Source organism: Thermobia domestica, chromosome 15 (genome assembly GCF_964235325.1).
Source record: "Thermobia domestica chromosome 15, izTheDome1.hap1.1, whole genome shotgun sequence".
In the NCBI taxonomy this organism is placed as follows: Eukaryota; Metazoa; Arthropoda; class Insecta; order Zygentoma; family Lepismatidae; genus Thermobia; species Thermobia domestica.
In genome coordinates, this window is record NC_137468.1 from 34,535,358 (window position 1) to 34,679,536 (window position 144,179).

The 144,179-nt window shown below is 36.9% G+C and overlaps 1 protein-coding gene across 1 annotated transcript; it reads left to right on the plus strand.

Annotated features, from left to right (window-relative positions):
• The first annotated feature begins 9,030 nt into the window (after positions 1–9,030).
• On the plus strand, positions 9,031–76,470 carry l(3)80Fg (dnaJ homolog subfamily C member 16 l(3)80Fg). The gene is made up of 13 exons (XM_081739567.1): positions 9,031–9,292; positions 14,580–14,646; positions 17,669–17,874; positions 22,018–22,298; positions 24,184–24,364; positions 26,129–26,330; positions 28,827–29,037; positions 29,617–29,816; positions 31,470–31,642; positions 34,502–34,744; positions 38,342–38,552; positions 45,388–45,522; positions 57,612–76,470. The coding sequence occupies exons 1-13, from the start codon at positions 9,147–9,149 to the stop codon at positions 57,750–57,752; spliced, it is 2,397 nt and encodes a 798-aa protein (XP_081595693.1). The 5' UTR covers positions 9,031–9,146; the 3' UTR covers positions 57,753–76,470.
• The last annotated feature ends 67,709 nt before the right edge of the window (positions 76,471–144,179 follow it).

Consider the following 144,179-nt stretch of genomic DNA (forward strand, 5'->3'; position numbering starts at 1 on the left):
ACATAAACATATAAAGGTAATAAACCTCTGTACATACCCATATAACGTGCTAAATACTTATCAAAGGGGTCAATAACCTCCGAAATTTGATTTTTGGTAGTTCTTTACCCATGAAAGGGAACGATGTGGACCATCCAAATTTATAGTGGTACATATTGAAGTCCTGTACTATGATACCAAATGCTTATATTAAACAATTTCTAAAACCGAGTGGATGAGTCAAAATACCCCTCCCAAATTTTTAAACGGTGCGTCAATGTACCCATGTCTTATGATAGGAAATGAACCCATATACATGACCATATAACCATATAAGGTAATAGAACCTCATCAAAGGGGAGAAATTGGGCCAAAAACCAAACACATGGTACAACATATTGCTTATGTTTATATTCTAGCAATTTTTACCCATGAAAGGGAACAAGATGGACCATCCAAATTTATCATGATACATGTTGAGGCATGTACTATGATACCGAATCCCCTCCCGGGGTGCATCAATGTACCCATGTCTTATAATAGGAAATGGACCAATATATACATGACCATATAACCATATAAGGTAATAGGACCTCATCCAAGGGGATAACTTAGGTCAAAACCAAACACGTGGTACTACGTATTGCTTACGTTTATATTTTGGCAATTTGGTACCCCTAAAAGGGAAAGAGGTGGACCATCCAAATTTATCATAATACATATTAGGGTCCTATACTATAATACCAAATGTTTAAATTGGGCAATTTCCAAAATTTAAGGGGGTGGGCCAAGGTACCCCTCCCAAATTTTTCAAGGGGTGCATTAATATACCCATGTCCTATGAAAGGTAATGGACCCCTGTATACGCCCATATAACCATATAGGGTAATAACACCTCATCAAAGGGGATAAATTAGGTCAAAAACCCCCGAAATTTGACTTTTTGGCAATTTTTTACCCATGAAAGGGAACGACATAGACCCCCAATACTGATAGAGGTACATACTATGGTCCTAGGCTACCATAACAAATTTTTAAATTTGGCAATTTCCAAAATTTAAGGGGGTGGTCCTATGTACCCCTGCCAAAATTTAGAGGGTGGGCCATGGTATCCCTGCCAAAATTTAGAGGGGGTGGTCGTAAGTACCCCTAGGTCATTGACCCCGGGCCAAGGTCATTGACCTTTGACCTATGACGTCACAAAAATTTTTGCTGACTCGGCTCAATATACGGGGACCCCTACTACTCGTAACCGAACATAATTTTTATGAAATTATTCAAATAATTTTCAGAACTAAGACTGGAAATCAAATTTATCTTGTCATAAATTTGATTCTCCCAGCATTACAAATTCCGCCCCCGAACTAGGACTCGAACACCGTTACACATATCATCAGCAAACTATTGTCTAGTAATAAAGTAGGCCTGCTCATCAAAACAGTGTATTCATATTAACCCCTTACTGTATATCGTTAATTATGGCACCCTAGTTGTTGATAAATATTTTCCGCCGGGGCATTTCTGACAATTTACTTTTAAATTCTGTCCACCATCATTCTCAGCTCTTAAGAAAAAAGTATTCTTTCAAATGTTCGAACAGTAAAATATTTTCGTTCTCTATCTTTATAAAAAACAACACCAATTAAATTAAAATAGACTACTGGTATCATTTCACTCCTAGTTCACTCACTGAATGCATTGATTTGGAGCTGTCAAAATCTGACAAAATCTTCCAGGTGCTTGCAATCAGTACACGTGATTTCCCAAAGGATGTCCTTATCTTCAAAAAACAGCAAGTGGCACTACAAATTTATCTGTTTCTCTGTGTGTCTGTGACTGTCGGTCACTGACATACGTAGTTCATGCTTGATTGTTTCATTCTGAGAAATTCACTTACAGGAAAGAAACATTTGTTTCCGAAAAAAATATGTATACATATATTGTAGTTACTCATCCGAAATGTAACGTGAAAAAAGTAACGCGTTACTTGCGTTACGTTACTTCCCAACACTACTCTTATAATGTGTGGACACGTCAATATATTTATTATTTGCAATTTATTTACTTTGTAATACTTTATTATACAAGTATATTACAAGGGGATTCATGCTTATGCTTATGTTCTGCCAGTGGCGGCGGAAGATGGGCAACTTTGCCCGGGCTGGATTTTAGAAGAACAAGTTCATCGGATAGGAAGCAAAGTCATCGTACGTTGTACACACTCTATTAGATTTAACTTGTAGACTCTAGTGAATTAAAGGAAAGATAACCTTATTTCTAAAAAGTGACATATGACAAATATATGCCTGGAGATATATGGCAAATTAGAGTTGAGGAATATCACAATAATTTAAGATTAAAAATATTCATTCACCAGTCATTGTACCTACTTAGTTGTCTGCATGAGCTGCTTTATGGCTAAGTGGTTAGCGTACTAGCCTTTGGAGTGGGAGAGCCGGGTTTGATTTCCGGCGGGAGCTCATGTAGTTCGGATTCCATTTAATCAGTATGTCCCGTCTCCGCTGCTGAACGGGACGTTAAACTCAAAATCAACTCAACTTAGTTGTCTGCACTGAAAATCCCATAATACGCTTGATCTTTACTGATACAAGCTCCTCGGCGATGGTACTGGATTAGGCCCAATTTCATAACCTCCTCGAGAATATCTTTGTGGGAGTGAAAAATCATCAAGTGATTTAATCTATGTTGGATCACGGTACTCGTAAAGTGAGATTTCATTCTTCGTAGAACTAGGATTGCCAACTGGCCGGTTTTTCACCGACCTGGTCGGAAATATTGCTGTTATTTTGAGTAAAGCCGGTGACCAGTATAAACTTCTTACCAACCCCTTTATGACCGTTTTTTTTTTTTTAATTTGTATCTAGTTCGAAGTATAGATTTAAAAAGTAACTTTTATTCTGTAAATCCCAAACTATCACCTTTCACCATCTATCAACGATTAATATATTTTGTTCATCTGTTTAGATAATTTTAAATAAATTACAGAAACTGTATCAGGGAAGAGAGTGAAAAAGGACTTCTTAAAGCAATTTCCTGTAGTTGAAGTACAGTATAATTTTGTGAGATCAAGGGTGGATTCTGAGGGAAGAACGCATTGAAGTTTTTGAAACATTTTTGAAGAAATAAAGAATCCTTAGATTTTCACTTCATGAGACCTTTTAAGACAATATTTATTACCAATAAATTTTACGGCTAACCAATGATGTACGAATAAGTGAAGTATGTTTTTATGGATCGGAAAATATTAATCACTTTTAATAATTTCACTATTAACACTTTAAATTTTAAATAACAGAATGGAATATTTGTAATATGTATGTTCTCCGCACTTTACACACACACACACACACACACACACACACACACACACACACATATATATATATATATATATATATATATATATATATATGCAAAGAGAGAGAGAGTTGAATTGAGTTTAACGTCCCTTTCAGCAGCGAGGCTGTATGAGACGGGACCAACTGATTAACGTGGAATCCGAACTACATAAGCTCCCGCCGGGAATTGAAGCAGGTCTCCCATTCCAAAGGCGCATATGCTAACCGCTTAGCAACGAAGGAGCTCGCAGAGAGAGAGAGAGAAACATTATGTAAATTTTTACTTCCCAACTTAAAGTATTAGAAAATTTTCCGGTTCCCGAAAGCTAATTGGAAAATTATAATTTGTTGCTGATTAACTTTCCTCTAGAAATTAAATTTTATAGATCAATGTGCAGTTAAATACAGTGGAAAATTTTCCACCTAACATCACTATATATTTGGTCTAGGAATTAATTCGTGCGGTTGGTACGCACACATTGAAGCTGTAGTACAAACACAAAATACATAAATACCTTAAGAAAAATATTGTCCATCGCTAGCCACCACTTTCGCCCATCTGTCAGGCAATGTACGGATTCCGTGGCGAAAGAAGTCCTCATCCTTGAAAGCGATCCAGTCAGAGACCCATGTTTCGATATCTTCTGAAGAAGTAAACCGCTGTCCAATCAAATCGTTGTTCATGCAATCGAACAAGTAGTAGTCCGAAGGAGCAACGTCTGGTGAATACGGCAGGTGGGGTAAAACTTCCCATCCGACATTTTCTAAATAGGTTTTGACCGGTTTTGCGACATGTGGGCGAGCGTTATCATGTTGAACAATAAGTTTATCATGTTTGTTCTCCCATTCTGGTCGTGTTCTGGCCAGAGCTTGCTTCAAACGCATTAATTGTCGTCGATAACGTTCTCCATTCATAGTTTCACCCGGTTGCAGCAGCTCATAGTACACCACACCTTTCATACCCCACCATATGCACAGCATAACCTTTGCACAGTGAATATCTCGTTTTGGTTGTGATGGACCTGGTTCACCTGGTTTCACCCAGGCCTTTTTTCGTTTAGGGTTCTCGTAATGGATCCACTTCTCATCACCCGTAATAATTCGATGCAGAAACCCCTTTCTGCTCTGTCGTTGAAGCAGCAATTCGCAAATGGTTTTTCGTCTTTCAACGTCTCTGTCTTTCAATTCATGTGGAACCCAATGTGACATCTTTTGAATCATTCCCATGGCTTTCAAGCGTTTGGAGACTGTTGTTTGATCAACGCCTAATGCTGCTGCAAGTTGTTCCTGCGTTTGACACGAATCCTGCTCGAGCAATGCTGTCAATTCTTCGTCTTGAAATTTTTTTGGCTGTCCAGCTCGCTCTTGGTCTGCCAAGCCGAAATCACCACTTCTAAACCGTGCAAACCACTTCTGACACGTTCGCTCAGCTAGAGCATGGTCACCATACACTTCCACCAAAATACGATGACTTTTAGTCGCACTTTTCTGCATGTTAAAGTAATGCAGCAGGACACCCCGCAAAAACACTTTATCAGGCACAAATTGCGCCATGTTCACTTAACTACAAACTGGTGTTGTTGACGCTTTAATCCACTGCCCTATACTACGAACGATATGCGATGACAGGGGTTTGCAACACATGTGTGGATACACGGAACTGTGGGACGCTCCGTTCGTTGCGCCATCTCTTGTCCACCCGCAAGAATTAATTCCTAGACCAAATATATTATCCAAAATTGTCCACCCGCAAGAATTAATTCCTAGACCAAATATATTATCCAAAATTGTCCGGCTTATGAAAAAGTTTTTTCTAGTTGTTTCTACATCGTAATGAAAATTTTCCGGTCTATAAATATTCCTTTCACTTGTTTCTACAAAGCAATAAAACTTTCCGATTCACAAAAAGTTGTTTTACTTTTTGCTTCAAAATGATGAAAGTTTTCCGACTCATTAATAGTTCTTCAATTTTTCCATAGAAGACAGAAAATATTTTGATTCATGAAAAATTGTTTCCCTTTTTCCTACATAGTATGAAAATTGTCTGAGCCATGAAAATTTTCAGATTCTTTAAACAATATTTCACTTTTTAACAGTTTTATACATGAATTCAATCAATTTTATGATTACTGAGGAATTGTTACTTGATTACTGATATTTTTTTTAGAACGGAAAATTTTCCGGAAAATGTGGAGGAAAATTTTCCAGGAAATTTTCCACCTCATATCACTACCTATCACATAGTAAGGTTAATATAAATTAAATATCGTAAGTTTTGCATTACAAGAATTCCAAAATTTAACTGAGTAACTCATTGAAACAAATACTGAAAATTTTCATAAAATAAAAATTTATCCATGTATTCATTCAGGAAACAAAGCAAATTGTAACTAAGAAACAGGTTGACTTTCGCAGTTTTTCTTTCGTTTTATTTTTTTAAAAAGTATAAAAGTAAAAAAATAACAACAAAAATAGAAGCAACTTATTTTATATCTGTATGTAAATATTTGGTCTTGGATTTTTGATTAGAACGAAAACTTTTCCAGAAAAATATAGAGGAAAAATTTCCACGGAAAATGTTTAACCCCACATCAATACACATACCATTGACCACATAATTTAGGCGATTCTCCACCACATATCTTGCTTCCAAGAGTGGTGAATTGTAGATCAACACTGTCGACCAGGACAGGAGAGGAATGATGTAAAACACACTGGCATCTCTGGCATGTAAAGTTTGGAGGGTCATCAAATAAAGTGATTTAAATGGTAGTATCTGGCCCAATCTGTTTATTATCTTCGATTCATTTGCTACCTTTCTGCTTACCTTCACAGACCCCTTAGACAGTGGCGGCGATTGGACGTTAAAAGTGGGGGGGGGGGAAAGACGTGATCTGAATATTTGTATATCAATGTTAGCTTCCCTGGTTGTTTATAACACTTTGTTTGACGAAAGGTTGTATAATTAATAGGATACTATCTTTTTCAGTTAAAATAGCGTACATCGTATTTCATATTTTATTAGTAAATTGACAAGACCAATGCAAGTAGGTACTAGCCCTAGGAAAGTGTAAAAAGAGATTTGATTCCTTGCTCAAGAACATCTTAAAATTCTGCTTGGAAAATTGTATGATCAGATTATTTATACATAGGAAGGATAATATTAATCATAATAATGCATAATGAGATTTGTTTTGCAAAAGTTATATTGAAACTGGAGATTAATGAACAACTTACAATTTCAATTCCACACATGCCATTAAATGTACGTTATTACTCTTAGAAAGACAGTAAATACTAGGCCTACAAGCATATGCTACGACATTTAAAGAAATATTTACTTTTACAGCTTCCCGAAACATTTTCGTTGTCATTAGGTATAGTTTTCACTTTCTTGGAACACATCAAAACACAACAATACTTAGAATCACTCCACATTCCAGTTATACAAAACAATCCTAAAACCTAGAATTATGTTTAATTCACTAAATTTAATTGTATATACACTCGTACACCCATAAATACACCACTTACTCGTATATTATACTGCAAAACAATGGCAAAGGTAGAAATTGTCTCTTATTACCCTCTTTTTAATCAATATTCCTTATTATTAGAAAGCAGAAAAGGCATTTTAGGAACTGTCGACTTCTGTGCAATTAAAAAATAACTTGTGAAAGCTTTTTTTTTTCCTTTTTTTCGAAATGTTCTCTCATTGTAAGAAGAAGTGAAAGTACGCTGGAATTGTTGCACTTCAATCGGTTAATTTTGGGGCAATTTTGCGTGGCAATTAAGACCCAATTCTTGTAGCTTTCTTAACTCGACAGGAAGACAACCGATAGGTGCTCACGCAAGGCAAATATTATATAGACCCCTAGCACCAGTTTTTCTATGAACCAGTTATAAGATACAAAAACTTTACGTTTCCAAATGAAACTATATACATTAATTGGTCACTTCGAAAAAGTGGGGAGCAACTGCCCCCCTTTGAACCCCCCGAATCGCCGCCCATGTCCTTAGACATATCAACAACTCGTTATAATCATTTCAGACCCTGAATATTATATTCCAAATAAATATAATTATTTATGTGTTATTCTGTAGTTAATAAATGAATTAAACTAGAATAGAATACAGTAAACCCTCGTTAACACGAATTCCAAGGGACTGAAAAATCAGGAGTTCGTGTTAAAAGAATTCGTGTTAACCGGGGACTCAAATTTTATTATTCAAATACATTTTCTCCATACATACGCACTACAGTATACAGACTATACATACCACTACAGTATAATATGTATGTCATAGAAAACACTAGAAATGGTATCGAGACGAGACTGAGTAGTCTCGGTCTCGTCTCGGTTCCAAATTCGAGACGAGACCAAGACTATTCTGTCTTGATACCATCCACAGAATTGTATCGAGACGAGACTGAGAGTTTCAGTCTCGTCTCGATTTCGAAAAGCACTCCTTGGTCTCAAATTTGAGTTAAGATCGAGATCGAGACTAGTTTCGGTCTCGGTACCATCCTCTGAAAAGTGAAAACACTACAGTAAGTTTATTATCCTATCTTCCAAGATTAAAAAAAAAAGTTTCCACGCAGAAAATCCAGGTCAAGTTATAAAATTGAAAACTCCGCTAGCAGGGTGAGTACCGCTAGTAACGAAAAGGTATTTATGATTGCTGTCACCAGTTTGGAGTTACAGAGGAGAGAAAATGTTTTGTCTCGAGCTGTCGCCAGCTCGTCTGCCAAGCACCTGCATGTTCAACGCTTCACGGAGGACAGAATCAACACCTCATAAGAGAGGAAAGATACCTGTTTCTGTTTTTTCTCTTATTTACAAAGCAATTTTCGTCTGTATAAATACTGTATGACAAAAACTGATCTGGAGTGAAATCTGAAATAAGAAAAATGTTCTAAAAAAAACAAAAGATTGAAAGTTCGTGTTAAATCAAAACCTTTACTGACTCAAGGGACTAAAAATTAGTTCGTAATTCGTGCTAACCGAAATTCGTGTTAACCGATAAAACTTCCTATAAGATAACGTACAGCGATGCCGGGACCGAAATTTTGTTCGTCCTAACCGAGTGTTCGGCTTAAGCGAGTTCGTGTTAACGAGGTTATACTGTATTTAATATTTTGTGCTTTAAAATATTGGGGGAACGCGTCTCCCCGCCAGAGACGCCCGTGGTATAACATGTGTATTAGGTCTCAGATAGTCACTAAGAAACTGTAATGTAAGAAACTTAGAAAAAACAACAAAAAATAATTCTATTAAAAATGATTGCTACGGTACGGTATCCTATGTAATTCAAAGAAGCAACCTTTATGTATGTATTTTTGTAGGTACAAATTCTAAAATTGACAAAGTACTGTTTCTGGCAGCAAAATAAACTATTTTTTAATTATAATTCGCCGTATATTCTATTTTATTTAAAGATCCCTCCCCGTGAAACTTCTGCTCACTTCAAAAATACTTTGTCACTCTAGTCAGTGTTCATTCAATGCAATTTCTGCAAATTTCGAATAAGTATTTGTGTTTGTGCCATTAATTTACACTTATTACACATTATTGACAGTTATTTTCGCACACAAAAAGCTTTAGACAGGACAATGTAATGTGTACTTAACAAAATTTATAACCTCTTCACATTTTGACTTGCAGACTGATTTCACTGATTTTTGCTAGATGTCAGTAGCGGCGATTTCGAAAAAGATCAATATTATAGCCGCATCTCTGTGGGACGGAGAAGACGAATGTCGGAGTATAACTTAGTGAACGGGAGGAAATTAGGAAGAAGAAAGCAATGAAATGGAAGAAACATCTATTTTGCTTATTACTTGTGTTCCTCGGTGTTCGGGGATTAGGTGATCCTTATGAAATTTTGGGAGTTCGGAAGACAGCCAGTGTACAGGAGATCCGAAAGGCTTATAAACAATTAGCTAAGGAATGGTAAGGAAAAAATCATTAAAACGGAGTCTTGGCGAGAACAATCAAGGCTCACTCTAATTTAAATACAGAGACGAGTTGTAAGTAGTGATCATTCTGCGTCTTTTCTTTGTATTGTGTTACATCTATTTTAGAATTTCTTCAGAATATATTTGCCGTTTCATATAATCGTTTACCAAGGTTATTGGTAAACTGCTGAGCTAAAGTGAAAAATTATACAGCCTTGGATAATAATGAATTGTCAGCAGGAAGTGTAAATAGTTTTTAAAATATATTGAATAAATAGCACTATTAAACGTTTAATGGCCAATGTTTAGTTGAAGGGGCGAACTTTTTTTTTCTCTAGGAACTTTACAGTTTCCCTGATTTCTGTTAATATTAGGTTAGGTTCGGTTGTAGAAATGAGAAGTGCTAGAGACTACATGTACTTACAGGAAGCGCACGTACGGGGATATTAATGCAATAATACAATAGTTAGCCTTATAGCATTAACCTAACATAATACCAACAGAAGTTAGCGAAATTTTATTTTTTTCTTGAAAAAAAAAAAAAAAAAGTATTCTTCAACTAACTGTTAGCCATTCCTAAAAGCAGAGCATTTTTAAAATGTTGATCTAAACGTGCTAGTGTAGTTTTAGCGCATTATTTTGGATGATTTACAGGTAAAATGGAATATGCATGACAAGATATATTTGTAATCTGAACAATTTTCTGGAGGCGACAGAATTAAATACAGAGTAATACACCTCCATATTAGGTTTATACGTGTGTAAAATAATTACAAGTGCTTTACGAGGAATAAAATAAGTGAGTGCATTTGAAAAAGAACCCTGTTAGATGCTATTTTCCACAGGCAGTGTGTTTCTGCACAGTGTACAGAAGCTGTATTTTATGTTTACAAGTGGAGTATTACTGGTATGAATCCATGACAAGTGATATTGAAACTTGCATCATTGCCAAAATCCACTTTTCACTACCCTCGCTTATACCTATACCCACAATCGCTGATGCGCCAGCTCCGTTCGGAACTACCCATGAGCTATCGAGCAGATCGATCGGCTTCGTCCTGCTCTGACTCGGGGTTAAGTGCTGTATCGCCGACCAATTTTAGAAAATTTGCTGGATGAATTGGAGAATTTATTTGGCTTTTTAAGGAATTGTAAGTGAAAGTCAGTTGGGGGAAATAGTTGAAGTTAAAAAAATGATGTTGTTGGTTGTTTTTGATGATGTAAGTGGCACTGTATGTGGATGCGGATGGCAGCGTGAAAAGGGTGCGTAAATTACAAGATTGTGACATATCATGTTCGAGTTTTATCAAGTTACACGAAAATAACCAGCGTCAGTTGTTGAAATTGTGTGAAAGATATGGTTTACTAATCAGGCGAACAGTTTGTCGTAGTGCGGAAACGAAACTACAGAAAAGAAGAGCAACATCTAGTTTAATCTAACTTGATTTAATGTTTAATCGTACTTTTTTTTTTTTTTTTTTTTTCCATCGCGGTTAGTACCTTCTCAAAGCCGTGCAACACGTAAGCCTACATTTTATGCCGTATAAAGTGTTTTTCCACTACCCTCGTTTATGTATATACGCACCGCAGCTAACGCGCTTGCACCCTACACTCACTTCCGTTTAGGCAACCCTTCTCTGCTCCTGTTGTGACTCGCTTAAGTAGAATTCGTGCTTTTTAGTGGCCATCTGGCATAAGTTGATTAGTGTTTTATGCACATTATAGTTTTTATGACACATTCAAGAGTCGTATTTATACGCAAATCGTAAATGAATTGCAATTTTTCAACGAGTACTTCTGGTGGCCCCCTTGAATTTTATCTACGCTACGAGAAGTGAAGTATTTTCATGTTGCCCACCGCTTGGAGAGTAAGTAGGAAATTAGTGAAACGATTATAATTTTTCAACAACTACTTCAAGTGGTCCGCTAAAAGTAATCCTACACGAAAGTAAATCTGAGTTTGAGTTGTGTTGGTGAAGAAAAAGAGGTATTACGTTTTGTAGAGCGGCACGGGTTGTTGAAATTGAGCAGAAAGTGTGGCAATGTAGGAAAAGTATTGAAAATATAGACATGAAAGAACAGTTTCATATTCAAATGTGCGTACTGGTTTACTTTCCACTCGCCACTAGAAAGTATTGTTGATAAATGATAATTCTTTCACTAGTTTCCTTCTTATTGCTCCCGAAAAGATTTCCGGTGAGCGACATCAAAACATCTCACTTGGAATGGATACAATTCAAGGGGAGCACTAGAAATAATTGTTGAAAGTTCATAAATGTTTTACGGTTCCGCTTGTGTTGCATAAAAACTACAGTGCAGAAAACACAAACCGACCTGCGCTAGGAGGCCACTAAAAAGCACAAATGCTTTCTAACCTACTCTGTGTAGAGCCAAGCGCGCGTGCTCGCGCGAGTGTGTTCGAAGAAAGCAGGCGCGTCAGCGATGATAGGTATACGTATAAGCGAAATAGTAAAAAAGTAGGTATTGGCAATGATACGAGTTTCATTAGCACTTGTCATAGTTTCATGCTAGTAACGTTCCACTTGTAAACATAAAGTGCAGGTTCTGTACACTGTGCAGGAATATACCGGCGGAGAATAGCATCTAATAAAAATGAAATTAAATCTTTCTTTCAGTTTTACGTCGCGTAGATGATGATGAGAAATGGTGGAATGAAGAAAGTGGGAGGAAACAAGAACACACGGTGTTTGTCCACCACAAAGATCATTTGGCGAGAACTGGGATCGAACCACTCTACGACTGACCCACCGCGGTCGTCGTAGCATTTAATAGAGTCGTTTTTCATATGGACTCACTTATTTTGTCCATCGTAAAGCACTGATTTTATACTAGTAACCCTACACTTGTAAACCTAAAATACAGCTATATTACTTTGTATTTACTTCTGTCACCTGCAGAAAATTGTTCTTGTAAACATGCCTTTTCAAGCAAAGTATTAAATTTTACCCGTAAATCTTCCAAAATGTGGTGCGCCAAAACTACATCAGGACCTCAAATATGAACATCGTGATGATGATGATGTGGAAAAAGAAAGTGAGCACATGGAAGGTTATTTATCAGAGCACTTATTGAAGTGCTCTACCACAAAGTGAAGCTAAATAATCACAGTGAATGTGTTAGAGAAACTAACCAAACGTAACGTAGTATTTTTAGAACAACCTCGTTGACGCTCATACCCACCGTCGCTGACGCATCTGCTACCACTCGAGCCCCCCTGTTGCGCTCATATGCAGACTCGATTAGTTACTTATACATGATCTTGTGTGTGTGTGTGTTTTGTTTTTTCTATACTTCGGGAACTATTGTGCTGATGTACAAAGACTGATCAAATCCATGACGACTGACTCGAATCCGAGACCTTCGGCGTGACGTGTTGCGATAGCCACTACACTACTCAGTTCGTTCCCTAAGCAAACAATACACCCTCTCACGTTGGAGACGGTATTCTTTCACTCAAACTACATGGCTTGTATCTCAGCTTCTTCTTGTGCTTGGAGAATCCAGTGTATGATGGTTTTATTATCATTATAATAACGAATGGAGAAAATATCCGAATTTTCACTCACAGTTAGGCCTATGTACTTTTTCACTCTGTGTATTATTGAATTCGCACCTATAAAGGAATTAGGTGTTAAAAAGTTGGTTATTTTCCCTCCATTCGTTATTATAACTATTCTGCTACTTTTTTGTGAGGGATGAAAGATTCGATGAGAGCGAGAATTTCCTATGGATTACACCGATGTTGTGATTCGTGTTTTTCCAAACTACTGGTCCTCTGTTAAAATGTGCCTCCCCTCCCCCCGCAAAAAAAAAAAAAAAAAAGCAGTAAGTCAGGGTTCCTACTGGTCAGGGAAATCAGGGGTAATTTTATAAAATATATTTTTATTAACATTATAATTGTACACCAATTTCAGCTTAGCCAACCATTAATGATCACAGTTTGGAGCGTTGCTTAAATATTTACGGGTGGAAAGTGAAATGTACGTATGAGCAGTTGATTATTATGTGTCTCTACGGAATAAATGTTCTCATATACAAATATTCACTGTTATTTAAAGTCAACGTCATCCGACACTTGTCATGAAAGTCAGGGAATTTCCTGCCAAAGTCAGGGAAATAGATTTTTCCAGATCAGTAGGAACCCTGTAAGTCTTTTCGTATAAATGTTTCTTGTGTTAATCACTATACAAAAAATAAATATTAGACTCTTTAGCATAAGCACATTATTCACGTTTTCCTGTAGTTCCGCCTCTTGTTGGGGCCGCGGTGGCTCAGTGATGGATCGTTCACCTGTGGTGCATGGGGTTCTTGGTCCGATTTCAGCTCGCGCCAAGTGAGCTTTGTGGTTGACAAACACTGTGTGTGGGTTTTCTCGGGATTCTCCTGTTTCCTTCCACTTTCTTCATTCCACCATTTCAATCATTTTTCATTTTCACCGTCCCCTTCAGCCTAGCCGGCACAACCATGGGACGCAAAACTTAAAAATTTCATTTCATTTTCCGCCTACATTTGCAGTGCTGGAAATATAGAAATCACAACAGCGATGTAATCCGTAGGAAAATCTCGTCTTCATCCAATATTTTTAATCCATGCAAAAGGTAGCAACAACAGTTACCGAAATATAGGGTGAAATAAAAACCCAAAGGAGACGTACAGGTAAATACTTCACTTTCTTTTATTATAGACATAAATACTTTATTACTTATAGAAGACAACAGAAACTGTAACAGTTTCCTGTTTAGTTTTACTTCTGGAAATTGGCCAGGTGAACATCGAGGCTTAATCAACAGCAATATCGTTAGGGAAAGTAACAATTATGCAATATTAAAGCTAACACGATATTCTTTATTATAGAATTTGCCCCAAAATCTGATCTTTAACATTTCGTTTTTAATTATTGTTTAATAATAATAACTGACAATTCGATTTCTTGTCTTCTAAAAAATCGTTCAAAACTGCAGAAATATTTTAAGATCTAACAGGAACAAATTACGTTTGCGTTTGACATAAATACAATGTAGGCTATGAAAAAAAAAAAGTTACTTTTTAAGTCTGATTGTGTCGTATTTAAGTGGTAAATATATCATGATTTCCGTTGTTCAGAAAAGTTAGAGATGTGTAATACTTCAGTAGTGGAGAAGGGATGATAATTTAAATATTGATATAGTTACTCAGAAAACACTAATGGTAAGATTTTCTATTATATTTAGTAATATTTTATCTGTTGTCTATATTCCTCAGTGAATGTTCTTTTCTTGTAGGCACCCGGATAAAAATAATGATCCAGAAGCAGAAACCAAATTTGTGGAAATCACTCAAGCGTATGAGGTAAACGAAGCCAAATGCATTTTTATGAGAAATATCAATAATTGATATTTTTAAAACACACATTTTACTATAGGTAAAATTATAGTGGTGAAAATAAGTAAGCAGCTTGGCTGGAGATCGAAATTGGGTCTCCACTTTACCGTGCCGGTACTTTAACACTGATCTGCTTATTCTTGGCTTGAATCATTTACACATGTATACTCGTACATATATATTTGGAGAACTAACTGAATTTAACTGGTTCAGGGAACAAACTACCTGGCCGATTAACCCATCATTTAAGTATAATATGAAACTGTTACTTAAAAGAAAGTTAAGGTTTTAATTTTGTATAATACACGCTTGTATACAGTTGAAGAACAAAGTGTACGTACCTTGCATATTCTTGTTATTATGTGTTCATTAGGCTAATTATTTCGACATTTTTAAGAGACCTTTGGTATCTTTGTCAAAGCAACACGTCTTCTATAAGTATACTAAGTTGCCCACCTACATTCTAGTGCTTGAATTATTCTTGTACATTTGCGGTTGAAGCACCTTTAAAAAAACCTAAGAAATATCAAAATGTCACTCTCGGTTTTAAGATGTTTTAGTCCAGCGTGTGGAAAAGAGTATTTAAGTAAAATAAGTTACTTGAATAAGTAGGTAACTTGGTCTGCTTCCGGGAAATATGTTACCTTGATAAAGACACCAGAGGTTTCTTAAATGTGTCGAAATAATTAGGTTGATAAACATAAATAACAAGAATATCCAAGGTCCATTGGTTACCTCTGTAATATGGTTTCGAAAACTATTTCTGTCTTCTTCTTCAGTCAAACCTCTCGGGGATTAACGCAGGTATCGAAGAAATTGCATTTATTACATTCGGGTCTGTACTTTTCTAACAATTTGAAGAATAAAGCAGAAACAGGTTTTGAAATTATATCAACTAAAATATAACGTGGATATCAAACATTTTGTTTAATTTTAACAAAATGTGCCAGACCCTTTCCTTACTAGGTCTTTTAAGATTAAGTTACACTTGTATTCATACTCTGATGCACTTATCATGTATGCAGTAATTTAATGTGGAAAAGAAGAAAACATTGATAACTGGCTTGTCAAAATGGATGAAATAACTGAAGATCAAGGCAGTATATAGTAGGACGATTTAGAAAATAAATAGTCGAAATTTCTCTTACAAGTTTGATTGCGCTTGAGTAAATTTTTGCATGTAAACATTGAAAAATAGAGTACAATAGTAGAACTTGTGAAACAGAAAAACTAATGGAAATTTAGAGGGCAATTTATTTTATATTCATAGCATACCTTTGGTGATGAGACCAATGTTTAATTCCACATTTATTCGGAACTCGCGTTAAGCTAGAACCGTGTCTTATATGACTTTGGCGCGGAAATAGAACACTTCGATTCCAAATAAATTCGACGACAGATATATTTATATATATATATATATATAAAACCAACTGGACCGAGAATCGAACTCGGGTCTTCAGTTACTGTGTTGTGAGATTAGTTAATCACTACATTCCACAATCCGCTTCCAGAACAGTTATGCACACTATAACTTTAAGTCGATGTTCACTCATCATAGATAATCGATTTTTTCGTCCAATTATCTTATATATGAGGATGATTCAGAAAGTAATGCCTCCAAGGTGATACTTTGGTTTGTGTTTGACACATAGCATCGATACAGGTATCAGTAGAAAGCTTGCCAAGTCAGCTACAAGTAGTGGCGTAATTTTTTAACATAGTCCCTATTACGGGCAACACACTTGCGCCAATGCGAAACAAGATTTTCCATGCATTCGGCGAAGAATTGTGCCTGCTGGCGTCACCATTGCCAAACTACTGCTTTCACCTCCGCGTCACAACAGTAACGTTAGCCCTTAAGGTGATTCTTAAGTTTGAGGAAGGACCGAAAGTCGCAGGGCGCAAGATCCGTACTATAGGCAGGATGAAGCAGAATGTTAACAACACTATGTCAGCAGATGGGACAACTTTAAATTTTTTGTGCGGAGGAGAGGACGTGTAGCGGTACTCCATTGACTGACGCTTCGTTTCCGGGTCGTAATAGTGTATTCACGACTCGTCGCCGGCGATGAATGCTCCTGGGCGCACAACCTTCCGCCGTCAGACATTCAGTGACAGCCCGGTGTTTCAACCGAACATCACCCCTGGATGCTATGAATTGTTCCATTACTCTAAAACGAGAAAAGAGAGAAAGGCAAAACAAGTGACGTTTTATAGCTTAAACACCAGTGCATTAATGATAAACATTTCAGAATGTTTACAGTACTATTGGCCAAGTAATGGGCTTGGAGGCATTACTTTCTGTATTACCCTCGTAATATTCGGAGAAGCCAGGGAAAGTATTTTTCACGCAAAACATTACCCGTTAAGTTTATTATATGTATTCAATTTCTTATCCTAAAAGTTCCGTGGGCTTAACATTGGCATAGTAGTAGAAGGCTTACCTTTGGCGCTTGCAGTCTCTGGTTCGATCCTAGAGCATTTAAGTTGGTTGTGACCATTTGGATGTTTTCGAAGTTCTCGCGTTTCCTTTCATATTCCATCAATTCATTTCATAATTATTAGTTTTGATGTAACAGCCATCTTCTTTAGCTTACAAGACATACACGTGGAATGTTAAAGTAAAGATTTCATTTCATTTTCCTTCTCCACAATAAGAAACCCTTCTCCTTAAGCTTCACAACCGACGGAAGAAAAACTCACGAGTGTGTTGAAATCTTTCGACGAATTGAAACTAACAGGAGCGGTGAGGAAAAGGCTAAGAAGATAAAATATGTTCTCTTGCAAGCCTTTTACCGTACATTTTTGAACAGAACCCGGAAACAATCAAAGATAATCTCGCTTGACATAGAAGGATATAACCTAGGTTATAGTCCTACGGATAGTAAAGTTTAACTAGTTTTAACTAAATTTAATTAACTAACTAAAGTTTAACTAAATTTTAACTGTTTCTTCTGTATTTTTGATTCGTAATTGTATTTTTCAGTTGTTATCAGACCCTGAACGAAGAAAACAGTTTGATAGCTTCGGAATTACTGAGGATGCCCCTGCCTTTAGACAGAAACCAGACTACAGCCAGTATAGAAGATTCGATCCATTCGATGACCTCTTTGGCTTCACTGGAAATGGGTTTAAGTTCCACTTCCAGGACAGAGATATCACAATTTTTCATAAACTGAGTGTTACAACAAGGTGAGTTTCTTCTTGATTTTCTGGGAAATATATTACTTATTACAAACTAATGGGTTTGCAATGCGGGGACCCATTTTTGTGTCGAAGATTAATTTTATGATGTTAGGATGGTAAAATCCACTTTTTAGATTTCATATTACACATTTTTCCCTCAGTATTGTTCTGTAGTCTTCTAATATTATTAGGTTAGCGCTTAGAAAGCCATGTAATTTGCCGCGAACACTCTGTGTAGACTGGGATAATGAACAGAAGTATTTGACAGTGTTCAACAATTTTCACCTGAGAGTAGAGATGCAAAATATTGTTACCTTGTAAAAAAAAGTATGCAATTAAGAATATGCGTTTACAACATCCAGTACTTGTAAGTCCTATGTTCAGGTCGGAACTGACTATCTTGATTGGTTTTCAAACTGGCATTGCAGTTGTTACCAGCAAGTGTACATCATTCTACCATCATATCCCAAATGCGCCTAGTCATTTTATCAAGTTCCTGCAAGTTATACATCTCAATAAATATATATGTGTTTCTCCGGTTGTCTAAATTCAATCTGGCAGGCAAGAAAAAAGTACCACAAACAAACAGAAAACTTGTTTCTTTTTGTATAAAATCAATAAAAAATATAATAATGATTATTTACGCACATACGAGGCGAATTACTTAAATCGCTTTAGTTAAATTAGACGTAGGCACTGTTCTATTAGTACAATTTATGTAAAAGCAAAATTTTATTGTTACGGTAACCGTTGACTAGTAATGAGCTCTCCCCCCCCCCCAAATCGTCCTTCATTGATTATAGTAAAATGTACTGTATTTCCTTAACAGTTGTTCGATTCCCGGCGGGAGCTCATGTGGTTCGGATTCCACGCTAATCAGTAGGTCCACGTCTCATATAGCCTCGTTGCTGAAAGGGACGCTAAACTAAAATCAGCTCAACTCAATTCCTTAACAGTTAATAGAATAATACTTAACCTCAGATTAATGTGTTACAAGTTTAGTTCTTTGTATTTTCTCTCATTCTTTCTGTTCTAAATTTAGTTAGTGAAATTTGTTGCGAAAATTTGACTAAGTCTAAAATCTCAGCTTTGATGGCCAGTAACTCAGGAGGCAAAGGTCTTGGCAGAAAAATGTTTGACATGCCTCCTAAACAAATCAAGATTACGTGCTCCCGATGAAATTTTGTTTTATTGTAGGGGCAACGTCGGGCATCTTGTAGTGTTTAAACTAAGGAGCTGTTCAATAATCTGGGATTAAGCACTTCGGAAAGTTAGAGAAGGTGTTTTTAATTTCCTGAGATATAACTATTTTTATTTCAAAATACACCGTATGTTCGACTTTCTGTTTTAAAGCATCGTAAAGGATATAGTGTAACTGGTAGTAGTTCCCAGCATGTGGCTTTAGTGTACATGATTTCATGTTCGATGTTCGAAGGAATCACAAAATGTTTTTATTGACCTAGCATTCTGAAACAATTGAAGGGCCATTTGAGTTACGCAAATGAGATGGATACTAATGGTGCAATAATGACAATGAAAGAAAACGGGAGAACCCTCGCACATGATGTTTGTCCACGAAGAAACACACTTGGAGTAGTGTGTAGGTAAGAGAGTAGTGTGTCCGCCTTTGCAGGGAATCGGGTTCGTTTGCTTATGTGATCCATGTTCCATGTTAAGCCGTAGATCTACTCCGGCTCCGTCTAATCTGGTTGTTGCAAATGGATATTAATCTCCACACAAAATCTAGGTAATAATTTGATTCAATATTTTATACGTCGATATATTTAATTATCAGATTTTAGATGAAAGCTTTCGTCTTGTTCAGTGGCGTTCTTTAATTAAAGAATGTCCAAGTACCCTACTAGAAAGACATAGCATCCTACGAATAGTACGCACAAAAACTGAAAATGAACAGTTTCTTGTGCCGTCAGCCGGATGTAATTGAGTTTTTATATAGTAGGCATACATAGACTTTAGCGAAAACCCGATTGGTACAATTGAATGCCATTGTTCCTTCGTTATCAGCTTTGACGCAAGATATCCATTGTAGAACACGTGAGTGAGTGTCCTTTATTATATTATGTTTACTTCATAAATATATGTAGAATATATATATATATAGTATAAATAAATATTTGTGTGGGCCGCGGTGGCTCAGTGGTAGAGCGTTCGATCCCAGCCCCCGCCAAGTAAACTTTGTGCTGGACTAACACCGTGTGCGTGGGTTTTCTCGGGGTTCTCCCGTTTCCTCCCACTTTCTTCATTCCACCATTTCATTCATTTCTCATCTTCACCGTCTCCTTTAGCCTAACCGGCATAACTGTGGGACGTAAAACTCAAAGATTTCATTTCATTTCATTTAAATATTTGTGGAACATGTAAGTATAGTGTGGTTTATTTTTACTCAATGTTTCTTATTAACTTTACTGTTTGTATTATTACATTGTTGTAACTAATAAATACATTCTTAAAACTAAGAGTAATGTAACAAAATATAGTAATAACGAACCATTATGATCACACCATATAACACTACTTCTGTCCTACTGGCAGGACGTTTCAGTCCACTAGCAGGACTACACCATTGTCCTACCAAAAGGACAAATACCTGGACGTTTAATCATTAAGACATCAAAACAGGTATATAAAGATGAGTCAAGTTAATATTTGTAATCATGCGTTAATTTAGGTCTGAAAATAATTACAGAATTGAAGTAATTTACGTTATGTTTTCTTTTTTTCTTCTGGAAACAGTTTCAGTTTCTTACATCAGGTCGTACGTACCGTGTATGAAAAATATCGCCCTTAGAGCGTACAACATTCACTTATGGTGCAAGGGTTCCTTGGTTCGATTTCAGGCTATATAAATTTGTTGTAGGCATCATCATATCCTTGGAATGTCTTGAGATTGTTTCATTGCGACCTGCATCCATAAATTTTTACACAATCATTCATCTTCACTTTATGTTCGTCTTCATTTTGCCTTCAAGGCTTACTAGGGATGTTGAGTTGAATATTTTATTTGGTTTCTTTAATTGTTTAGTGAAGAAAAAGATAGTAAAGTGGAATTATCAAAAAACTTGCACTTGAAATAACATTTCGCTGATTTTCGTAGGTAAGTTTTTTTTTGTTTGTTTGTTTGTTTGTTTGTTTGTTTCAGGCGAAAGATTACATCATGCACGTCACATGTATTAAATTTTAAAAAGAAAAGCTTTGAAGCATCCTGCTGTAGGAGCGCTATGTATATGTGATGCTCTCCTTGTGCATATACCTCAATAGGGGAAGATAATTAAGGCCGTGTAAGAGTGGAGAAGATTAAAAATCAGAATTAAAAGAAAACAGAATATATGAACTCCGGAGAGAAAACCGTACAGGTGGAAGGATATGATTTTAAGAAAGTAAATGCATTTAAATACCTTGGTTTCACTGGAAATAAGAATGAGAGTTTGAATGCGAAAATAGAACACAGAATTAAGGTGGGATAGATGAACTGGAAGATGATCTCAGGTATTTTGTGATAAATGGATAAGTATCAATGTGAAAGGGAGAGGCTACAAAACCGTAGTAAGACCCGTAATGCTATACGGAGCGGAAATTTGGTAAATGAAGGCGTAGGTGAAGCAGCTAGCAGTGACCGAAATGAAAATGCTTTGTTGCATATGTGGTGTTACCAGGTTAGATAAGATAAAGTGTGAAAGAATACGAGGCAACATTAAAGTGACTGAGATGTCGAAGAAAGTACAAAAGAAAAGAAATGATGATTATGTCGGCAAGAGATTGTGCAGATGGAAGTAGAAGGCAAAAGAGGAAGAGGAATACTAAACGGGAGATGGATAAATTGTGTGACTACGGAGTTAGAAGAAAATAAGTTCATAGAGAATGATGTTTGGTACCGAGCAAGATGGAAGCTAATTGTCAATGATGTCAACCCCGCGTACAAGACGGTAAAAGATTTTTTTGAGTTCGATACTGTCCTAATGGAGAAAGGTTCTGACGGAATCGCTGGTTTTGAACGAAAATATCATGGGATATCCGAGAGTGTTTTACACATATTTGCTTGGTGTCTTTTTTTTCTTTAATATAGTGATAAATATATGTGTGTGTTTATGTAACATCTTGTTACATTTATTTTGCTTTCTATTTTTCTAGGGCTTATGAAAACACTTTAGTGCCCAAAAGCTTCAAAACTCCGTACTTAATTTTATTCTACTCGGATTGGTGTTTCACGTGTTTGCAAGTGGAACCTATTTGGAAGCGAGTAATTGAAGAACTGGAGCCTATTGGAATGGGTATAGCGACTGTCCACTCTGAGCATGAACAACTGCTGGCTCGAAAAGTAGGGGTGCAAGGGTTGCCGTTCCTTGTCATGTTGATGGAAGGGAAAGCCATGCACTACAAGGAGAGCTTGTTCAGTATCTCAAAAGTCTGTGGTAAGTCACTGTTTATGAACCATGTATTATGATATTGCAGTCACTCTGATGTTTCTTTGGATTGATTACCCATAACACTGAAAATCACTGTGACACTGAAAATCAAAGGGGTAGGGATACTCATTGCTTTGGAAAACTCATTTATGCAAGAGGGCTTTAAAGGTTGTATTGAAGCATGGCCATTTTTATCGTTTTCGAAGGCACTAAAGATAGTTAACTAGCTACAACTTTTGAAAAAATATTTAAAGATGGATTTGATGAAAGACGCGATTACAAGAAATTCCTTTCTTCGAGCAAGACACTTCGTAGTACTTTGAGCTTTCTTTAAAATTACATTGAGAAAAGAGAACTGTATGGCAACTAGCTAGTTTTATTATTATTAAGGGAAAATATTCATTCCACAGAAACAAATTGTTTCGGCCTTGCAATGTGTCGAGCCAGTTCAGTCTGAGTTTATTATTTTGCTGCTTCTCTTTGCAAAAATATGTACCTCTGAAATTGGTAAATAATTTGATAGAATGCGTCAAGATTCTGGCTCTTTGACGTTGTATGAAGTCAGAAAAGTGTATATCATAGGAATAGTATTTGACATATACAAGCGACTACCATGATTATACATAGTCGTTAACGCTTTTGTCTTTGATGCGAGCAGTCCCGGGTTCGATTCCCGGTGGGAGCACTCGATCGAAAAAATGTAACAGCTTTTTCAGGCCAGCCATCCTCAATGAGGTTTTCTTGGGTTTCCCTCATTTACACCAGGCAAATGGCGGGATGGTACCTGACATAGAGATCCCAGACCGCTTCCTTTTTGATCGCCGAGGGACGTTTTCCATCATACGTGACAGGCTAACATGGCCATAGATGCCGAAAACCCAGAAATTAATTAGGGCCGCGGTGGCTCAGTGGTAGAGCGTTCACCTCTGGTGCTAGGGGTCTCGGGTTCAAACCCTGCTCCCGCCAAGTGAACTTTGTGGTGGACAAACACCGTGTGCGTGGGTTTTCTCGGGGTTCTCCCGTTTCCTCCCACTTCCTTCATTCCACCATTTCATTCATTACTCATCATCACCGTCTCCTTTAGCCTAACCGGCATAACCGTGGGACATAAAACTCAAAAATTTCATTTCATTTTCAGGAATTAATTTCTAATCCTAATCCATAATTACACACTTCTTGTATACGTGGTATCCCAAATCCTAATTTTCGACCTGCTCCTCTACTCCAACTCGTAATTACCAGTTTGATATATATATATATATATCTTTTAGAGCCACAAGGTAAAAGAATTGTCCACTCTACCTCCTATCTAACTGGCTTAGTAACTCCACCTAGCTACGTTAAGGTACGTGTCCTGGAACTTGCCTTCAAGCAAAACATTTAGACAGACAGACAACTCCTAAGATCCTGTATCATAATATTCTATTTTCTTCTTGGTCGATTCAAAAGTCTCTTTCGTCCAAGTTTCTGGAATAAGACACAATTCACCCCGTGTATGATTTCCCACACGACTGACGTGTTTCACCTGTGACTTTATTATGCATACAATGTTCGGTGACCAAAAACTACCTGTTCATAAAAGGAGAAACTGAGAACTAAGTCCATAAATGTGAAAGTACAATAATTTGAAAATTAAAATTACTTTACTATAGTTATGGCTATAAAGTCATTTAACGCTTTGTATAAATGACTAATCTTAGATTATTTGTATTTGTTTATGGTTCTCATTTGTATTTATTGATTGAACATCTCCCAACTATTTTGTATGTTAAATCGTACTATTGTTAGAATAGTCCAAGAATACAGTACTGTAATGTGCAATCTATTTGTGTAAATTTGTATTTAGACATAGTCTCTCATACAATAATCGTTTTTCTTCTCTTTCTTTCAGAGTTCGTGAGAAGTAAGTTTCCGTACAAGCTTGTTCAGCCTGTAAAAGAAGACAATATTGAAGCATTCCTCAATGGGTGGACTGATAATCGAGTTCGTGTATTGATATTCGAAAAACACGAGCAAATACGACTGAGATATTTATTAATGGCTTATTATTACAGAGATAGAGTTGCTTTCGGGTTAGTATATTTAATAATATCCTCTTATTTTTGAAATATTTTTCGTGTGTAATTAGGGACATATTGACATGTCTTAGATAGTAGTGATTTGCCTTCTTCTGTTGTACTAAAAGGTGTATGAAAAACTGGAAATTAACCCTTTATAGACGGGTGTGGTATATAAACACAACCGATTTTGTTGAGAATGGCTGGTATATAAACACATCTGCACAAAGAGGACGGTTGTGGTGTATAAGCCTCAGTTGCAGTTTTAAATTGACGAACAAGTCATTCAGTATTCAATCATAGGCTTGGATGGCTCTTTGCGGTTTTTTTTCTTCCTTTTCTTAAGAAAGGCTAATCGCTGCCCTGGAGACAGAACTGAGTTCGAGAATTAGGATTAGGAATACCAGAGATATAAGAACTAAGCATTATAATGAAAATGAAAAAATGAAATGAAATCTTTGAGTTTTACGTCCCACGATTATGCCGGCTAGGCTAAAGGAGACGGTGATTATGAGAAATGAATGAAATGGTGGAATGAAGAAAGTGGGAGGAAACGGGAGAACTCCGAGAAAACCCACGCACACGGAGTTTGTCCACCGCAAAGTTCACTTGGTGGGGGCTGGGATCGAACCCGGGACCCCAAGCACCAGAGGTGAACGCTCTACCACCGAGCCACCGCGGCCCCAGAAGCATTATAATGTCAACCGCTTGAAGAGCAGTACTAATAATTAAGATACAAATTTATGGTCGGAAATACCTTTTGAGTTAATTGATAAGTAACCATGGTTCTATTAGACGTATATTCACTTCTATACGTTAATTAATAATACCCCGATATAAAGGCACTCGGATTACCTGTAGTATCAAGACTGCAGGCCATTGTCAGAAATAGTTAGAAGAATAATATACATAGTATCATGGCATTTATTGAAACTAATTGACATTATTATGTTAAAAACTTAAGGAAACTACCATATGATAAATCCATTTTGAAGTCTTCACAGTGATAAATTCACTACTTGCTATTTTCGAAGAATTCAATTCGTTAACTTCTTCCAATAGTACAGATTTGCAGATTTTTTTTTTTAAGTCAGTTACTTTCTGAGATGTATTCATTTACCTTTCATAAAATTACAAAGTGTATTGGTGATTCATTTTATCGTAAACTTTGATTCTATTTATTTAAATCATGTTGAACCTTTTCAAGATGCTTTTTGTTAAATATCTGTTGGTTAGTGACTAAGGAAAGTAAACACTCTCAGATGTAACAGTTATTGTAAAATAAATTAAGGCTTGAAATAGCAAAAGTCTGATCTCTGAATTAGCGGTTAATCGAACTTCTGTTTCACTTGCCTAGCAGATGCTTTACTACAATAATACAGTTATTTTTCTGTTCTTTGTAGCTAATTCCTCGTGTCCCATTCACCAGATACTTTTGGCAATTAATTTGTGGAGGTAATTTACAGATGTAAGTAGTTTGGTCGATTGCCTTTACAAATTAATTACCAGATGAAGTCTGGTTTGATGGAGCTTGAGGAATGAGCTATATATATATATATATATATATATATATATATATATATAAGCAGCGGTTGGTCGATGTTAAAAGTCCCCATCAGTTAAACGATCAATTGTGTCTATTTTCCAGTATTGTTCCATATACATAATCGTATTGTCTGAAAATGGTGTTATTTAAAATGGAGACTATTTAGTTTTAATCAGTCATCTTTAATATATTTACTTGTTATTTTATGTTATTTTTTTTTTTCGTTCTTTCAGATTTGTTCAGCTTGACTCGCAGGGCACTGAAAGTATACGCAAGAAGTATGGAGTGCCTTTGAATACAAATACATTGCTGCTATTTAATGAAAACACAAATCGACCTGTGGCAAGTCTCAGCATGTCAGATATTCCAGTGAAAACCATGCAGGACATTATTGACAATAACAAATACCTTGTCCTTCCTAGACTTTCGTCTCAAGTAAGTTTTTTACATATGTTTACACAATGGTTTTTAGATTCTAATAACCATCATATGTTTTGTGAACAAACTTGTTATATATTTTAGTTGCTCGTATAGGAACAGTCTGGCCTAAAAGGGATATTCTCACCTGGATTTTGTTGAAAAATAGATTTTCCAAGTGGATTAAGAGACTATATTGAAACATGTTTGTGCATAATGTATTTTACAGTTTATTTTACCACGTGTTTTCAAAATTTTACGTGACATGCATTTCAGTACTTTGTGTGCCGATTTTTAGTGTTTTTGCAGTTGCTAGATTCTTTTCTACATTGATACAACAACCTTCAGACATGTGTGTTTCTCTGTTTTATGAAACAACACATGACATTTTTCATTAGTTCTATTTTATTTGTGCAACTTTTTTTTTTTTTTTTTTAGTTTAGACTACAAAATGACTCACAAATATTCGATTGGGTTTAGATCCGGTGAATTGACAGGCCGCCACAATCTTTGAATACCTAGAAGTTACACATACGTGTAACAGTCTTAAAGCGGTGACACTCAGCATTATCGTTTTGGAAAAATTTATGCTCCCAAGTTGACACCACTGAAATGGTCTCTAGCTGTGTGTAAGAGTGCCTTTGAAAGTATCTCGCAGTACTTTAAACAGTTAATTGAACGAATACAAATTTTCAATCTTCAACCCCTTTGAGCACATTGCTTTCTACAACAAACACTATTGATGATTTTTGTTTGTTTGTTTGTTTGTTTCTTTGATGTATTCTTTAACTTTTCTTCAGATTTCGTCTGTCGAGAAACAAAAATAATTTTAAGAATTGCTTAATAGATCACCACCAGTTTTGCCCTGTATGTACGAATCATTGATGAAGGTGATATCCAAACCGAACTAACTAACTCTATGGCTTATGGAACCCGGAGGTTCAATGCCGCGTTCACAAAAGCTCTCCACTGACTTCTATCAATTTTTTTTCTTTTTTTTTTTTTTTAATCTACTAAAACGTGATCAATTTGGTTGTGTGTTTTTCCGTCTGGTGATGTCCAAGTGTATTTATGAACGTCGCGATGTGGGAATTTCGTACTCTTCACGATTAGGTCTTTGGATGTTGCAAAGTTCACGAGTCTAACACCGTTGTCATTACTTTCTTTATGCAGACTTTCGTTCCCTATAATTGGTTTGAAAATATCCTCTCGTCCTACCTTCGCATTGAAATCCCCTAATAGAATTTTTATATGGTATCGCGGGAGTTGGTCAAATATCCGTTCCACTTCTTCGTAAAAACTGTCTTTTATATCGTCATCCTTATCTTCAGTTGGGGCATGTACATTTAAAACAATACCAAACCGAAAGTGATGGAAATTAATAATTTTCTGTGTTAACGTTGTTCACTATAGAGCAAACACTGTAAAAGGATAGCTAGATTTTTTTTTTAAAGTAAAAATAGGTAAACCATCTTCTCTCTTAACCATCTATTTAAGTTGGAAGTGGCATAAGCCAACCACTTCCGGTTTTAACGTTGTTCGTTATAGAGGAAAACTGGAAATAAAGGGTGAGCATAAAGTCTTGCCCTGATTACAAAAAAAATATTACAGAAGAACCGTTTGACATAGTAATGTAAATACTGGTCAGTTACATAGGTTAGTATTACAAGTTTTTTTTTTTTTTTTTTTTTAAAGACCACTTATGTTACTTATGTTACTGATGGGTGATTTGCTTTCGTGATAGGGGGTCCGGTGGCTCAGTGGTAGAGCGTTCACCTTCGGCGCTTCGGTCCCTGGTTCGATCCCAGCTCGCGCCGTGTGGACTTTGTGGTGGACAAACATCGTGCTCGTGGGTGTTCTGGGGGTTCTCCCTTTTCCTCCCACTTTCTTCATTCCACCATTTCACTCATCTCTCATCATCACCGTCTCCTTTAGCCTAACCGGCACAATCGTGGGACGTAAAACTAAAGATTTCATTTTTTCATTTTTTGCTTTCGTGATACCACAGCACGCACTGCGCTTTCTCCTGCTTCGATGCCATTTCGTCAATTAACCCGCGCGCACCAAGTAACGTACTACGTCACTCTTGGGTAGCACTAGTGCCATCTGTTGGTCTTTAAAAAAACTTGTAATACTAACCTATGTAACGGACCAGAATTTACATTATTCTGTCCAGCGGTTATTCCGTAGTAAATTTTTATAATCAGGGCAGGACTTTATGCTCACGGTGTAGATTGAGAAGCTGTTTTCTGCTACCAATTAAGCGTCGCAAGTATATATTGCCTCTCCAATTTAATTTTTCTTTAGTTTCAGTATTAATTGAGAAAATATCACGCATACAATCCAAATTCTTTCACATTGTACACATGAATACTGCTACTTGTTGATTTTACAGAGAACATTTAGTATATCATGTTTAATACTCTTTGCCGTAAAATTATGACTTTCCATAAAAGAGTAAAGATTTACAATTATGTAAGATCTTTATTGTGTTTTTCTTCTTTCTTTTTGAAGGGAATGTTTGATGCGTTGTGCCCACCAGAGTCAGCGCGCCCAAGAAAACGCCTATGTGTGGTTCTTATCTCCCAAAACACTCCTTTCCATGACGAACCTAGGCAGGCTCTACGTCAATTCGCTCAAGATGCGCCGTACAGCGTCGATAGAGTTCGCTTTACTTACGTGTTTGAGGAGCGTCAGACGGAATTCGTCAGCACGCTTACCAATGGTATGTTTCCAGAGTTAGATTGAGAGTGTAATGAATGCAAAGTTACAAATCCTGCAGTTCAAATATATATACTCAGTTGTAACTTAATTATAGTACGAAACCTTTTAATAATTACTGAAATTTTAGCAGGAACTCTTAACTTGTATCAACTGCAAACTTCTATCACATCATATGTCATCAGGGGGGCTCGGTGGCTCAGTGGTAGAGCGTTCACCTCTGGTGCTTGGGGTCCCGGGTTCGATCCCAGCCCCCTCCAAGTGAACTTTGTAGTGGACAAACACCGTGCTCGTGGGTTTTCTCGGGGTTCTCCCGTTTCCTCTCACCTTCTTCATTCCACCATTTCAATCATTTCTCATCAATCCTTTAGCCTAAGCGGCATAAACGTGGGACGTAAAACTGAAAGATTTCATTTCATGTCATCAATCGTTGTGGCTAGAAATGTAAAAAGTGGGCTTATTTTTAATCTAGAAAGAATTGAATTCATTGAGACTTCTAATTGTGATTATACTAGAGCGGAATTCGATGTACAGTTGTGAATACAGTGGCTCATACCTTTAATTTAATTCGTATTTTCTGTAGGTAAAGGAAGTCCTGCGGAACCAGTATTGCATGTGGTGATCATCTGGCGTCGTGATAGTAGTCATATCAAATATGAGTGGCTGCCAGACGGATGGGATGTAACAAGTCAGAACTGGAATGAGACAAAGAATCACTTGGAAACAACTATTCAGAGGCTTTTACATGCATCGGAGGCTCTCAGTTATGAAGCTGTTGTGAAAGTAAGTAGTGTGTTCATTTTAATAGAGTTTGTATTATACAGGGTGTATCAAACGGCTGGGGCTATAGACAAACCCCGTTATGAGTATATAGATACGAAGAAATGGAAATGAGAGGGAAATTGTTCAAAACAGGTGGTTTTCAATCTAAAATTGTGAAAATTTTCTTATCATACCAGCCGTTTGAACCCCACACTAGTAAGACGCTTTATGTTAAATGAAAAAAAAAAAATGTTTCCAGTTCAGCAGTAATTCTAATAATAGCTGTGGGAGTAATTGATGTAAAAAAAGAATAAACTGTGCTCAGTGTCATATGTGTGCTTAGCATAGTATTTTTAGTAGTAGGTATTTACACCTGCAAAATGGATATTTTTTTCATTTGGCATATGATCACTCAACCAAAGCTCCTCAATTTTCAGTTGTACACTATCTACAGTGTTAGTGTTTTTCTTGTTAGATTAATAATTCCTTAATTACTAAAAAAATTATGTAAGTGAAATTTAATAATAATAATAATAATAATAATAATAGTAGCCTAAGAACCTAAATAAGCGGTAATTTTCATGCCTATGCATCTTTTAGTCTAAAATCGTCGCTACTGTCCGTTTCTATACAAGTGTAAATGTTACGTCATCTGAGATATCTTGATTCATTTCACAGGATGAAGGGCAGCGGTGGCTCGGTGGTTTTAGAGCGTTCACCTTTGATGCATGGGATCCCTGGTTCGATTCCAGCCCGCGCCAAATGAACTTTGTGGAGGACAAACACCGTGTGCGTGGATTTTCTCGGGGTTCTCCTGTTTCCTCCCACTTCATTCCACCATTTCATTCATTTTCTCATCATCACCGTCTCCTTTAGCCTAACTGGCATATTCGTGGGACGTAAAACTTAGATTTATTTTCATTTCATTTTCATTTTACAGAATGTCTCATAAATCAGTTGCTATAGCTGCATTTTAAATGTAGAAGCGAAATACAAACCAAGAGTGATTGAAATAACATGTTTTAATAAAAAATAAATAAATAAAATAAAAAAAATAATAGTACTTAACTACACAATTTATGCGTATTAAAGATACTTACAATGGCTTTCATTTTTCTTAGATGCTAAGTTTATATCTAACGAATTTCATTATTTATGCCTACTCACATGAGGAAATTCCCGCATCGACCATCTCTGTTCAAATCTTACATTTAGTTTCTGACGTGTGCGAGGTGACGGTGCGGTGTTTGGAAAAAACGATCAACAAACAATTCAACAACGTCACATTAATTTTGACCATATTTCCACCATATTTGCAGTACAAAAACACACTTTTCTGTAAATAGATTTCTGTTTATTGATTCTCAGGTAACATTAACTTACTACCACTAACAACAGCAGGGCTGGCAAAAAAACAACTTCTCTTCTCTTCTCATTACTGATAGTGTCAATTGAATTATGAACCCTACTGCTTTAGTCAAATAGCTACGAAACAAGCAAAAGAGTAGCCACTAATGTTAACTGGCTTTGGGCCACATGGTATTTCAAATAATCTAGATTTTACTGTATTATTTTCCAAACTGCTCTAAATATTCTTTCCATTCTAACTTTACCTTCGTAGTATTTCAGAACAAAATTACCGTAGTATTTTACTGATTTTATTTTCTGTTCTAGGAACTGATTGATGAGCATGCCCAGGGAATTGTGTCTCGGATAGTGAGCAAATTGCTTCTTACGGCTGAATTCCTAAAAGATAATGTAACGAAAGATCAGCTTTTGCCAGCATTGTCTGTTATTGTTACAGTCCTTTCTATTATTGCTGGAGGATACATCATGTCGTACTTGGTGTAAGTACTATCATGTAAACATGTAGATTAATTGACTGGAATCTCTGATCACTGATACTTGTTTTCTATTAGCCTAATCAGTTTCGCAGTAATATATTTGGATCAGTATGATGAAACCCGGCCATGTAAGGAAACAAAAAGGCAAATAGATTGATTTAAAAGTGACCAAAACAATGGAAATACCTGCCTCGCTCTGGTGCGAAAGGTTTTTGGTTCAGGCTAAATGTATGGCTTACCGTGTCATCATCCATAGTAAAATTGAGTAACAGAATTACATACTCGTGTATCAGTCTCTCAGCTAAGTATAGCAGGGTGAGGGTGTTATAATGTACAGAATGACGCAAAAAACTTTGTTTTGGGAAACGATACATCGTGGCTGTTTCCAATGTGTTAGCGTTTCCCACATAGTAGAACAGTGTCGGAACAATGGCTTTGTGGTAGGACTGGTTACTCTTAGGGATTTAATTAAACGTTATGCACAGCAGTCTCTTCCAACCCATATCATTGACAAAATCGCACCCAAAGAGGGCGTCAGTGAACATAAGGCTTGTATTGAAGAGGGTCCGTGAGAGTTCATTATGACGAGATGAGTTCATACTTCCCAATCAAGCTACAGAGGGAAGCTCAAGATTTGTAAGGTCGAAGAAGGAGGAAAAACTGTCAAGATCAATGAGCCTATTAATAACGACATGTCTTATTCCGAGTTTACACAGACTAAATACTAGGATTCTATGGCGACGATACTGATCGTGTGGAATTGCACCAGGACAAAGGCTCAATTCACTCGGTTAAAACATCTATGGACTTCTGCCAACGCATGGCAGCTGCAACTAGTATCCTTGCTGTTCCGTTCGAGCCTAGATGTTAGTCCCAAACATTACTGTGTATTTAAACTTCTCAAATGGCGCCTTTCATGAGTTCGGGTTCGGACAGTAAATGGCCTTTTGGAAAGAGTGTAAGCAGAAGTGATACACTATTCCCCCTGTGCATTTGCAGCTAAGTCTGCTGCAGTGGAAACTGCGATGCCGTGCAATGATCCATATCGGTAGACATCGCAATCAACCATGATAGGGGTGGTGGGATTAAATATGTTAGGAAAACAAAGATTTCAATTTGTTCGGAATGGAAAGGATTAGTGTTGATATTTGGATTTTCTAATGGCTTCTCTTTCACTGCCTTCGTTTTGCCAGCTTTCAATATATAATTCATTCATATTTATCATACGTCTCTTTCAGGTCCACAGAAAACATTCTACTTCCGAACTAGAATAGTGATGGGCAAACTTTTGAGGAGGAAGGCAAAGGAGAAAGAAAATGCTTTAGATCGGTCAATGCAACTTATTAGAAATAGCAGTATCAACCAATACATTCATTCGTCATATTAGAAATTACGTTGCGGTCGGATAGAACTTCCAGGGGCTCCACGGCTGATCCGGAGACCATAGTTTGCTCATCACTTGCAGGGAAGACGGCTGTAAATGGGCAAATGACTAAAACACTCAGGATCTTTTGGGAGGGCTACATTTATGCCCTTTTCGACTTTGGTTATAGTTATAGCCAAATAAGAAAACAGTGTATGACAAAAGATTCCGTGTGACGAAGGGATCAACGCTATGTTGTATCGCAACAAAACAGGCACCCCCTGCTGCTGCTACATCCTCCATTTTTGGTATTGTAGATATCGGATACCGGCCGTACCTGGTACCCCCAATATGGTGCAAAGAGTGCATTCCTTGCGACATTTCAAAGAATAATAGCAAAGACAATATAACAATCCTTTTTGACCATAAATCGCATAATTGCGGAAAGTATGTCTGGTAAAGAAGCATAAAATCCAGATTCATATGCTCCATCTCTCACATATCATGGAGAGGAAGACGAACTGACGAATGCCATCTTGTAGGGGATAGGTGGAAGTTTGTAGTGATTCTGAACAAGACGTTTGGTGTATGGGAAATATGATAGGACATCTGTCTTCTCCATGATTCCAAAGATTATTCTAGGACATCTGTCTTCTCCATGATTCCAAAGATTATTCTGACTAGGTACGAGAATGTGCGGAGGTTTTACATGCGACTTTATGGTTGTTTGTGGTTATTTCTACAATGGAAAACTTAAAGTACGCACAGTGGATAGAAAGGGTAAGATCAATGCAGCTTATTATCAGACGAAAATTTTGGAGCCACTGTGCCGCCATGATATTCTGTCTTTATATGATAGTGACAGTCTCGCGTTATCATTCATTAGGACAAGGCGTGCAGTCGTACAGTAAAGTGACGTACATGGAGCAGGTGGCACGTGAAACGGGAAATCATGCAATGCCTTCTACAGACATTCATGTAAAATCGGGTGCATCCTCCGTGGATTTTTGTTGTTGAAACGAGCGTTGGGCCGTCTACAGCCGCACACACTTGATGGTTTTTGAAAAATTTGTCAAGATGAATGGAGTAGATTTGAAAAACCAGTGCTTCGATACAGTCGCATTCAGTGGAATAGCTGATTAGAACTTCAGTTTTACTATTTGTGCACATGTTTGGCAATATTAAATACCAAACAGCTTTCTCCCTATATGCAGATACTTTGAGCGCAAGGCTTTTAACAATTGTGTGTTTTAGAATAAACTGAAAATCAGTCCCACTTATCCCCTGTCTTTAAACCTTGTTCTTACTTCGCAAATAAGACTTTCGAATACTGAACGAAATATTGAAAAAATAAATGTCTGCTAGCAGATAGGTAAGATTGAATTTAATAACGTGTTCTGTATTTATTACTCCTTTATTAAAATACTTTTAATGTAAACGTAATGATATAGTTGTTTCTTATGACCATTTAATAAGTAAACTTTTTTTTTTTTTCACAGAAAACTGGAGGAGGAGAGTATTCGTGACAAATGTCGAAATGGCACGGAAGTTAATAGCACTGCGAACAAACCTACCACTCCTCCAACACAACAGCTTCGTCTTCATGAGCTTCGAGGTGAAACGTACAATGGTATGGTTCGACTTCTGAAGCCAGGATGCAGAACGGTTGTTTTATTAGTTGACAGTGAGTGCAAGAAGAAACTATTAACAAAATTTTACAAAATTGTTTGGCCCTACAGGAAGTAAGTCTTGCTACTTGTTTGCAATTATTTTTAGTGTTAGGTTTGTTGAGTATGTTTGTTGTTGTTTCAACTCCCTTTTCCGCACCGTGGCTATATGTGGTATGAACATACAGTTTAAGGTGGAACCCGAATTACCGTAATGTGTTCAAGTGGTAATGCTTTCTTATCGAGAACCGAAGCCGGGACCACGTGCACCAAAGGCTCACGTAGTAGTCACTTAGCCCTCTAGGCCTATATCTTATAAGAAGAATACATTTCGCATGAAAGTAATTATTAGGACAACCGTAAAGCATAAAAAGCACTAAAAGCATAATGGAATTTTTCACCTATGGTTGGTACCATATGTGTGATTTTGACCACTTTATATATTCAAATTTGGTTATCTTATAAGCATAATAAAGCATAATTTACAGAAATAAAACATAAAGCATAATGCTTAATGCTTTTTAATCCAGAACCTTGTGTCTGTGTACAACAAAGAAAAATATATTAATATATTTTGTACCAAAGAAAAAATTATCAACAAAGGCTGTTATCAATGCCGCAAACAATGGAAATCAACTGCCAATTGCCTTTACGCGTAACAATGGAAAGTTCGAATTCCACCTCTCCCCGTGTCTTGGTGCAATTTCGAATCACCGTACCTTGATGCACCGTATTGATGTAATTTTAGTGGGGAAAATTAATTATTTCATATACATTTTTAATGCTTGTGTAAGGAAAACGAGTAAAATAAGACAAATATGTAATAGAAATGGTTGAAAATGAAGTATAATTTAAGGAATATCATATTAAGGCATAATTTAGGAAAAAAAAAACATAATAACGCGTAATACAGTGTGTCTAAAAGAACTCCGGGGTTTTGAGGCAAAATATTTTAATTAAGTAAAAAACGTACATACATGTATTATACATGATTGGAAAGCTTACATTTTCAAGTTTTGTTTTTAACAATTTAATAAAGTTCAATATGAGCCCCGCCGGGGTTTTGAGGCAAAATAAGTAAAAAAAACGTACATACATGTGTTATACATGATTGGAAAGCTTACATTTTCACGTTTGTTTTAACAATTTAATAAAGTTCAATATGAGCCCCGTGAGTGGCACGGCACACATCGTAACGGTACTTTATCTCTTGCCATGTCCTGGCCAGCATGTCTGGGGGAACGGCCTACCCGGCGACTTTTGCTTTAAAACACTTCCTGTTTCCCTGAATGCAGTTAAACATTGACGAATGGTTTTGTCCGTAGGCGGGTCAACGCCATAGCTACGTCGAAAGTTTCTTTGTACGGTAACAACAGACTTAGTTTCTATGAGCCAAATAACACATTGAGCCTTTTGTTGTGGCGTCACCATAGCGCGAAGCGCAACAATCCACACGGCACGGCACTGATTCACTGACTACCGCAGCCGCTACGTCGTCTCAAGGTCAACGCTCCGCAGCGCTGCCACCTGTTGATAAAAACATTTCCAATTAGTATGACTAAAACTTTTTGAGCCAGTCGTTTCAGAGAAATTAACTAAATTTTGCTCTCTTTTATCGTTAATAAGATATGAATTTTTAAAACCCCGGAGTTCTTTTATAAACACCTTGTATAAGGAAAAATAAAGCATAATATACAGCTGTATAAAGCATCAGGTTGGTTGCTCTGGTAATTATGCTTGAGCCATGTTAATCCACGACATAGCTCAACGAGATGGAGTATCCGTTATTTTAGATACAAAGAAAGTGTAAGCACACTGAGACACATATGGAGGCTAATCTCGAAATTTTATAAAATGGAGTACTCTTGTAAATATTCTAAAGAATAGCGAAGGAGATGATTTAAATCTGCAAAAATGTAATTTGAAACCACTTTATTACATAAATGAGAAGATAACAATGTAAATTTCAGTTTGTTATTTCTTAAATAATTTGTTTGAAGCCTGGTGAAAAGAAGTTTGGTTTGTGTCTGACAGTTAGATATTTTTAAAATTATTTATGTGTTATTAAAATCTGTTGTTCCTTGTATTTTTTCCCCTCATGCTCTTAGTCCTCATATATTCTTGTTCTTTTTTACTTATTTACTAGTTTTTTGCACATATTACATTTCGTTATTATTGTTATGCATGTGTATACTGTATTCTTGTGAAAATTACAGTAAATATATTAAATATTTTCTTAAATAATTAATACTTTTCTGACGTGAGTATGTACTTGTTTATTAAAATTAAAATAAGTCGTAACAACTTCAATAACTGTAACGTTATCTTCATCAGACATTAACTAGATTTCTGCTAGCTAAGTCTGATGAAGGTAACGTTAAGTTATTGAAACTGTCACGACTTATTTTAATTTTAATAAACAAGTACATACTCTCGTCGGAGGAGTATTAATTATTTAAGTAGTAATTCCAAAGTAAAGATGGATTATTGAATTAATATTTGTCATTTATTTTTTTGAATTAATATTTTTTCTTCTTCTCCATGTACAATACTCTTCATGAGTTTGTTTGTGAGGAAAAACATGTATTATATATATATATATATATATATATATATATATATATACCGTATTTACTCGCGTAATTTTCGCACTTTTTTAGACGAAAAAAGTTGGTTTGAAACAAGGGTGCGTAAATTATGCGGGGAAAAAAATTAGCTACATCAGTGAAGATCATCTAATTTTTTTCCCCAGTCAAAATAACACGAAAATACCGGTACACATTTTCTTTGTAGCAAGAATTAACAACAAACAACTAATTCTAAATTTGTAGAAAAATAACGTTAAAAAATTGATTAAGAAGTTTCTTACCTTAGAAATCACTGTCAAATCTTCACGTGCGCAAATTACGCGAGGAAAATAAAATATACAGAAAATGCCCTTCAAAATTGGGATGCGAAAATTATGCGAGGGCGAAAATTACGTGCGTATTTACGGTATATATATATATACAGCAGATTTTAAGTTCTTGTGTTGCTGCTTCTGGCTAATGTAGATTTTCAATTTTTTTTTTATTTGGAATATCTGAAATGAATAAAAAATGTCTTTAAATGAAAAACACTTGTCATTTACTGGAAACGTTAATGCAATGATAAACTTAAGATAGGTTAAAATAATCTAAATAGAGACGCATATTGTATTATTAATCGAGAATACAGAAGAAAGTTTCGTAGTTAGAATGTCACTGCAACAAATTCGTGGAGTTGTAATAAAATGTCAGATGCGATGAGTTAAAAGTAAAGTTTATTACAGTCTACTGTTGCATGTAGAAATCAGTCCAGAAGTGTATATTTGTGCATTCTATTGTGAAGGTTTTTTTTCCCCTTCCCTTTCTTGCCACTTTAACTAACCTGATGTACAATTATCAGTGATTTATTTTTTGTCATCAACCATACTGAGTAATATTCAACAATTTTAATTAATTTATTTATTCGTCTAATTATTCATTTTTTGTGTTTTACAAAAATTGGCGACTTACGCTTCAAGAATTATTTATACTATATTTAGTTCTTTTGAGTTACCAGGTCATTTACGTTCCTTTTATTATGACAACAAAATCTTAGTTTTAAAAGGATTATTTAAAAGCAATCTCAATATTTTTATTAATCTTTTAGAAACAAGACTCTGATGTTTGGCTACTTATCCTTGGAGAAGGGGTTAGAATGGTATAAAAAACTTCTTCAGCTAAGCCTCCCTGAACCAAGGGAGCTTAACATCAACCCGAAGAACTGCATTGGTACTGTGCTATCCTTAAATGGACATCGGAAATATTTTTGTATGTACCATGCGAAGCATCCGGAGTGCATGAAGGGAAGAGGCTCAAAGGTAATTTGAATATTAAATTTATAAAACACAGTGGAATCCTATTTTAAATTGGTTATCTTAAAATATCTCAAATTACAATGGAGGAATAATAACGTATGAATTTCTTATGGTTCCTTGGATGTGTGGCTAGAGTAAGTGGATGGCCAATTGGACAGATTTTACTGTAACAGCTAAACGATAAAGGTAGCATAATTATATACAGGGTGGGCCATAAGTCCCTTACCACCCCTTGTAAAATCCGTGTTTGTGGAAAATAGTGAACAACAACCATGTAGTAACATAGTAGGTCTTTAAATTCTAGCCTAAAATGATGTGCCGCAAGACCATGTTCCCATTTAAAAATCTTAACGTGAATTCAAGATGGCCGCCATCTTGGTCACCATCACAGTCCGACTTCGCCCTCGGCCTACTATGTTACTGCATGGTTGTTGTTCACTATTTTCCATGAACACGGATTTTACAAGGGGTGGTAAGGGACTTATGGCTCACCCTGTATATGATCTTGAACTCACTGCAGCATCCATGTTCTTAACTTGTTCGTATATGTTGCTTGTAGACACATTACCAATAACATGGCGATGCCTAAATTAAACCAATATGATTTGTAATAACAGACAGGTTATGAAAATAATTTTATCCTTTTAAATTAATCATCGGTTTCTAAAATCTGCCTTTATGAAAAATATGGCTGTATACTATATAATAAAACTGAATGTTTGGACTTAAGTAGTTTTACACACACACACACACACAAAAAAAAAAAAAAAAAAAAGTAAAGCTAAATATGAAAATCATTTGATTTTATATGGAATAACTCCTACATACTGAAGCACGCAATATTTTCATGACGTCATCATATTTTTAATGACGTAAACGCCAACCCTCTAATGCACAAACTGTAATAAAATGCTTGAAATTACTACAGCACTATAAAACTTACACTAGAACGTGAACGTTAATAAATAGATGGAATGCGAACCATAGTAATTCGTTCAAATGTGTAATGCTCTCCCACTGGAAATCAAATCCATACCATGTGCACCAAAGTCTCCCGCTAGCCACTAGACCAGTGAGGTAGGTACTCATTCTAGGGTATAGCATTTTTTAAGTACAACTTTTTTCCCTTGGTTTGTAGCAACATTTTTTTTTTACCGATGTGACTTCCCTCAGGAGCCGCCACTGTTATATATATGATTTTCTACAATTTCAGAAGAAAAGATACAGGCAAGATACAATTTTTCCCATGTTTTGTGCGAAGTGAAATTTCTGTACTAATGTAATTTTTTGATCGTTACAGTCACTCGCTGGCCATGAAATGGTATAACTGAATCTGGACTAACGACATTCATTATTCATTTCGTCTTGTCTTGTGTTGCCTTTTGAGGAAATTGACCATTTTGTTCGTTGATGTTTTTTAATTTCTCCTGCAAAATGACGTCCTTATATTGTAGACCTTGTTATATGAATGTATCTGATTCTCTTGTAATTGGAACGGTTAAAATTAGATAAATTGATTAATAGGGTAATTGCCTTTACGATTTATTTTGCAGAATAGTATGCTTTTAATGTGTAGTAATTAGGCAATGTTTTTATATTTGTTTATTTATTGCATACGCTGCTGAATATACTTTGCGCTGATTACGCTCACACGCATACATGACTCAATAGTGCCAGAAATTCATTAAAAACAGTGAAAACAAAATATGAGGCAAGAAAGGAAAGAAGTGGGAAAGAGCAGTAACCACGAAATATCACATTCGATGCATATTGACGTTTTCAAACACCTGATACTGTTGCTTGTTAAAAGTAAAGAAAGTTTAGTTGAGAAAGGTAATTCGTGGAATGGTTTGATCGGTGAATAATATAGAAGAGTAATGGTCAATTATTACGCATACCGAGCTAGAATAAAATACATAATCTTTTGGTCATTTTCCTTTGTCCTCCCCCCTTTCCCCCTAAAACAACAGTACACTGACCGTGCTCGTGGGTTTTCTCGGGGTTCTCCCGTTTCCTCCCACTTTCTTCATTCTACCATTTCACTCATCTCTCATCATCACCGTCTCCTTTAGCCTAAACGGCATAAGCGTGGGACGTAAAACTAAAGATTTCATTTCATTTCAACAGTACACTGAATGTGCGATAAGTCACATATTTTCTGAATCTTTCTTTTCCTCTACATATGCTGGTTGTTTCATGTGTTTGCACCAATCAGCATATGCAGAGCGAAGCAAACATAAATATATATATATACGAATGGCAGTCAAGAAACTCCCGGGAAACTGTTGTAGTTTGGGCATTTGTGATATACAATCATAATGAACGTTGTATAGTAGTCCTTAAGTTGCCTAATTGTGGAATTGACAAGTGTGAACAGGTCATAACAGGCAGTGTACGAGTAGTGTAGCTAAGCGGAGGAGTGTGTGGTGATTCGGTGGTGCAGTTTCACACATCGAACAACATGCAAACATCAAGTTAATGCGCAAATTGGGGAAAATCTGATTCAGAGAGTTTGATAGCCTCAAAAAGAATTTAGTATCATCGGATGTTTGACTCTTTCCAAAGCTAAAAATGGGCCTTTCCCGTTTCTACAACGTAGAAGAAATTAAAACTAACGCGAGGGCTGAACTTCGGAAGATACCAAAAGAAGCCTTTCGTCGGTGTTTCCACCAATCGCAGTAGCGGTGGAATACGTGTGTGTGTGTTCTGAAAGTGACAACTGTGAAGGTGATTAAGTAAATGTTTACTTACATTGTGGTAACAAAGAACCACAACAGAATTCCGGGAACCTTTTGACTTATCTTCTTGTATATAAAAATCGGCCGGGTATCCACGGTCTTAACCTTATAGAATGGACTTAGTAACCAAAACGTGAATCGAGACTTCGAAAATATTTTCTATAAGGTGCACTGTAATGCCCAGGTACATTCTTCCTTTTACGCATAAACTTAAAGGAACAAATACATTTGTACTTACTGTCATCACTGAAATAAACAGTAGATTGCTTAACAGAATAGCATACTAATCCGTTCCTCCTTTAAGTTTTTTTTCTCCTTTACAAAACTTCATTTTGTACTCATAGTACCCACCGTCAGTTTCATTGTTATGGCCTTTTTTTTTACAACAGTGCTTGTGCTAGATTTTTTTCTCGTGCGAGTGGTTCCGGGTTCGATTCCCGATGCGTACACTCGAACGTAAAAGTGACTTTTCAGGTCATTCATACTGAGTAAGAGTTTTCCTCATTCACTAGGCAAATGCCGGAATTATTCTTGGCATAAAGCTCCCAGGGAGTGTCCTTTCTTCCCTCTTCCTTTCGTCTTTCCCTGAGTAGTGTGATTGCCGAGCAAAGACATCCCTAATATGTAACGGGCTGAAATGGCCATAGATACCGAAAGCCTAATTATTATCTCGTAATACGAGATTTCTTGCTACTTGATCGATGAAGATTTACCACTGATAAACTGTAAAAATGAAATGAAATCTTTGAGTTTTACGTCCCACGGTTATGTCGGTTAGGCTAAAGGAGACGGTGATAACGAGTAATGAATGAAATGGTGGAATGAAGAAAGTGGGAGGAAACGGGAGAACCCTGAGAAAACCCACGCACATGGTGTTTGTCCACCACAAAGTTCACTTGGCGGGGGCTGGGATCGAACCCGGGACCCCAAGCACCAGAGGTGAACGCTCTACCACTGAGCCACCGCGGCCCCCTGATAAACTGTGTTCAAACATTTTGTTTCTTTTTAGACTATGACTAGAATATCGGTTGGCAATAGTGATGGTGACAATATTTTTTTTTTTTTTTCGTTTTTGAAATCGTGTTTCTAATGCAACAGTCTTCACTTTTAATAATTCGATATGACATTGTACATTTCATCTACTTAAATTGATCGATTTATATTTTACATCTTTTGGCAACAGTGAGGTTATATAGAACGAGACCTACAGTTTAAAATGTGTTCCTCTCAGGCCTGTAGCTAGCCCAAAACTGTAGGGGGTCGGCAGAAGTTAGGGGGGAGCGATCCAACCATATTATAGTTCACTTGCAACCCTACTGTGAAAACTTTAGGGGAGGGAGTAAAAATTTAGGGTGCCCGCCCCCATGTCCCCCGTGGATACGGGCCTGGTTCCTCTATATCACTGCAGTGCATCTGGATGTTCTCATAAGGAAAATTGAATCCAAGACCTCATATGCCATAGTCATGCGCGGTAGCCACTAGCCCAGCGAGGAGGGAGCGCTATGTAATTAAATTATATCGAAGTATTAATCAAAATCTTTAAGTGTTACGTCCCACGATTATGCCTGTTAGGCTAAAGGAGACGTGATGATGAGAAATGAAATGGTGGAATGAAGGAAGTGGAAGGAAACGGGAGAACCCCAAGGAAACCCATGCTCACGATGTTTGTTCACCTCAAAGCTCACTGGGCGCGGGCTGGGATCGAACCAGGGAAACCCATGCACCAGAGGACCAGAGGTGAGTGCTCTACCACTGAGCCACCGCTGCCGCTTGTCTCCAAATAAGTTAACGAAAAAGCTTTTGATAGAAAACCAAGTTTGTTCTTATATCAAACTGAACCAGTTAAAAACCGAAACCGGTTTTGTTAGGGAATAACCGGTTTTTGATAGGAAACTGTCTCTGGTTTTTGAAAGTTTTATTTTAAAAAAACTATTTCGGTTTTCCTAAACACCGATAAATCGATTTTTGCTTTGACCACTAGTTGAAAGTTTTCGGTGAATTATAACCAGCTGAAGAGAGAGTGCGCGTGAGGAAAAAAGAAAGGATTGTGAGATAATTTGGTTCCATAATTATGTCAAGAATTCTATTTACAGTACTTAATAATAAAAAATTAATTCTTGTAATCAGTAATACTTTTTATCAACATTAAGACAATTTATGAAGTTTAAAAGGAATTTTACTTCATTCAGACGAAACGGACTAGGTAGTGCAAAATATATAGAACTGTTAATTAGTTACAGAACAGAACATTTTGTTGAGGAGGACGTCCAGTGTTGGAAAAACAATTCACAGATGAGTGATGTGCGTAATTGTTTTTTTCGCACTTTCGGAAAAGAAAATTTTGATTTTCAGTTCAAAACTTCATTTTCATGTAACACAAAGTAGTTGGATAAATGGCGATACACCGTAGTCTAGTGGTTTGAAACCTTGGACTCGCGTCCGCGTGGTCTCGGTTTCGGTTCCCGGTCGGTGCTTCCCAATTTTTCGGCGTCCACGTAGCGTCGTGAGGCTAACTGGGGAGCCACGTGAAAACAAGACGTGACGGCCACTAGGTCTAGGTGTCGTAGGCGTTGACCACGTGTTCACCGCCATGCTTGACGTAGTTCAGCCATTTGCTAGCAGATGGCGCTGGAGCATACTTAGGCCCACAAAAAGGGGCTGTTATGCCAAGTGGTTTGTTTGGTTGGATAAATGATACCAATACGTAAAATAGCTTTAGGAAGAGTTTCAAATACTTTTTAACAGCCTACAACTTATTAAAATCAACGTAAGTTCGCATTTGTAATGTCCTTGTTTAGTGACTAGTACATTAAGTAACAATGAGTTACTAATTCTGCGCAGTTGAGTGATCACTGAAATACGCTGCATATAAGTAGTAGGGATGACCACAAAGTTCCGGTTCCGGCGAACCGGTTCCGCGAGGAACCGGTTCTCGTAGATCCGGTTTCAGAACCGGTTCCGGACCTGGATCCAAAACCCTGTTTCAGAACCGGATCTTAGGAACCGGTTTCAGACAAGGATCCGAAAATCCGGTTCCAGAACCGGATCTTAAGAACCGGTTCCAAATCTGGATCTGAAAACCCGGTTCCAGAACCGGATCTTAGAAACCGGTTCCAGATCTGGATCTGAAAACCCGGTTCCAAAACCGGGTCTTAGGAACCGGTTCGAGACCTGGATCCGAAAGCCCCCAAAGACCCGTAAAGGAGGCACAAAGTTCACCTTCAAAAATAATGCAAAGAGGACCATGCGCTTGTACCTTCCCCGCCCAGACCCGCTTGTGCCCCTAGAAAAAATTTTGGTCCACCAGTGGGTGTTTAACCAAATGAGTTGGTCAGTTTGCCTGTTTAGCCAATGAGTTTGACAGTTACCCAGTTTATTTATCCAAATGAGACAAGCTGCCGCCGCTTGGGCGCCTGCCTGTCGCTTTCACCATTTCATCTAGCATACTGTTAACAGCTTGCCAGCAGCTCGGGTTTAGCGTAGGGATGGCCACAAAGTTTCGGTTCCAGCGGAACCGGTTCCAGACCTGGATCCGAAGAACCGGTTCTAGATCTGGATCTGAAGAACCGGTTCCAGACCTAAATCTGAAGAACCGGTTCCAGACCTGGATCTGAAGAACCGGTTCCAGACCTGGATCCGAAAACCGGTTCCGGAACCGGATCCGTTCAGACCCGAAAACCGGTTCCACCAGGAACCGGTTCTGGCCATCCTTAATAAGTAGTAACACCTTATTGTCGTTGGCTGAAATTCAGATTACGGTGCATTAATTAGGTCATTATGCCCTTTAAAATATGTAAGAACTCTCCCAATTTAAATTTTAGTTGTTCGTTGTTAGAAATCCTGAGCTGGATGCAAGGAGAAAACATATATATATATATATATATATATATATATATATATATATATATATATATATATGCTTACGATGCTTTATACATTTAAAAAAAATGTTTTGCTAAGCTTTAAATATCCGCTTTTATCCTAATTTGTACCCTTTCATATACAGCTACAAGGTACCATCTATAGATGTGATATTGCAGCTCTGCTTTTTTGTGCTTTCTAGTTGCCCTATTAATTAATTAAGCAATGCTTTTTTTCAGCGAATGGTGAAAATGACCAAACATATTAGCAACAACGTTCCAGCGACAAGTGGAGCTTTTATGGGTTTTGATAGCAGTGACTCGGAAGAAACAGAAACTTCTGATGTGGAACAGGGGGATAAGCAGTTAGAAGAGGTTTGTCTTTATTTACTTCAGGTAGAAAAAAAAATAAGACGGTTGTTGAAATAAGGTGGCTGCAATTTTGTAAATGCTTCGCAGTTTTTCATTCTTATATTTTTAAAAGACTAAGCAGTAAGCAAAACAATTTTCATGCATTATCCTCTAACATCTTCGTCTTGATAAAATGTCCTAAATACATATATAATATAATTGTTTTTTAATTATATTTCATCAGTCATAATCTTCTAGTTCTTCTTTTTGTCTTCTATTGTTCTATCACGTCTTTCGTATTGCAGTTTCTTCTTAGATAATGTCTGAATTTTCTTGTTTTGTCTTTTTTTTTTAGTAATTTCTAGTATTACTTTTCTCTTATCAACTTTCTTCCATTAGTCATTTTTGATATTACTTTTCTCTAACCGACTCTCTTCCATTAGTCATTTTTAACATTACTTTTCTCTAATCGACTTTCTTCCATTAGTCATTTTAATATTACTTTTCTCTTATCAACTTTCTTCCATTAGTCATTTTTAATATTTTCTCTAACCGTCTTTCTTCCATTAGTCATTTTTAATATTACTTTTCTCTAACCGTCTTTCTTCCATTAGTCATTTTAATATTACTTTTCTCTAACCGACTTTCTTCCATTAGTCATTTTAAATATTGCTTTTCTTTAACCGTCTTCCTTCCTTTAGTCATTTTTAATATTACTTTTCTCTGTCTTTCTTCCATTAGTCATTTTTAATATTACTTTTCTCTAACCGTCTTTCTTCCAACAATTACTCCTCCAATAACTTCGTTTCACCCAGCTTTCTTACAGAGCGCTTTTAAGGGAGACACATTGGCTTAGTGGTTCCGCTCACCTCTGGTGTATATGGAGTCCCAAGTTCAACCCCAGGTCTTGTAAGTTTGAGGTGCACAACCTCGTGTTCGTGAGATCCTCCCGTTTCCTTTTACACTCTCATTCCATTAATTCTTTTCATAATCATTCGCTTTCACTAATCAGCTGTTTCCTTGAGCATAAATATTTTAACCGTGGAACGTTAACCCGTTTCTGATACTCTCATCTCATGCATCCTTATTTAGTGATTGGCGTTACTCGTCCGTGTTGTGAAGACCGTATCGTCCTACTAAATATTCGGCACATGTGTAGAGTGTCTACAGAAAACTTAGGTATCAGAGAAGATTTAGGACTGCTTAAAAAGTCTGAGTTAGATTTTAAGGGGTCACACGACCTTCAGTGACGATGTTCTCACTTTTATTCATGAGGTTAAAATACTTAACGTTCTCTGAGGTTTCTAATGCGAGATAGAAAAAGGTAGCCCAAGAGCTTGCAGCCTTGAGGCAGGATCTCTACAGAGCTAAGTAAAGTGGCGTGGGAAACACCAATGCTCAGTGTTCGAAGTGGAAAAAGACCAGAGGCGGTATGTTTTATTACGATTTTGACTTGACATACCGGCTGGCTGACTAAATGTTGAAATACAGTGAGGGTATGTTGCCTAAAAGATTGCATTTCTATTTACATAATGACTGAAAACCATTGAAAAACTTCTCTTTAGTTACGGGGGGGGGGGGGACATGGAGAGATTTCGATCCCTTGCCAACAACTTTCTGAAAAAAAAAAGTAACCCCTTTTATTGTATTATAGAGAATTATACACAAAAATGCTCAAAAACCGACTTTTTATGTAAACAGTTTCATATAGGAAGGTCCCATACCACTGAGGGTATTCCAAACCCGGAAGAATAACCGCCACAGCAGACAATCCCTAAATCCGCTCATGCTCAAAACACGATATTTATATTAATTAAGGCAAGAAGATACACACACACATACGAAAGAAACAATTCAATATGGCACATCAAAATATAAACTTGATGAACTTCTTTGAAGACACCTCATTTTAGGAAAGGTAGGTAAAAGATAACAAAAATGTCGGTGTTGTCAACCTAGAAATTATTTCTACGTAAGAAGTAAACTCTTTTTACGTTCAAAGCTATTCCTCAATTACTCTGTATAAAAAATGGATTTATTAAAGATATTTAGCATCTATTCTCTTGTGATGGTATGTCTTGATCACTTAATAAAACGGAGGCGGTATGCCTTCATCACTGGAAAACCAGAGGCGGCATGGCATACCACCGCATACCGTCTCACTTCGACCACTACCAATGCTCCAGGCAAGCAGTGAGGGGGTTAAAAAGACACAGAACCCCGAAGTATAATAAGCAACTGAGGTCGGGATCCCGACAGAGCTCCGAGGTGGAAGAGAAGCCTAGAGTCTCGCAGCAGACTAGAGGCCTTGAGGTTAGATTCTCGTAGAGCTCCAGGCAAGCTAGAGGAGGGGGGACACATCGAAGACTGGTGACACACCGTCGAATCCTCTCCATTATATAGGCGCTCCGGGCGGCAGTGGCGCTGCTGCTCCCATGTCGTCATATGACCTGTAGGTGGTGCTGGTGGTCTATTGCTTGCTTCTTGTAATCCAACGTGAGGTGTAGTACTCCAGCGTAAATACATGTGGTAGATATTTACAGACAGGAGCACGTGTGATTGTTTATAAACGCTAGCACGTGGTACATTACAATATATTAATCTTGTATTTCCTTGAACTTATATTTGACGTACTCTTTATATATTGACAACCCAGTCACTCTGTGCCTAATTTGGGGATGCTATTCGAGTGATACTGAGCGCCTTCCACTCACCATCTAGAATGAGTGGGAATAATTTCATATACATGTGCGAGAGGTTAACTCAATTTCCAGATACCAATTTGGGGATTAATTCTTATAATAAAACATTTACTTCAATCATTTACTAACAATTATATTTCTTTTATATAAAATTTGTGAATGTAAGTGTTGTGATGTATCTAATTACGGATAATCGGAATATTTGCCAGTCGAGTACCGCTGATCCAGTATTGAGCCTTTGAGCCCTGAATAGGAGTAACACATACCTGATATCTTCTGATGACGCTCCGCTGATGATCTTGGTGATGGATGTAGTATCGCCAAGTTGATACTTCCAATTAGTGATTGATGTAGACGAGCATTGAGTTCGGTATACTCCCAAATGCTAACGATGACTCGTTGTTCTCCGTAGATAGAATATGATATTCTAAGTTGACTGTCGGTTGACTGTCATTTGACTGTCCGCTGTCTTTGACTAAACACTCAAAGACCGATCTCGTAGACTACTAAAGACTGATTCTCGCTGATCCTAAAGACTGATTCAAGACTGTCCACCACTGTCCATGAATCTCTATGACTCTCTCTCTGACTTCCTGAAAACCTCTCGTCTCCCAGTTTTGTTCAACTTGGTCCTCCTCCTGTCGTCTGCTGGATGGCACGTGCGACCCCCTTTCACTTGGAAAAACAAATTCTTTCCTCGTGTCAAGACTCAAAAACTGCAACTCTCGACACACTCCGATTTCTCGATTCTAAGCAATTTCCTCATATCCGTGAATGTGTGAAATGTTCACAAAAGCTTACAATCTCTCTTTTCATAATGTACAGTATTTGGCGTATGCAAGAATTGACACATTGTCTGCAGTGTCTTCCTGCATTGGCAGACTCTCAATGAAACATTTTATAGGTATTTACGTTTTCTTTACATCATTTCGCTGACCATTGAATAATAATATTCCTCAGCTTGCATTATACTTAACTCGTAACAATTATTCACCTTAAACTTATTATTTTATAAAACGCGATCTTTGCAACACAAATAAACATTGATTAAAATAAAATTATTAAACATAATTTTCGATTTAAAAACGAATACTGCCACATGTCCCCCCTTAAAATCTTGGTTGCTCCGCAATCCAAGCTAGACCTCATAAGAGGGCGTTATAATATTGAACTCCCTGTAGATATACAATATATATATGAAAATTAATACTGAAACATAAATATAAACTTGAAAAATGAGTAAGACATGTGTAAATACGTAGATTAATATTATAGACAATAATTGATTTTCCTGCACCCAAAACATTAATATATTTATATTTAACCTTTAATCATTTTTCTTAATTAATAAAAATTACATGAATCAAAACTTCGGAATCTGTATGCTCAAAAGTATACACTCACGACATCTTGTGAGTTGTAACAGAATTATTTGATGAGCATCACATCAACACAAATACTCTGTGCGAAAAATATATGTATGTACATTCGTAGGTACTCTGAATTGCAAGATCTCCTCGCAATTAAGTTTAGGTGTCGTATTACTGGAATCTTCCATTACTTTTGTTGTCCATGCATGCCAACTCACGCATTTATTGGCAGTATTAGTAACGGATGATAATTGTTTATTTCCATTGTCATGCACTTCAGAATCTAGAAGACAAAACTTTTTAATAAATAATTAAAACATATACACTGATATTATAATCGTAGCACTAAAAAAAATTGAAAATATAATCGTTTTATTTTCTTCATCAAAACTGAACACTAAAATTTTAATGTTGGGGAAATAAAATTCTGCTGTAGGGCATTTGCTACACTGCGACAGTTCCTGGCTAGCAACTGCAAGTTCAGCAAAGTTCAATCAAGGTTATGATTATTTCCGCTCCAACGAATCTGTTTGCGCGTCGGTTTGGTTTCGTGAACACTGGCTGTTAATACGCACTACAAAATTTTACTAAATTCGCCAAAAATCTTGTGTTTTTACAACACAATGACATCACATGTTGTTTTGGAGTTTTCTTCCCATGTCGAATGTCTAACGGGTATTCAAAAATTATTCCGTTCCGTAACATGTATATGCGTTGTTTTATACACTCCACTAGTGTTACTCTTATTTCAGAATTCGAGCTACTACTTGATTATGCTATACTCAAACTGGCTTTTCTTTACTATTCAAATATTAAAATGTGGTGTGAGATATTATTAAAGTGATAAATATAACTTAGTGAATATAAATAATTACCTAAAGGACATAAACAATGGATTATAGAACGGACTACAGAATGGAATAATACTTATGTTGGTGAGTACAAAAATTTTTACATATTTAAAACACAGATATGTGATTTAACACTGTGTCTATCTAACTATATTTTACCTATAAATACTATTGTTATACCTAACGCTTGATAACTGAATACAAAAATTGATTGAGATTCGGGGAAATCGATGGAATCTCACATTTCCTTGAGATCCGATGAGGCCTTGGTTGTTAAATACGGCTGCCTCTAGCCGTATATCCCAATCAAAATTTGGCTACAGCTACCACATTTACAAATTAACTATTTACATATTTATAAAATCTGACTGTTTTAAAATTAATTTTCCAAAATTTCGATTCTTCTCTATACTCAAAATAATTTCAATAAAACTTTCGTGACGCTTCTTTTTTTTTTCACTAAAACTTGTAGACGTAACTGTTGATCTATTTTGATAGATTTATAATCATAGACTTCATATTTATTTATTATTTATTCAGTTATTGCCTAATTACCTTGTCCTGGGTGGCCATTCCCACAACATTATCATTAGGTCAAAAATATTTATTTATATTTGATTATTAATTATTATTATTACATTATTACTCATATATTCATTTATTTGTTTACTATTCTCTATACTTATTATTATTCTTATATTACTATATTAAATTATTAAAGTATTAAATTATTAAAGAATGCCGACAGGGCCTATCTTGTGAGAAGGAATACCTCGGAGTGAGTCTTATAACTGCTCCACTTGTCCAACTCGAAACGTACTAAACTTGTTCAGGGCTACTCTCTGCAGGAAAACTACATCTGCTTGTCCCCGAAAACATTATTTCTTATTTCTATTCTCTTGCGCTTTTTCTTCTATTTCATTTTCATATACTTATTATCTCAGTATTCTAGCGCTTAACATACATGTATTTCTATAACTATATTTCTTCCGACGATGCATGCATTTTATCTTTTATAAATATTCAATATCTATTAATACTCTACTATTCTTATTTATTAATAATTCTTTATTTATCTATTTACTATAACACTTCTCTTCTCCATATTCACATTTTATATTTTTATGTCTATGTTATCTATCTATTTTTCCTTGTTTTCTTACGTCTAACGTATATTTAATAGTCTACTTCCATAGGATCTATTTTTACTACTGAAATTTCCTTCTTCTCTCTATTCACATTCCTGCAAACAAACTGTTTTCCTCTTTCCTTCAAACCAATACAAATGAAATAATTAAAACTAGACTAACTTCTTATAATATAAACACCAGAATAACTAAATATTCTACTCTTTACTATTCTAGATGCTTTTCTAACATCTATAACTACTCTGACTATCCTATTCCTACTCGCTAGGATACAGAATTATCTATACACTAATTTACCACTAACTTAATTTTAATTAACACTAAGGGTTTTTAGCTAAAAATGAAGGATATCACCACAAAAAAAAAATTTGCACTGCTTTGCGCGTAATGTACGAGTCAACACCTGTGTCTCTTATCAACAATCACGGAAGACTTATGTGACTTGATAAATAAAATATTCTCATCGAAGTTTGGTAATCGCCCAATTCAACTCGAAGAGAATGGGATTTCCTTCCTAATTAGAGTTTCCCCTAATGAAAGGTTCGCCTAATTTTCAGGTTTCTAATTTTAACTTACACGTCTAGCTTAAATCTATTTCAATTGCATCATTCATTTTTCTTGTGTTGTTTTCATTCTTGCCTTTCTTAAATCTACTTTTCCTAAAACAAGACTAATTACAAAATCATTCATCTTTTTTTTTTTTCTCCATAGTCTTCCCTAATTTTAATCTACTCAATACGTCACTAAATTTAACGCTATATGTCTAAAGACATAGTTCGCTAAAATAAATAGTCAGATTTCCATTAACACTAAACTTACATCCGCTATATTCTTATAACCTACTTATTTCTATAGATATTCTAATAATATTACCAATCACCAACTAATAGTCATAATCCAAAATATATGCTCTAATATTATATCTTCTATATATATATATATATATATATATATATATATATATATATATATATATATATATATATATATATATATAATCCTCTAAATACAAATAATAATCCTATTTACAACATTCCACATTCTAATTATATTTATTTTAACAATCATGGTGTCCTTTCTTTAAATAATCCAGCAAATGCTGCTAAATCCAGCAAGGATTTATCGCTTGCAACCACAATCTTCGACTGTTTCTCTAATTGAGCCAATGTTGACACAAAATCTGATATCTTAATAGCCTGAGTGCAGTTATACTTAACTCTAAATCTATCCAGCCAACCGTTTACCACGTCCTGGCTTGCACCATTAGAAAATAATGCACATATTTTATATCTGATTTTGTCTTCTTTTACTGCGAAAAACACAGCATTCCTTATTAGTGTGTTTGTCTCGGCTATACCGGACAAAATTGACAAATAATGTCGTAGAAAACCTAACTCTACCAATTCTTCAATGTCAAAATTTTTCTGAGAAAACTCAATCAGATAATAATGTTTGTATGTATAGCCTAGTACGTTACCTCGAAATGCTTGTTCTTTCGTTTCATTGTAAGTTGGACAATACTCGGAAAAATGTTTTAACACACCTAAATCTAAACAGTAGTATCTAGATTTAGAAAATATTGAGACTGGTTTCCCATTGTCTTTCATTACCGGGTAGTGTACCCTATGGTTATTTTTTAAAGAAAGCATATTGCTCTACCTTAATAATAATCCAAATTCTACTATATTACACTTTATTATTATTACTAGAATAGCGCATGCTCATTCCACTGTAATACGTTTCTGTGTTCGTCGCTGTACTCGTGTCCTTGATCCTGTCTATCCCATGCAACGAGTCCGCTTAACGTCGTGGCTGCTCGGAACCATTCGGCTTTCCACGCTCTCAAGTGGTCCGTGCGCTTCTCGCACACATCGGCTGAAGCGATGCTTGTCTTGTTCTGACTATTTTTACGCCCTAGTTTTCCTTTAACTGATTTTACTATAATAATAATTTCACTATAACAAATACTCCCTATAACCATAAATATGATATTTTCTTACTGAAACTAAACTAAAATATATACGCAATAAAAACAAACGATATTAAAATCTAAATATTATCCCTTTAAATACATACTTATTTTCATCAAGGATCGAACCTGAGTACCACAGGATCACGTACTCACTCTTGTTAACGCTTTTACTCATACTATATGTCAGAATGGTTTATAAGTATTATTCGTTATCACTATTTTGTAACTCTGCGGTAATTGATTAGTCCATTTTATCTTTGTTAGCATGCCTAATACAAAAGGGTGGGAAGGGTGGGATTTTAATATAGCATACTGTAACTTAATATAGCATACTACTGTAACTTAATATAGTGTAATTCACCATGAATGGGTGGGTTGGGTGGGAATTAATTTCACTTATATTATCACTCCACATGCTTTTATGCTGACGAGTGGGATGGAAGGGATTTTAATTTTACTGAAACTTAAACGGGTGGGAAGGGAGTTAATCAATTTACTTATTACAAATCACCTTCGCCGGGCATCGAACCCTAAGCATCTGCACCATAATATGCTACTATTGTACTGTGATCGAAACAGCATCTCCTACCATGCCAACCCTGTCACTCTGTGCCTAATTTGGGGATGCTATTCGAGTGATACTGAGCGCCTTCCACTCACCATCTAGAATGAGTGGGAATAATCTCATATACATGTGCGAGAGGTTAACTCAATTTCCAGATACCAATTTGGGGATTAATTCTTATAATAAAACATTTACTTCAATCATTTACTAACAATTATATTTCTTTTATATAAAATTTGTGAATGTAAGTGTTGTGATGTATCTAATTACGGATAATCGGAATATTTGCCAGTCGAGTACCGCTGATCCAGTATTGAGCCTTTGAGCCCTGAATAGGAGTAACACATACCTGATATCTTCTGATGACGCTCCGCTGATGATCTTGGTGATGGATGTAGTATCGCCAAGTTGATACTTCCAATTAGTGATTGATGTAGACGAGCATTGAGTTCGGTATACTCCCAAATGCTAACGATGACTCGTTGTTCTCCGTAGATAGAATATGATATTCTAAGTTGACTGTCGGTTGACTGTCATTTGACTGTCCGCTGTCTTTGACTAAACACTCAAAGACCGATCTCGTAGACTACTAAGGACTGATTCTCGCTGATCCTAAAGACTGATTCAAGACTGTCCACCACTGTCCATGAATCTCTATGACTCTCTCTCTCTGACTTCCTGAAAACCTCTCGTCTCCCAGTTTTGTTCAACTTGGTCCTCCTCCTGTCGTCTGCTGGATGGCACGTGCGACCCCCTTTCACTTGGAAAAACAAATTCTTTCCTCGTGTCAAGACTCAAAAACTGCAACTCTCGACACACTCCGATTTCTCGATTCTAAGCAATTTCCTCATATCCGTGAATGTGTGAAATGTTCACAAAAGCTTACAATCTCTCTTTTCATAATGTACAGTATTTGGCGTATGCAAGAATTGACACATTGTCTGCATTGTCTTCCTGCATTGGCAGACTCTCAATGAAACATTTTATAGGTATTTACGTTTTCTTTACATCATTTCGCTGACCATTGAATAATAATATTCCTCAGCTTGCATTATACTTAACTCGTAACAATTATTCACCTTAACCTTATTATTTTATAAAACGCAATCTTTGCAACACAAATAAACATTGATTAAAATAAAATTATTAAACATAATTTTCGATTTAAAAACGAATACTGCCACAATATATATATTAAAAATTTTATTTTTATATCTTAATGATCATTGGTTTTATCGTAACTGGAACAAGTAACCTCGCCGCTGATGTATCAATTAAACAGTAATGAATTAATTATTTCATGATCCTTCACTTTCATTAGCCTTCCATCATCTTTTAGTCTGAAGGGTATACATGTGGGAGTTAAATTAAAGACCAACTTTCTCCCTTCTTTTTCTTTATAGTTGGCACAACAATAATGCTTCATGTTCACGCACTTCGTTCGAACACGCACAAGATCTCATTAGACTTTATTTTTACTATCTATTCAGACACTAGTGTTTCCAGCATGTAGCATGTCATAAAAAAAAAAAATCTCGAGAACCAACCAGCTGCTTCGCTCCTTGTTGGACATACTTTTTGTCTGAAAGGATAGTATAAATGAAGGTTTATAATTTTCACTGAGCATTGAGACATGTTACAATTCAAGATTAGAATTGGAAGATTTTAAGAAAGAAAAAAAACGACGTTTTCTGAAGGAAAAAGAAAATATTTTTATACTTATTAGTAGTTTTACAATTTAAAATTATACTTAAAACCGCTCCTTTGGAAGTTCAATACATACACGAGGGTAATTTCATAAATCATGACGACTGTGTTACTTTAGCAATTGAAATGCACTGTATGCGTTTGAAAGCTACAAGAATACCACTGTAATATCACTAGTAGATGACGTTTACGTTCAGAACCTAATGAAAGTGGGCAATCGGAAGGTACGTAGATACGAATTCATTGTTCGTTTAGAAATTTATATGCACAATTCAAATCAATGGTTAAAAAGAACTAGTACTTATATAGCAAACAGTTCTTGCAGTGCCAGTACATCTTCGACAACTATAGGGACGGTGTTGAATAACATGGATGTGAGTGATCCATGTGTACAACCACATATACTGTCCTCCTTGATTCCAAGGCATTTCCCACGCAATGACTGCTTCACTTTCGGAGTGGTGAGAATTTCCTCGTGGCTATAGGTTAGCGTTCTCGTCTTTGGCGCGGGAAGCCGTGGTCGATTACCGGTGGGAGCTCACGTTATTCGCATCTCAAATTTAGATCCACGTTTCATATAGCCTTGCTGCTGAAAGGGACACTAATTCTAATCTAATGTATTATAATCTAGCTTCCCAAACGAGACTATAATCTCAGAAACTAGATCGGGCGAATAAGAAGGATGTTCTAGGACTGTTTCACTTTACTTTCAGTGTGAAGCACATTCTGAAGCACACTACCGTTTGCGTGCACTAATACCTTTGTATCCGTGCACATAGGCACCATCTGTTGGCATTAGGAAGCACCTTCCGTAATGCGCCTTCAAGTGCATATAATGGATTTCCATTGCTGTAACCTTGTTGGCGGCTGTAGCACAATTGTTATGAGTTAGAAAATGACTCGTGTATACTTGTATCACTTTCCCTGAATTATTGTTTCATTAGTTCATTATGTAAAAACATGAAGTTCTGAATACTAACATACCCTAAGTATTTTTGTTAGCAGACTAATGAAAAAAATAATTAACTATATACAAGGTGGAACATTTTCGATTCGATTCCCCATTTTGAAAATAATATATTCGACCCTGGAGACAATGGAACTCCAAATATTTTTATCTTTTTTGTTACATTTGTCCATTTACATACATGCCACTACCATCTCATTTAGCGCTGCATTGCACAAGACGATCAGGCACACTTTGCAAGACACAATCAAGGACATCCGGGATACTGTTTGCAATTTCCATCCTGATTCGTTCCTTCAGCTTTTCTACCCTCTCCATTCTGGTTGCAAACACATCCTTCAAGCATCCGCAAAGAAAAAAGTCTGGGAAGTTAGATCGGAGAATAAATTGGGCCAATGAATCTAATCGAATTGCGCAGCATGGAAAACACACGCTGCTGGTGATTATACGAGCCAGCGCACCATGACAGCTGATACTTAGGCTCACAAAGCTGACTGACCAGGTTTTTATCATCCTCGACCTCGTCAGTCCACGTAGTGTAGCCAACTCTTTCCATGAGTACCCGAAAATTATCCATTAGCCAGATATAGTGTTTCAGAGATAATTGTACCAAGTGCACACACAACGCAGTAGTAAAGTGTACGTATGGACAAGTGTAACAGAAAAGTTCAAATAAAAAATTTGGCGTTGAATTGTCTCAAGGATCGAGTACAATTGGTTTCAAAATGAGTAATCAAAAATGGTCTACGCTGTATAAAGTGTAAATTCCCACAAGAGCTATTTTAAGTATGAGAAAAGTATTAATTATTTAATTCGTATTCTCATTTTCAGGAACCATTGTTAGATAAGTATAGCAATGTTGTATTCCAAGAAAACTTACTGGATGGTCTACCCAATTGGCTGGACCGTTTGTTCGAAGGAACCACTCATCGCTATAATATAAACTATTGGCCTGACTTCCCTTTGAAATAAGTGCAGCATAATAAGATAGACAACGGTATAGTTTCCTGAAAGAAAAAAAAATGACTGGGATTTGAAGCCGAGCATATTATTTACATCAAAAATGCTACAGGATTACATTATAATATTTCCCTATGTGAAAAAGAACAGAAAAAATATGTTTCAAAGCTAAGAATCATGATTTCTCCTCTTGAAGCAGGGATGAGTATATGTACTTTGTCACTTTTTTTCCATCTAAAAAATGGTCTACATAGATCAACGTGCCTGTATTGGAACGGTTCTATTCAGTGATACTGAACTGGTGCCATACATTTTACCAACAAGACTGCATTCTTTTTAAACAAAAAAAACCAAAGATGTTGTTATTTGATGACTAACTCTGTCTGTAAATACAATATTTGTAAATAATTATATATATATATTATCTTGTTTTTAAATCTTTCGTTGTTGCAGTATGTGCATGTTACATATACTTAATTCTGAATGTTTATTAAAAAAAAAAGTAAACTGGCGTTGACACTGTAAATACATAAGTGCAGCCAATACTGTTTAATTTATTTGTTTTCCAATGTTAGATATCAATTTGTGTGCGGATCAAATGAGAAGTTTACTTTAAATCCATATGTAAGTTTTTTCTTTAAAAAAATTAATTTATGATTAAAATTTCTGCGCTATTGTTCAGTATTATTTTAATTTGAAATGTTATTTTATAATTCTAGCTATGTACAAATAGTAGCTATTTGTTAATACTGGGTAACATTGAGCGTGGTTAAAAAATAATAATAATAATAATAATAATAATAAAAAAGTTTCGTTAAAAGTTGAAAAGGATATGGAATGGCTTTTGATAAATAATTTATCTTGAGTTTTCAAAAATTGTAGAGCTTTTTCCGTATTTCAAATGTGTGTGTGTGTATGGTGAGTTTTTATACACTTTTTCTTTCTGAATCTTTAAGTGTTCTGATTTTATGGAGTGAATACTATATTTGTTGGACTATTTGAAAAAGTTTAATGTTGATAGTGCGTTTTTTATGTGAACTTTTTTTATACCCTAAATTATTCATAATAAGTTTCTGTTACTTATTAGGATATCTATAGTAACAAAGATCTTAGTTTTGTGTCAACAAACTGTTTGCATCAGATTTGTTTGTTGGAAAAGACAAGTTCCACAGAGCTTATCGAACAAATATTCATCTCTTAATTTCTATTTTTGTGTGTAATTTGTTTATTATTTTAAGTTACGTGGAGGTCAACAAATAAGTAACGTTCAGGAACTTGAGTACAACTTCAACTCGTAATACCAAGTTAGCACGTAATTACAATGTGTTCGGTTTATGTATATTATTACATAATATGTTTTGTTTTAGTTTGTAGTGGATGTTTCTTAATAATTTTATATCGGTGACGCCACACTGAGAGAATGCAAGGGATGGTTGACCAATTGCGTGTTCTTCTTATACGCTCAATAGACTTTTTTCGAGGGAAATGTGAAGGGATGGCATGTAGCGAGAGAAGTTCGAAATTTAGCATTACAGCCATCGAAACAACTGATGCAGGGTGCAGTAGCGAATGTGTATGATAAAGTAATTAGGTTTCGGTATGTGCTTGAGAGTGTGTAATTAGAAAAAAGAAATTTATCTCATACACAAGAACGCGCATTGTGATACATCATCTGAATCACGTGCTCTTATGAATAAAAATATATAGATATAATCGGACATCTTATTTTTTTCCGATGAGACATCCAGTATTAAAGTTCCTCAATAGTTTGGACAAGTTTTGCTTGTGCATTGACGCTAATATATATTGAGTGTGTATGAAGTGTGTTGTAATAACTTGATAATAACCGAAAATCCAGAAAATAAGTGTACAACATTAGTTTGTTTAGGATTTATTGAGAAACAAATTATTTACTTCAAATTTATTTTTAAATTTAATCCTATTTTAATTTAAATCTTAAATGTGAGGGAGTTAGTTTAAAATTAGTAACATTATGAAAAGAAATGAAACATTTTTTTTTTAAATATAAAATAAGTATAATTCGTGTTGTACATTCCCATTTTTGTAATGAATCTTGAGGATTTTTCTAAATAATAGAAAGCTTGTATAGTGTTATTCTAATTATACACAAGTTGCGAAGCAGTGACTATGGTATGATTTCTTTATAAATTGATTGTTTGAAATGGAAAAAATGTTGAATGAACTAGTATGACTTCTTAAAACAGATTTTGCTAATACAAGATTTTGAAGTGTCTTTATCGAGTTTAAAGCTTCAGTAACCTTTACTCAAGTATATTGAAATTAGACCGTTTATCTTGCTAATTTGTGGCGATAATATAGCAACAAGCAATGATTAATGAGTAACATTTTTCTTTACATAATAATTAAAATATAAATTCACAAAGTCACGAAGGTTAAGACTTGCAGGCGACTTTTTACTTGGGTTGTCTGTTGTTATCACACTGGATTCTATTCCTGTTATCTTCGTGGCTAAGCTGTTCGCGTACGCGCCTTTGGCGTGGAAGAACCGGGTTCGATTTTCGGCGGAAGCTCATATAGTTTGGATTCCACGTTAATCAGTAGGTCCACGTCTCATGTAGCCTCGCTGTTGAAAGGGACGTTAAACTCAAAATCAACTCTATTCCTGTTAATTATTTTTAAGGATCTGATAGTTCCTATTCTAAGCAGCTCGTAATTACATTGCAATATCGGATTTATGAACCGGTAATAGTACGCGTTAAAGCAAAAAAATGTTAACCAAGCAGATACTTAAAGAAAACTTCTTTTGATAATAAATTCTGTTCTCGTTTGTACAGTTAGGTATCACATTTGATTATCTGTTTTAGAGAAACTGAGGCATATTTTTGTAACTTAATAACAAGATTCACAAGCAGCATATTTATATATGTAAACTTTGGTTTTTGTTACATTGATATGTGTAACAATAAATTGATAAAAGATACTTAAAAATGTGGTTTATATGCAGATTTTGAAAGAATAGATATTTTCTCCGTATATAACTCAATCATGCAAGTACAACGGCAGTTTACTGTGAAGTTTAGGTTGAACTTTTCAGGATACACATTAAAGATTTTAAAATCATTCCTTTCGGTTAAAAGAGAAAAAAAGTTAGGTCAAGCAGTTTCGGTATTAGGTCAGTCAATTTCTGTAATCTATTCTCAGAGACAGGAGTCAGTAACTTTGCTATCTGTTATGTGTAACTGTCAGTACGTTCAAACTTACAGTAAAATATCAGAGTTGTTCGATTTCCGGCTGAAGCTCATGTAGTTGGGATCCACGTTAACACTGTAGGTCCATACCTCATAGCTTTGCTGCTGAAAGGGATGCTAAACCCCCAACCCAACCCACCAAAATATTAGTGAGCATTTCCAATGTTTTATTCTTAAACGTTAGCAAGTTTTTCACTTGATCACTCTGTTTATTTTCTTTCTTTCTTGATCATGAAACAATAGGAATAATGATAAATGTTAGTTAAGCGTCAATTGGATATCAAAGTTCTTTTAAGAAATATATTATTCTGTATTATTATTAGTTAACATGATATAAGGTCATTCCATAATCTTTTCATCATTTTTTTTTCCTCAGTGGAACTATGTAACAAGGTTAATTGCTTTAGTATACATGCTTTTCTTAACAGCAGAAAGGTGTATCAGCTGTAAAAGAGTTTTATCTGTAACTTCCTGCAAACTAATTCTTATAACTGGTGTATAAATTTATTAAATCAAGGAAGTGATTTAAGGCAGTGCTATTCAACCTTTTTTTTTCTCGCGTACTCCTAGACATAGATCGCCGTCTAATTGCGTACCCCTGAAGCTGTTTAAAAGAAATTAAATCGAAATGAACCTACCAAACTTAATACACATGTTCTGTTGATTAAAAAGAGGGCAAATAGAGACCCAACAAAAGAACAGCCAGTGTGCTAATCAAAAGACTATTTACAGGTAGATAAAGTGCACATCCGAAAAAAATAATATGGGAAACTACATATGGGAGACATTCAGCTCTACTGAGGGGATATTCCCCTTATCCTCCCTGATAATTCACACACTAAGGACAATGTTAAAAATTAAAAAAAAAAAAAGTAACTTTAGAACTAACCTGTTAATGAGATGACTGAGCTTGTTTGTGGAACGCCAATTCCTCGATTTTAGGTCGAAGTTTCGAGAGTGCGAGATTCAGAGCTGATTCTGGATTAAAGCCATTTCCTTGTTTCATGTTAATTGGTGTTAATGCAGAGAAACCTTGTTCACACAAATATGTTGATGGAAATGAAAAAAGTTGTGAAATAGCACTAATCATTCAATAAATTCTCCAACTGTGATCATTCAATAAATATTGGAAATGTACTTATTTTAGAATTGATACCCCAGAAAACATTTCACGTACCCCCGGTTGAATAGCGCTGATTTAAGGTATAGTCTAAATTTTTCTTGAAAATGTGTAGTTGCTCATAAGTCCAAAGGTCAATACAGCAGCAATTCTGGTTCCCCAGCATTTGGTTTCATATACATCTTAAAAAACGAGTGTGTGAAAATGTGATTTCTTATTTATATGTATTGAGTAAAATCATAAGTTCACAGTGCTAATAGAAATATAAATGAAATTAAAGTTTACTGTACATGCCGGTGAGTAGAGAAAAAAAAAAACGATTCGAAGTTCTTAATTTTCCTCTTTCAGCTCGTTAGGACTCACATTTTAACGTGAAATTCATATTAAGCAAAGGATGAGAGGTGATACAAGCCTACTTTTAGTGTAAGATAAAGTAAAATAAAAAGCTGGCTTTTATATGTGAAGTAAAATTAGTGGTGATTACTTTATGGTTGTATATATTACATCCTTTTTTTTTTTTGCCACCTACAATGGTTCAAATCTTGCAAACTTAATTTAACTCATTTCGTGACAACTTACATTGATGAAATATTGTATAGAGTGTTAAGTCCGGTGACAATATTTCGTTGTAGATCGATATCATCAGTCTTTTGATATGCAACCAGCTTTATTTTTTCTCTCTCTCTCTCTCTCTCTCTTAAGTAAAACGGGATTATCCAATACACAGGAGTTAACATTTACAAGTTTGAACAAAATTTCAGATTTTCACGATTTTTCATATTTGAAAAATAAATAATTAAAAAAAATTCTAAGAACATGGTTTCTTTAAAAAAGACATTTTAACAAGCAAAATAAAATAAATCATAGTAGAAAATAAGAAAATAATTCTGTGTGCAAGAAACATATTTTTTTAAAAATAAATTCTATTTATGCATGATTAAAAAGAAAAACATTTGAGCGTGCTCATATACAATCACTTGATTTCCATGAGAATTGAAGAATGTATAAATTGAATGTATATGAGAGCATTCCTCATACTTTTACTTTTAGTCATGCATAAACAGAATTTATTTTCAAAACGTGATTTGCTTAAACAGATTTTTTGTTTTTACATTTTAGTACAATTTGTTTAATTTTGATTGTATTTTTGTTTAAAAAAAAAAAGCTTATTTTATTTTGCACTGCTCATAAAGTCAGATATGTCCTGTTTTCGAATATTTGGGCGGTGTTCTTAGATGTTTGTCTATTTTTAGAAATCTTGAATTAATTTTACTACTGAGTTTTTTTTTTTTTTTTTTTTTTTTTTTTTTTTTTTTAAATATATGTTATTCTCCTATCTATAGAGAAGTTATATTTAAAGGTTCATTTTGGTACAGTTACTTCGAACATCAGATACTGTGTGCGGCGTGACTGCACGGTGATTAGACCTCAAATCAGTGGGACATGTTTAAGATATTGCATTAAAAACAAAAGTATTTACTAAAATAAATGAGTGAGTATGATCGATGTTAATCGGTCGTGGTCAGTATTATAATCTACTTTTTCGAAAAGGATTTTCACGACAAATTTTAACAGCAGAGAGAAAAAAAAAGAACTTCGACGATTAATACAAACATTCTATTTATACAACCATAGTACAGTATCTTGCACTTATTGTAAAGATATTAAACGTATTCAGAATATGAATAATATTGTTGTATGATAAGCAAAAGTGGGTCCTATCAACTCTCATTCTTTGGAAAATTATATAGCATTAAGGATCATGTGCACACAAATTCCCGCCATTTTATGTCTCAAAATAACTAAAGTAAAAGTCAGTATTAACTCGCGGAACGCCAAGATCGAGTCAGTTTCGACCCATACATATTTCTCAGAACAAACGAAGCAACAGAAAATGGCTTTGATAATTTTAAATACCAAACATATAGATACCCGAAAACAAACTCCGAAGGAAACCAATATTTTAACCACATATAAGTAAGAAATATGCCTTTTGCTACGAGTAATAAAATACAATGATCTTTGTACCAGAGTAACCCATCTGTAAAAATTACAAAGAATACATGCTTGATTATGTTTTCAAATTATCACATGATAAAAATATTATCGAGCATATGTTAATTTGATCCGATCTCGGCGTTTTGTGTGACTCGCACCTTATTTTTCTCCCAAAGAAGAGATTTTGGACACCTACGTAAAGAGTACACTGAATTTCGCTCTTACGTGTAATAATTAAAGGAAAGAATGAAAAATATTTTGACTCGATATTAAAGTTCCACGTGTTAACATTTGGAGAATAGCGATCTGGAATATAGGAAGTAATGTAAAATAAAGTGCTTCTGGCAATACGTAATATCTGCACATTTCATGATATACATTTTGCAAACGCTGTTGCATTAACAATATCACTAAGAAAATGATGATATATTGGAGGACATGTTGATAACTCTGGAAGTTGCTATAATAAAATGGATGGAATTTCAGTGCGAAGAAAACGTATCTAAAAATCACAAGATAATTAAACTTAGTTTACTAATTGGATTGTAAATCGTGTGTTGATCTCGATTAACTTATAATTTCTATCATTAACTAATAAGTAAACATTTTGAAAAGTAATTGATTCAATTAAAGAAATAAATAGAAACTGGGAAAGAAAAAGCTGAATTGAGGACTAAAGAAATTGAAATTCGTGTTACTCATGAATAGAAAAAAATAAATGTGAGGGGTTTATCTTTTCTGACTTCTCATGAGCAAGAGATAATGTAATAGGGGATGCCGTATTCATTTTTATTTATTTATTTTTTTTTTTCGTTAAAACAGTATTCTCCAAATTCTTTTTGCCTTCCGCATGTTGTTGTTTATCTATTGTTCAAGTATAAGCTGTTTTAATTGTATGTATATTTTATGTACATTATTAGTGAAATTGTTTTAATATAATTTGTAGTTACCTCCTAATGTTATATACTGATACATAAAAAGAAAACATGTATAAATATTACCTACTGGGATCATTTCAAACGTTTTGTGTATATTGCGTTTTTTTTAATTGCTTTGTAGAATACGGTTGCAAGCTTTCACATACACACACATTATACAGAGTGGCCCAAAAGGTATGTATACAGACCTACATATATAAAACATACAAAACTGTATACCTACTTTTGGGCCACTATATATATATATAATTTAAATGAGTTTTGTATTTCCATCAAGCCATCTTTATTGTTAATGCGTCTGATCACTTGAGTTACCCGGAGTATACTGAATCGTCTTCCACGAAATGGTTTCTTTACAAAAACATTTATTTAATTTTCTGTATATCACTTAGTATTTGCAGAATCAATTTTTTTTTCAGCGACTTGTTTTGTCTTCTGAACTAAACTCACTGACATCGAACGAAAATTATTAAAATCAAATCTATTTTCCAAAATAATAAAACGCGTGTCATCTTTTGCATTTGATAGCTTTTTGGATCGTTTTCGATGCATGTTGACTTTCGCAAAAGTTATTAGCTCACTGTAACACGGAGCCGCGGTGGCTCAGTGGTAGAACTTTCACCTCTGGGCATGGGGTCCTTGGTTCGACCCCAACTTGCGCCAAGCGAACTTTGTGGTGGACAAACACCGTGTACGTGAGTTTTCTCGGGGTTCTTCCATTTCCTTCCACTTTCTTCATTCCACCATTTCATTTATCGTCATCACTGTCTCCTTTAGCCTAGCCGGTATAATCGTGGAACGTAAAACTTATAGATTTCATTTTCATTTCATTTTGCAAGATCTAATCTGTTCTGATTGGTGTTCTTTTCCATTTTTAAGGCAGTGTTTCAGAACAGAAGCAAAGTAGTCGATAAATTCACGACATTCTAGACAACTTCTGGAGAGCCATCATTATAGGTGGACCACGCACGTGCAATATGCAAAACATTTGAAATAATCCTGGTAATTGTATTGTATAGGCTATTTATTTAAAACAAAACAAAAAATGAATAGAGGTGCTAGTCACCATTTTAGTAAAGCATTGAACATGAACAAACAGTTAATGCATATTTGTGGTTATGATCGCATTACATTTCCATGTAATGAACCGAGTGTTAGAAGTTTAACAAGAAACAAAATATCTGTGTTAATAGTTTAGTTCCATGTGACTTCCAATGCGGTTACTGTCCTTAAATGGTGTCTTTTTCTACAACTAAAATAAATCTTTAAAAAAAAGTATTGTCCAATATAAACAGTGCGAAATATATATATATATATATAATCATAGTATGTACAACTATACGCGAAGTATAATGTGTTTCTTAAAATGCATATGCATATATATATACAGGATCTGCATTTCTTTGCAGAATATTTATTACGTAGCTCTTATGAAATAAGGAATTACCATGTAATTATGTGCTATTTTAACAAACCAGGTGAGACTTGGTTACGGATATTGCGTAGTGATGAAATAGTGATGATGGTTATAATGCATCATCCTAGGATCTATCGATGCAGGGTAAGAGAAAATCATAATTAATCTGTACATATTTGTTATTTCTTGATAAATAAACTGTGTGTGTGGATTCGCAAGATATATTTATCATATATATATGTGAGGCAGAAATCGAGTTAATGCAAAGAAAAGTTCCGTAGAAGTGTTATGGCAAACGGTTAAACAGTAGAATCTCGATTGTAATGCTCACATACATGCGTATTTTAAAATCACCCTGATACGTAATTTAATTCACATTTTACATATCATGCTACATTATTATTTAAGAAACATATCGTAGATATGGTTCTGTGTATAGATATTTCATTGTTTCAAGGTTTCTGTTGTAAGTGATTTGGCAAGATCAGTTTCATACGCTGGAGAAAGGGCACATTAAAGCGTTCGAAAAGGGATAATGGTGAACCTGCTAATTCCGACTTTTTTTTTGCCATGCTTTCGCGTGAGGTCCTGATTGAAATATATATATAATATTTCTTTTTAAAAAATGAATAATTAGCCGTGTCAATGAATGATAGTTACGGATTTTTATTTGTTGCAAATGGATGCTTATACAGTAAAATCCTGATTAATCGAGATTTCGCATTATTGCAGTGAATTTGAATGCAAATTTCATTATGATTTTTGGGCTGGCGAATTGTCTAGGAATTTATCTACTAATATATGGATTGAGTCACTTAAATGAAATAAATTTGTTTCCCTGTTGATGTAGTGGAAAGCGGGCTCGCTTTTGGTGCACAGAGTTCCAGGTCCGATTCCCGGTGGATGCGCCGTGAAATTTCAACGCATTACAGTGATTTGGATTTCACCACTTTAGGTCCACGTCCCATATAGCCACGGTGCAGAAGAAGAGACGCTAAACTTCAATCAACCAACCTTAAAAAAAAATGAAATAAATATATTAGTGTATTTGGAGTTGTCCATTTTACATGGAGCGTGAATTGCTGTTTAACGTTGGACCCTAAGCATATGTACTTCTGCTATGAATCAAACCCGGCTCTTCCGCACAAATACTACAAGGCTGTATAATCTGTAATTAAAATATTTAAAGTATATGAAGGACTCTTCAGTAAAGTAAATGTACCACATAAACTACGGTATTGTTATGTGTTATACGCGACATTAAATTTATCAAGATACAAAACAGAACGTAAAATTAATGTATATAAATTGGCCAAATGTTTTAGTCCGTTTTTTTAAAACTCGAAATGTCTACCGAAGGAGGACTGTCCGATTTATCTTGGATAATCAGAGCTCTATTGAATTGTATGTAGCACAATCGAGATTTTAGTGTAACATAAGCAAAATACTGTATTTGTTCTTGAGTTCACCAAGTAATTTTAAAATATTTTTCTACAAAATATAAAATAAGCAGTTGACAGGTAATAATAAATGGGTGTTGGTATTATTAGTCAATCAGCTCTCTTTTTGTGTGTGTTTCCTAAGGATTGAAAGCTGATTGTATTAGCTTTTCCCTAGAAGAAAAAAAAAAAATCCAGACCAGTTGGTTTTATTTGAATTGTTTTTCAATTATTGTGCCTACCAAGTGTTCATAATAATGTGTTCTCGTGTTTGTTTGTTAAGGTAATTGTAAGTATTATATTTACTTACTTTGGAATGTTGATAAGAAGTCAGAATAACGAAATACAGTTGGTAGAAAGCGTATGTGAAGGTAATACAGGAAAATCATTGTCGGAAACACGATCTTTAACCACGGGCTAAAGAAAGATTTTTCTCTTGTTTCACTGTACTAGTGGCGGCGTTTCTGAAATAATGGGAATTATTTTCAGTTCAAGTTTCGTTTTCGTATTTAGAGTACAGATGCAAGTTCATATATTGGGAAATATTGAAATAAACTATTACTGTCTGAGACATTTGTAACACTAATCGCGAATGCGTTCTTCGCTATGTGCACAAGAGTTGTAAGGAGATTCAATCCGACTGCCTTGGTATTATTGGTTGTGTGATTAGATAGTACAGAACTCGGATCTTTTATTGGAAGTTAGTTTTTGTATAGTTATTAGTTAAAAGAAACTAATACCTCATGCATATTCTTCCGCTAAGTAACTTCTGGCATGAATGAGTACTTCTAAACACAGTTTTCTTTATTTACTGTAAGTATCACAAACTGTACTAAAATTAATAGATTCATGTTAAATTTATTAACAGGACTTTAAGGAAATATGGATGGTGATTCACTTTCGCTGGCGAGTATAGTTCAAAAATAACCTGATATTTCTTTCTTTAAAAAACAGTGAAGTCTAGCTTTACTTCCCCCCCCCCTTTCTGTACGAATCGCCGCCAATGTTTATTAACTGGTAAATTGTTAATACTTAACAATATCTATCTTCATGATACACAATGAAGCCAGTATTTTAAGATCTACTGCCATGTAATGCGGGTTTTAATTTTAAATATAACTAGTATATGTTGAAGTATGTTCAGAAATAATTGTCAGATACTAATTACGGGAAAAAAAAAAAAAATCGAATTGTGCTTCGATTGGGAACTCACAATTTAAGGTGTGTAATACTTTAAACACAAAAGTAATGTTTAAGATCATACACTTCTTAACGTAAATGCATTGAAACAATTATGTGTAAAGATCTGGTGTTATTTTGAATGAGAAAAGACTTCAATGAATGCTTCATAGTTCTCAGTACGTAAGATTTTTTTTTTTTCGTATGAATATGCTGTGACATATTCAGTGTGTGTTTGTGATATGGCAATTATATGCTTCTAAACTGTTCTTGAAACGTGTTTTAAAATACTGACGAGCCGAAAAAATAAAAGGGCTTTAATATATTTAGTGTAATTATTAAATAATATACTATTTTCTTTTCTTCTTCAGGATCAGCGTGACATTTGTAGTTTGTAAGTCTCCCACGGCGGAGCGGAGAAACTTTCCCCTTTGCATGTTTTCAGTCACACGTTATTTCTTGTCTTTCAAACAATAATGTGTTCGTCAGGTTTCTCTGTCTTCTGATAAGAAACGAGCCTTGCTTTGGCCACTGTCCGACTCGCTGGATCCCATGAACTAAGCTGGGAGCAAAGTATGTATGTTATTCTTTCTACATACAAACCTTAAAAAGAGTTGTGTTTCGTTTAAAGTATATGAAGAGCCGAAGTGAACTTTTTATCTGATTTTCTTTTCTTTTTTTTTTTTTTTTTTTAAAAAAAAAGAGAAAGTTAGTATATTAGGAGTAACTATACTGTATATATCCTTACTTGTATGAGAAGCAAATCGGCTAAGTCTTGGAGTAAAAACATATGGCTGCTTTTAGCGGCAGTAGCTGAAACATGTGCGATTCATTTGCTGTTCTAATGAATGCAGAAATAGTTCGGAAATCAAATGATATAAGGAACTAAGATGTATCAGATACAGCATGTTCTTGCATTTATTTCTTCTTTAGAATTGTATTTTCTACGAGTATCCACCTAGAATACTTACAGTTAAAAAGATCTCATGTGAACCTGGTCTGCACACACATTTTCCTTCCTCACCGATTGCAACTAGTGTTGCCAGGTCATACGTTAAAAAATACAACTGCAGTTGAGTAATAGGCCTATTCCAATATCTACATTTATTGCCACGATTTCAGCAGCAACTACCATTCACATAAATCATTATACATTCGCAACATCTCTCTTGCAACGTGAAATTAGCGGTGTTAAGCTTTAGAATTTCATTTTACTAATGAACTTTGGTGACACATACATGAATAAAAGTTGACTGAATAGAGCGCAAGGATCACTGACTCATGTGGAAATGATTTCTGGTTCTCAGGTGTCTGTCTGAAGGAAGAAAAATGCTCAACAACAATACCACGTATGATTCTTAGTTGTAAGGGAGGGAGTCCTAATTTTAGGAAGATTCACTGGGTTTTATCTTCTGTTGACGGTGTTGAAGCTGTCTCATTTCAAATGAGAAAATCTCTTTTCCAATAGTCGTCCAGGCTTTCTTCGCTTCTAAAGCGGGGCGGCAGCAAATGTCAGATTAGTTTTAAGTAAGATCTATCAGATCGCCACTTGGGTATGTTATTCATCTCACATTGAATTTTCCGTTCAGTTGTCTCGTTTTACATCGAAACAATAGTGTATGTTGAAATATGCAATAGATTCTTCTGTCATTCCATACAACACACCTGCAAATTTTTGTTTAAACGAGCAAGTTCTATTTTTATAGCAGAATCTTTAACACGTACTCCCTATACATGTCATCTCAGGTTCAATCCCCACTGGAGCACAAAAACTCGGAAAAAAGCAATACTTCAGGTCATAGATTTCCTATATAGGAATAGTTTCGGGGTTGCGTGAATTAGTGGTGATGTCAAAAATGGCCCTGCAAGGAAATTCTGTTCAGCCCTTTCCAAAAACTACGAAATATTCCTCAGTTCATATCTCTGACGATGCTCAACGTGTGTTGTTAGTATTTTTTCAGTACTATTTTCACCACATTCCCCATATAAGATGGTGTTGTAATCTTTTGAGTTCGTACTACTGCTGACAAGTGTGTGTGTGAAGTCGCGCAAGTGTAGTGCTTTCGTCAACTAGTTCGGTGAGTTGCATAACAGTTTCACAAGAACTCTTCACTAGTAACCATGAAATGTTAATTCTTAAAATTTTCTATAGTTTTTGTTCAGAGATATGATCTTATAAGCTGTAAATTTATAACAACTTACTTAAGGCTCGTATTCCTTGAACTTTTTCATATTATTTTGCCCTGAGAAAACGGACTATTTACTTCACTTTAGATGCAGTGTTCGTGCAAAGGAACTCCTAATGTACTAACCTCATAATTTTTAATATCAGAAATTATTCCTACATGGATAAAAATGAATATATAAACAGAAAGTAATAAGTTACCTGTAAAATGTTCACTGTAACTGTATTATATAACTGTTGGATAACAATTGCTAGCCTTGCTTTTGGTAATAGAGAGGATATAGCAATTGTTTTTCTAAGAATTTTTGGAATTATAAATACTTCAAAACTATGGGATATGAGCTAAAGGTAATAAGGTTTTATTATTAAGAATAAATGCAAGATGTTTTAGGCCGATAGTTGTATATTGGGATTACCAAATACCGGGTAATAGACTTAAATAAAATGGCATTATTTTGTCCCTTTTTAAAAGTAGAGATTTTTCTACACTACACAAATGCTATATATACAGTATGTACGTATATTCTGAAAATTACATTAAAGAAATTCATGTAGTCTTGTTAGAATACAAAGAATGTTAATAACTAACACTGATGTACTACACAGATGTGTATTAGATATAAAATAATGGATGTTTATAACATGAAATATCACTGTTCACACATCATTACAAAAATTAATCTGAAATGATGAAAGTCTTTTAAGGTAACAAGGAAATTCTCTCTTCACCAAACACCAAAACTAAGTATATTTATTTCTGGAACGTAATCTTCTGTTTCGGGCTTCTGCATTATGGGCTGGAGAAAAAAAAAAGTTGAGATGTGCAGATGATGGTTGATGAAAGCATTGATAATGTGAACGTAAGAAAACTTGAAGACAATCCCATTGAGTGGTACCAGAGACCTTTCGTACTGGAAATAAACCCTCTATCATCTTACTCCAATTTTCCAGGAATCAAGTGAAACGCATTTTATTCATTTATTTTATTTCTAAATTAATGTAAAAATCGTGTTTTCCTACCGGAAGTTAATTCTAATGAACTTTGTTCTACTGCAGATAGTGGCGGATCCACGGGGAAGACTGGGGAAAGCCTCCGCACTACTTTATTCTGATTTAATGTAACACTCCATATTTCAAGCTTATGCTAATCATCCAGAAGGCGATCAGCCTCCTCCAAACGACTCCTGGAGCCGGTAGTGGTTCTAGAATGACTTTTCCAGGATAACCATATGGACAGCGATATTTGTAGAGATAATTGTGTTTTTATGTGATATTTTTAGAGATAATTGTGTGTATACTTTGTATAAAAGTATACAGTATCGTCCAGATTATTGAAGTATTTGATAATGCATTCAAATCAAATATCATGTCGAACATATGGATATTCTTACGCATGTATGCACAAATGGCATAGACACCTATGGCATATTAGTAAGGATGGGATTTTGGCAGTAATTTCACAAATTAAATTCAGCTTGTAAGCTTAGAAGAAGACAAAGTACATTGATATTCAGTTAAAACAAGTATGTTGACTAAAATTAATACACATTTAGAATAATTTAAGAGTAGCAGAGAGTTACTCGGTGGCAGAGCGTTCTCCTTTGGTGCGAAGAGGGTTCTTGGTATGATCCCAGTCTATGTGAATTTGTAGTGGTCAATACCGTGTCCGTATGTTTTTTCCCGTTTCTTTCCACATTCTCATTCCAAAAATATTTGCAAAATTATTCAATTCCATTATAATTTCCTAACACAAAAGTATGGATTTTCCTTGACATCGTCTAAAAATTACCGAAAGGAAATAGGAAATTGTTCGGTATTGATGACTCTCTACTAGTTCTAACTATAACCATGTCTGAACAGCGATATGTTAATTATAAACGTTTATGTGAGTTCTTAGTAATTCTATAATACATGAATATTTTGGATAACAATTTTTTATCATTACTGTAAATCATCTTTAAGAAAGTGAGTACATGTACCTTGTTAACAAAAATTTCGTAATAAGTACATTTCAATGAAACACTGGCAGTGTAAGTCTGCATTAAGCCTAGGTAATTGCTTCATAGGCGCGTGCTAGCTGTGTATATTCAGTAGACATTGTAATAATAATGCTTGCATTAATTCACTCTTTTTAAAATATCAATAAAGAGTGGATATTCTAGGCGGCAAATGTAGGTGCAGTTTAACCGGAGAACTATGTACCACGTTAAGCTGTTTGTGCCAAATTCTGTATTTTCCGTGTTTGCAGATGTCGTACGTATTTTTGTGCGTTTTTTGCAGGTTTAAAAACTTTAAAAAATCTTGTGACAAAGACTTATACTGCAGTAACGAAATTTTTACGTAATCTGTTCAATGTACTGATACATTTATCACCGCTAAACAATTGAAAGCAAAAAAACTACCTCTATATTGGTACAAATGCTACTACTACAAACAGAAGTATCCGAATTCTACGGTTTTTTTTTCTTTTTTCATTCATTTCAAAGAATATTATGTCAAGTTACCCTCATTTGGTAATCCTAATTCTATACTGTTCTCTGTATTGCAAGGTCCTTTGCTACTAATATCTCCTTAAATACTGAACACCCCGCTATAACTTTGCATATCCTTCTAATGTGGAATAAGCGTTAATCTCAACACTTTCCGTGCCGACACCTGCAACAGATTCATTTCCTCATAGCCAGGGCGTTTTTTTTTTTTTTTTTAATCACTTTTGGGAACATTATTATCACAAGTATGTTGCTGTCATGGCAGGACATTTGCCTCAAATTAAGAAGTTGTTCTGCTTTTTTTTTTTCTCAGCAAACTAAAGAAACTAATGTGATAGTTTCCCGTTGTGTTCCGTATTACAGTGTCAAATCAAACCATGATTAAAATTGGTGTCTAATAACTTTTTCGTAGCAATGAAAAGGATTCATCAACGTGCCGCCGCCTCTTATACCTCATAACGTACGCCATTCTGCTTGAACTAGTCAATGTATGATGTAGAAGCGCGCTTTTACACTCTGAGGAAAGCATAGAGAGAGAGACAATGAGAAAGGGAGGGAAGGAGATGACGTAGGAAGGTAAATGTTGGCAGTGTTCTCGTAGTTCTACATCTATGAATAGTGTGCTTACAAAACCATCGACTACGCTATCAGTGTTCGTTTGCCTATCACCACTGCGGTTTATTAAGCGTCAGACTTCATGCCCACTCCTTCTTGTCTCCACATGGTTTACTGAAAAGAGAGCAGGAAACTGTGATGTCAAAGAGCATTCAGTTGACAGAATTGACTGTCTCAATATATACTTAAATAACAGGTCAATTGAACTCAAAGAATTATATACAAGGATGTATCTGGAGGAATTTCACCTTCGTCATACGAAAACCAAAATAAAATTGTTAGTATTTAGTAATGATGATGTAGATAATATATTAGAGATACATAAGAGGACAAACTAAAATAATATGATTGCATAAGAGATACAAAAAAAAAAAAAAAAAAAGTTTCGAAAAAAAAATGTGTTCAACTCGATGTAACAGAGGTTTAACCATGGCGCATTTCCAGAAGATCTGCCAAAATAGCAGCAATATTAATAAATTGACTCAATGGTAGTGCATTCACCTCCGGTGCATGGGTTCCGGTTCGATCTCAGCCCGTACCAAGTGATATATTGTGTATTCTTTCTGTTTTGCTTTTTCTTTCAGTTTACACTGAAATGGATATGTTTTCCTTAGTACGCATTTTTTTTTTCAAGAAAGAGAAAAAAAAATAGCTCTCCAAAAGTATCCGAGGTGTCAGATATTACTTCAAGTTGGGAATAGATTTAATTTTTCAGTTTTTTTTTTTTTAAACACTTTATTCCCTTAATCTGTCTCCAGTTCCCGGTTCTGCCATTTCCTCTTCTTTTACTGCTACTTTTGAAAAATTTATCCCAAATTTCCCGATTATTGAGAATTGAATGTGGTGTTTCTTATGCGAGAATTTTGACAATGACAAGCAGTTACTCCTTTTTTGTAGGTTCAAACAATAGGCTTAGTGCACACAACTTCTTCAGCGAAAGAAGGTCTATTAGTTTGGAGATAGAATTACGTTGTGCCTACGGTCACAAATATATGACGGCTGGTATTTAAAAATTGAGACAACAATGCTTAGAAGAACAGTGGGTTATCTAAGTACTTTTGTGAGGCAACAGACGAAGTTTGCCCCATGTGTCTCCGTGGATGGAAGAACAAGCTTGAGCATCTACAAAGACGGTTTACTTTCAAATAGAAACGTGTTCACGTTTAAGAGGATAGTTAGTTCATGTTAATGACAACAGCTTTATGTTTTCCTCCCCAATATAATATAAATGTGTAGTATGCTATTCTAATAAGGTATATGTAGGCAGTTGTTAAAATAGTAGAATAAAATAATCCATCCATTTTTTTTTCGCGTTGTTTTAGCACCTTTTTTCTATAAAATTGCCCCTAAAAATTGCAACCCTGGCTATAACAGTTAAACAATATGCTATAACAATATAGTTGAGAATATTATTATTATTATTTATTTATTTGCTTGTAATCTTTAAAGTCTTCACAAGAACTAGGTAGAGACAGGAGGTACCACGGAAAGTGTTAACGCTTTATTCTCTGTGTCATTGATTGAACTGTATTCAAATGAAAAACTACTGTATTCTTTCGTCATTAAATTTTCAAAAATACGTATTACAGGTGTTCGCAAAAATGGAACGTACTATTTTGTTCTATTGTAGAGTTATAAATATTGCTTCATTAATATATGAACAGATCTTTTCTACGAATATTTACAATTTGAAAGGATTGCTCACGAATCATTGCACTTACAAATGTACGTACACGAACAAAAGAATCTTATAAAATTTCTTTTTCCATGATATACATGTTGCCAGATATCGATATGAAAAATGCTCTCTCTATATATACATATATGTAATCTTTTAATAGAAATTTGGTTTACATTTTATAATGAAAGTATCTGTTACATAAGCGTCATTTTTTCAATCTTCTAGACTTGGAATTGAATAGATCTTTGAATTGCTTGTGTTCAAATGATTTCTGGAACCGTACAAATCATTTGTTGCGAAGTAATGATATATATACACTGTGTTTCAAGACAACTTTGTATGGTGCAAAAAAAGAAAAAAAAAACGTATCTAGAAAAATATATGAATATTATGATTTTAATGTGTTTATTTTATATTAAAAGGCTGCTTATGTTGTTTATAGATGTCCTTTTCATCCTTATGCGATGGTCATATAGTGTGTCGCAAAAGTCAGTTTACCTCCCAAAAACGACATTGATATTATGATATACTTAATGGTAAGTGATACGCTTGACCGATAGGGTTGGTCACATTGTCGTGTAATGGTAACAGTGCACTCGTTATTCTCTTGTCGCCAATTGAGGCTTAGAGCTACTGTGTTCAAGCAAGTGGCCCGTTTTGTGCCATGTCGAAAACTACAATGTCACCTAAGTACACAGAAGAACAGCGTGTAATAATGCTTGAATTTTGATGGAAACCTGATACAGATACAACCGAAGTAAAGAAAGATTTGCGTGCTAAGTTTCCTGATGCGCCTTCACGAATATTACAGCTGTAGAAACCGAACTAGAAAATTGAAATAGGCTAAGAAAGTGTTTCAGATGCACCGGGGTCTTGACGAACAAGAAGTGTTCGTACGGAAGAAAACAGTTGGTCGACCAAGCATTTGTCAAAAATAATGAAGAATAGAGGACAATTTAAATATTACCATAAAACTGGTAATTTGTGTATGGGCAAACTGACTTTTGCGTCATCCTGTATTTCGATTGATTTGATATTGAGTTTACCGCCCATTTCAGCAACGAGGCTATGTGAGATGTTGGCCTTCAGCTTAACGTGGGATTCGAATCACATGACCTCTCGCTGGGAATCGAACCTGGGTCTCCCATGGCAAAGGGCGCACGCTAGTTGCTTAGTTATGAGAGAGCTCTCTCCTGTACTTTGAGATGAGATTTACAGTATGTCGAAAAAATACATGCGTTTTTCTCCCATTTTCGGAAAACATGTGAGGTTTTTACTGTACAGCAGTTTTTTCCAGCTTGATGCTGTGACGTCGTAAGTCTTTCTCCATTCTCAGTAAACACAATAAACAGCATACGAAGCGGACAGGGTAACTTGTAAGTGGTCGAAGCAGTGTTGCCAAGCAAAACACAAAGTTCGAAAGCGAGATCTATTGTGTTTTATGTATACTCTTTGTGGATTCATGAATACTTGTACCTGCCAACATTTCATAACTCCTACCAGCTCCTAGTGCAGCACTTTCTTTGTCCGTGGTTCTTACAATCATTCCCAAGGTGCCTGTTCCGAGCAGTTTTGACACCAATAAATGAGTTGAATAATTTCGTTATTTCTGCTTAAGTGCAAGGTTTCAAAACTCACATTTTCGGTTCCAAACAATTGATCTGCTAGGTAAACAAAGCAAAGACTAGTAGTGTATGTTTCATCCAACTTTTTATAAATACGTTTCCTTTGTTTCCCTTTCTTGATTCTTTTGCTCTTTAGTTTCTTCTTTCAGAAATTTAAACGAAAATCGTACGAGATGCTGTCTAAAATATTCGAGAATGTCACTGTAAACATCAAAAAACTGGGATCATATTTTATGTTCTAATGCCCTCCGTCACCTTCAAAGTAGTCCCTTCCGGCATGTATGCAACGATCCCAGTGTTGTTTCCACTTTTGGAAGCACTCCTGAAAGTTCACAGGGTGAAGGGGATTCAGGACCCGTTGCGATTCCATTTGGATGTCTTCAATGGAGTCAAAACGTCGCCCTTACAACGCGAGTTTCATCTGCGGGAACAAGTAGAAGTCGCACGGCCCTAGGTCCGGGGAATAAGGAGGGTGGGGACTGTTGCCATGTTACTTTTGACTAGGAATTTCCTCACAACGAGCGAGGTGTGCGCGGGCGCGTTGTCATAATGCAGCAACCAGTCTTTCGTTTGCCACAGCTCTGGCCGTTTGCGTCTAACATCTTCCCTCAGTCTCTTCAAAACCTCGCTGTAAAACTTCCCGTTGACATTCTGACCAGGTACAACAAACTCCTTATGCACAATTCCTTGAATGTCGGAAAAAATATCTACATCAACTTGATGTTGCTGCGAACTTGTCGAGCTTTTTTCGGCCTTGGAGAGGATGTCATCTTCCATTATGATGATTACTGATTCGTTTCCGGGTCATAACCATAGACCCAAGATTCATCACCTCTGATGACTCTGGATAAGAAGTTTGGACACTCTCGAACTCTTTATTGCAGATGAGTGCACGTCTGACTCCTGAGGGTTTTCTTTCTTCTTCTTCTTTTTTTTTCGATGCTGAGAAGGCGAGGGAGAAACTTCGCTGCAATTCGTCTCATGTTCAGTTCATCGGATAGAATTCGCTGACATGTACCGTACGACAGTCGAAGTCTTTCACAAACATCGTGAATTTTTTGCCTTCTGTCTTCGCGAATCACATCACGCATTTTCATGATCGTTTCCGGTGTTGCGCATGTTGACGGTCGACCAGAATGTTCGGCATTTTCCACAGATTTGCAGCCTTCTTTGAAACGCTTGATCCACTCAAATGTTCTTGCTTGACTTAGTGCATTCTCACTCAAATGCCTCTTTCAGCATGCGGTGGGTTTCGGCTGCGGTTCACCTTTCTTATTTACATACTCACGCACACATTTCATGTGCCGACGAAATTCTCCACATTCGCTCGGTGGTATTTGTTATAACAATAATAGTTGTGGATTTTCCTTTTTCAATTTTCAAAATTACGCGGGCGAATCCTTCTTTATGATTGATTTTATAATGGTCTTTCAAGTTGCAGTTTTACTTTATGTTGTTATATCCACGCCAGTGATCCGTGTATACAGTCGAACCTTCAACATTTTCTCGAATTATTTGCTCCAGAGTTTTAGCATCTCGGGATGTGGTTAATTTGATAAAGCATTTACCAGAGTGTCTTTCAAGTTCTCCGACTGCTCATAACGCTTGTCCTTTCAAAATTTGGCCCTTATTATTCTTCCGCGTAAACAGCTGACATTCATCTATTTCGATAGATCCTCTCACCTTTTCCTTTTCATTTGCAAATCTATACACTTCCCGGAGATCAGATGTCCATTCCGTAATAGATTTAGGACTGATGCGAGTTTCTTGACTAATTTTTATTCTTGTGAACATCGGAGTTTGAACCCAAAGGAAAATGAAGTGCAAGATTTGTACGAATGTAAGTTTTATACTTAAAAAAAAAAAAAAGTGTTGTGTAGTGAATTGTATCTTTTCTTGCAAACGAATTTGCACCTATTCCCTTTGATACATCGGGAACATTTACAGTTCTTTTTACTGCATTTCTGACTGCATCTAAAGCCAATTTGCAAGGTTGATCCATAAATTCTACCGTTCTCAATTTCATTCATGCATTTCATGTGCTTCACATCTTTTGCTTTTGCGATAAGACTACAAGTTTGCAAAAATGAAATTGCATTTGATTCTGAAGAAGATTTGGCTATGAAATTAGCATTTCTAATGCCATCAAGATCAATTGACGCTGTCATCATTGATGAAAACTTTAAATGGTTACAACTCTACGAAAGGTATATCTGATCGAGACGAGTGCAAATCGACAATGACACATTTCATATGCTTTAGAAATTATAACAGTGGGGGTGAGGTCTACTTATTATTTTAAAATTGTTATCTCAGTTTGTTGAAATTTATGGCCTTTAGACACCTAAGGCTCAAGCAGGGGAAAAAAAGGACTCGGGCCTTGCCTGAAGGGGCCATCTCTGCATTTGCCTGGTGTGCCTAAGGAAAACTCTGGAAAAACCTGTCACGATGATCGAACGCTGGAATCGAATCCACGATCTGTTGAATGCTACACCAACATTACACCACTCAGCTACGGCGGCTCGGTAAGTGATGTGCTATTGAAAAGACTTGTTACATTATTAAGAACTATTATGATGATGATGATGATGGTGGTGGTATTCTACCTGAAGGTCCAAGAGCTAAGAGAATCTATGGTGATTTGCCATTGCCTTTCAACACATGACGATGTCATTATAATGATGGGACCTAGAGTTTAACGTGAGTTCCTAACCACTTGCGTCCCGCCAGGAATCCCGATTCCCGTTGTCGACAATAGGAGATTCGTGAATTCTATATACCTAAAGTCGGACACTACAATATACTTACCAAGCCGCCGTAGCTCTGTTGTAGAGCGTTGGCGTAGCATTGGAAACTCGTGTGTTCGATATCAGCGACGGACCATCCTAACTGAGGTTTTTCCAGGGCTCTCCTCAGACACACCAGGCAAATGCTGGGATAACACTTTCAACGTAGACCCTGGGAGACACCTTCCTTAATCCCTTCCCCTCCCCATCTCGGCCTGAGCCTTACATGCATATAGGCCACATAATTAAATATTCAAATTCAAATAATATATTTTAAAAATGACTATTCGTACTCTTTACAATATAAAGTTAAAACAGCACATTTCAAAAGCTAGAAAAGCAATGTTGCTTTTAAAAATCTTAAAACTGACTTTAAAAAGACGGGACCCAGTCAGTTCCCCTAGACTTTACATACATAACTAAAAATTACCCATATTCAGCTGGTGCAATTTCGATAATTTTGGTACCATCGTGTTTGTCTCGTCAAATACTACAAGAATCAAGCGAAAAAAGCTAGGGCCAAGTGTGCTCCCTCCCCTTCATTGCACATATAAAACTACAAATTTACCCAAATTACCCATGTTCCCCTGGTTCAATTTCGATAATTTTGGTACCATTGTGTTTGTCTCGTCACATACTACAAGAATCATGAAAAAAAAAAAAAAATATATGGGGCTCAAGCACTTGATAAATATATACTCTAGGGGTGTAGCCAGCAGGTTTGTGTAGGGGGCCCGTCGTTTTTCAGGGGGGGGGAAGCTACAATGTACAAAGCCAAAATATGTGTTGCTTCTAGTGTTTTTGAGGCCTGAAAGAAAGGAAAATTTTGGTTTCCTTCTGGAAAACTAAAAACACTATTTTAGCTTCTTCTTCTTCTTCTTCTTCTTCTTCTTCTTCTTATTATTATTATTATTATTATTATTATTATTATTATTATTATTATTATTATTATTATTATTATTATTATTTTCTCCATAAATTATATTCAAGATAGTTTTTATTATGCTTAATCAAGAACTACTGTCCGGGACCAGACGCTATTCTTTTGTGCATAACTATAAAGGTAACCAAGAAAGTTCTGTCCCTTTCCGTGGAGGTCTGTGTTCAATTAAACCTCACACCGTGAGTTGAATGCGAGTGGAGATAAGGCGAAGGTCAGTTGTTGGTGTGGGTATATCCAACATACTACCTGGTTGTGGCAATTCAGATACACCGTGAACTTGCGTAAAGACAGAGGGAATATGGGACATCCACAGAGAGTCATAAGAGCATGTATGCTGAACGAGTTCAAATGGAGGTCAAACTAGGGCTGTTCCGATAATCGAGTAATCGATAACAATTCGATAAAATTTCAAAACCGTTTCATCGATAAAGAATTTTAATTTTATCGAATTATCGAACTTTCGAGACTCCCGAAATGTTCGAGACTCCCGAAATGATCGAGACTCTCAAAATGATCGAGACTCCCGAAATGTTCGGGACTCTCGAAGTGTTCGAGGCGCTGGAAATATAAGAAACATTAGACAACTTCGAGACACTCGAACTGTTCGAGAATCTCGAATTGTTTGAAAGCATCGCATTTGTCGAGTCGCTTGAATATTTAGAAAAGTTCGGGATTATCTGAGTGTTCGAAAGGAACGATGTATTCGAGGTTATCATAGTTGTATATAATATGTATTACATATATGCAGAGTGTTCATTTTAAAACTTCTCTCAGCAATGTATGAAGGAAAAGTTTTTTCCCCACAGATCTATACAAGGTTTAAGCAGTCTGTCAGAAGAGAGAAAGTGGAAGAGAAAACATGCATCACCCGATTGGAATTGGAATCCAAGACAACATTAGTCTACTAATAGTCACTTTGCTGATTGCGCCAATAACGGGGCAGGCAGAAAAATAATTTTACATATGATTTCGACAAATACAACTTTGCAATAACTTATCAGATGAAAAAAATTGTTTGACTAGTTTGGCTGCAAGAAGAAATCATTGGAGAGGTGAAGGAACCGAACTGTTCATCAATACTTTTGATAATACCCGAAATTTCGATAATACTCGAAATGTCGATAATACCCGAAACTTCGATAATACTCGAAATGTTGATAATACCCGAAACTTCGATAATACTCGAAATTTCGATAATTTCAAATACTCGAACGGTTTCGAGTAACCGATGACAACTCGATAAATTTTCACTCCCGAAGTTCGATAGGTCTTCAGCCTTATCGAACACCCCTAGGTCAAACGCCGCTGTAGCGGGACAGAAGGTATGCCAGGCCTTTGGTGAGGGTGTCGTGACGACGCGAACAGTGCAGCGATGGTTTAACAAGTTTAAGAACGATGACGAAATACCCGAAAACACCACGTGCCGGAAGACCAACACATGTACAAAGAGGATCTGGGACTACAATTCAGTGTGTGGAGAAACCATTCGGCAGCACATTCATCAACTTGGGAAGCGCTACAAGTTGGGTCGATGGGTCTCCGAGCCAGAAGGCAACGCGGCAGTCGACTGTGTTTATTTACTATTTCGGAGCCATTTCTGGACAGGGCTAAAATGTGATAAAAAGTGGGTCCTATACGAAGCTCCATGGCGCCCTCATCATTGGTTAGCATCCCATGAAGCGATTCCAAAACAGCAGAAACCAGCACTGTGCCAGAAGAATTCCCTTCTCAGTGTTTGGTGCATCATGCATCGGGAACTGCTACCAGCTGGTCAGCGTATCAATGCAACTGTGTAGTGTCAGCAGTTGAGCTGTGCTCAACAAAAACTCAAAATTCTGGAGCCATCACTTCTGAATTGCAAATGGGTCCTCGTTTACGGAACAACGCTAAGTCCCACGTGGCTAGGATGACTCAGGACACAATTCTCCGCCTTGGATGGGAAACAATATTGCAACCACTATATTCCCCGGGTATTGCACCGTCCGATTATCACCTGCTCCATTCTTTGGACAATCACCTTAGAGGACGCCAGTTCAAATACCCAGTAAAAGACCAAAATGCACCTGATACCTTCTTCGTTTCACGGCCCATCAAGTTCTACCGCGATGGATTCCATGGCCTCCTAGAACGTTTTCAGAAGGTCGTCGATGCTGATGGGGACTATTTTTGATCTTTAAGGTTAGGTGACATATGATCTTCCAGGTTCGAAGGTGGTGGGTGAAAAAGCAACAAAACTTTTCTTGGTTACCTTTATATTTAAATTTAAGACCTTGTATACAGAACCTATCTACACAAGATTGATTTTCTTTGAAATTTCACTTAATTTCTTTAGGGTTTCCTGAGAAAAATATTTATTTATTATCCGTGACTTAAAAAAAATCATAATTATTTTATTACACTGAGTAGAAATAGAAGAAAGAGCGAATGAAATCCAAATTAAGTAAAAACATTGTTTCTCACCAAATTTTCCATCCTCTATGTCTTTTAAAACACTTGTTAAAGCATATAAAAATATACTGTACTTAAAAATTAGTTTAGTACCTTTGTTTTATGCCTGTATTTATAGTACCTTGTTGAAATGTTTGTCTTCAAACTGTCAAATATAAATCGCAGTAAATTGTGTAATCTGCTGTCACAAAAAAGTATCCTATTTTTCGATCGGTATAAGAAAGAGATACCATATTATTTTTCGATCGGTATGGAAAAACAATATTTCTTCATACTATTTTACCGTAAATTATTAATTGTCAATATACTTTGTTACTTTTAAATGGATGAATCGAGGTAATTTTACTATGATGTTTTAAAAGCGGGTCATTTGGGGGGGCCTGGCCCCGATCCCCCCCTTGGCTACACCCCTGATATACTCGTAGATTAACTACTGGCATTATCTTAAGCCTGATAAATAGTGGTTTACAGTGTTCTTTATTATGTTCCAATAATAATCCTGATGGCTTTGTTTTGCAAACCTAGGGCATCATGTGCTTAAAGGCTACTGTTATCCCAAAGCAAAATCCCATATCCAATTATGCTGTGAAAAAAATGCAAAATACGATTTCTTCATATACTCATAGGGAACTGTATCTTTCAGTTTTCTTAACACAAAGATCACTCGGGAGAGCTTTGTATATACATACATATTTTACATATTGTTTCTAGATTAGTTGGCTGTCTATACATATACCAAGAAATTTAACCTCAGTTTGGTCATAGTTTTCTTTATCATTGCAGTGATTGAGACTAAAGGTTACTTTTTTGTTGTTGCTTTATCTCGATTTAGTACAAAACCATTTCTTTTAAACCATTTCTGTTAATACACCTTGAGCTTCTATATACACTTCTTCAAAACTTGTATTTATGTTAAGTAGGGTAGTGTCATCCGCGTATAGAATTGATGTGGTATTAGTATTTAGAGCCTAATCATTTTATCATTAATAAAAAGAGTACCGGACCCAGAAAAGAACCCTGCGGTACCTCACATTTTACTAAGATTTACAAAATGTACGAAAGGGCCTGAAACTACATCTGGAACCATATATAAACATTGTCCGGAAGTGTTCACGAGCACGGGCGTCTCTGGCAGGAGGAACAGGACTAGCTCAGGAGAGTAATGCTCCCGGAAGTAGGAACGAAAACCACAGTTCTGATTGGTTGCAGTTTTCCATTTCTTGCAACATTGCATTTAAATAGCAGAAATCAAACAATTGCTGTTGTCGGTCTTCGTGGCCGAGTGGGTTAGCGCTATATGCTAGTAATGAAAATCTCTTTTGGCGTGAGTTCAAACCCGGCCCGAGGAATTTTTTAAACATTTTTTCACATTTTTATAACACTTTTTAAATTAAAATAATATAAAAATTATACTCAAAAAAGTGATTTACTTACTTTTGTGCAGACAAGTAGTAGTAGTAGTAGGAACGGGTTAAAAGTCCTGCAGGGCTCGTTTTGTTCCCTCCCGGCGGGAGCTCATGTGGTTCGGATTCCACGTTAATCAGTAGGTCCACGTCTCATATAGCCTCGCTGCTGAACGGGACGTTAAACTCAAAATCAACTCCACTCAACTCGTTTTGTTCCCCTTGTACTCCATGATAAATTTTGTGACAACTGGCTAGGATAGCGCATAAAACAGCTGGCTAGAGTAGCGCGCAAAAAACGTACTTCCGGGAGCATTACTCTCCCGAGCGGGTCGTGGAGGAACACGTCTCCTCCAATATTTTGAAGTACAAAATATTCAATATTCTATTCTAGTTTAATTGATTTACTAACGACAGAATAACATATAAATAATCATAATTATATTTATTTAGAATATAATCTTGAGGCTGTGTAATGATTATAACAGAGTTTTTGATATGTCTCAGGAGGGCCGTGAAGGTAAGCAGAAAGGTAACAAATAGAATCAAAGGTAATAAACAGGTTGGGCTAGGTACTGCCATTTAAATCACTATCTTTGTAGGCTTGAACAAAGATAATTTAAACATAGAAAGGTCTATTCTTCCACATTTTATAATAGCGCAACAATACCGCCACTATTAGTAGTAGTTTGCAGAAACTTTCCAGCAACCCTCGCATCTATATATCGTCGACAGCGTCACAAAGTGTCGTACCTAAAAAAAATAATCGAAAATTGAGATATTTTACTATGTAGTTGCATACACTGACTTCTACAATTCCCCTAAACGACACATCTGTAATGTGCGTTGTTTTGACGGTGGTGATGACGTCACTGTGTCGTATCATAAGATGACGCATATAAACCATTTTCACAAACAGTAGTATCTTGAGTTACGACAGTTTGTGAGCAACAGATCTTTCGCAACTGGACAGATACGCCTATATTCAAAGCAATTTGTTTATACATACAAAGTGGCCCAAAAGTAGGTATACAGTCCCGTACTGATAAACTCATTGCTTTTTATATCATTTCTTATTGTTATCCATCAGGTAGACTTAGTTTCTTTATTATTTGTTCCTGATGTATTTTTACTTATAGCTATCTTAAGCTCGGAACAGCCGAAGCAAATAAAGTTATAAGCTAGAATGTTATACTTGATCAATGCGGGGCTGTATACATATAGTATATTTACACGGCATGGGGCGTCCTCAGGTTGCGGATCGACATGACATGACTTTTTGAGTTTTACGTTCCACGGTTATGCCGGTTAGGCTAAAGGAGACGATGATTATGAGAAATGAATGAAATGATAGAATGAAGAAAGTGGGAGGAAACGGGAGAACCCCGAGGAAACCCACGCACACGCTTTTTGTCCACCACAAAGTTCACTTGGCGGGAACAGGGTTGGAACCCGCGACCCCATGAACTAGAGGTGAACGCTCTACCACTGAGCCACCGCGGCCCCAGGTTGCGGATCGAGGAGAAGGCCTTTAGATATAGAGGTTAGCTGCGAAGATACTGAATAAGCAGTCGCGGTCAGACAAGGAGTGGCCCTCCAGCTTGGGGGTTTGGGTGAGCCTAACAAACTCATCCTGTAATAGAAAAAACAGACACTTTTTCAGAAACAATCACAGAAGCCTCGGACCAAGACTGATAACTTAGCACGACATCAGCAAAAGAAAATGGACATGAGATTTAGAACATGGAATATTAGAATTCTTTATAGGGAGGCGCGTTAAAATCCGTAACGAATGAGTTAGAGAAATACAGGATGGACCTAGTAGGTGTTTAGGTTGGTTGCTATGATGGGGTATGCGGTGCAAACTCGTAAGAACACCAGAGAAATTTCTCTCCGATTCTTTGAATTTAGGCATGGACAAAATGAGGGAGATTCAGTCCACAGTACTATAAGCACATCTATTAAGCACTGTGGCAGTAATTTTGTACCCTCGCAGCTTGAACCGATTGTTAAACTGGCAAGGAAAAAGAACCCATATACCGTTCATTGTGTTGACAGAAGCGATTTATGAGACTAGATCTCTGTCTCAATGTCTTTCGTATTTTGTTTGTTAGACGTGACGAAAATGGAGATCCAATCAATTGGACGGAAATGCGCGAAGTGAAAGTAAACAAAGACTATCTAAACTGCATTCAGTTTAAGACGTCATTTTGAGGACACTTAAATAACTATTTCCCTGAAAAGAACGCAGATTAATCCATCAGATAGAAGTTCCTACTTTGCAGACTTGTCAAAAATTATCGCTCCAGAGAAGTACGAGGACTCGTTTTAACGTCCCTTTCAGCAGCGAGGCTATATGAGACGTGGACCTACTGATTAACGTGGAATCCGAACCACATGAGCTCCCGCCGGGAATCGAACCCGGGTCTCCCACGCCTACGAGGACTCGTTTTATCATTGTGTCCGGGCCCAACTACAATCAATCGAAACCCTGAACATGTTCAATTTTACAGAAACTTACCACATTAGCCATCCTTCTCAAGTGCAATATCAAAGCATGCAATTTGCAAATTACTTTGCAAGATTTTATATTCTGGCAATGATAACTTGATAGCATTATTTTATGTTATGGTTAGTATGCTCTTAATATTGTGTTTCTTGTGTGTTCTCAGGAATTTCGTTTTACCCTCAAGAATCTCAGAAAGCATTTGTTAAATTATTTTGTGTAATATACACGACGTTTTTCAATAAAAGTGCAATATATTCCGATTGTTCATCTATTAATGATAAAAAATATGCGTCGTATCTTTCATACAAGAGAGGATTACCATCGTCACAAACTGTCGTATCTTTTTCCCGCCAAATTTTCCACAAGCTTTTACAGGCAAATTCCATAAAACTTTCTACACTGATTTCTTATGATTTAAGTTATAACTTGGTAAATTTTCTCTCCTTTCGGTAAAATAGATTTTGAGTTATGGCTGTTCAAAGTTGTGTGAAAACCTAAAAATCGCTTTCCTGAAAAGTTTAGAAAACTGAGATACGACAGTTTGTGACGCTGTCGACGATATAATGTATGTATGTGTGTATTTTCATTTAATAATAGTAGTATGTGGCTATAATTCTTTAGAACTCTGTTATGGCCAATAGGTGGCAGCACGTGCGCAAAGTTATTATTAAACAAAATAATTAGCATGTGTTTCTGTATCTTCAAAGATATTACTATGGAGTTATTTAACATATTATAACAGCTTAACAGGTATGATTGAAATATCAATCTTACCTAGTATTTTCTAAACGAAACATGAAATCTCAGACACACGAAGACATTTCTATTTTATCCAAGGTATGAATGCACGAGGTATGAATGCAGTAGGTCACCTAGCGACTATAGACATCTGTTGGTCTATATTCGTACTAATTATCTAGGCGAATTATTGTTCTGTTAGTTAGATCTTGGTACTTGCGGAGGATTCTCTTCAAGAATCGACATCGGCCTCACGGTCCGAGCCGCACATTTATAGACAGGGCTTGTTCTTACTAACTTGGTTGTACAGTCCACTTATTACCTGCACGGGGCGCTACACTTTTGTGTGTGCGAAACGTCAGGCTCTCTACTAACCTCCATCTCTTGGGATCATCATGCCGGGGCCTCCAACCCCGACAGATACTACGTCTGGGCGACATAGCTTACCAGCCACGGTCATGGGACCACCTAAAGATCGCCGCACGCGTCCACGGGAACGCGAACGCGAACGTACTTCCTCTGGAGCTTCTTCCGTCTCCACTACTTCGCCTGTCAGGGACCGAGATCGCTCTCGCTCCCCAACTACCATCAAAAAACTCAAATATACTGACGCTCTTAAAAGTCCTCCCAAACGACAAACCGACACTCTTCCAGTACCATCCGCTTCAACCTCATCCATTGAGGAGCCCATCATTGTTGACCAACCTACTATGAACATCTATACCATCCTCTTCACTGACCTAAAACCGGAGTATTTCACAATCAAAGCTATGTATCTGCAGCTCATGCGTTATTGTAAACGTCTTGATCTACACCAACTGGTGAAAACTCAAAACGGTATAATTCTGAAAACGACTAATCCCCAACTATATGAACAGCTAATTTATAAAGTAGGGCCAGCAATGTTCGGGACGAATGCTAAGATACAACTTTTGAAAACGCCAAATCAAAAGACACCACCGCCACCACGCCGCACACCACTCTTATCAGTGGTAATTCGTGGCGTCGACCCCACTCTGACTGAAAAAGAAATCTTAGACGAGCTAAAGGAAGACGGCTATCACCCAAAACGAGCACTACGCATTAAAAATGCTACCGGCCCAACATATATGGTGCGCCTGCTCACCGAAGATCAAAATCTTGTCGATGACCTTCTTCAAAATGGGGTATATATCTACCGCTGCCATCATCGGGTGGAAGCGTCACGAACTCCACCGCCTCTCTCCTTACGGTGCGAGAATTGTCTCCAATATAACGCCCATCCAACCAATAAATGCACGCTGCCATCTGTGTGTCCCCATTGCAAAGGGGCTCATAAACTGAAAAGTTGTCCCAACCTTCAGCAACCTGCGAACTGTAACACCTGTGGTGGACCACACCCCACCTACTCCTACCAGTGCCCCAAAAAACCAAAGCCTCTGCCAGACAAGCCTGAAACAGTAGTGCCATTACGCATCCACCCAGCCACTCAAGTTTCTACCGGCACGCAAACCTCTCTTTTACCGCCGCCGACTGTTGAAAATATACTCCAATTCATAACTTTAGTGCTCCAGAACACCTTCCCCTATCAACGGGAAGCCATATTGACCCACGCTACGAAAGCAGCCTATGACATCTTTCACCTTCATATGGCTGCCACGTATTCTGGACTTTCCACCTATTTCCATTTCCACTCTGACACTCCAACATGAATCCTTGCATACGGGGGAAACGGCCAATCAAATTTCTCTTCTCCAACATCCGCTCATTGCGCACAAATCGAATTCTCTTGGAAACCATGGCAGCTGCACATAGCGTTGATTGCATCCTGCTTAATGAAACTTACTTAAAACCAAATGAGCTGTACTATTTTCCGAAATACAATCTTATCCGCGCGGACCTACCACAACACCCAGCTCACGGAGGAGCCGCTATAGCCATAAAACCGTCGCTACCCCGACGTCACATTATACCACCACACCCTCAACGCTACTCGGAGCACGTTATTCAAACTGTCTACTTCCCGTCAATTACTTTAACAGTTGCGACTATCTACGTCCGCTCTACCCAGCCATTGCCGTATCACTTCTTGACATATCTTGACTTAAACTTCCGCACTTATATCCTGCTGGCCGACATTAACTACTCTTCCCGCACTGCCACTCAGCAACAGCGCTTCACGGATTTTTTAGCAACTACTCATAGTACCTGTATACCATTGCCTCATCATACTCGCCCAGATAGCCATTCCACACCAGACGTAGCCATAGTGTCCAATAATCTCTTAGCTCGAGCATCAGTGGAAGTTCTTGGTTCCGTTGGTAGCGATCACCTACCGTTTCTTCTGACGATCCAACATCCAGCTCCCACGCAGCCTCCTGCGTCTTTACCTCCGAAATATAACTTCAATAAGGCCGACTGGACCAAATACCAAACCAATATCAATACACGACTAGAAAATACGAACTCCAATCTTACCACTTTCGAATCAATAGACTTATTAGCAGATACTCTAACGGAAGCAATCCGTGATGCCACAGAACATGCAGTACCCAAACATACTTCACATCCACTCCGGCCCAACCTACCTCCGTATGCACTTACGCTCTTAGATCGCTCCCATGCTTCTCTTAGGGAATACCGACGCACTCATAATCCATACTTTCTCCATATTCATAAGCAGTTCCAGCGCATGGTTAAGCACTACGTCATCGCCAAGAAACGCCTTATTTGGCGACACTCTTGTAACCAGCTACAACATGAGCGAAACCCGACTAAATTCTGGAACTTATTCAAACACCTCACCTACCAGAAACATAGTTCACATTATCCGCTCGTCATCAATGGCACGGCTCCTCCAACTGATACTGCTAAAGCAGCGGCCTTCGCCACCTACTTTGAACAGGCTTTTACACCCCACTCTGATCCGATTTTTGTCCATCCATCACACCAACATATCATAATCGAGGGTGATCCTACTCAACCCTCCTTCCAATCTCAGTTTGGCGACCCCCTCACTGCTGACGCTGCTCTCCTCGCTCCAATAACTACTGAGGATATCCAACATGTACTCCGGAACAGAATTAATACAGCACCAGGGGCGGACACAATTACCTACCGCCAACTTTCACAGGCTCCTCCTATCTTTCATGCTCTGCTCGCCATCTTATATACTATCATCCTTACCACGGGCTATATCCCTACCCAGTGGAAGCTTGCAAAGGTCCTAGTCTTTTTAAAACCACACAAAGACCCGGCATTAGTCACATCCTACCGACCTATTAGCTTAACGTCGGTATTCAGTAAAACCCTGGAACGGATCCTTGTTAAACGGCTCCATCCTTACCTCGCCGAGCACAATATCCTTCCTACTACACAGGCAGGATTTCGACCCTTTCATGCCACTGGCGACCAACTCCTCAAACTCTCTTCGCTCGTAATGAATCATTTAAATAAATACTTACCAGCTGTGCTAATCTCTTTCGATATCGAACGTGCTTTCGATACAGTCTGGCACGAGGGACTGCTATTCAAACTAAAGCGCCTCCTCCCACCTCATTACGTCCGAGTCATTGCCAATTTCCTCCATCAACGACGTGCATTTATCCAACTCCATCACGGACGTTCGCACGAATTTCTTTTACGAGCAGGAGTCCCTCAAGGATCCGTACTCTCTCCCCTTCTCTACATCCTCTACGTAGCTGACATGCCTTCTCCGTCACCACCAATTCATGCTCTACAGTTCGCAGACGATACAGCCTATCTTGCTCTTGGATCCTCTGTTGAGCGCATCAATGTACAATTACAAGCAGCAATAGATACCCTCATCTCCTGGTGCCTACGGTGGAAACTGAAATTAAACCCCAACAAAACACAAATGACGCTTTTTGCCCGCAAGACACACAAGTACTGTCCCACACGCAACCCAGAGCGTCTCCGTATTATGGTACTGGACTCAGAAATCTCCTTAAGCAATAGCGTTAAATATCTTGGGGTCCATTTCGATAAACACCTCACATGGCGCACCCACTTAGGCGCTCTTGAGAAAGACATCCGTCGTCGCCTCAATCTCTTAAGGAACTTAAAGGGCACAACCTGGGGCTTAAGTGCTGACGTCTTACTTTATACATACAAAGTATTCGTCCGGCCAGCTATGACATACGGGCATCTAGCTTGGCTTTCAGCGCCTCCCTATTTCTATAGCCGCCTACAACTCCTTGAGCGCCAGGCAATCCGCATTGCATACTCTCTAACTTATCGAACCTCCAACGCCGAGCTCTATCAACGCACAGCAATGCCTCCAATCTTGGACCACCTCTATCGCCTTCGCACGCGATACATTACGCATCACATAACAACTTCCCATGACACGCTTCCAGCCCTCCTAGATGAACAACCTACTCTCCCCCGTACTGGATATCCTCCAATAGACCATCTCCTGGCAATATATGAACGGGACACCAATTCAGCTGACTACAACCCAGAGCGTCGCATATACCACACCCATCCTCATCTCTATAGATAATACTTTCAACGCAATACATGCTTTCCCATAACATCTCCCATGACACGTGGCACTTCCGATAATTGGACACATCATCAATATTCCCGAGAAGCTTTCTGCTTACACCTATACTATAAGCGCAACCTGTATCCATCCACAATAATATTCTTCACATAGTAAAAACTTCACTCTGGCCATAGAGACGGCATAACCGTCTGCGGCCCGCCCATCGTCTGATGGGAATGAAAGACTTGTGAAAAAAAAAAAAAATGCAGTAGGTGTGCAAAGAAGTCCAGCCAGAAACGTTGTCGAATTTTAGTTGTAGTTTTTAGAGAAGCAGTAATGGGTAATTTATGCCCTTGCTTTATCGTTTTGAAAATATAGTGTTTATCAGGTTTTACTTGGATTGCAAGAATCCTCTCAAGGTTTCCTGCTGTTCTTAAACACCTAGAAACTTTCATACGCACACTTCAAAACCGGTCACTCGTTTCAAATTTGTAGTTCACTTAAATCTGAAAAAAATATATAGTCACCAACCCCATGAAGGAAGAAAGGTATCAGGCAGTGATTAAAGTGAGGGGAACGCCGGGGGAGGCCGTTACCACACTTGCACAAGATATCTATGGCGTCCCTCCAATTCTTAAAAAAAAAAAAAAAAAAAAAAAAAACAATGGGCAAAGATAGGCACGGGGGACGACCTGACGTCGTGCGTTACCCTATGTTTTCAGATCCACTTTTACCCCTGCTATCAGGTAATATTTAGAAAAAAGCAAGTAGGGATTGGCATTATAAAGTATGCCATTGAACAAAATGCATCCCAACAGTGACGACACCAGCTTTGTCTTGGGAGGACAATTATTTTTTGTATTTCGAAAACAATTGTTTTACGTTACTTAACCTACATTACAATACAATATGTCTCAAACATGCCCATAGCTACGAGGGGTACCCGGGGTCCAGGCCTCCAAGAATTCAGTTATGCTCGCCAAGTGAGAGATAAACACAAATTGTTTGGTTAGTTTTATATCAGGTTTATTAGTTTAGAAATATCATTCATCGATCGGAAATAGTTTTTGTAATTTGGGGTTCAAATAGGGCAAAGGTTGAAATAACAGGGGTACAAAAGGACCGAAACAAACAAGAACGACTTTTATCCTAATCTCAACATTCACTTATATTTACACTAGGCATGTTTTGAGTGACGAAAGCTTTTGGAATAAATTCTATTATGTATCAAAACACCTATACGTATATATTCCGAATCAAATCATTATATATTTTGTTCAGCTGTCCTTTCGAATCTGAATAGGGTTTTACACTGAATATGTAAATCGAATTTTTGATAAGAGCGATCATAGTAATAAATATGAATTTTCACAATCATTCTTAAAAACAAAATTGGATTTATGTTTAGAATAGTGACCTTTTTTTTCACTCCGTGGGGACCTGCGGAACCCACTCACGGACTTTTTTTTGCATCCACGATCGCCGAATTTTATCAGCAGGCATTGTGCACTCTTTGTTTATCACTGCTCTAGAACGGCAAGAACTTGTTTGGTTACTTTGTAATATTATGAGTTTATTATTATTATTATTATTATTATTATTAATTATTATTATTATTATTTTAAAAAAGCAGGAATTGGTATTCCAATGGTATAATAAAAACATCAAGTCAGTGAACGAAGATAATTACATTGAACCGTTGAATTTGATTGCATAATATGGCGAAAAGCCTTGCAAAATCATTTGTCAAACGCGACTACTTTTACAGGAACTTCAAATAGAATCTATTTTGTAGCGGACGTAATATTTGATGGGACAGGACGTGAAATTTCCAATTTTCCCTTTGTTGCAATATTACGGGATGAAACAAGAGAGATACAACAAATAAGTCTCAACTGTCAACAGTGTTGCGCTACATGATGCAAGGTGGTAAGATGGAAGAACGATTTCTTGAAATCTTCTGTCAGTGGAAATCGATGCGTTGCAGCATTGTTCGAGTACGCGTTTAAATGTGCTACGTGTAGTATATTAAGTCAAACAAACTTGTTGCTAAAACTTAGAATTGTGTTGTGGTAATTTTAGCAGATATAAGAGGCTACCACTTGAATACAAGAAAAAATGTTCCGATATTCTGTTTGTGCATTATTTCGCACAAAGAACTTATATATGTCCTTTCCCAAACAATGAAGAATATAATGGAATGTAAGATATTTTTTAAAACTTGGAATAGATTAGCTTTTTTTTTTCAAAATCGTCAAGATCTTATCACCCTTTCACATTATCCGGCGATTTGCCGGATCCGTTTCCGGCGAATTGTCGGACAAGGTAGAAAGACATTTCAAGCAATGAAGCTCTTCATATATGTGCGGCGGTCGCTGGACATTTATCCGGCGAGCAAAAACAGCCGGATCTCTCTGCTAGAATCCGGCGCGCCAGATCGCCGTGTATAGCCAAGCGGGACATTACAAACAATTAAGCTCTTCACATATATGCGTCAAACTGCCGGATGGGTGTTGGGGGAGGAAGCAAGTGTTGCCAGGAAAGAGTAGAGAGTAGCTGCGATAATATGGATGAGTGTGTTTTACGTATATACAGTATATATATATATATATATATATATATATATATATATATATATATATATATATATATATATATATATATATATATGTGGAGTGTGTTTGTGTATGTGGTTATGTTCTAGCCCAGTACACCTGGAGTAATTTTAACCAAACTTGTTACATATTTATACAATATATGGAAAAAGATGACATGTGAAAATAATCGAAAACGACCGATACTACCGAAGTGTCGAATCCATAGGTCGTTGATTGCAGAGTCCAAATCAATATAAATTATTTATTTCTATCTAATAGAAGATTGGGAGAAATAAATGACCGGGTAGCACTGGACAAATGAGCTTGTAATTCTATAAATTTGTGGTGCCCTAAAATTGAAATATATACACTATCAAATATTTCAGCAATATTATATACAGATGGTGATCAGAAAAATGGGAACACCTGTAGTTGGCAACACGTCAGATGTATGGGTTGGCAGTGGTGTGGCGCCCGCAGCGCCGGACCGCTGGTGGTGGTGTGTTAGGTCGGTTTCCATACTACGTCAGGCGCAGTGGAACAGTAGTCTCCAGTGGCTGCAGCAGACGGAGGTAGTGTAAAATGGGAGATCTCTCAGATTTTCAAAGAGGGCGAGTAACTAATAACATTCTATGTTTTCTGTAATCGGCAACAATAATATTGTTGTAAACGTGTGGATCATTTAACAATAGTTATACAGATAGCAGTGCTTTCATCTATTTTCTTTATCTGTTATTCTTGTGTCTTAGCACGTCTGGACAGAAGATGGCAGAACTGTTGCCTATGTAAGTGTTGTCAGACGATTCACAGGCTTACAACAATATTATTGTGACCGATATCAGAAAACAAAGAACATTATTCGTTACTTGGCGTAAGTGCCAAATATATTTCGCAAAGCTTTGCTGATATTAAACGATAAATACCAATGCAAATTCTCTCAGGTAGTAACGAGTTATTTCTGATATGCTCGGAAGGCGACGTGCTTGGTGCTGAATTGAATTATTATTGAATTTTTTTTCTGCGGACGGCAGAAAAGAACCTGAATGCAGTGAGAATGAAGATTGACGCTGAAAGAAGACGCCGTGACACACCGGTAAACCTTGTGGTGTTAACTGAGGTGTGCTCACAAACAGAGTGATCTCTGTGATGAGATACATAACGACTCTACATAGAGTCTATTAGAGAAGAGAAACTGTGTTTCACTGTGTTTTAATAAAGGCAAAATTCACAACATACTCAACACACACCTGTGGAAATAGGCATTGCTTTCCGTCGGCTGGACCCCCTATTGTGAGTCAAGCTTCGCGCTGGCCATATGGGTTGTACAGCCTTTGGCGACAGTCGGCTGACGGGAACGCAACACTATCTCTTCGGGGCAGCATAGAGAGGCATAAGACACTAAGAATTAAAGACTAATAGGCCCTTTCAAGGGCCGAACTCCCCATTTAGTGCAATAGTGACATTGTGTTCTCAAAAGGTGTGGCCCTTTTCAGAACCAAAGTGTTAAGTGATACTAACCATGCCGCGCCCAAGAAAGAAGACTCCGACAAGGAAGGAACCGACTGTGCAAGATGAAACAGAGCGAGAAGAAGCTTCATATGAGACTACCATCCCAGACGCCACAGAAGAGTTCAACCTGCCCTTAACGCTGACTAGCATAAGCGGCAGGTTCAGCATCGGAAGAGACATCATGGACCTAATGGCAAAGAAGACGAACCTAACAAACATAAGGTTGGAGAAGACCGGACACAGAGAAATAGCTTTCCTCTTCCAAAATCTAGTAACTATAAGATTGTTCCTTAAGCTCTTCAAGGCACGTGACTTCGGCTCTGAGGCACACATCAAGAACTATGAAGAAGGCGCCCACAGAAGAAGGCACAGAAGAACCAACACAGAAGATCCAACACAGAAGAAGGCGCCCACAGTAAGCAAGATGAAGCTCAAGATCGCCAGAAGAAACTGTTCCTAAGTACAGAAAGAACACCCGTAGGTGAGAAACCCACGCTTAGAGAAACCAAAGAAAATAGAGATCCTGAAGAAGCAGACGGCTTCACTGTGGTGAAGCCACGAAGACAAAAGAAAGTAGTCACCCAAGAAGAAAAACAAACGCACAACGGCCCTTTCCAGGAACAAACACCCAGAGCAAGATAGAGGACAAAGCCTCAACCACCCAATCAGGACCACTCTTCATCCCTGCCAACCAATGGAAAAAACAACCTACCTACAGCTGAACGAGAAACCAATAACACGAAGAAACAAACCAGAAGGAACGACACCGCCTTCACATGTGTTGTGAAGAGCGTCCCTACCAACCTAGATGTACAGGAAATAATAACGAAACTCAGGATGCAAAAACTAAATATCCGCAATGTAACCAGGATCAGAACTGACAAGGAGCCGACGCCATTACTTAGGATTTTTTCTGATGACCTACACCAAGTGAACCAATTGATAATAACCGGAGTGAACATATACCAGAAGCACTATATAGTAAAAACATCCAGAACACTCTCGATGCCGATGCTATGCCACAATTTCTACTAGTACGGACATCTGAATTACGGTTGGAAAGCAGAAAGAGTTTGCAACCGCTGCGGAAAGCAACACAAAGAAGAGTGCAAGAAACCAAGAAAGAACAACTTCTGTGCCACGTGCATCAGCGACTCCCATCGTACTGGTAGCATTGGCTGCCTTAGGCGACCAAAAGTGCGCCAATCAAGAAGACCACCACCACTAATAACTATAGATGACAAACCAAACCCAGCTACTGGCTCTTTTCAGGACCACCAGTCACCACAAACATCCACATCCAACACAGCAGAAATATTGGACAGTGACATGAAGAAATGGACAAAAGAAGAAATTGAAATAGCCACAAACAAAATAGAAACCTGGATGACATACATTCTAACTACAACTGCAAACCAACAGCAGCATAAAAACCTAACCATAGCCATGCAAGCAGCATTTAGATAAATCTTGGGAAGTACAATCAACACAATCACAATCACTACAGGGAAAATTTACATCAGTAGAACATACGCAGATACTGTGAAGAGAACTCCAACAACAGACAACCCACCAGCAAAGCAGAAGGAACAGTGCGGAGATACAGTATAGAGCAAGGGTAATCAACGCAGCTGTGACTGATGCAAACCGTGTCGACCAGGCGAGGCCATGGACAATGACTACAGATATGCATGCTTAGAAAATAACAAATGTCCGTCCGTGGCTAAGCGGTTAGCGTACACGCCTTTGGCGTGGGAGGCCCGGATTCGATTCCCGGCGGAGCTCATGTGGTTCGGATTCCACGTTAATCAGTAGGTCCACGTCTCATATAGCCTCGCTGCTGAACGGGACGTTAAACTCAAAATCAACTCAACTCAGTAACAAATGTCCCACTAACAATACACGTTCCCAATACAGACAACACAGATAGTTCAACGTAGTTAATATTAACAGATAGTTATCTCGCGCTTTCCCATTTTCTTATTTACCCTTCTTTCTTCTATCTTACACTTTAACTACAGATCCGCGTGTAAATGTCTACCGAATAGATAGGGCTATAAACCGCGACACATACACACCGACAACAGCTTTAGTTTACTAACTGCATGGGGGAGAGGTATGCATAATATTGGTTGATGCCTTACCCACTATCCAGGGTGCGGGCTTTCCCGAGGGTCGTCCTTATTTTTAACTTTTCTGTTTCTGTTTCTGTTGGTGCTGAATTAACAAAGTAACACGCTAAGGTGGTAGTCATTTTGTGTTGTTTCAACACCTCATTTTTTACAGTGTATACTCTGGATAAGAAAGTCTTCCGAAAGTTGTTGCCACTGGAGGATATTATAATTCCCGAATTGTTCGAACAGTTTACGAAAACCGAAGTGGTTTAGAGAATTTCTTTCAATCTATTGCGAATGATCCTGCTGAGTAGGATATTGAAACATCATTGTATTATATTGTATTTATTTTCATCCTTTTTCATACAAATTGTTCACAATGCGGACGTATGAGTTGGACCCGTCACAAGAACAATGAATGTGTACATATTTATACGTTTAAATCGTATATACAATATTAAATATAGTGTCAATTTAATTAAAGCGGTACAATTTTTCCTTATTCTAATTTCCATATAACAATATAAAAACAAAATAATAGTTAATAAACCCTTACATTATAGATATGCATAGTAACACGCTAAAGTGGTAGTCATTTTGTGTTGTTTCATTGTTTGCTGTGTACAGACATTTTTTGATATAACTGATTATAGATTTGTGAGATATTCTTTTACAGAATAGAAGCAGTATCCGAGTAGGTAGTACTTGACTGCTTTGTTGAAACCGGATGTTTTGTTTTTTTAAAGTAGAAGGAAGCTTGTTATACCTAGGTAAATATTCACTGCCATAGGGTATGTACTATTCTTATCCACTTTTAAACGTGAAGACTCTACATGAAAATCGGACGCTTGTCTTGTATTATGCAATAGGGTGGAGCGTTTTGCACTTTTGTTGGAAATTCGATGACGGCTAGTGCGGAAAAGGTGCCATTAGTGGCACCGAACTTACTGAATATTAAAAAAAAAAAAAAAAATTGGACAACCCCTTACCCTGCCCCAATGGACTTTAGAGTGTTTTAAGTGTTTGGTTAGGCAACATAGACAACACCAATGACAGAAAAGCTACTTGTGGTCGTTTTTAGAGTTACCTGATGGCTATAATACAATTATTTTATTAAAAGAAACTTGTAGCAATGCTAGTGAATAATTTTAAAATGTTTATGAGTCAAAGTACAGCCATATTAGCTCAGTTGTTGGAATTAATGTTCAGATTTTGTTTGGAATGCCACGTTAACGATGATTATAGGCATAGCTCTTGATATAACACGATTTGTTTTTGGCAACTCTTCGCTTGTTATGTACACCGACAGCGAATGCCATCTAGCGGCTGGCTACACAGCTTCGTGGTTGCTTACTTTGACCACGCTCTTCGAGCGTCGTCACAACGTCTGGCTCCGTCCAGAAGATTCGCGCACCTCCCGCTCGCCTCGTTGGCTCCAGAACCTACGCAAACGTTTCTAGAATATTCTCGCTCGAAGTTCGGCGGTGGTATAAATATTGCGTACTTCGGCCAACAAACCCAACAGGCCAGTTTATTGCAGCTTAAGCTTTAACGGTTTTAGTTCGCTACTGTTTCTGTTAAGACAGAGAGTTTGTGAATTGTACCTAAAGTTACAATCTTCTTAGTGCGATACGATTCAGATACTTTTGTATACTTTGGTTTCCAAGTTCGAAAGCAATGGAAAGCAAGATGAAGAAAAAGCCTCAAAGCAGACCAACGCGTGAAAGTGTGAAACGAGGCTTATTTGGCACTCCAAGTGAAATGAGTGAAGTGCAGTTAACCACGTACGCTGACGGTATGCGACATTATCATTGGTTTCGAAGTGGTTTAAGTGGTGACGAAAGTGTAACTAAATTAGCAGTGACTGACATTTGTAAACTAGTTGGACAGAGTTGTACATATTTGGCGTAAAGCAAGCATTCCTGTGGTTTCAGAAAAGAGAGTTTTTGACATGCTGAAAACATTTTATAATAAGTGTCGCACCAAGGAAAAACATTTCAGTCGACAAGGACAAAAAGCAACACTTCTTGCACTTCTTGCGGAATAGTCTCCTTTTTGATATTGCGTCTTGCAAATGTAAAACCACCGAAGATTGCAACTGTGAGAGGATACGCAAGATTCCAAAACGAGAATTCAAGTTTCTTTCGGACCAGAGAATATCACGGAAAATAAGCAATGGTAACATTGACGTCCGAACAAGCAAATCTCTGTCAAAGATGTTTTCCCGTAAAGTGAGCAGATTTAATGGGCAGACAACCAAGAAAGACACTAGAAATGTTGAAGCAACTCCATTCACTAGTGGGATTCGGCATAGGCACAGGTCAGAGATACTGGTGTCGTTAGGGGAATCCAGCGAAGCTGTTGAATCGGGAAGCACGCCGGGATTTGACTTCGAGGCGCGACCAATAAGGCACTAATGGCACCTTTTAGAAACTAGTTGCTTGTACCTATCTGTATATCTTTTCTTACAAATTTTAGTTCATATATATATGGCCCTCCAGTGTGCAACACGTGTTGCGGTTGCCGATCGTTTTTTTTCAATGTGTTATATGGATCTGCTTCTTCCGTCAGCAGTAACTAGTTCACCTGTGAGTATCGTGGTGTGAAAGTGGTGTGGTAAAATGGGCGACTTGACAGACTTCCAAAGAGGCATGATCGTTGGTGCTCGTCTGGTTGGAGCTTCAGTGGCAACAGTGGCGAACATTATGGGAGTATCAAAAGACACTGTGTACAATGTCTCGAGGGCATACACAATTCATGGCAAACGACGTCTGCAAAGCACAACAGTGGTCGAAAGACAATCCTGTCAGATAGGGACCGGAGGGCATTAAAACGGATTGTAGCAGCTAAAAACAAGACCACTGCAATGAAAATTACGTCTGAACTCAATTCCAGCCTACAGAATCCGGTTTAATCGAAAACAGTGCGACGGGGACTTCATAAAATGAAAATTCATGGCAGGGCCACTATCGCCAAACCCCTGGTCACAGCAGTAAATGCGAAGAGGCGTATCCAGTGGTACAAGGACCACAAGGCGTGGACTCATGAGCAGAGGAAACACGTAATGTGGTCCGATGAATCGACCTTCATCTTGTTTCCAACAACCGGTCGTGTTTACGTATGGAGAACACCATCGCAGGCCCATGATATAGACTGTCTGCTTCCAACTGTAAAGCATGAGGTGGTTCTGTCACAGTATGGGCAGTGATATCGTGGTTTTCTGTAGGTCCCATCATAGCCCTGCATGAAATGATGAACGCTAAGGCATATGAAGCCATTTTGGGGGACCAGGTTCTACCATGTTCCCTGATGGTGATGGCATCTACCAAGATGATTTGGCACTCTGTCACGCTGCAAAAACGGCGAAATCATGGTTTGAGGAGCATGACCAGGAGCTATCACACCTCCCCTGGGTCCCACAATCACCAGATCTAAACATCATTGAGGCATTGTGGTCTGAGTTAGAAAGGCATGTTCGGTCTCATTACCCTCCACCAGCATCCCTTAAAGAACTGGAGCATGTTTTGGAGGAACAATGGTACAAAATTCCATATACCACGATTCAGGAGCTGTATACGTCCATTCCACGTCGGATCCAAACTGTTTTGGACGCAAAACGAGGCCCCACACTAGGTATGATTTTCACAATATTGCAAACGTTTTAGATTTTTTGTCCAACCCCTATATATAAACATGGAAGAGGTAAGATTTCAAGAAATTTAAATATAGGTTTACAAGAAGTTCGAGGTTTACTTCCGGTCATAAACCTTAAAGCTCTCTTGTAAAACGAATATGGAATTTAGCAGTGCAGTAGATCTCCAGAATATAATATCATATTTCAATTTAGAATGAAAAAGTCCAAAATAGGTTGTGAGCAGAACATACTGACACTATTTCGTAACAGCTTTAACATGTAAGAGGTTTGAGTTAATTTACTAGATAATTTTTGAATGTGAATTTTCCAATCTAATGTATCTGACACCCAAAGACCAAGAAATTTGATTTCCGAAACGTAACTCAACGTTTTGCCGCTAATTGTTACACAAGAGCGTTCTCTTATGTCGTTTTTTACTACGTGAAAGCACATGCACGAATACTTTTTTCTACTTAGTATTAGTTTATTTCTATCCAGCCAGTCACTGACGGCAGACATGGTGAAGTCTACTGCATTACATAACTCAACGTAAGTATCTCCGATTTCTAATATATTTGTATCGTCAGCATACAAAACAATTTCAGCAGAGTCTAAATATTGTGACAAGTCACTTATATATATTAAAAATAGAATAGGGTCTAAGATAGTACTTTGAGGAACTCCAAATTTTAACTTTGGTATCTAAATAACATTTGCTTACTCCCTGTGTATCCCGAGTTAGACAGTTAATTTCAACAGTTTGCCTTCTGTTGGATATATACGATTTAAAGTACTCGTAAGTATTTTCTCTCATACCATAATCTTGTAATTTTGCAAGTAAAATTCCGTGATCAATTGTATCAAAAGCTTTGCTAAGATCAAGAAATATATCGGTTGCATACTTCTTAGCGTTTAATGAATTTAAAGCGGGGCATTAGAGAAAGGAGCATTTGTTCTAAAGCCATTTTGAGCAGGAGATATTAAGTTAAAATTATTTAGAAAACTAGTCTTATAAACGTAAGTTTTTCAAAAAGTTTGCAGAAGGTAGGCAGACACGATATTGGTCTGTAGTTCGATGTAAGATCTTTCTTGACACTTTTATATAGGGTTTAACAACTGCTAACTACATTGCTTCAGGAAAAACGCCACTACTAAATGAGTTATTTACTATGAAGCACACCCGTGCTGGCCCACCGGGACACCGGGACGTGTCCCGGTGCGCCCTCCGAAACATCATGATATAAATAAAGGTACAAGTTTTTAGTAATAAATTATTACAATTTTATTGGTAAAGAACCCTTGAAAGGTGCAGTGCGCCCTTTTCATTAGGCGCCCTTGCGAAACTACATCAAAGATGAACGTTTTTATTTATTCTTCTGTATACAACTGTTCTTTACTATAAATAGCCTACATTCACTTACTGTTGGTAAAGAACCCGTGAAAGGTACAATGCGCCCTTTACATAAGGCGCCCTATGAAACATCACATTATAGATAAGTGGTTTTAGTTATCCTGTATACCAGGTTTGTATAATAAATTCAGAGTGACTGTTAATAAAGAATCTGTGAAGGATACAAGGCGCCCTTTACATAAGATGCTGTGCGAAATATCATATTCTATTTAAAAAAATATTCTTCTGTATTTCAGTTTTATATTATAAATTCATACAGTTGTTATTGGCAGAGAACAGGTAAAGAGTATAATCACTTATAAAAATATTATAAAGTTATGTAGCTATAAAACGAAACAATGTGATACATCAAGAATAGTTCGGATAGTCAAACGTGCGATGTATTCATGAAATACTACATTGACACTAGTCTCTAATTTACGATTTTCAAGGCATCGAAGCCTTCACAGTCTTAACATGCATCCAAATATCCGAGCATATTGATTGTTCCTATGTTTTAAAGAGTGTTCGGATAATCAGTACCTATTGTATTTCTAAAATATAACTATATTAATTTCCGTGAAATGTGGTCTTCCTCTCACCACGGCATGGCGCGTCCTCAGGTTGTGGATCAAGAAGGCCTCTAGACCTTAGCTGCGAATATACTGAATAAGCAGTCGCGGACAGACAACAAGGAGTGATCCTCCAGCTTGCGGATTTGGTATGGGGCTAACAACCTCATCCTGTAAAAAGAGGCTTGTTCAGATATATTCGCAGAATCCTCGGATCAGAACTGCTAACTTGGCACGAACTCAGCAAAGTAAAATCGACATGACATTTGGAACATGGAATATAAGAAGTCTCTATAAGGCAGACGCGTTAAAATTTGTAACGAATGAGTTTAGAAATAGAGGATGGACCTAGTGGGATATCAGGAAGTTAGATAAGAAGGAAAGAGAGGAATCAAGTCGGGAAATGTTACGTTCTTTTACGGGGAACGAATTAAAAATTACCAACTAGGAGCAGGATCTTTCGTTCACAAACAAATAAAATCAGCAATTACATGGGTTGAATTTGTTAATGATAGATTTTCTTTTACTTCTCTTAAGGGTCGGGGATATAATATTACTGTTTTAAATGCACATGCCCCAACAGAAAATAATAATTACGATAAAAAAGAAAAGACTGTTTTTAGGAAAGAATAGAAAGCGTATTTGATCATCTCTCGCAATACCATATGAAAATTCTGTTAGGTGATTTCAGTGTGAAAGTAGCACGAGAGAGTATTTTCAAACCGATTATAGGGTATAAATGTCTGAATAAGGAAGGTTGTGACAATGGCGTTAGACTTGTGAACTTTGCAGCATCCAGAAACCTTATTGTGAAGATTTCAAAATTTCCACATCGCAACATTCATAAAGATACTTGGACTTCATCAGATGGAAAAACACATAGTCAAACTGATCTCGTTTTAGTAGACTACAGTTTAGCACAACTGATGTTCGGTCGCTCAGAGAAGCTGATTGTGATACTAATTACCACCTGGTAGCAGCGATAATAAGAGAGAGACTATCGTTGAATAAAGGAAATGTTCCATATCTGAAATCAGAGCGGTTTAATTTAAATAAATTAGAAGAGAGTCAGGTGAGAGTGGAGCCAGATTGAAGTGCCGAACAGATTTTCGGTTTTAGAAGGTTTGGAGTGCACTAGTATTCAGAATACTTTGTTGAAATTAGAGATGCCATTAAAATTTCAACAAAAGAAATATTGAGGCACGCAGAAATACGTAGGAACAAACCATGGTTCAATCAGGAATACACTAAAGTAGCAGAGAAGAGAAAACAGAAGAAACAGTGTTGGCTACAAAATCCGAACGAAATAACCACATAAAATTCCATTGTCATCTGGCGGAAAACTTCCAAAACTTTTAGAACAAAGAAACGCGAGTTTTGAAAGCTAAAATTAATTAACTTGAAGATAGTAAAAACCAAAACATTCGGGACAGGTATAAATGTATCAATGAACTTAAGAAAGGCCATCAGCGTCGTTCTTATATATTAAAGAAAGCCAATGGAACAGTTCTCACTGATCAGGATAGTATCTTAAATAGATTGAAAGATTTCTTTGACGATTTACTTAACACATAGCCAATAACTAATGTTCGTGGAGAAAGTGAAATGCATACAGCATAATTGTATATTCCAGACTCTAACCAGACAGAAACAGAAATCGCTATTTAAAAAATTAAAGAAACACACATCTCTGGGTGTACACGAAATTTTGGCTGAGTTAATTTTAGCTGGAGGGGAAATAGAGCAAGATACATAAATTCATTGTCCTTATCTGGAACAAGGAGGAATTACCACAAGAGTGAAAAGAATTATTGTCCTAGTTCAGAAGAAAAGCAACAAAACTGATTGTAATAATTATTGAGACATTTCTATTCTGTAAACATCCAATAAATTCTCTTAAACATTCTATGAGCAAGACTGACTCCATACACAGATGAAATTATTGGAGATTATTAGAGCGAATTTAGGTAAAATCGATCAACTATGGTACAAATATTTACCATTCGAATAATACTTGAAATGGGAATGCAATATTGGCATATCAATTATTGACTTTATAGACTCGGATAGGAGGGAAATATTGTACATGCTTACAGAATTTGGAATACCGAAAAAGGTAGATTAATTAATATATGTTTAAATGAATCCCAAAGTAAAGTCCGGGTAGGAAAATTTGTCCATTATTATTTAACTATGTTCTGAAGAACATTATAAGTAAAATCAAAGACAGCAATCAGGTTCTAGAGCTGAATTGAATTTACAAGGTTATGGCGTACGCTGATGATGTAAATTTAATAGGAAATGATAGAATAGAAAGGAATGCATAAATCTTAACGCTTGCAGGGATATGGGGTTATAAGTAAATGCAGAGAAAACTAAATACATGGAAGTTTGTTGGGACCGTATACTGTATTGTATGGATGCGTTAAAATATCAAATAATATTTACTTTCGAGAAAGTGCATACCTTCAAATATCAAGGATCATTATTAACAGACCAAAACTATAATCACTAAGAAATTTGATGTCCACTGAAAACAGGGATTTCGTGTTATTATTCAGTTAAAAATCTTTTGTTGATGAAATTGTAGCGTAAAATATAAAAGGATAATCATGCCTGTTGTGCTGTATGGTTGCGAAACATGGTCACTGACTCTGAGGGAAAATCGCAGACTGAAAGTATTTGAAAATAAGATTCTTAGACCAATATTTTGATTAATAAAAATGTAAGAATGTTATAGATTCGGTAGTGATGAGTATCCACTGCCTATCAATTCAAAAATTTTGGTTCTTATCTCTTCTCTGTGGAAGTAAGTAAAAGAACCGGGAGGAATACTTAAGTAAGCAAACTTTATTAACACTGAGAGAGATTATATGAAAATGCAAAAATACAATAAAATTACATTGAAATAAAGTAAATTTAGTAACTACAAAATATTATACACGAGAGACCTTACTTGGCTCAGATTCTTCTCCATCTAAGATTTTACAAAGAGAAAAAGGTCTTACATGAATGTTAGGTGTCCTCTCACCCACATGACTGAATTTTTCCCTCGTCCTTGGCTGCTTCCGTCCTCCCTTTTGCCAGCCTGTATCCTCCTTATATCTTCCCTCTTTATCACAGTTAATTATGTTTCTAATAATTACGAAGTCTTTCTTGTCCCTTAGGCAAGGTTCTTTTATAAAAAAAACATTTTAATAGTTCTTTATTTTAGCACATATTAAATTATCTTATGCATTTTTTTCTTACAAAATCTGTTTCCCAACACATTCCCCCACTGTATCAGTACATAACTCGAACAACACCTTTTTGTGTGTGTCGGTCTTATCCTTATTTCTTACAAAATCTGTCCTGGCAGTAAGCCACTTAACATTGTCACAGAATGTAGTAGATTCAAAATAATGTGAATCATGTTTTTAAAAATTAATAAAAAAAGGAATTTATAATTAACAGCAGTGACCCCAAATTCAGATTTGTCTACATTAAATAAAAGTGAATGTTTTCCAGCAATAGCTAAGACTTGATCTAATAGTTCCAATAAATGCGAGTATGAAGAAGAATAAAGAAAAAAGTCATCAACATACAGGGAGAAATTTTGAGCTGGTATATCGCGATAGATAGTGCGTAGTATGCGTTGCAAGTTAAGCGTACTAGATTTATGTCCTTGCGGTTGCACTGTAAGTTCAAATTGCGTGTGGGGCAAATGAAGATCCCTAACCGAAAATGCCGTGGCCTTGCGATCTTCAGGAGCCAAAGGACACTGATAGAAAGATTGTGCTAGGTCAAGATGAATAATCCAGCGAGCAGCCAACATGTTATCTAAAACGTCTGTCATGGGCTGTATGGGATCTGCTAATGTTTGGCATTTGCTAGACAAAGTTCTGAGATCCAAAACTAGACGAATGTCCGATTTACTGTTTGGTTTCAGCACTGCAATAATATTATTTCTATACTGACTGTTAGATGGTTGGATTATGCCCTGTTCAAGAAACTGTAGGATTTTTTCTTTCACCATAGGCCTAAGGCGATGTGGAATGACAAATTGGGGCATAACAAAGGGTTTATCATCGATTAAGTCCAAATAAACTTCAAAGGCTTTTATTTTACTAAAATCAGTTTTTGTCCATTTAAAAGTAGTGACCCGCTTTTCTAAAATTTCCAACATTTGTTGCCTCTGGGATGGAGAAAGTGCAGGATTAATGTTGAATTTAGTGAGATCAATGTGATCCTTAATTTTTTCCATCCTTTCCCTTCTATTTTGTTCCGCATGTTCTTCTGTCGGTTCAAAAAGTTGCCTAACAGAGTATGCCTTATAGGTACGAGGCTCTGTAGGGAAGATTGTGCCCGAGGCAATAGGTAGGCCCTTGAAAAAAGTTTGATCGTAGGGAGAGAGGTTAATAATTGGTATTTGAAGGTTGTCAATTGAAGTAGCCGTGTGAACCGTGTAACACCCTTTAAGGTTGGCATGTATAGGGGAATTGATGTAAAAATGTTGTATGTTTGTTTTTAGAGGAATTGTTAATCTTAGCATGCCAACACTATTTGCCGGAATGGTTTGCGTTTTAGCAATTTGAAAAACAAATTTGTGTTTTTTCTTAACTGCCAATAAATTTGAAAGAAAACGAACCTCCTCAGGTTTATGTGATATGGGTTGTGCCGGTTTGCGCCCAAAATATGCTAAGCTTAGTGTGCCTGTTTCGTAATCAAGTTTAGCCAGATGCTGTTTGAGGAATTGATTACCTAAAATGGTGGGGAATGACTGCAGGGGTGAAATGCGAAAAAGAACCGAAAATGTACGACCCGCTATTGTAATTGGTAATGTAACTGCGTGGGTAAGGGTAAACGGGAGGTTAGAGACACCGTGAAGAACCGTGGCCAAAGGAAAAGGTCGCGCTTTTTGAGGAACTAAATAGCTAGGAATTAAATTTAGCTCTGCTCCTGAGTCAAGGATTATTAAATGTCGTTTTGAAGCAATAGAGCCCTCAATGTACGTTAAATGCCTTCTAAAGATCAATGGGACATTCAACGTACACTGTTTACGAGACTGGTTAATATGCTCGTCTGTTTGCATGGGAGGAGGAATATGATTATTTTCAGCAACTGGAGAAGGTTGCTGGAGCTGTGTGTTCATGTGTAGGTCGGATGTTTGTTGTGATTGTAAGTCATTGAGAGAATGGTTAGTTGGAGGAGGAGGAGAATGGTCCTCCTCTAAGTTTAGCCGTTTTTTGGCGGCTGTTCTGTTGAGGGTAACGAAGGTAAAGTTGGAACAAAAGGGGTGGGACCACAAGGAGTTTGGGAAGTTGTAGGTAGTGGAAATGGAAAGGGAGATGGGTATGGTGGAGGGTAAAACTGTGGGTAAGGCATAGGATATATAGTAGCCAAGGCAGCCTCGTTATAGTTTGCTCCCTTTCGATTGTTCCCACCTTTTCTAAAAGGAGGACGACTTTTTCTATTAACATTCTTCTGGGGAGGGGTCTGAGTGGTGTGCTTAGAGTTTTGTTGTTGCTTTGTGGGAGTTTGGCAAGAACAACATTTATGGGTGTGATCTGAGGGTGGTGTGGGAGTAGGGGGTGGGGATTGAGGTGGGTTCCTGTCATTCCGTTCCCTACTATGTGATCGTTGCCGTGAACGATGAGAATGATCATCCCGCTCCCGGGAGAAATTTCGGGAGTAGGAAGGAGACGGTGAACGATCTGAGTTGCGATGCTTGTACTGCGGTTGATTATGTGCCATGAATGCAACAGTATGTTGGACGGGTTGAGCATTAAGATGGGTATTAAGTTGCACTTGAAGTACATCTAAACGAGAAATTATGTTGTTTAACCCTTTCACAGAGGAAGTAGACTTTTGTCGACAAAAGAAAATTTCCTTAACATGCGAATGTCGACTATAGTCGACGTGTTAAAATTTGTTTGTCCGTATCTTGGCTTTGTCGAGAGTAGTCGCCAAAGTTGTACCGTTCAATTTTTTGTGTTCTATTGTTTTCGATAAACAATAGAAATCACACAGAAAACCTTTGGCGACTACAATCGACAAAACCAAGATACAGACAAATTTTAACACGTCGACTATAATCGACATTCGCAGGTTAGGGAAATTTTCTTTCCGTCGCCTTCCACAGTGAAAGGGTTAAGGGGTCTTGCTGATGTGTTTGTGGTGGTGGTGGGGGGTAGGATTGGTTAAGCTGGCGAGGCGCCGCTGGGCTAACCTGTCTGCTCTCTCCCTTGTGGCTGCTAATTCGATAAGTTCATCAAATGACTTAATAGTCTTTTGAGAAAATTCTACAATGAAGTGGGGCAATAACCCCGTAATTGAATCCAACAGAAAATCTTCAAAGGAGGGTGGGTGATCTAATTGAGTGGCCAAGTATTTCTTGGCATATAAATAGTGGAGGAGTGACTCTGTTGGTTCTGAACTCTGGATCTATATTTTTCAGCTGCTGAGAGCGGTAAATTGTTTGGCCCAAATTGCTTTAAGAATTTATCCTTAAGTGTATTCCATGGCAGGGTGGAAAGTGAATCGGTACTTTTGTACCAATATAGCGGAATGTCTGCAAGACATAACGGAAAGATGGAACGCATTTTGTCTTCACTCCAACCCGCAATTTTAGCTGTACGCTCAAAGTTAGTAATGAATAGGTCTGCTCTTTCGAACGGGGTACCCGAAAATATGTTGAGTGAATTTGGATGTATGGGAATGGTGGGATCACTTGAATTTCCTTGCGTGGGTGGTGAAGTGGCCGATAATGTCGGCCCTGAGCTGTGAGTTGGGGGATTAACAACGGATAGGTTTGAAATGTTAGTTAAGGGCGACCCATTAACTTGAGGACTTGATGTAACATTGTTAATCTGATGAGAGAAATGTTGTGAGGTGGGAGCTGGTGCTGGGGGGTTGGAATGTAACAAGGAATTAGTAAGATTGTTTGTAACCGACTGCATCTCGGTGAAGTTTACACCTAATTTCCGTGATTAAACTGCACTGCGCGTTAACGGCATACGGAAGCACTCAACAAAACAAAAAAAATATAAGGATATTAAATTTATAAAAATAATTGCACTGAGAAACCCATCAGCCGTAACCAAGAAATAGAGAAAAAAAATTTAAAAAATAGAATCTGGTATAAAATATGTAAAATCTAGCCAAAAAAGAATCTGAGCATTAGCATATCGCCAGGGGAGCCATGATTAATAAAAATGAAAGAATGTTATAGATTCGGTAGTGATGAGTATCCACTGCCTATCAATTCAAAAATTTTGGTTCTTATCTCTTCTCTGTGGAAGTAAGTAAAAGAACCGGGAGGAATACTTAAGTAAGCAAACTTTATTAACACTGAGAGAGATTATATGAAAATGCAAAAACACAATAAAATTACATTGAAATAAAGTAAATTTAGTAACTACAAAATATTATACACGAGAGACCTTACTTGGCTCAGATTCTTCTCCATCTAAGATTTTACAAAGAGAAAAAGGTCTTACATGAATGTTAGGTGTCCTCTCACCCACATGACTGAATTTTTCCCTCGTCCTTGGCTGCTTCTGTCCTCCCTTTTGCCAGCCTGTATCCTCCTTATATCTTCCCTCTTTATCACAGTTAATTATGTTTCTAATAATTACGAAGTCTTTCTTGTCCCTTAGGCAAGGTTCTTTTATAAAAAAAAATTTAATAGTTCTTTATCTTAGCACATATTAAATTATCTTATGCATTTTTTTCTTACAAAATCTGTTTCCCAACACAATTTAGGCTCCAAGAGGAACGGAAATGTGGAATGGCGGAAACTTCATATCGAGGAAGTGCATAATTTATACGTTTACCAAACATTGTTAGGGTCATCAAGTCTAGGAGGTTCAAATGGACAGGTCATGTAGCTAGAATGGAAGAAAATAGAAACGCTTTCAAAGTTCTAACTGGAAATCTAAATAGAAAAACTACCATTAGGAAGACTGAGGCGCAGATGGGAGGACAATATTAAAATGGTTCTCGCAGAAATTGGAATATAAAGTAGAAACTGAGTCCAGTTGGCTAAGGACAGAAATCAATGGAAAGCTTTTGTAAACGCGGCACTTCTGTGTCCATAGGTCATAGAGCTATATTAATTTGTTGATATATTATCTCCTTTTTATTTGACAGAAATGTTATTACAGGAACTATAAAAGTATTTCTCTAGTAAACATGATTTCGATTCGATTTTTCCACAAACTAGCTATTTACGTTAATACTAAAACAAATTTGATGATGATTTTGATATAAAATGGCACCCATACTTTCAAAGTCTCTCTCTCTATATATATATCCGTTTGTATGGGCGCCCTTTTAGTAGACTTGTCCACGGCCCTCATTACTATCCCAGCACGGGCCTGCTATGAAGCATAAGATTTCAGCAATCTCATACGAACATTGCTTTAGAATTTTATCAGGAACTTCATCATATAATGAAGAACTCTTATATTTCATTTTCAGTGTAGTATTTAAGATTTTTTGACTAGTTACTGATTGACCAATGATTTTTCGAAAGTATTATCAGTGTGTCTACTAACGTATTGTTTGCTACATAGTTTATTGTTCAAGTTATTAGTGATAAGCTTTCCCACTCCATAAATGAAGTAATCGTTAAAAGCATTTGCAATTTCAGTCGGTTTTCTAATAATTTTATTTTGACAAGAAATGCTAGTTATCTTAAAGGAGGGTTTTCGTTCCCCAGATTGTTTCCGAATAATTTGCCATGTAGTTTTCATTTTATTGGAAGCGTTTCCAATGTAAGTATCATTTTCTAAGATTTTTTCCTGTTTTATGACCTTATGTAAAATTCGTCTGTATATTTTATTAAAATAATGAGTAAATATGCCTAAAAACAGAATTAAATTGATCATTAACATTACACTGATTATAAACATCTTCCATGATTTAGTTTTCAACAAGTATCTGAAATATGCCACGTTAGTGGGTGTAAATGAACGCCTTTCAGACCATTCCACGCCCACGTTTTTTTTCTTATTCATTATTTCTGTGGAAAAATAAAGAAGTTGAGCATTATGACCAGAATAACCTAGGTTTAATGCGCCAACATGAGATACGAAATTATCACGTGGTATTATAATTTGGTCAAGAGCGGAGATTCATGTTTTGCCTATTCTGGTAGGAGTATTACGACAGGTTTCAGATTAAATGATGTGCAGAGCGAAATGAGATCTTCTTTTTTGTTTGCTATTATTTTGTAAAAAAAATCAATATTAATATCATCACAAATTACTAATGACTTTTTAGAGGACGAGAATTCAGATAGAAGCCTTTCTAATATGTTCAAAAAATCATTGACATTATTATTACTCGAGGATTACTAGCTTCACTTCAATATTTATATTTCACAATTCTTTTAAGAGTTTTTTAATGATATTCCGTCTATCAATTATAGTTTATTTGATATGTTACAAGAAAAGGCAATGAATATCAGTTACTGTTTCGATAAAGTAACTGAATTGAAACAAGTTGGAATTTTTTGACTGATTTTGGGGAAAATCTAGAATGTAATCAAGAACTTCCACCCAAAAGAAAAAGGACAAAACATTCTGACGTGAAAATAGACTGTATGTGATTATACAACGAAATCGTAGATAATATTTCACATCAAATTGCTGAAAAATTTCAAAACTTGGAAAAGCTTAAGATTTTAGACCTTGACCATTCTCAGAAATGTACCGTAACAGACATAGAAAATTCTTCTCTGAGACCATAGGTGGCGATTAAGGGGGCAAAGGGGGGCAGTTGCCCCTACTTTTCTGAAATAACATAATAATATATATAGTTTCATTTGGAAATGTAAAGTATTTGTATGTATTTAGAAAAAATGGTGCCATAATCTCTATAATATTTGTCGTTGTGTGAGTACGTACGTATCGGTTGTCTTCTCGCGGATTTAAGCAAGCTACAGGAATTACGTTTTAATTGCCACGAAAAATGTTCCAAAATTAACCTATTAAAGTGCAACATTTCGAGCATACTTTCATTTCTTCTTACAAGGGCTCGATATAAGTCCGATATGAATTAATCAGCCGCTTTAAAATTAATTGAGATAACATTTCACACACACAAAAGAAACCTTTCACAAGTTATTCTTTAATTGCGCAAAAATTGACAGTTCGTAAAATGCCATTTCTTCTTTGTAATGGTTGTAACGGACCAAAATTTTAGATTTTGTTAGTTACAGACGTTTTTAATATTTTAACAAATAACATAGTTTTCATCTCCTAAAATAGATAGTTCTATGACAAAAAAAAAAAAAAAAAAATTTGTAAAATTTTTATGTGGACAGTTGTTATTTATTTAAATGCATCTAAATATAATAATTACTGGTTATAACAAGCTAAATATAATAAAATAGAATGCTTTTCGTACAAAAAAATATTAAAAGAATATTTTTTTCTTAACAATGAATATATGTCTGTTAAAGGTAATTTGTATGCATGTTTGCTTTGTTGAATTTATTGAATGATATGTTAAAATTTCAAGTTATGAAATAAGTCTGCAAATAAAAATTTATACATTTGCATCAAACAGTAATTTACAGCAATATATGATTGTAAAAATATGTAAATAAGTTTGTAAAATTATTTATTTTGTGGCAAAGATGTTTTATATGCAGAAAGGCTATAAATATATAGATTCGGATTATTTTTAACATTTAAAAATTATAATAATTATTAAATCTCTTTCCTTTTTACATATGAATATTTTCATATATTTGAATATTGTCATATGGTATAATTTAATGTTCCCTTTTAATAATTGCAAACCTATGTAGAATGTTATGACTATGACTATGTTCTAACTTGTTCGAAGAAAAGAAGGAAAGAGATTAGAAGTAAAAAAAAAAGTTGTTAACGACTGGATATAGTTAAAATAATGTTATTGTGATATGAAGATAATAATAAATATGTGTGAGTAAACTAGTTACGGGTCCCCTCAACTTATTCTTCTTTACCTCACCTTAAAATGTGATCATTTCATTATTTTGGTATATCTATATACAGATGTAAAATGCAAGTAAAGAAATTGAGTTTTGACGTTGAAGCTGTTGTTCTTTTGATTAGTATAATCCAGAAGTAGTGTATGTATCTATGTTTTATAACATGTACTGAATGGTTGGATGATGTATATATGTTTGATAGTCGACTAGTGATACAACGTATGGATTCCCCGTATAAAATGAAATATTAAGTTCGAGCCGATGAGATGCCGAACTAAATAGAATGAGAGGTGTTGAGTCCAATGTATTTCAATGATCAGTCTGTTGACCTTGTCACTATGCTCACCTTCCGTACATGTGAAAAGTTATTATAGCACTACACACTTCCAGACCGATTTATTTTATGCTGACGTCGACCTGCTTTGTCTAACGAAAACGCCTCGTACTACGAATATAGTATATCGTCCCTACAGTTAGGGATTCCACTCTAAGACGAACTTGGTGAGCGATATCCTGAACCTTTTTACCATATGTAACAAGTTCTCTACATGTGTTGAAGTGAGAGAAAAGAGAATGTTGAGAATAGTTATATAGTAAGGAATATTTTTATTTACTTTAACATCCCGTTAAGCAGCGAGGCTATGGGAAACGTAGACCAACTGATTAACGTGGAATCCGATTAGTTCCCACCGGGAATCGAACTGGGGCCTCCCATGCCAAAGGCGCGTACGCTAACCGCTAGCCACGAAGGAGCTCAGTAAGGGATATTAATTAAAAACAGAGTAATAAGAAACAACGTCTACCTTTTCCATTGTTTTGCAGTGTAATAAACGAGTGAAGTTGTGAGTTTAGTGGTGTACAAGAACGAACATGTTTCGGGATTTCTTTAAATGTCATAGCATATACTGTACTTGTAGTATTTGCTGTCTTCCTAAGATAAATAACATACATATAATAGCATGCGTGTAATTAAAAATATAAGTTGTTCATTAACCCTTTTAAATTCCGTTTTTTTAAAAGGTAAATTATAGGCTTTTAGTCAAGCGGCTAGAGAATCTTCCGTATTTATCCTAGAATCATGGTTCATACCTCCACTTTCAATGTAACTTTTGCAAAACAAGTCTCATTAATTCATTACTGTGGTTAATATTATCCTTTCTATTTGTGTTTTGCAATTTTTTTATTAAATAATCTGACCACACAATTTTCCAGACAGAATTTTAAGATGTTCTTGAGCAAGGAACCAAATCTTACATCTTCGTTTAAGAGTATAAATGGTTAGTACCTACTTGCGTTGCTCTCGTCAATTTACTTAATTAAATTTGAAATACGAAATACGGTATTTTAACTGAAACAGATAATATCCTATTACTTATACAAGCTTCCGTCGAACAAGACAGGGGTGCTTAGGGAATGGTACCAACCACAGCATGTTTGCTGTTGTGTCGAGTGACCTTTATGCCAAGTTTTGTCTCCATATATGCATGGTCAGGCAACCTTTCGAGAAAATATATTTTAGAATGGTTGGAAACACTGACAATATGGGTGCTTGTGTGTTCGCACTAACAATACAAACCTAGTATGGGTCGCAGTCTAATTATGTCCGCCCATGCTGTAGGCTTCATGCGAAAATCTTGATTGTTGGCATTGTTTGGCAACACTGCCAAACTGGGGTGCTTGTAAGACGGAGACACTCACACTATGTTTTCATTGTGCAATGCTGCTTCAGTCGCATTTGTTCTATATTCGTTCAATGGCACGCACGCCATTTGCAACATTATGTTGTTTACGCTTGGTTGGCAACACTGACAACCTAGAATGGTTGGAAGACTGTAACACTCAACGTCTTTTTGCTATTTGATGACGCCGTGTGATGTTTCTGCCAAGCTTGGTGTATAAACGCCTCATCGTACGGAATCCGTTTTAGAACTTCTCATTTTTACAATTGGTTGGCAACACTGACAAACTGGGATACCTGGGAGAACAATACGTCCACAGTATCTTTTCTCCAATGACGAATGGTGTTTATGCCACGTTTCATGGATATACATCCAGTAGTACAGAAACTATCTTCCACACTGTATTTACAGTTCGTTAGCAACACTGACCAAATGACTACGTCTGGGTGCAAAATGATATTATCAAACTCTTGCTCGAGTGATGTTGAAGCAATGAGTCAAAAAGAAACATGGGCTTAGGCGCTTACACTTGAAATACGAAATACGGTAACATTCATTTTTATTCTATCGAATATGCCATACATCGGGTCACAACGGCCCCTTATAGGGTCAGATTGCGGGTTTGCCAGTGATTTGAAAACGGTTTCGTACTTCTCATGGCAAGAGCTTTCAGATGATAGAGGTTTTCTCCAGGTGCTTGGTGCCGGTATGGTATCATTCCTAGTTAGTATTCGGAACGTCACATTATCTTCACAAATTACCACTGGCGCAAATCCAGAGGGGATGAGGGGAACATGTCCCCTCAATCTTGGAATTGAGGGTAACTGTTTCCCCCAATAATCCGATTTAAATGTAATTTTCAACTACATTGTAGAGGAAGATCATTGTGGATACCTTAGTAGAAACATACCAATTATTATAAATGTGCATATATTCAAATTTCAGAATGTGTTCATGGCACTGATTTGTTATACTGATATGTACAACTACTTCATCTACATCACCTGATATATAATATGCAACAGGTTTATCACGGAAATCAGATTTATCTACCGTAATATCAGTCTCATCTCCCCCCTCCCCCAGAACAAGCCTCAAATCTGCCCGTCTCCCAATGTTGAAGACAACTTTGCTCCCCTTGATTTTCTCCACAACATTGTTTTTCAACTTGATAAATATTTTGAACATCGTTTTTAAAAAAAGATATGGGAACGGTCTTACTCCCTTGCCCCAATGTTGAAGACAGATTTGCGCCGCTGCACGTTACTATTCTGTTTATTATATTATAGACGTATTATTTTGGTCTTCTCCGGGTGGGAGGGAATGGTGGCAAGGACCCGAAAAAAAAAATGTGTCTGGAAGAAGCACTCGTAATAATATACAGTATGTAGAATGTACATTTATCGTATATGTAGAATGTGGCTAACGTGTAATTGTTTAGAAATCTGTATTATGTTCAATAGATGGCAGCATATGTGCGAAGTTTATTATTAAATAAGATATTTTCACGTGTTTCTATATCTCCAAAAATATTATTACGACATTATTTAAGACATTGTTACAGCCTAATTGGTTTGCCTGAAACATTAAAGTTGCATAGTATTTGGGAAATGAAACATGAAATGTGAGATACACGTAAATCTTTCCATATTTTTCTGAGATATGAACACAGTACGAAAATGAGACAGTCAAACTCTAGGTTGTTCCAAATTAATTTGTACTAGGTTATTGTTTTAAATTTTGGAGAAGCAGTAATGTGTAATTTATGCACTTGCTTCATCGTGTTGAAAATATAATTTGTATCAGTTTTTACTTGGAGAGATATTCTCACAGTTTCTAGAACTCCTTCGTGGCTAAGCGGTTAGTGTACGCGCCTATGGCGCGGAAGGCCCGGGTTCGATTCCCGACGGGAGCTCATGTGGTTCGGATTCCACGTTAATCAGTAGGTCCACCCACGTCTCATAGCCTCGCTGCTGAACGGGACGTTAAACTCAGTTTCTAGCATTTCTGCTGCTTTTACAACACACGTAAAACTTCATACGCATACAAAAAAGTTTCGCTCATTCATTTCAATCTTGAAGTAGGTCACTTCCGTGTAAAATAGGCATAGTCAGCAACCAGGAAGGAAGAAAGGTATCAGGTAATGCTCGAAAAAGACAAACGGAAACAAGAAGGGACGGTACTATATCTCAAATAAGTAAATGTATCCCAACAGTGACGAAGTCAGCTTTATTTCTTGGGAAGGGGCAGAGACATTTGGGGGGGACAACTATTTTTGTATTCCGAAAACAATTGTTTTATATTACTTAACAATACAATACAATATAATATGTCTCTGGCATGCCCATAGCTACAAGGGACAGGCCCCCAAGAATTCAGTGAGAGATAAACACAAATTGCCCCCAAGAATTCTCTTACTAAGTGAGAGATAAACACAAATTGCTTGGTAAGTTTTATATCAGGTTTATTAGTTTAGAAATATCGTTCATCGATCGATACTAGATTTTGTCATTTTGGAGCTTAAATAGGGCAAACGTTGAAGTAAAAGGTGAAAGGGGCCGACAAAAGGACAAAAATATAAGTAAGAACGACTTTTATCCTAATCTCAACATTGATTGATATTTACACTAGGGATATATAGACTGACAAAAGTTTTCAGAGTAAATTCTATAATGTCTCTGAACAACATATATTCTATTCCGAATTAAATCATTATGTTTTGTTCGACTGTCCTTTTGAATTACAATAGATTACGCTGAACATGTATAACGTATTTTTGGTGAGAGTGATTTACTAATAAATTCGGCGTTTCACAAATACTCTTATGAACAATACGTGGATTCATACTTGGACTACTGACAATTCTTTTCTTTCATTTTTAAATCGATACTTTATATTTCCATATTAAATTGTACATTCTGTACTAAATAATGCCTGTTTATGGACACCAGAAGAGGCAGGGGGCCGACCCCGGCTCACGAACATATATACATAATACAGTAAACCATGTATATTAAATACCACACGTGACCATGGAGATGTCCCCCTAGAAAGTTTCTTCGGGGACCCGTGTTCCTGTTCAATAGTTTCATTGGACAAGCTTAGATGATACAAACAATTTAAACTTTGGATTCAAATGTACAGATATATAAAACTTAAAAATTTCATATTACTGAATCAAGAAATATTACTTACAATAAGCTGGTGAATCAATGTAGAAAGTTTTTTAACTTGGAACAAGGTAACGTTATAACCTCTCAAATTCTCTAAGTATATTGCTATATCTCGTTGTTTATCTTGCCCATTTAAAGTGTGAGTGTCATTACAAGAAAAAAAATATTGTGAGATTACTTTAATACTATTTCTTGTAGATATATTTTGAAGATACTACAGGGGCGTCATTTCAGACATCGCTTGGGGGGGGGGCAAGAGTACCACCGACATAAGACTCACGTTTTGTACTAGTATATTAGTAGACAATCGATTAAAGTTTATGTATTCCTCAAACTCTTGGGGGAGGCAATTGCCCCCTCCTGCCCTCCCTAAATGACGCCCCTGACTATGGATAAGTTTGGTATTGGCCGGCCGAGAGAACCAAATGCTCAAACCAATAATCTACAAGTGACTAACATAAAAATCACAATGAAATAGGTAGCGCTGAAGATTCAGTACATAATATTCAGAACAAGTTGTTAAGTGCAAAAGCTACAACCTAGATTTGCACTGCACAAGCAATGAAACTTTGGGGACAAAATCTAAAAACAAAGTTCGGTGAAAAAGAACATAGATTCCTAAGTCAGTGGTATCATACAAGGCCTTGATTAGAATATCGCGTTTCAGGAGACCAAGAATTCTGCTATGCTTTTCAGGGGCGGACTGGCAACCATAGGGCCCACCCTGCTAAACTGAAATGAGGGCCCACTGTATAAAAATGTAAAAAATGTACTTGGCATTCTTCATATGTATTACATATAAAAGTCTATCTTCGAACCTATAAATAGTATCCCATATATTCATACAAAAGCAAAACATACAAAAAATCTGAAGTAGGAACATTTTAATAGTAACTCATACAGTGTGTAATTGGCATTATCATTTTTTATTGTAAACGCACACAATACCGGAATTGGTGCTTTCAGTTATTTATATAGTGCTATTGTTTTTTATGTAATGAATTTAAACCATTTATTTAAACAAATGAATGTAATGTTTTAGAAAACCCAAAATATATACATGTGCAATAAGTAAAAACTAATCTCAAGTCAACTTTGAAACACTAAATAATTAAAGCACTGACAGAAATAATGTAAGTTTCTTTCCTCATAAATCAGTTCTAATATCAAATTGGTTGAAATTTTCTACTGAATTGCATACTGTAACCTAATATAATATAATATTAATATGAATGCCAGAAATGTATCCTAATATTAATATCTTCATTATGCCCCAATTACACTCACAATTTCAAATATCTACCTAATTCTTTGGAGCTAGATACAAGATCGTCAATCACTTTGTCGTAATCAAACGTATATGATCTTTCTATGTATAAAAGATCTTCCAACAAATCTTGTCCAAGCGATAAACGCAACCGATCTTTGATTACTTTCATAATCGAGAAAATTCTTTCACGTGATACTTGGGTACACGATAGAGTTTGAACATACTTATACGCTTTATACAACGATGGATATAATGGACCATAAAGATTTAATTCGTGAAGCAGGTGCAGTAAACTAGACACACTTTACACTGTTTTGCAGGTTTGCATTTCCATTCATCTTCCTCCTCAACCTCAGTTTCATTATCTTCCTCTTCTTCATTTTCCTCTTTTTCACTAGTATGAGCATATTGCTCACTGCCATGCTCATTTCTTAAAATATCCTGCTTTTTACATATTGGTGGACGAGCAAATTGGAGCAGTTCCTCTTGAATTTGTTCTCTTTCCACTTTGCAATAATGTGGTAGAGTATTGAGAGCTGAATCAGGTAGTTCTTCTAAAGTATTTATCTCATGGAAACGGGTAGGATCCAGCCATGCAATGTCCTTCATGAGACTGTCATTGCAGATAAACCAAGAGTGTAATTGCTCAATTACAGTATAGAAAATAACATTGAAAACGTTTATCTGAAACACTTTTGATGGAGCATCTAAAATTCTTGCCTCATCATGGGAAAGCTCGTCTGCTTGAAGAGTTGCTACTGGTATTCTCTTTGCAAGAAGAGAAGTTTCAACTGCAACATCGTATCCTGCATCCTTCAATTGTCTTTCAAGTCCTTTGCAAACTCCTTAGCTTTACAGTAGTTTCAATAGAACAAAACACGTTCCGTTTTTGCTTTAAGTCTGATTGTAACGTACAAATCATTTTTGTAGCCGTTAGATAATCCAAACCAGATTTTTGCAAATACTGCGAAGTAGGTGTACATAGGTGAAAAAGTTGGCTAAAAACAAAAGCCACAAGAAAGTTTTCCAATTTACACCAGTTCTGAACCAAACACTTGGCTTTAAATGTGACTTCTGCTTGAAAATCACTCATACTTGCAATAGTGAGTAGACATTGAAGCAGCGTCATGAACCTCTTCCGATCTTGCAAAGGTGTCGAAAAATCATCAAAGATACTCTTTAGATACTCTTTAGATATTTACTCCACCACCTTGTCAGATTTATTTTTTGTAATCGGCGAAGTAGCTGTCTACCACTTGAGTTTTCTTCATTGTACTTAATCCACACTTGCATTCTTTTATATGAATCGCAGATGAAAGTAACTGTCATTTGAAGTAACCCAAGAAAGTCTTTTGCGACTTTGCAACATTCTGTTGCAGTTATCATTACCAAATTTAGAACATGCGCGAGACAATGCACATACTGAACATTCGGATTAAGTTTTTTGAGCTGTGCTTGGACACCGTTATACTTGCCACCCATGTTAACTGTACCATCAAAAGAACAGCCTACAATATGCAACGTTGACAGTTTCAGCTTGCTAAGTTCATCCTCAATCTGTTTGTAAAGACCCAGTCCAGTAGCTTTGTCGACAGGAATTAGTTTCAGAAGTTTCACTCTTACTTCACCATGGAGCACATACCGAACACACAATGCTAACTGTTCAATAACAGTAATGTCCTAGGTACAGTCAACTTCAACACTAAATGCACCAGCCTGCTTTATTTCGTTAACACTATTAGTTTGAATCTGAAGAACAAGATAGGTTACTAACTTCTTGACAAATGCCTTCAACAAAAAAGTTACTAATGAGCTCCTTATGAACTTCCTTCACCACACTTATCTTCGCGCAATCTTCTGTTTTGGCTCTTCATAATCGCCTCTGAAACATGGTTCTTTAAAATATCATCATACTTGCATACCAATAAAACCAATTCTAAGAAATTTCCATGATTAACTTTTTTGTTGTTGAAATCAGCGGCTGCTTCTTCGCGCTTCCCTTGAAAAGCTAGTCCTTGTCGTCCAAGAAAAACAATTATATCCAATATACGTTTCAAAATGTTTCTCCACAGTTCAACTTGAGCTTTTCTTCTGTCCATGAGACCTTTATCTACAAGTGTATTTATATCTGCACTTCTAGTGGCCATTACATAAGCTGCGGAAGCATTGATATGTACTTTTGAATTTTCATGAACTGTAAGGTCTTTATAGAAATGTTTCTTAATGATTTTCTGACCTGTTACAAATGGACTTTCGCTGTCAATTGCAAAAACCATGCAAATAGAACAGAAACACTCTGTAAAACTCTATGTTTTTGATTAAATAATGTCGAAATAACATTATTGTAGCCATTGCACACACCGAACTAATTGGTTTTCTTTCAATTTTCTGCTTCATATTGCAAATTCTTATTTTTGCCAAGAATTCAGTGCTTTGGCCCCACTGTGCGTCGTGATTAATCCGATTGGGTAGAAAAACCGATTGGTTTTGAACTAAGCAAACTCATCACTGTCAAAACGCCGAACACGACTTTCCTCGTTTTTGATTTTGAAAATACTCCTGCGTACACTATAAGTCATTACTCGGCACCTCGTAAACCATATGTCATTAAGAAATCATCTATAATAACTCTTTAAGTAATAAGTAAAAATTTATTGTGATTTATTTAAACTCTGGATTGCGTGCGAAGCGAGCAAGAAACTTTTTAAGAAAGCTACGTATTTCATTGATAACCGACAGCAATATTGATCTAATAGGGCGCCAATACTTTCTGGGGACGACTTGTCTTTTACTCATGTCCAACACCACTTTTTCTTTCTCTCTGCTCGTTCGGCGCCCCATTGCTATCAGCGCCCAGGACGGGCGCCCCGCTGCACCCCCTTAGCTACGGTTCTGTCAAGGAGACTCACAAACGGACGAGCATCGATGCACCAATGGAACCATGAGGAAAGGAACACCGAAATCTGGGTGTAAATACAAGTAGATTAACCCAGTGGTAAAAGTGAGGAGGAACGCGGGGGACCCCTTTGCAATTCAGAAATGCTGGCTCCAGAATTTTGAGTTTTTCTTGAACACGGCTCAATTGCTGCCATTACACAGTTGCATTGATGCTCTGACCAGCTAGTAGCAGTTCCTGATGCACGATTCCGCGAGGAGTCCACTAAACACACAGGAGTACATTTTTCTGGTGCAGTGCTGATTTCGGCTGTTTTGGAACCGGTTCATGGGAGGCTAACAAATGATGACGGCACCGTAGAGCTTCATACAGGACCCACTTCTCATCACATGTCAACACCCTGCCCGAAATGGCTCCTACCTCAGACGAGACAGCAAAGAAACATGAAGTGTCTGCTCGCGTTGCCTTCTGGCCCGGAGTCAAATCATGTGGGACCCATCGACTCAACTTGTAGTGCTTCTCAAGCTGATGGAGCTGCTGCCGAATGGTTTCTCCACTCACACTGAATTGTAGTCCCAGTTCCTCACATGACTGCCCACTATTCGTCTCAATTGATGCTTGAAGATCTTCATTTTGTACGTGCGTTGTTCTTTTGGCATGTGGTGCGCCTTCAAGTGTTTCGACACCGTCCTTAATCTTGTTAAACCACCGTTGTACTGTCCGCCAAATCACAACACTCTCACCAAAGGCCTGGCATATCTTCCGCCCCGCTGCAGCAGCGTTTGACCCAAGTTTAAACTCGTGCAGCATACATGTCCTTATGAAGCTCTGTGGAGGTCCCGTATGTTCACTCTGTCCTTACGCAAGTTCACGATGTAACTGAACTGCCACAACCAGGTAGTACGTTGGATATACTCACCAACAAGTGACCTTCGGCTTCACATTCAACTCATGGTGTAAGGGTCAATTGAACACAGACCCCTACATAAAGCGACAGAACTTTCTTGGTTACCTTTATACAAAAATTACCAGATTTTCACATTATAGGAAAGGCCTCGAAAATAATTCATATAAGACCGTTTTGTAGCTAATGTCTGGTTCATTAATTTTTAATATTCTTCATTTTCTTTGGATACTATTTGGTTCACTTTCTATATTCTTGATATTCTTCAATATCTTTGTAGATAATAATAATAATAATAATAATAATAATAATAATAATAATAATAATAATAATAATAATAATAATAATAATAATAATAATAAATTGTATTGCAGAAACATCTGAGAACATCAGATGTATTGCAATCGTCAGAAATAGAAGTTACATATATATAACATACCATAATATACCATAATATAAACAAAGATCACTGGATAACAGATGTAAATATTTTAACTATCAATTTTGAGTTCAAAAATTATTCAACACTATATATATAATTATTAACTCATTAGTGCCCAGAATTCCCCAGTGGTATTTTGAAAATTTATTTTTGCCTATTTGGTCTTAATAGTACTCTAAAATAGAAAAAGAATATCTTTGAAAAGTATTTATTTTTTATTACTTCTTTTAGGCCGGCAACATAAGTTTCTAAAATGCACATACATATTCAAAAAAAGGGAACATTTTGCAAAGTTACAATTTTAAGGGAGAAAATACACTGCGAAAACATAACTATGAAAATCAAATTAATCCTTCCTTTATAGACCTCCAATACTTCCCTCTGGAGTCTTAAAAATCAATCCAGTTGAGTGTGTCTCCTCAAAATACATCCTAGCCAAAAACAGTGCTAACCTTGCGTCAATATATCATACAAAGAAAATGCAACGATGCTATGACGAAACAGACTCCAAAGTATCTTCACCGTTAAAACCAGCAACGCCAATCCATGAAGTTTGGCGACAATCCATCTATAACAAAAAATTGCCGTGGCAACTTAAGTTGCCAAGGGGACGCAATGGGTTAATAAGTAATTTCTGTACTTCTTTTTTATAAGCCGGAAATGGAAGTTGTCTTAGATATATAGGAAGATAATTATAAATTTAATTGACATTAAGCAAAAGGTCTTTTGTGTTTTACTATATTCTCATCTAAATAATCCTAAATGGTTCCTGTTGCTATTTTGATAAGTATAAGAGTACCCTAACTCATTGTAAATATGACTGTTTACTTCGATGTAAAGCAAACATTAGTATATGAAAATAGCAGGTACTGCCATAATTCCTAATTTAACGAAGCTTGGCCTACAATGTGCACGACTAGGAAGACCGAGCATTAATCTTACACATATCTTTTGTATTTCCAATAGGTATTTGTATTTTTGTATCTGGCTCACTTTGTATATTGTTGATATTCTTCATTGTCTTTGGTGGATAGTAGGGTCTATGTAGCTCATTTTCTACGTTCTTGATATTCTGAATTATCCTGTAAATACTATCTGGTTCATTTTCTACGTTTTTGATATTCTTAATTGTCTTTAAGTTATTCACTAAAATTTAAAGAAAGTGAGAATAAACTTACGGAAGGGCTTGAAACTGCATCTAGAAACTTTCCAATAGCGATCGTATTAGATAATTTATTCCATTTGATATTATATATTTATCCAGTGGCGGCGATTGGGCGTTAAAAGTGGGGGGGCAAGACATGATCAGAATACTTGTATATCAATGTCAGTTTTCCTGGTTGTTTCTAACACTATGTTTGACGAAGGGTTGTATAACTATTAGGATACTACCTTCTTCAGTTAAAATAGCGTATAGCGTATTTCATATTTTTTTATTATTTAAATTGACAAAAGCAACGCAAGTAGGTATTAACCCTTTGTATTCTTAAACAACGAAAGTGTAAGAAGAGATTTGATTCCTTGCTCATGAACATCTTAAAATTCTGTCTGGAATATTGTGTGATCAGATTATTTAATCACAAATTTGCAAAACAAATAAATAGAAAGGATAATATTTATGATAGTAATGAATAATGAGGCTTGTTTTGTAGAAGTTATATTGAAACTGGGGATTAATGAACAACTTATATTTTTAATTTCACACTAGTGCTGTCGAAATCGGTTTTTGAAAAAAGTGAAATTTCATAAAACCGAAATGTCGGTTTTGAAAACCGCTTTTGCGGTTTCGGTTTCCAAACCGCATTTGCGGTTTCGGTTTTAAAAACCGCATTTGCGGTTTCGGTTTTGAAAACCGTTTTTGCGGTTTCGGTTTTCAGAAACCGGTTTTCTCAAACACCGAAATCTGCAAAAGTCACAAAAATTCGACAGCACTAATATCAAGTAACGACGAGAAAACAGCAAATAATCTTTCCCATCTTTGACTCACAGTTGCCAGATGGAGGGAAAATTCCCTTGGTGTAGGGAAAAAATGCTCAAAATTTGCAGAGGGGAAAGAAGATATTTTTTTCTTTAAATGTCTTAATGTATAGGGAAATTCTTGTTTAGTATACTTTTACAATTGGCAGAATAAAAAAAAAAAAATAAGTTGCAGTTTCTCACAAAGAGGCACGGCTATCATTATTGTGAAGTAAAAAGATATAGAATAAAATATGATCGGTGTTCCCTTCACGTATGAACTACTGCAGGTGTCTGGGACTTACGATAAGAAACCAGTCAACACATGCAAAACCACAACATTCACATTTATCGGAGTGGCAACAAATCAACAATAAAATTGTGTATTGCGATCTAAATTTTTTTCTTTTCTTTTTTTAAAGAAAGGGAGGTGTTTTTTTTTTTTTTTTTTTTTTGTTAACAAAAGAAAGAGTGGCAGTACTATTTAAAAACAAGGTGAAAGAGTAATGATAATATAAAAGATATCAGTCTAATTGGATGAGATTTCAAATTGGATTTCATGAGTTGCAGGTTTAGTGATCTTAAATAGGGATATACCTTATTTTCTATTTAGCTTAGTGTTGTCATATTACCTGATTTTTGCGGGTACCGCCCGATTGTCAGGTTCTATATTCGTCCCTCGCTATCTTAATCACGAAAAACCACCCGCTTTTTGGGATTGGAGAAAAATCTAAGACGACTTAGTGGATAAAGTGTTGGTATATTCAACGTAAACCGCTACACCTCTGACAATCGCGATTGAGTTAAATTTGGACTCGCGCTCAGGCTCAGGCTGTGAGCTATCTGAGCAGTGCGCGGGTGTAGGGCCATTTGCTAATAATAGATCTGCTCTAATGCATAATAGTTTTCTTTGTGTAGTTCATGTGTTTTTAATGTAATGTATTGGAGGTTCTATACGAATGAATATTCGTTTGTAGATGTTGTGACAAACATACTTGAATTATTCATGCCTTCATAAGCTACAAGAATGCCGAACGACAATTTCAAGTGTAACTTTAACGACTCTTATAGAAGCGAATTTACGTACGTTAGCCAGGGTAGAACTCAGTTTGAAGCAAAATGTACACTCTGGAAAACTCAGTTTCGTTTGAAAAGTAGGCTGCAGGGAAGCAAACTGGACCCTACCTGATTTTTTATGCATTTTGTAAACTAGACCACGAGAAACACGACTCTGAAGGAATTTTGACATTCCTAATTTCGTAACTCGAGATATTCGATCATAAAGTGACCAAGGAAGCAAACTGGACCCCACCTTATTTTCATATATTTTGTAAATTAGAACACGAGGAACACGAATCTGAAGGAATTTTGACATTCCGAATTTCGTAACTCGAGATATTCGAACATAAAGTGACCACGGAAGTAAACCTGATTTTTATATATTTCGTAAACTAGATCACAAGGATCACGAATCTGAAGGATTTTTGACATTCCGACTTCCGGAACTCGAGATATTAAAACTTTAAGTTTAATATAGATATATTCTCTATACGAAACATATTATGTCCTGTGAGATATATAAAGGTAACCAAGAAAGTTTTGTCGCTTTTTGTGGAGGTCTGTGTTCAATTGATCCTCACACCGTGAGTTGAATGCGAATGGAGAAAAGGCGAAGGTCAGATGGTGTGGGTATATCCAACATTCTACCTGCTTGTGGCAGTTCAGTTACAACATGAACTTGTGTAAGGACAGAGTGAATATGGAACCTACACAGAGCGTCATAAGGGCGTGTATGCTGTACGAGTTCAAACTTGGGTCAAACGCTACTGCAGCGGGGCGGAAGATATCTCAGGCCTTTCGTGAGGGTGCCGTGATTACGGAGACAGTGCAAGGGTGGTTTAGAAAGTTAAAAGACGGTGACAAAACACTCACGAAAGACGCACCACGTGCCGGAAGACCAACACATATACAAAATGAAAATTTTCAGGTAGCAATTGAGGCGAACAGTGGAGAGACCTGTGAGGAACTGGGGCTAACATTCAATGTGAGTGGAGAAACCATCCGGCAGCACCTCCACCAACTTGGGAAGCACTACAATTTGAGTCTATTGGTCCCACATGAATTAACTCCGGGCCAGAAGGCTACGCGAGCAGACACTCCTTGCTGTCTTGTCTAAGGAAGGAGCCATTTCTGGACAGGATGTTGACATGTGATGAGAAGCTCCATGACGTCGTCATCATTGGTTAAAATCCCATGAACTGGTTCCAAAACAGCTGAAACCAGTAATGCAGCAGAAAGTCCTGCTGTGTGTTTGGTGGACTGCTCGCGACATCGTGCATTGGGAACTGTTACCGGCTGGTCAGAGCAGAACATTAATGCAACTGTCTACTGTCAGTAGTTGAGCCGTGTTCAAGAAAAACTCAAAACCCTGGAGCCAGCACTTCTCAATCGCTAAGGGGTTCTCCCGTTACGGGACAACGCTAAGCTCCACATGGCTAGATTGACCTGGGACACCATCCTACGCCTTGGATGGGAAACACTATTGCAACCGCCATACTCCCCGGACATTGCACCGTCCGAATATCACCTGTTCCATTCCTTGGACACTCACCTTAGAGAACTCCAGTTCAACTCCGTAGTAAAGGTGCAAAATACACTTGATACCTTCTTCGCTTCACGGCAAACCAAGTTCTACAGCGAAGGAATCCATGCCCATCCCGAACGTTGGCAGAAGGTCGTTGATACTGATGGGTACTATTTTTGATCTTCCAGGTACGTCTTAGGCAATGGTGTAGCCACGGGGGGCACATCGGGGCCAGCACCCCCCACAAATGATTTCCTGGCCCTCCTAATGGCCAGATGTTAAAACATCATCGTGAGATTACTTCGCTTCAGTCATTTAAAAATAACAAAGTTTACATATAATTAATAATTTACGGTAAAATAGTATGGAAGAATAGTATTTTACCATACCGATCACAAAATAGTATGGTATTTCTTCCTTATAGCCATCCGAAAATAGTATGGTATTTCTTCCTTATAGCCATCCGAAAATAGTATGGTATAGTTTTTGTGACAGCAGATTACACAATTTACGGCGATTTGTATTTGACAGTTTGAAGACAAACGTTTTGACAAGGTACTATAAATTATATCATAAAACAATTGTACTAAACTAAATCGTAAGTACATTATATTATTTATATGCTGTAATTAGTGTTTTAAGAAAACTTTTTATCAGATGGAAAATTTGGTGAAAAGCAACGTTTTTATTGTTTTTCAGTTTGGATTTCAAAACATTTCTGTCAGAAAATCTTAAATAAATTAAGTGCAATTTCAAAGAAAATCAGTCTTATGTATAAAAGTAACCAACAAAGTTATGTCGCTTTTTGTGGAGGTCTGCGATAATTGGCCCTACTGGCGGCAGGCTTTCGTCGAGTCGAAACATATATCTCGTGTCGGGGTGTTGAAGTTGCCACCGCGTAGCAGCGACCAGCGAGAACTTTGTTTTGGTCCGTACTTCTTAGATTCTTCGCGGAGAATCGTGAAGGGACCAACACGAACTATCGCCAGTCATGTGCATGCGGTTATTATTAGATATTATTTTTTCCTGGCCAATTGTTCCTAAAGTGAGCTCCGAGGATCAAGAATAACCTCTGCCTCAACATCATGATGTGAAAAATCTTGAGATAAGTGCGATAATTGTATGAATTTAGATGACAACTGTCGTCGATCATTAGAAAGTGAGTATACGAGAACTATGAAATAAAGTAAATAGACACGCGTCATTTTGTTACAAAATTACACACATTTTATCTAATTCCAAACAGTTATCGTCGAATATACACGGTTAAAGGAGCACTCTGATTGACCCAATTAAAAAGATCTTAACGATTTACACCCTCCATTCCAAAAGAAACCGAACTTTTTAAAAAAACAAAAAAGCAATGTACATTTTGGAACAAATCATTTTTATTAATCAATGTATTCCCCTTCTGCATCGATACACATATTTGCACTCTCCAACAAGTTGTCAAACGACTTCTCCATGTCCTTTATTGGCATGGTCTTTAGGACGGCGGTCGTCGCCTTCTCAATGGCATCAATCATGCGTGCCACTTTCCTTTCATCGCCAAATGCAGTTTCGGGAACAGATAGAAATAGCACGGAGCGAGATCTGGTGAATAGGGCGGATGATGCGACCGAATAATGTGATTTTTGACCAAAAATTCAGTTACAAGTCGCGAACGATGTGATGGTGCATTATCGTCCAAAAGAGTCCAACTGCTGATTTCGCGATATTCGGGCCGAATACGACGAATTCTTGCCAGCAAACGCTTCATGACGCCCAAGTAAAACTCTCCAGTGACTGTCTGGGCGGGCTGAACAAATTCTTTGTGGATAATTCCTTTTGAATCGTAAAAACAAATCAGCATCACCTTAACTTTTGACTTCACCAAGCGACTTTTTTGGGTGTTCCTTCATCCGGCGCTCTCCATTCAGCACTTTGCCGCTTTGTTTCGGGCTCATATTCAAAACATCACGTCTCGTCACCAGTTACAATCGATTTCAAGAAGTTTCGATCCTGCCGAGCACTTTTAACGATGTCTTTGCAATGCGCAATTCGATCAACTTCTTGGTCTTCGGTGAGTTTGTGTGGTACAAACCGCGAATTAACCTTCTTAAGGCCCAAAACTTCGGTCAAAATGCGGTATGCGGTTGTTTGAGGAATGCCTAATTCCATTTCAATAACTTTCACCGACGATTTTTTGTTATGTTTGATGAATTCACGCACTTTTTCGATGTTTTCTTCCGATAATCCGGTTCTGGGACGGCCTGATCTTTCGTCACGATCCAGCGTCTCTCTACCCGATTTGAATCGCCTGAACCACTCGTAAACTTGCGTACGGGATAGACACTCATCACCATATGCATTTTGTAGCATTTGGTGCGTTTCACTAAAAGTTTTACCCAGTTTAACACAAAACTCAATTGCAGCTCGTTGTTTGAAACTCATTTTCCGACCGATGTACACAACACACTGACAGTTGAAACGCAATAACTTTGTTGCCGTGCATCCAAATGTCATGACATTTATACCAGTTGTCAATGAGGGACTACGCCATCTACCGGTAAAATATTACAACAGATGGCACTAGTGGTACTATTTGTTTTCAAAAGTTCGGTTTCTTTTGGAATGGAGGGTGTATACCTTTACAAGCGAAGTAGGAAGAACACTTGCCTAGTAATCGTAAGTTTGGTGGTTTGACTCCCCTTCAGGGTAAGTTTTTGATACCTTTTTAAAGTGTTTTTTAGACTCACCTTAATGTAACTAAATCACACATATAGCCGATTTAACATTTTGGGGGAGTAATTTTGTGGTTCATTGGCGTTTTGTCGCGTCTCTGCCGCTGGTGGTATAATTCTCAAACCGGTAGAGGGGCCACCGCGGGTATCGTCGCTGCGGCGCCGCCAATGTTTGGCGAGATGTCGCTAATTGCCCATTTGTGGTCCACCAACGCTTACGGCATGGGGACAATTCAGAGTGAGTGGCGAAACCATTCAGCAGCACCTTCATCAACTGAGGAAACACTAGAAGTTGGGTCGATGGGTCCCACATATCTTGATTCCGGGTCAAAAGGTAACGCAAGCAGACACCTGTGTTTCTTTGCTGTCTCGTCTGAGGAAGGAGCCATTTCTGGACAAGGTGTTGTCATGTGATGAGAAATGGGTCCTGTTCGAAGTTCCACGGCGCCGTCATAATTGGTTAGCATCCCATGAACGGTTCCAAGACAGCCGAAGCCAGCACTACACCAGAAGAAAGTCCTCCTATGTGTTTATGAACTGCTCGCAGCATCGTGCATCGGGAACTGCTACCAGCTGGTCATCGCATCAATCCAACTGTGTACTGTCAGCAGTTGAGCCGTGTTCAAGAGAAACTCAAAACTCTGGAGCCAGCACTTCTGAATCCCAAAGGGGCCCTTATGTTACAGGACAACGCTAAGCCCCTCCTGGCTAGGATGACCCGGGACACCAATTTACGCCTTGGATAGGAAACACTATTGCATACGCCATACTCACTGGACATTGCACCGTCCGATTATCATCTGTTCCCTTCCTTGGACAATCACCTTAAAGGATGCCAGCTCAAATCCCAAGTAGAGGTGCAAAATGCACTTGATACCTTATTCGCTTCACGGAACACCAACCTCTACCGCGATGGAATAAATGGCCTTCCAGAACGTTTGCAGAAGGTTGTCGATCTATTCTTGATCTTCCAGATACGTGTTAGGTGACATATGAATGTCCGGAGGTGGTGGGTGAGAAAGCGATAAAACTTTCTTGTTTACCTTTATAGATCGGTTCTGTGTATTGAAATAGTTATGCACAAAGGTATAATGTTTGGTCGGGGGCAGTAGTTTTTGGTTAAACATAATACAAACTATCTGTAATATAATTTATGAAATTATTATTATTATTATTATTATTAATAATAATAATAATAATAATAATAATAATAATAATAATAAGAAGAAGAAGAAGAAGAAGAAGAATAAGCTAAAAACAGTGTTTTTAGTTTTCTGGAAGGAAACCAAAATTTTCCAGTTTTTTTCAGGCTTCAAAAACACTGGCTGCAACACATTTTTTTTAGATTGTAGCTGGCCCCCCTTCAAAAACGACGAGCCCCTCCTACAGAAACCTGCTGGCTACACCCCTGGTCTTAGGTGACATATCGATGCTCTCAGGTGATAGGTCAAAAAGCGACAGACTTTCTTCGTTAATTTTATACATACTATGTAAAAATACTGTATAAGTTCTAGTATCTCGAGTTCGGGAAGTCGGAATGTCAAAATTCCTTCAGATTCGTGTTCCTCGTGGTCTAGTTTACAAAATATATAAAAATAAGGTGGGGTCTAGTTTGCTTCCGTGGTCACTTTCTGTTCGAACATCTCGAGTTCCGAAATTCGGAATGTCAAAATTCCTTCAGATTCGTGTTCCTCGTAGTCTAGTTTACAAAATATATGAAAATCAGCTGGGGTCCAGTTTGCTTCCTTGGTCACTTTATGATCGAATATCTCGCGTTCCGAAATTAGGAATGTCAAAATTCCTTCAGATTCGTTTTTCTTGTGGTCTACCTTCCAAAATATATAAAAATAAGGTGGGGTCTAGTTTGCTTCCGTGGTCACTTTCTGTTCGAATATCTCGAGATCGGAAATTTGGAATGTCAAAATTCCTTCAGATTCGTGTTCCTCGTAGTCTAGTTTACAAAATATATGAAAATCAGCTGGGGTCCAGTTTGCTTCCTTGGTCACTTTATGATCGAATATCTCGCGTTCCGAAATTAGGAATGTCAAAATTCCTTCAGATTCGTGTTTCTTGTGGTCTACCTTACAAAATATATAAAAATAAGGTGGGGTCTAGTTTGCTTCCGTGGTCACTTTCTGTTCGAATATCTCGAGATCGGAAATTTGGAATGTCAAAATTCCTTCAGATTCGTGTTCCTCGTAGTCTAGTTTACAAAATATATGAAAATCAGCTGGGGTCCAGTTTGCTTCCTTGGTCACTTTATGATCGAATATCTCGCGTTCCGAAATTAGGAATGTCAAAATTCCTTCAGATTCGTGTTTCTTGTGGTCTACCTTACAAAATATATAAAAATAAGGTGGGGTCTAGTTTGCTTCCGTGGTCACTTTCTGTTCGAATATCTCGAGATCGGAAATTTGGAATGTCAAAATTCCTTCAGATTCGTGTTCCTCGTAGTCTAGTTTACAAAATATATGAAAATCAGCTGGGGTCCAGTTTGCTTCCTTGGTCACTTTATGATCGAATATCTCGCGTTCCGAAATTAGGAATGTCAAAATTCCTTCAGATTCGTGTTTCTTGTGGTCTACCTTACAAAATATATAAAAATAAGGTGGGGTCTAGTTTGCTTCCGTGGTCACTTTCTGTTCGAATATCTCGAGATCGGAAATTTGGAATGTCAAAATTCCTTCAGATTCGTGTTCCTCGTAGTCTAGTTTACAAAATATATGAAAATCAGCTGGGGTCCAGTTTGCTTCCTTGGTCACTTTATGATCGAATATCTCGCGTTCCGAAATTAGGAATGTCAAAATTCCTTCAGATTCGTGTTTCTTGTGGTCTACCTTACAAAATATATAAAAATAAGGTGGGGTCTAGTTTGCTTCCGTGGTCACTTTCTGTTCGAATATCTCGAGATCGGAAATTTGGAATGTCAAAATTCCTTCAGATTCGTGTTCCTCGTAGTCTAGTTTACAAAATATATGAAAATCAGCTGGGGTCCAGTTTGCTTCCTTGGTCACTTTATGATCGAATATCTCGCGTTCCGAAATTAGGAATGTCAAAATTCCTTCAGATTCGTGTTTCTTGTGGTCTACCTTACAAAATATATAAAAATAAGGTGGGGTCTAGTTTGCTTCCGTGGTCACTTTCTGTTCGAATATCTCGAGATCGGAAATTTGGAATGTCAAAATTCCTTCAGATTCGTGTTCCTCGTAGTCTAGTTTACAAAATATATGAAAATCAGCTGGGGTCCAGTTTGCTTCCTTGGTCACTTTATGATCGAATATCTCGCGTTCCGAAATTAGGAATGTCAAAATTCCTTCAGATTCGTGTTTCTTGTGGTCTACCTTACAAAATATATAAAAATAAGGTGGGGTCTAGTTTGCTTCCGTGGTCACTTTCTGTTCGAATATCTCGAGATCGGAAATTTGGAATGTCAAAATTCCTTCAGATTCGTGTTCCTCGTAGTCTAGTTTACAAAATATATGAAAATCAGCTGGGGTCCAGTTTGCTTCCTTGGTCACTTTATGATCGAATATCTCGCGTTCCGAAATTAGGAATGTCAAAATTCCTTCAGATTCGTGTTTCTTGTGGTCTACCTTACAAAATATATAAAAATAAGGTGGGGTCTAGTTTGCTTCCGTGGTCACTTTCTGTTCGAATATCTCGAGATCGGAAATTTGGAATGTCAAAATTCCTTCAGATTCGTGTTCCTCGTAGTCTAGTTTACAAAATATATGAAAATCAGCTGGGGTCCAGTTTGCTTCCTTGGTCACTTTATGATCGAATATCTCGCGTTGCGAAATTAGGAATGTCAAAATTCCTTCAGATTCGTGTTTCTTGTGGTCTACCTTACAAAATATATAAAAATAAGGTGGGGTCTAGTTTGCTTCCGTGGTCACTTTCTGTTCGAATATCTCGAGATCGGAAATTTGGAATGTCAAAATTCCTTCAGATTCGTGTTCCTCGTAGTCTAGTTTACAAAATATATGAAAATCAGCTGGGGTCCAGTTTGCTTCCTTGGTCACTTTATGATCGAATATCTCGCGTTCCGAAATTAGGAATGTCAAAATTCCTTCAGATTCGTGTTTCTTGTGGTCTACCTTGCAAAATATATAAAAATAAGGTGGGGTCTAGTTTGCTTCCGTGGTCACTTTCTGTTCGAATATCTCGAGATCGGAAATTTGGAATGTCAAAATTCCTTCAGATTCGTGTTCCTCGTAGTCTAGTTTACAAAATATATGAAAATCAGCTGGGGTCCAGTTTGCTTCCTTGGTCACTTTATGATCGAATATCTCGCGTTCCGAAATTAGGAATGTCAAAATTCCTTCAGATTCGTGTTTCTTGTGGTCTACCTTACAAAATATATAAAAATAAGGTGGGGTCTAGTTTGCTTCCGTGGTCACTTTCTGTTCGAATATCTCGAGATCGGAAATTTGGAATGTCAAAATTCCTTCAGATTCGTGTTCCTCGTAGTCTAGTTTACAAAATATATGAAAATCAGCTGGGGTCCAGTTTGCTTCCTTGGTCACTTTATGATCGAATATCTCGCGTTCCGAAATTAGGAATGTCAAAATTCCTTCAGATTCGTGTTTCTTGTGGTCTACCTTACAAAATATATAAAAATAAGGTGGGGTCTAGTTTGCTTCCGTGGTCACTTTCTGTTCGAATATCTCGAGATCGGAAATTTGGAATGTCAAAATTCCTTCAGATTCGTGTTCCTCGTAGTCTAGTTTACAAAATATATGAAAATCAGCTGGGGTCCAGTTTGCTTCCTTGGTCACTTTATGATCGAATATCTCGCGTTCCGAAATTAGGAATGTCAAAATTCCTTCAGATTCGTGTTTCTTGTGGTCTACCTTACAAAATATATAAAAATAAGGTGGGGTCTAGTTTGCTTCCGTGGTCACTTTCTGTTCGAATATCTCGAGATCGGAAATTTGGAATGTCAAAATTCCTTCAGATTCGTGTTCCTCGTAGTCTAGTTTACAAAATATATGAAAATCAGCTGGGGTCCAGTTTGCTTCCTTGGTCACTTTATGATCGAATATCTCGCGTTCCGAAATTAGGAATGTCAAAATTCCTTCAGATTCGTGTTTCTTGTGGTCTACCTTACAAAATATATAAAAATAAGGTGGGGTCTAGTTTGCTTCCGTGGTCACTTTCTGTTCGAATATCTCGAGATCGGAAATTTGGAATGTCAAAATTCCTTCAGATTCGTGTTCCTCGTAGTCTAGTTTACAAAATATATGAAAATCAGCTGGGGTCCAGTTTGCTTCCTTGGTCACTTTATGATCGAATATCTCGCGTTCCGAAATTAGGAATGTCAAAATTCCTTCAGATTCGTGTTTCTTGTGGTCTACCTTACAAAATATATAAAAATAAGGTGGGGTCTAGTTTGCTTCCGTGGTCACTTTCTGTTCGAATATCTCGAGATCGGAAATTTGGAATGTCAAAATTCCTTCAGATTCGTGTTCCTCGTAGTCTAGTTTACAAAATATATGAAAATCAGGTGGGGTCCAGTTTGCTTCCCTGCATTGGAAGTGTCATCAAAGAAGTAACTAAAAAAAAAAAAAAAAAAAAAAAAAAAAACTGCGAAGGATCCTAGGTCAGTATTTGTAACACACAAGTTCACATCAGTATTTACGGTTTAGAACTCCCCACTTTTCTGATTTTAAAATATTGCAACCCTAATTTAGCTGTGACTTGTACAACCATCGAACTATCCCTTTCGCAGTGTGCTGCATAGATATACAGTGAAACCTCTCTAAAGCGGACAGCCGTGGAGAATCAAAAATTGTCCGCTATAGAGAGGTGTCCGCCTTCAAGAGGTTTCAGTATTTTGTTATGTAAATTAGTGAGCAAGGTAATATACAATTAGAAAAAAATATTTTTGCATGAATCACGTATTTACGAATAATACATGCATTATCCCCTGTCATCCAATACTCTATGTTCGGGGCACACATGGAAATAACATGTTATAGTTCTCTGCACTTTACACTTATCAGTACTTCCTTCGTTTTCAGTATGGCGCTATAATTTGTGGGGTAATTGCAGTCCTGAAGTGTCTTTTTTGAGACAATATATATACCTGAGGGCAAAAAATACTAAATTTGTCTTCTGGTTGGTTAGAGACTCCAACGGGACAGTAACATAACGTGTCATCCCTAACGGCGGGCAACTGTCAATCACTTTTGTGTCTAAAACAGCTTGGGTGGGAGTTGGATGCAAGCAAAGGACATAAGAGTGTTGTTAAACAGAGACGCTTCATCTGGATTGCTGAGCAGACAGTTGAGGAGGCAAAATGTTGTCACAATGCATTCTTGGTGACATATGTATGAATTACTAACTAAAAATGTATTTTTACTACACTTTTCAACTTATTTCTAGAGAAAGTGTCCGTAATACGGAGGTAAATAATACTTATAAAAGACAGAAAAGACTGTCCGTGTCCGTACTAGAGAGTGTCCGCTTTAGAGAGGTTTGCCAATATGTTTTTTCCTATTACAGTGTTTGGGGATTACAAAATATGTCCGTTAAGGGAGGTGTCCGCTTTATAGAGGTGTCCGTTAGTAGAGGTTTCACTGTATTACCATAATAGTCTTGGAGCAAATAAAAAAAAGTTTAAAAAACACAAACATAAATCAATACAATTAGTCCAGTAAAGATAGGATTGAGAAAGGAACAAATTAGTAACAAGCTGAAAATTGGTATGGAAGTAGGGGGATGTGTCAGGAATAACATACTAAAAGTCCCCTAAAATCCCACTGTAGCTTTTCCCGCAATTTTGAAAAATGTCCGCCATCTTTAGATGACGACAAGGAATTTATGGAAATAGTCACCCTTTATGTTTATTCTTCTAGCCACCGTTCTAATTATCACAAAGCCATGAATCATATATGGTTGGAAAGCTTGAAAGACAGAGAACCTAAGTAAATAACACATATGCCCATCGTGCTAAATTTCTAGAAGAAGAGGAAGAAGAAAACAGCTTTTTTATTTAAAAAAAGATATTTTCAGAAATCATGAGAAGTTTGCAACACTGACAGTTCTTGCACACCAACGAAACACCATCAACAGATACTCTTGATATTTATCTCAATCATAGCCAACAATGACACAAATCGGTGCAATACAAGAAGAGAAAAAATATAACTTATGTTACTTTCTGACCTCTTTATACAAAAGTGCATAAGGTGACATACACTTTCACGGTTCTAGTCAGCTTCTTTCATCACATAGGACCAAGAGTTATATATGATTGGAAATGTTAAGAAACGTAAATTCGAACGAGGTAACACTTATACTAAGCAACCCCAATTTGTGGAAGAAGCGCAAAACCCAAAATTTCGGGACAAAACGTGATTTTCGCATAAATTCTTTAAAACTTGCAATACTGACAATTATCGTATGTTGACAAAACTCAGCCACCGTTTTCATTATCATCATTATTAGTTTACTTTTAAAATGACCAACGTTTTTCCCAATGGAGTAAGCTTTTATGACACATAGTTTTACATCACTTAAATATAGCACAAAAATCATTTATTGACAGAATTAGAAAGTAGCAGAAATTGGTAGTCTTCTATTCATAGGAAAAGCGTAATTCACACACTTAAAATCACTCTCAACTACAGTAGTCATTGGAGTGTATTTTTTTATGTCTTGTTCATAACCAGAATGCAATTTTCTTCCTAGTATCCTTCAAATCAGCTAAGTATTTACATTAGACGTTAGTATGAAATTTAAGAACATTTTTGTAACTAGTCTATTCGGACTTATTTTATTAGAAATCAATAAGGTTATCATTATCTCGTTCATCTCCATGGTTTTTAACATTTGATTTTGCATTCACACATCCAATTCCTCGAGAATGACAAATTAGAGAACACAATTCCTGCTTTCCGACAACCGTACATACTTTCACAGCCCTTTTTACAGTTACAGGATATTACGCTGAGCGGGTTCCTTAGTCATTCTTGCTGGTACGAGGATACCTCCTAATGTTGTCCATTCATATTCAGTCGCTCGCATATCATTGAGCAATACCTGGGTTCAAAAAACGTACACTGTCAAAGAATGAAAGGAATATACCACTTTTAACGTACACACGCAAAGGTAATGGCCTTTGGGATTTAATCATTGAAGATATAAGATACCTTCGTGTTCTGAATATCCAAACTGAAATCCACCTTCTGTACGATGTAACATGGATGATTCTCAAGTGGTTGAAGACACTAACTTGCCCGAATTGGAATGGATTTATGCAGCTGATGACAAGCAACAACCATAAGTATCAAACATATTAAGTAGTAATTCAACCTCTCATCAATCTTCAACCAATAAGCATGGATGCTGTATACTCGGCGCTTATGTTTGCCAGCAAAGAATGTGCAGAAAATAAGCAAAAAAGCGTGCTTAGTCACGTTGGATCAACCTTTGTACTCTAAAGCATGTGACATTGTAGCAGCATGTAGAAATTCTGGTGAATTACCGTCAGTGGTTGTTAGACTTCGGGGTTTTTCACTCTATAATATCATTTATGGAAACAGTTGCATATATAATGAAAGGTAGTGGCATTGAAGAACTTTGATCTTGCATATATGCTAGTAACTCCATGCCACAGATAAAGCCAGGTCATTCTTATTGCTCGTGCTTTGTGAGCTCATTTTTTTTAACACAACACGGCCCTTAGCAATTGCAATATATACTGTTTAATTAATGAATCAGACTGCACTGAGGAGTATGTGCGTCAATTGCGAGATGTTTGTATTCCTCTGATGACTGAAGAAGATATCGATACTGATGTAGTTGTTCAACATTCATAGTCAATCAAGATTGCAAATGACCTGAAGTTATTCATTGACGCTGCTGCAGAAACAATCCGTATCCCTAACTTATTCGCTCTGTACTTTCAGCTTGTAGAAATAATGCGTCTTTTAATTCGAAAGAACTGGAGACTTGAATCTTCATCTTCACTGCATGTAAGAAATGTTACCATACTTCTATGCAGCTGAGCATCTTTTGTATGCCAAATACGCACATCTATACTTACAAGAAATGTTGCGGTTGGAGGATGAAATGGATCTTCATCAGTTCCAGCTATTTGCAGGAGACGGTTACTTCACTATTCGTAGAAAAGATATATTTTGGAGTGATACATGGCCTGATATGACGATTGAGCAGGTTTTAGCGAGATCAATGAAGAGCAACGGTGGACTGACCCATGGAAGAGGCATGACTGAAAAGATAATATCTAGGTGTGTGTCAAGTGTGCCAGCAGCGTGCCACTTACGAGAATGTCTTGAAAAATTATTAAACAAAGATAGGCATGAACTTCACACTGGTCGGCATGTGGACCTGTACCAAAGCAGTCAATCGCGTGATATATTACATCTAAAGAAGTTCTTGCGTTGGTTTTGCCAGCATTCTCCATTCCCTTCATATCCAGAGCTCGCGTCCGTAAGCACTGGCATGGTAGGTAATGAAATGGTCAACTGATAAATCTAAGGAAATCGGATTGGCTGCTATGGAAGGAATGTTTGGACAGACTTTGGGAAATGTGAAACTTAAACAAAAAGATAAAGTCATCCCACTATCCGTAATGCACAATGTAGTGCGTATCGGTGATGAACTACTGGCTGTAAACACATACTTCAACTGAATCATATGAGTAGAAGTCCGAAAAAGAACTCCAGCAGTGTTTTGCTTACGAGCTTGCACCCTATTCACTTTCTCTCTTTACAGAAATGTCTATGAGAAAAACGAAAAAGTTCGCTTTGTACGACATGTTTGAATATCGGACAAATTTTAAAACTCAAATTAAAAGCACTATGTACGTTATAGATGGAGGCTTGCTTCTACATCATGTTGTTTGGCCACAACATGGAACATACCTTGACGTGCACAACTCGTATGTGTCCTATGTACTCACAAACTCAGGAACGAAAGCACCAATTATTTTTTTATGGGTATTGCACTGAAAACTGTACAAAAGCCGCTGAGCGGGAGCAACGTGAGTCAAAGGTTCAATCAGCTTTGGTGTTATTCACAAATGAAACCATATTATTAACAAAAAAAAGATAAATTCTTAGGTAATTTCAAAAATAAGGATCATTTCACCCGTGAATTGATGGTTCATTTGACACAAGCTGGAATTCAAACCCAGCAAGCAAGATGTGATGCTGACTCACTTATAGCTAAAACTGCTGTAGCCAAGTCTTTAAATCCTTGTAGGCACGTCGTAGTAATGGCGAGAATGTTGAGATTTTAATCATTTGCTTGAACAAGGTAATAATCAGTACGACATCACATTTCGAAATAATCAGTACGACATTGGACGTGTACAAGACGTGAGTAAAGAATTTAGTACTAAGAAGTTGTAAGATACACAGACAAATATACTAACTGTTTTGCTCAGTTACCATGCTTTAACTGGATGCGATACATCATGTGGTTCGTATCGACAGGGAAAGAAAAAGCCATTGCGATTACTTCAAAAACGGGAAGATTTATGCCGATCACTTGAAGTTTTGAACCATGATAATGCTAGTGTACAATCTATAAAACTGGCACATCATTTCTACTAACACACTACGATTCTCCAGCAATAGTAACCTTACTGGATGAATTCCAGTATCATTCATACATCCTTACAGTAAGTCGCTCCCAATTCAGAACGAAATACAATTGGCAAAACTGCCACCCACCAGTGATGCTGCGAAACACCATATCATCAGGTTCAATAGTACCGTGGAAATGATTTGCGAGCGACTGAATATGGATGGACAACATTAGGAGGTAT